The 125277-nt window shown below is 45.7% G+C and overlaps 1 protein-coding gene and 3 pseudogenes across 2 annotated transcripts; 3 read left to right on the top strand and 1 right to left on the bottom strand.

Moving 5' to 3' along the window:
- Positions 1–52801: 52801 nt before the first annotated feature.
- Positions 52802–121491, top strand: CCDC9B (coiled-coil domain containing 9B). Of its 2 annotated transcripts, none has more exons than XM_066634190.1 (13): positions 52802–52890; positions 57350–57463; positions 59244–59348; positions 60404–60559; positions 69078–69221; positions 84824–84889; positions 96967–97151; positions 98438–98493; positions 98983–99036; positions 101424–101526; positions 111766–111823; positions 113014–113726; positions 120735–121491. In XM_066634190.1, the coding sequence occupies exons 1-13, from the start codon at positions 52870–52872 to the stop codon at positions 120742–120744; spliced, it is 1785 nt and encodes a 594-aa protein (XP_066490287.1). In that variant the 5' UTR covers positions 52802–52869; the 3' UTR covers positions 120745–121491. The 2 variants fall into 2 exon arrangements, with proteins under 2 accessions (XP_066490287.1, XP_066490296.1); XM_066634199.1 differs by lacking the exon at positions 52802–52890 and adding an exon at positions 53864–53939.
- Positions 62101–62221, top strand: LOC136638139 (5S ribosomal RNA; annotated as a pseudogene).
- LOC136637898 (5S ribosomal RNA) lies at positions 96730–96843 on the bottom strand (annotated as a pseudogene).
- Positions 99885–100003, top strand: LOC136637923 (5S ribosomal RNA; annotated as a pseudogene).
- Positions 121492–125277: the final 3786 nt, after the last annotated feature.

The raw sequence follows: 125277 nt of genomic DNA, 5'->3' as shown, positions 1-125277 counted from the left end.
TGCCCTCAATAGACAGGGGAGAAGCCTGCCATTACTTTTTCTGAGATTAAGGGCTCAATCATAACTTGAAGTTAGGCCAGTACAAGTCTTGTGCCGGCCCAAGCGTGTCGCGAAAGTGCCGTAAAGCACTATCACGCCTCTCCAGAGGCAATTAGGCCAGTGCAAGGGACTTGTGCCAGCCTCCCTGCACTGTCGTGGACCCCAGGGATGGTGAGTTTGCATTGGCTGAGCTCGGCTGTCGCAAGGGTCTGAGGAAGGCGGGGAGGAGGCGGGAGGGAGGTGTTCCGGGGTGGAGGGAGGGTGGGCATTCCCAGGGGCAGGTGGGGGGGATCGGCAAGCAGGTCCAGGATCTGGTGGTTATGCCTGATTCTAATCCCATTCCCGGGGATCCTGGACAAGCCTCAGGCTGCTCGGATTTGTGCCACCGATTTTGGTGGCACGGATCCAAGTAGCCCCATTGGGGCTGCAGTGGCACTCCCTAAGATAAGGGGAAGCGATTCCTCTTGCCCCGGGCTGAGCCACTTAGCGCCCAAAACTTGCACTGGATACAGTGCAGGCCCACTGGCCTGCCTGTTCCAGCGCAAGTTAGGATTGCACTGTAAGACAAAAAACTATTCGGCAGGTATGATACCTGGCAGCTTTGTGGACCATAAACTCTGATGGTCTGAAGTGGGGGTGGAATTCTAGAAGAGGCTGGATTACCTTGTTTATCTCTGTTATTATGTGCTGAACTGAATAAACATCTAAAAAATAGAGTGTCTTTGCAAGCTAAATGTAAACGATACACCGTAATCTGCGTATTGGTCTGATGATATATATATATATATATATTTAGTAGGTTGCACAGGATTCTGGTAGCAACTTTGGGCTACCAATTTTATTTTTAAAGATAAGCTTCTGGTTCTCATGGTGGTATAGCTACGGTTGCCAATGTGCTGCTAGAAATGCAAAGCGATCATACGAAAGGCAGGCAAATCAAAAGTAGCCCCAACGGATTGCCCTTCAGTTCCAGTGCTGGCCGTTCCAGGTTATTGGAGGCTTTGGGGCAATGATCTGTACTGGCCCCCGTGGGCTGTTGGACCCTTTGAAAATTGCTACTGTAATGGGCAGCTGATGGTGGCAACTCCTCCCACCCTCCCCAATGACCAATAAGAATAGTTCCTAGAGAACTTGTGATGATGCAGGGGCTCTGGAGGACACCCCCAAATGCACTTTCTCAAGCAAGTCACATCATCTTTGCCATCAAAACTGGTTCAGTGCTTGACTTGACCAGGTGGATCCTATCTGGGGCACAGGCCCTCAGCCAGTGCTCAGCTTGGTGGACCTCTGATACCATGTCTGTTCAGTCCTATTGCTGTCTAATGTCAATAGTCAAGATTTCGCAAGCTCTAGTTTAAGGATTCAACATTTGAGTCTAAACAGTTCAGAATATTATCAAATAAGTGGAAAGATTCATACAGTGGCATAGCTAGAGGGGGTGCAAAGCACTAAGTTTTGCAGGAAACCTCACTGTGGTATGCAAGCAGCCCTTCCCCCTCCCCTTTGAAGCCATTCTGGGTGGGGGGAGCAAAACAAAGGTATTCGTCTGATTTGCTACCTCCACCCAGAATGGCTCTGCAGGAGAGGGGCAGGGGCCACTTGCACACTGTGGTGCGGCTCCCTGCAAAACTTAGTGCTTTGCACCCCCTCTGGCTGTGCCACTGGATTCATGCTTACCAACTTTACCTGTTTAAATGAAAATGACCAGCCAACTGTGCACATTACACGTTAAGTAAATATGGTCAGCTTCTCATAGCTCATGAAATATTTTTGCTCTGACTTTTCATTGCTGAGCAGCCCCATTCGTTAGCAGCAATCTCTGGATCTCTTCATTTGAGCCGCACGTTAAGATGCTTTTTCTAAGGAATAGCTCATTTGCCAGGGCTATTTAATCAAGAGAAATTGTCTGTGTGACACTGGGCTAGTGTCATATTTAGTTTCACCCATTAATGAACTGGCAGTGGTCCAACTGAAACGAGCAACAAAAGAAGAGAGTTGGGTGGACTGTGATTTGCAGTCCAACAGCAGTGGTGGGATGATGTCATGAGCAGAAACGTCCTCCCATCCACAGAACAGTCACAGCCTGCAGCCTCAAAATGGTCTGACAGATCCATTTTGTCTAGCCCAGCTGGATGCAACCAAGACAGAAACAGGAGAGATTCTGCTGAGCAGATTGCAAAGAGAAGACAGGACTCAGCTGTTCCATTTTGCATTACAGCTGCTCTCTTCTTCTTTGTCATCCCTGCCATTTTCAGATGCCAATGCAGAGATGATGCTTGTTTTGACCAGCAATCGGGAGCCATGATCTAATGAGGAAGAGGAAGGAAGCCAAGAATGAGGGTGTACTACAAACATCTAGTTGGAGTGCTGGGGCTCCTGTAGAAGCAGATGAGCCTCAGTACCAAAACTGGACTTGAAACCAGACTGATGAGGAACCAGAGAAGTTTCATTTAGAGCAGGGAGGTCAAACATAAGGCCCACAGGCTGTATGCGGCCCACAGAAGCTTTTTATTCCGCCCTCAGGCTCTCAGTTGCTGAGCAGTGCTGAAGTGTTACTGCTGAAAGGGCAGCCCACGTGAAAATTGGGCTCTCCCATATCTTGAAATATGATCAAGATTTGTGTATTTTCTCTTCTGTCATTTGCAGCTGATGAGTTCCTAAGTGAGAAAAAGGCCTTATTTTTAGTTATGACCTGTTTAATGACATCACTTTCTGCCTAATGATATCACTTCTGGCCCTCTGCAGGCATCATGAATGCTATTTGGTCCTCGGTATGAAATGAGTTTGACACCCCTGATTTAGAGGTTCTTGGAGCTAGACTGCTATCGCCCGCTAATGTATCATTTGCCAAGACATGATGCATTAGGGTAGTAATTATTCTGTTTCAGAGACTTGTTAGCATGAGTTCCACATCCATCTGGAAAGTGAGGTCTGGGGAGATGCATGAATCTAGTTCAGGAAGCTGGACTAGATGGGCCTTTGGCCTGATCCAGTGGGGCTCTTCTTATGTTCTTAATTGTGGCTACACATACTAGTTCCATCAGAAGCACAAAGCAAGGGAAGCACAAATTGACTCACACACCCACTTTCAGGATTGCCTGGCAGCCACGGCAGCTGCCCTTCTTGTTATAGGTGGAAAAAAAACAGAAATTGCAAACCAGCCCAAGGAATATTATATATATATACCATGAAAGAATCCCGTGGTTGCATTGGGCTCAGCCACACTCCAAGCAGCAGAGCAGCTTTGTGTCTGGCGGGTTTTTGTTTTTGAAACCCACTCCTTTCTGCAGTGAGCTGCTTCGTCAAATATTGACACGAGCCAGTCTTTCCTCCATTTGTAAGAAATCCCTGCTAATCTGAAGCTGTGTGTTGTCTGCCAAGTTTCTGTCTCAGCTCAGTGAAATGTTTGCCTAGGATTCATGGGAAAAGCTTTCCAAATGGGATTTTATAATGGAATTTAAATAACCTATAGAACAAAATGACAGAGACATTTCTGAAGACAAGAGAGTGTGATGCCTAAAACGGGGATACAGAACATTAACTCCCCAGTTAAACACTCACGTCACTTTGATGCAATCAGGGTTAAAAATGTTCTGGAGTTGGGGGAAAAAAAACAAACCTGGAACATGGCACTGTCTCTTTAAAATGCCTCCAAGCCCTCATTTCTAGCTAGCCCACAGGTGTGCACATTTGATCCTGTTGCATATATGCAACGTTGGGCAGAAATGGCTTTAAACTGATCATTCTCATCTTTTGTATAAGAAAATTCTTCCATGGTACAAGATCCTGACCTAGCTGAAGGCAGGGTAAATGCACAATACAGCACAATTCTACACCACCAGTTTTCACATATCTCTTCTGAGTTAAAGACTGATCAATTTTTTAGTCTGATGCATCCCTTTGCAAACAAGCTGCTCACAATGACACCTTCTTGGGACACTCTTGGTTTCACAAAGAAACAGCCAGTGTCCAAATGAGAAATATTAGTGGGCGAATTTTGACTAAACCACTGTGGAAAAGTAGATTGTCAAACAGCTGGGGACAATTGTTTTCTAGGGCTCCCCAAAAAGGTTGTAGCCAGTAGCATAACTAGAGGGGGTGCAAAGCACTAAGTTTTGCAGGGAGCCTCACCCAGCCATGCAAGGGTCCTTTCCTTCTGGGTGGTAAGAGCAAAACAGGTGGTCACCTCAGTTTTACTTCCAATGCCCATAATGGCTCTGAGAGGGAGGGGCAGCTTACACGCTGCAGTAAGGTTCCTTGCAAAACTTAGTGCTTTACACCCCCTCTAGCTATGCCACTGGGTATAAATTCCATTAGAAATTACATTGCCTTTTTTGTTAGTACTAATAGGCACCTACTCATAAATCACTAGCACTGCCAACCTTCTTCTTTTTTTAATCAAGTAGTCTGGCCTTTAATCAATGAGATCATTAATTAATTTTCAATATGTTTACATGTTGCAAAACCTCAATGCAGGCACTTTTGTGATGATGTTGAGAGAAAGAATGTTTCTCTTAACAGTGAGGTGGCTTGCAGTTCCGCAGATTATTATTATTATTATTATTATTATTATTATTATTATTATTATTATTAACAGTATTTATATACCGCTTTTCAACTAAAAGTTCACAAAGCGGTTTACAGAGAAAAATCAAATAACTAAATGGCTCTGCTCATAAAAGCTTCTGCTCATGGTTAAAAGAAAGACCAACTTGAATCATTTCTTTTTCATCAACTTCAGAAGTGTTAAAAAAATTAACAAGTTCATGTTTCGGGAGTTTCAGATTTTATGTATGTATGTATGTATGTACATTGCATGTATGTACATATGTGCATTGCCTGCACTGAGGTTTGCAACATGTAAGCATATTGAAAATTAATTAATGAATTTGTATCCAGTGGTGTAGCTAGAGGGGCTGTAAAATGCTAAGTCTTGCAGGGAGCCTCACCATAGCCCCTCTAGCAGCCCCTCCCCCTCCCCTTCAGAGCCATTCTGAGTGGGCGGGGGTGCAGGGAGCAAAACGCGGGCATAGCTAGAGGGGAGTCAAAGCACTAAGGTTTACAGGGAGCCTCACAGCAGTGTGCAAGCAGCTCCTCCCCTTCAGAGCCATTCTGGGCAGTGGGAGCAAAAAGGAGGCATATGTATGTATGTAGGTATTGAATATGGGAAGATCCCTGCTGGGTCAGATAAATAATAATATAATATACAGTATTTAGTGGTGTAGTTTAGCATTCTCCCCCCAGCAGTGAGCCATTTGGGAAGTTTGCAAGCAGGACTGGAAGGCTGGAAGGCTTTTTCCTTTTGTTTATTTCCTGTTTCTAGTATTCTGAGGTACACTGTCTCTGAACATGGGGGTTCTGCACTGGCGCTGTGGAGGGGAAGCAAAACGCTAAGTTCTGCAGGCTCCCAAATGCCAGTTTAAAGCAGCCCCTCCCCTTTGCATTCAGAGCCAGTCATGGCTTTTGCAGCCACAATTGGCTCTGAAGGTAAGGGGGAAAGGCTGCTTTACACAGTTGTTCAAGAGCCTGCAAAACTTAGTATTTCCCCTCCTTCTACAAACACTAGTGGGGTTCTCTTTAGTTATAACGGCTGCTCATAGACACATCTGTCATGAATTTTGAGATTAAAGAAAACCTGAGTTCAACACAACAGCTAAATTCCAATGATTGTAGTCAGCTTTGGTTGCATGCGGTTCATGTTGTTGGAAGGAAGATGGCAATTTCACTCTATCTGCCACCTTTGGGCTGCAAGCTGGAGAAGACATTTTCACATTGTCTTCTCATCAAATCCAACAGAAGATGAAAGGAGCATGAATATCTTTGCATATCTTTGACATGATGCTATGTGCCCGGAATCAGCAGAAGATTTAACTTGTAATTAAAGTGTTTAATTTACTGTTTGTTTGATTAAAGGTTCCAGACCGAACTCTCAGCCTATGCACATTTATTGTGTACATTTTTGTCTCGATATGCAATCGCCCATGAAGATAATTCAACTGGAAATTGCTCCTTAAGTGTTGCCTCCTGAACCCACACTTCTAAGCCCTATTGCTTCCTTCCCTAATGATTGTCATTAGGATATCTTCTCCTGAGAATGTCTGGTTTCACCCTGGGCACCCTGTGGGAAAAATCTTATCTTCAGGGCTGTAGTTATGTTATGAGCTGCAGCATTTATGTGTGCTATATAATGGGCACCTGCTGACTTTGGGGTTAGCCAGTATTCTAGACATCCACATGGCCTGGAAGAAAAGCTGCCCAGTTCAGGCTTTCCTCCACCATTTTTTAAAATGTATATGGAGCTCGAGTGAAATTTGCTGCTTCTTCCTTTTGTTTGTCGTGTCATGGTAGAAGGTTCTTTGTCTCATTTTATTCTGAGTTGCGGGAGGACATTCTCTCTGACACCAGGGCGACAGTTCTCCTCAAGGATCTAGGCAATGCACATCACTTTAATTGAGGATCAAAAGGCGTGTGCACCAGTGTGCTGACAGATGTGCAGATGGGCTTGTTTGATATCACAAGTAGAACAAGCTCAGGCATTAGCCTCATTCTGAGGGAAGGGTTGCATGCTGGGGATCATTGCTTCCTGAAGTGACATGGGCTGCAGTGGCATAGCTAGAGGGGTGCAAAGTTTTGCAGGTGCCTGAATGCGCCATGCAAGCACCCCCCTTTGGAGCCACTCCAGGTGGAGGAGAAAAACAGGCTCCCATCATCCCGAATGGCTCCAAAGGGGAAGGGTCACATGGCACATTCAGGTGCCTGTATTTGGCACCTGACTTAGTACTAGTACTTGCCACCCCCTCTGACTATGCCACTGATGGGCTGTCTTGAAAGGCTTTGACAGAGCCTCTTGTGAACCAAGCCTCCACATCCCCACCAGAAAAGAGCAACTGGACCTCTGGACCTTCTTGGAGAGGCCACTGCTGCCCTGGCACTGTTATGTGCCATACTGCATGATGCTTCCTGGCCCTTTCCTCTCTGCCAGGCCAGCTTTTCCATGGAGGGGGTCCACCGGCAGCAGCGCTCTGTAGCAGTGGCATAGCTAGAGGGGGTGCCAAGCACTAAGTTTTGCAGGGAGCCTCAGTGCGGCGTGAAGCGGCCCCTCCCCCTCGGCTTTGGAACCATTCCTGGTGGGGAAAGCGGGCATTCACCTCCGTTTTGTTCTAGTGACCCAGAATGGCTACGAAGGGGAGGGGGAGGGGCCACTTGCACAACGCGCAGAGACTCCCTGCCAAACTTAGTGCTTTGCACCCCCCTCTAGCTACGCCACTGCCCTGTAGTGGGGATGCAGCGGTCCCTCCCCCACCGCCCAGGGGAAATCGGCTCCATTGTCTGGGAGATGGCACTGGGCGCTGCCGAGGAGAAGGGCGGGTGGAGCGGCGCTGGGAGGGGGGGAGATGAAGGACCGGGGACCCCCCCAGCCTGGGGAGGGGGCGCAGCAGCTGCCCCCTGGCAACCGGGCACCCCAGCAGCCTTACCTGGAGGTGCAGCGCCCTTTCCCCGGGCGCGTCGCCTCTGCCCTCTCGCCCGCAGCCGCCTCGCCCGGGGACTGGCAGCTCCCCGTGCCCTCCATGCCCGCGGCGCCCACCCGGCTTGGGCGGGCAGGCGCTGTCCGCAGCTCCGCGGTGCCGAAAGCTCTTCCCAGCGCCGCAGCGGCTGCGCCCTCGGCCAGCAAGGCGCCTGCGCTCAGCCGGCCAGCAGCGGCTGGGGAGGGAGGGGAGCGCGCCGGGCTGGACGTGCACGTGGTCCAATCGCGGCGGAGGGAGCGGGGCCGGCTGGGTGGCGTCGGCGGGGGCTGCTGGCCGCTTGGGCGCGGACGGGCTTGCCCGTGGTCTGCGAGGCTGGGCTCTCCAGAGCGCGTCTAGCCACTAGGCAGCACAGCCATCCAAGAAGGGGGTGTGTGTGTGTGTGTGTGTGTGTGTGTGTGTGTGAGAGAGAGAGACTATCTATCTATCTGGCTCCTGGAAGTTTGTGCATTCAGAAGCCTTCAAAGCAGTGGCGTAGCTAGAGGGGGTGCAAAGGCCTCAGGTTTGCAGGCACCTGAATGTGCCGTGCAAGTGGCCCTCTCTGCTGTGGAGCTTTGGTTTTGCCCCCCCCCCATTGGCTACAAAGGAAAAGGGAAGGGACTGCTTGCACACCACAGTGAAGCTCCCTGTGAAACTTAGTGCTTTGTACCCCCTCTAGTTATGCCACTGCTTCAAGTAAATCAGACAGACTTGCAATCTAATAAGTCGAATCAAAAAACTTCCTGCCCTGTTCTTCTAATAAACGCATTACTGGTTCAGTTTAGGTTACAAGTCGTTGTTGCCTGGTGATCCACAAAAATGTCATTCAATTTCTCATTTCTGCTCCAGAGTCTAGACATTAAAGCCTAGTAGCTTTAGTTTAAAAAGGTGATGGTCAAAGCATTTCCTTATCAAAGACGACTCAGATCAATAAAATTCTACTCAGATCAAAGGCTTCTCAGGCTTCTCAAAGACTGTTCAGATCAATACAAAAGTGTGGTTTCACCTTAATGTTACATTTCATATGAACGCTAGGACAAAGAACGATCAAGGAGGGGAGGAACTTTATATAATTTTCAAACATTTAATGCAATTGTGAACTCAGATGATGGCTGCTACCACTATTGAGCAGATGCAAATTTGAGGAGACCTGTGTTGGGCCTCCTGGGCCAGGAGGAGAGTTAGAATATGGTGGCAGGGCCTGCTGCCATCTCCGCCCCCCTCCTGCTCTGCTCCCTCACCTGCCACACTTTCTCCCCGCTCTCCCCGACCTGGAACGCCTCCACCCACACCCCAACTTATCAATCTATCACCTGGTGCTTGCATGAAGCTCTGGGTGGTGGTCATCACACCTCCACCCAGCAGGCTGTTTGCAACACTGCACTCCATCGCGCGCTAGGCCATCGCAGGCCCAGTAGGATCGGGCCCTTAAAGAGCTCAGACCCCAGAAATAAATTATGAAAGAGGTAGCTTTTTAAGGAACTCATTTTGAAACCTTTCATTATGGTTCATATAGTATTTACTTGGCAGCCATCTAAAGAGCCATTCTAGGATCAACTGATGCATCTTAAGCCATAATTTGGGAATGTTTTAATAAAGATCTGCAATCTACAGTTTAGGAAATACCCTCTGTGACTATTTGGTAACCTCAAAATTTACCTTGGTAGTGGGATTAAAATAAAAGAGCCACTTCTTGCAGTCATCACTAAATTGGATGGATATAGGTAAAATGTCAAGAAAGGCCCAAGCTAGATTTCTGATTTCCCAAAGTGCATGGATAATAATAATGTTTGTTGCTTAGTTTTAAAAAATTGGATTACATCTATACAGTGTTGTGTCAAATGACCATAGATTCAGGTAAGCTTTATTTGTGCTGCTCTTCTCCAGAAGCTTGGCCATGGCAATGACTCTGGCCCTTGTGGCATTCACTTCCAGGAGCTTTGGCATGACAGTGACTCTGGCCCTTGTGACATTCACCTTGCCCATGACCTTCTCCCTTCTCATGGCAGTGAGTCTGACCATGGCTGTGACAGCCTCCATGTTTCTCATGCTGTGAAAAACCAGAGCAAACAAAAAAAGAGAAAAAAGTTATGAATAGCTGGAGTGGCAAAGGCACACTAATCCACTTGCTCTTTAGAATAAGCTCTTCTTCTTTTAATGCCTTAGAAGTCTTAAGGCAGCATAAAGTACATAAGCCCTTTCGTGATACCAGTTTGGAACCCCTCTCTTAGTGTGGGATAATGAGCTTTAGTAGCCTAGAGGTGGAGTCTTAAGCACAGGATTGGGGAGTAGAAATATCTCTGTAACAGTGACAGTTCAATCAACAATTTGGTAGATGTCAAGTGAGAAAGCAGTCCCTATTACTGAATTTGGGCAGCAGATGAATCAGATGTGTGATTCATCTCAGCAATGTTTGCTGGCAATTGACAAATACAAGATTGCTTATGTGTCCTAGCAGAAAAGAAAAGAAAAAATCTGCTAGATAAAAAAGATAGCACAGCATTTATTTGAAGTTAAAAAGGTTCTGCTTACCGATTCCTTTTCTTTCCCAGCCTCTGGGTGCTTTAAAAAAAAGTTACCAAAAAAAGAGAGAGAAAAATTAAGAAAGAAACGTGACATGTATCGCAGATTGACTTGACAAGCTTTTGTAAACATGTCACTACATTTCACACTGAGTGGTTTTATGGAGGCTGTAATCTATCACAATGGGATAAAGTTGAGAAATCTAAACTAGAAGGGGGCCACTGGTTCATTCCTGATTAGTGCAGTGCAGCAATAAACAATCTAAGAAGCCAAGGAAGAATTCTGGGGCTAGAACAACGGAGGCAGACTTTGGGGTTTCTGGTTGTGAATCTGATCTTGACACTGATGGGATTTTCACTTCCCAACCAGCATGGTCAGGATTGCGCTGCAAAAAAAATTTGTTGACAAGGAAGTAGGCTCTACACTGTTCATTTCCTTGGGCTTACTCCCCAGTAATGGTGCATTAGATTGCAGCCTTAGGAAACAGCTCTATTAATGTCTGTTAGACATGACGGCTAGATTTTCTTTCCAGGTCCAGAGACTGTGGAGTACCAAATATCAGTCATAGGGCATTCTCAGTGGCAGCAGCGTCTCCAATATCCTGTCCTCTTTCCTGGCCTTGATCTGCCTTCCCAGATCCACTAGGACTTGAGCCAGCAAAATCACTGGCACAGGTCCAAGCAGACCCACTTGGGTGGCAGAGGCTTACCCATGGACAAAGGAACAAATGTTCCCTTACCCAACAGAGACTCCAGGATTGCCCCCCCCCCCCATGCAGTATGCACTCTAGTGGTGTAGTTTCATCAGCGGGAGAGGGATTTACGTAGGATTGGGCTGAACATTTCGTAGGCTGTATAGAGACATAACATTTTCAGAGTGATAAGAAGGGCAAACCAGTGCTAATGCTGTTCATGACGGATGCATACATTCTCTTGCCTTGCTGCAGACCCTGCTCAAACCCCTTTTGCAAGTTTTTGATGCATTTCAGTCTGAATGTGACCAACCAAGTTTTGTTCTCCCAGAAAGGAGAGAAAGTTAATTCCTATGATGACACAGGTCTACAGATATAGCTGTTGCAGGTGCCTATTGATTAGTATAAGTAACATCACTAGAACCAGGGCTTTTTTTTCTAATGGAACGTGAGGGGACAGAGTTCCGGCACCTTTTTGCAGGGGCCCCTCCCCTTCGGAGGCATTCCGGGGGGGGCAGCAAAACAGAGGCATTCGCTGGGTGGGTGCTGGGGGGTGCAGGGTGGGCGGGCGCCTGGCCACCTGACTGCACAACGACCCCCTCCTGCCCCCATCCCCAAGCTCTTGCCTGAGCCCAGCCTGCCTCCCCTCCCCCCATGCTCTGCTTCCCCGCTTCCAAGCCGGTGGAGGGCGCAGGGGACACGCACCGATGCCGAGGAGGAGGACGGACAGCCAGCCAGCCAGGGAGACGGGCTGCGGCACCCACGGATTGCCCAGGTACTGGCTTGGTGGAGGAGGAGGGGAAGGAAGCTGGCTGGTGCAGTCCCCGTGCCAATCTGCAGCACGAGCCTAGGCGTGTCTACTCAGAAGTAAGTCTCATTGTGCTCAATGGGGCTTGCTCCTGGGAAAGTGTCATAGCCTTGCAGCCTGAGTAGACAGGCAGAGGAAGGGCTCTGAGGCTGCAGTCCTCTCCACACTTTCCTGAGAGGTAGCCCCACTGCCTCTATTGGGACTGACTTCTGAGGAGATAAGCAGAGGAGGGGCTCTGAGGCTGCAGTCCTCTCCACACTTTCCTGGGAGGAAGCCCCACTGCCTCTAATGGGACTGACTTCTGAGGAGACAGCCATAGGCTTTGGCTCTGAGGCTGCAGTCCTCTCTACACTTTCCTGGGAGGAAGCCCCATTGACTCTAATGTATTTTCCCCCATGCTTAGAAAAAGTAGCTATGGGGAAGGGGATGTGGAGATTGGCAGCCCAATCCTATGCATGTCTACTCAGAAGTAAGTTCATAGGGGGAAGCACATTAAAAATATTTTATTTTTCCAATAAAAAATGGTTCATAAATAAATAAACAAATAAATAAATAAACAAACAAACAAATAAATAAATAAATAAAAGATTAACAAGTTGTGAGTTCCTGCACCTTTTTTTCTACAAAAAAAGCACTGACTAGAACCAAGTAACATACTTCCCTTCTTAGCTCTGGAGTGATTTTGCAACATTAAGCATCTCTCTCTCGATATCTGGGCTTAGTATGATAACGAAGGATATGCATGCCGGTGACGTAACCAGAGGGGGTGCAAGACACTAAGTTTTGCAGGGAGCCTCACCATGCAAGAGGCCCCCCCCCTCTGAGCCCCTTTTAGATCTGGCGGAGCCCCAGATGGAACGTCTCCATTTTGCTCCAAAGAGGAGGGGGAGGGGCCTCTTGCTGTGGTAACACTCCATGCAAAACATCGTGCTTTGCACCCCCTAGCTACACCACTGATGCATGTACTTTAACACACATGCAGCTTTTTTCTTTTTTCTTTAAAAAGGACTTCCTATATAGCAAAATTTCAACATCATTTCTCAAAGTCCTTTTTTCACTGAACCAAATACATTTCCCCTATACCACAGAACACCCCTGGGGTACTCATCTTTTTAAAAATGGGCAAATAGGTTTCTCCCCCTCACCACCTGGCCATCCCTCCTGCAGTGTGGCTTCTCTTCTTCATTATATCTGTGCCACTTTCTATCTGCTGAGGCAGGGAGCCAGAGCCACTATCGCTGTAAGAGAGTAATTATTCTGAAACTGTTATGTCTTTTACACAGCCTTAAATCAAAGTAGCAAATACAGAGAGACAATTAGAGGATGGAACAAAAGAAATAAAACAGAGATGCAATTTGATGTTCGTGACAAAGAAGCAACGGGAAGGACTGTGGAAAGGGGTGGGACAAACAAAGACAGGCAATAAGATCAAGACAATGGGTTTGATTTATATTTGGTGCATGGATAAGTACTGCTTTGGTGACCTATATGGGGAAACAGTTTACTTTGTTGGGTATTTGCTGCTCTTTCCTCTTCACCTTCAGCAGTATCTTTGGGATCAGCGATGTTTGTCCTTAAAAGGGCTTCAGTTTCTTTAACACAGGAATGACCAACTGAAAGTCTAGGGGCTGGATCCAGTCCCTAGGCTACCTTTATCTGTGTGCCCCCACAGTGGTCTTATAAATTTTAATCAAGATATGGTTTAAAACATTCTATATGAAATTTTACTTTTGAGAAAATATTTTGATGTGGCACCTGTCTTTTAGATCGGGCATGGAACTTGTATGCAAGGGGGGAAAACAAACCTACTGGTATTTGCATGTAATATTGTGCCTGAGCACATATTGTGCATGTAATATTGTGCCTGAGCACAGTCGCATAGCCAGAGGGGGCAGTGTGGTAAGTACTGCAGGTGCCACAATGTGCACAAGGTACCACAATGTGCACAAGGTGGCACAATGTGCACAATGTGCAATGTGCAAGCGGCCCCTCCCACTCACTGTCAGAACCAGGCAGCAATAGCAATGCCCTGGAGATGTGAGCATGTACTTTTCTTACCTGTGGTTTTCTGGCTGTTAAGGGAAGAAAGGAAAAACAATATTAATTTAATTGATGTGCTTGTAAGTGTTGCACATACACATCCTGGCTTGTAACCTGAAATCTGTCTAGTCTTTTCTTCCAGAAAATCTGTCTAGTCCCCTTTTAGTGTTCTTTCAGCACATGTCTCATGCTGCACTTATATCGCAGGTTGCAAACTGTTAAACTGCTCCTTGTTCCTTTGCCTTTAGTTCAGCTTTCTAGGCAGGAATGAGCGGGTAATAACTCTACTTACACAGCACTCACAAGCTCCCTTTCCTGAAGCAAATATCACATCCATTTACAACTGTCTGTGGATGCAGAGCAGCCTCAGACCCAAAGTTCTTGCCAAGCTCTTCCCTCAGGGAAGTTTAACGAGTATTTATTATATTGCCATGAACACTGGGAACCCATTCAAACCTAAACGGATATCTCACAGTTGTGACCACAAACATGATATGGAATGGCTGGATTCACCAACATTAAAGGGTGAAGCTCAGAGAATTCAGGAGGTCCCTTAATATTAGTCATTCATTTAGATTAGATATTGATAGTCCTTCTCTCATTCAGCCTCATCATATATGAGGCCTGCCAAAATGTAAGTACATAGTACATTCGTGGCAGAGATAAGATTTGAGGGGTACTTCCTTCCTGATTTCTGTCTCTGTCAGTTTCTTAGCTAGTAAGCAACACCTGCCCTCTAATAATTAATTAATAATTAATTAATTATATAATAATTTATAATAATTTATAATAATTAATTATTAATTGTAATAATTAATTAATTAATAATATAATAATAAATTAAAATATAATTAATTATTAATTATTATTAATAATCCAATTTAATAATTTAAACAGCTAAAAGAATAAAAACACAAAATAAACTTTTAAAAGACAGCAGCAAAAACGGGCAACAGGTTTAAAACTGTAAATTGAAGACTGAATGGAAAAGTTTTAGCTGGTGCTGAAATTCAACCAAGGATGGTGTAGAGCTCACATCCTTGCAGGAGGGTGTTTCATAATCTGGGTGCCACCACAGAGAAGGACCTTCCACATGTCACTGCCACCCTCTCAGAAGAACTTCAGAGACAGGTTGATCCATGTGGAGGAAGCTGGGCCTTCCAATACTCTGCTCCCAAAACATTTAGGGCTCTGAAGGCTAAAACCAGTACCTTGAATTGCACTTGGAAACACTCCAGCAACCAATACAGATGGCAAAATTCTGCTACAATCTGAGCTTTACTTCTTTGATGGTTAGCTGTGCAGGAGCATTTTACACTAGCTGTTTTCAAATGCTATTCAAGAACAGCTCCACATAGAGTGCATTATAGTACTCTAGACCAACATGTGGGTAACTTTACGACTCGGGACAGGGTATTTGAGGGACTGCCCCCTTCCATATAATCCATACCCATCCTCTTAGGTCATCAGAGGGGTCTCTTCCGACTGTGCTAGCACACACGTGAGGGGGATGGCGGCCAGAAATAGGGCCTTCTTGATGGTGACTCCTCGTTTGTGGAATTCCCTCCCCCTGGAATTAAGAACAGCTTCCTCTCTGGAAAATTTTTGGCAGGCCTTAAGACCTTTTTATTCAGGAAGGTTTTTGACTGATGTGTTTTTAATGAGATGCAGTTTTAATAGTTTTGTATGACCCTGGAGTTTGTTCTGTTTTAATTGTTTTTAAGCTTAACGTATTTAGTGTTGTTTTAACTTAATTAGTATTCATTTTATTCTGTAAGCCACCTTGAGTGCCCTTGAGTGTGAGAGAAAGGCAGGATACAAATTCTATGAATGAATGAGGCAAGGTCTGATCTGCCCAGGAAATGGTGTGGCTGGTGTACCAGCCTAAACCAGGCAAAGGCCCCTGAGTCTCCAGGTGCAAAGTTGGCTCCAGGGGTACTCCCCAGCTGCAAACCCTCTCCTTTAAGAGGTATGCTCCCTCCCTCAACAGGATGACCATTCATCTCCTGGGTCACAGGTCTCGTCACCCATAGTGATTCCTTTAGTGATAGGAGAAGGAATTTCACTAGGGACCATTCTTCTCACATGCATGCATGGCAAGCAGTGCCACCCACAATTCCCTCTTCTGCACAGCTCTTAAAAATTTAGAAGCCCCATCTTCCTCCTTTGCATCTGGCTATCATATTAAGCCCCTCTTAAGTGGGTCAGTTCAGGTCGAGATTGACTCATCTCTGGCTTTTAGTAGTGAGTGATTAGTGAGGCTGTTGTTTGATGTTGCTTTTAATGTTTCCGTTGTGATCACTTATGGTTCAGTTTGAATGCAGCCCTGTATTCTGTTGCTTTGGTCTTTGTGCACCATCACTGGCCTTTGGTTTGGGTGGTATAAAAATAACTAATATGCAGTTATATTCAGAACAGCACAGCTTCTGCATTCATTGCAAATCCTTCCAGCCCTGTTGCCTTATTAGTTCATAATGCTCTGTCTCAGACTAGCACAGCTCAGCACGCTCCCTCTCCCTCCAATCCATTAGGACTGGCTCAGGGAAATACTTACATCCCATATAAGAGCTTGGCAGCCTATTCCAGTTTGGCACATCCAAGCCCAGAATGGTTCTGTTGCAATTTTTGAATTTCATCACATATCCTGTTGGCTCAAGCTCACATCTTGCCATCAGAAAGCTTAATAGGTCTCAGCAGCCCACCCTAATACATTTGGTGCAGCTTAACTTTGCTGAATAATTCAACAAAACGGAGTTATTAAGGGAGTTGGTGGGAGCCAGGCACAGCTAGTTCATGTTTTCCAGCACGGCTACAGATGGGGCTATTGCTAACTCCAGTTTGCAACCGAGTATGACTCCATAGGATTCAGGTGCAAAGAAAACAAAAAGGTAAATATTCCAACAGAGTGCAGGACAAGGAACTCCAGGCTCTGTGGATTTTTGTGGTTCTGTTGAGAAGGGAAAGTAGGTGTTGAATGATTCGGCAATATCCAAAAGCTCCCAGGTAGTCCCAGAAGTGAGCAGTTGAGAACATGCCCTCCCTTATGCTCTCTACTGATGTTCTTGTCCAGTGGCATAGCTAGAGGGAGTACAAAGCACTAAGTTTTGCAGACAGCTCGCCATGCCATGCAACGTGGCCCCTCCCCCTCCCCTTCAGAGCCATTCTGGGCCGCTAGAGCAAAACAGAGGCATTCACCTCTGAATTCACCTCTGAGGCATTCATAAACAGAGGCATTTCACCACTGAAGGGGAGGAGGAGGGGTCACTTGAGGGGCCACTTGCACAGTGTGCTGAGGTGCCTGCAAAACTTAGGACTTTGCACCCACTCTAGCTATGCTACTGTCCTTGTCGATCTTTCCATTTCTGCTCTAGTATTTTCAATGACTTATCCTCTGCAAGGGTCTCCAAACCCCAGCCCGGGGGCCAGAAGCGGCCCGCGGAGAGCCTCTAATCCCCTGAGAGCCTGTGGCCCAGTTGACCAAACACAACCAGAGTTGTGCTTTTGGGGTGGGCGAATGGGGGTCCACTTAAGTGTGTGCTTTATTTCTTGGGCTGTGTTGATGCTTGGAGAAATCCTGTACATTTGAGCTCATTCATTCATTCATTCATTCATTCATCTAAGTTCCATCTGTAATGTATTTATTTAAATTTTATATTTAATTTTTTCCCCAGCTCTCAACACTGTGCCAGGTATTTGATGTGGCCCTTTGGCCAAAAGGTTTAGAGACCCCTGCTCTAGCATCTCAAGTTCTTGCAGTGAAATTTGACATTTCATGACAGGGTCGTCAGATCTGTGTAACAGCAACAACACAGTACAAGTCTGTAACTGGAAGCATTTTGGGTTTGCTCGTTGAGGAATTTGGGAGGTTTGTTGCAGAATTCACTTAGCTGTTGATCATATGCTCATAAAACAAACAAAGGCATCGGCCTGGCAACATTAGAATAAATTTTAAAAAAAAAACTCTTCCATTGACTTACAAGAATCCATAATGGTGCGTTATCGTCTCAGCAGTCACACAAACCTGAAAAGTAGAAGGGATGTGAATGGAGAATGAAGCACAAATTCCAGCAGGAGTAATTAACATCTATTAATTGGAATCTCACATATCTAATGGAAGATCTTTATATATATATATATATATATTTAAATGGGTTGAAACGCCTCAGTAAGTCATTATACTCTATTCCTTAGTTAAGATGCTTTGAATTTTATCTAACGCTGTAACTAGAAACAGGTACTGATGATGGAACACATATGAACAGGGAACTAAATTTCTGAAATACCTTAATTCACAAAATGAATACAATGCTGCTCTGTTTATAGATGAGTCACCCCTATTCAGCCAGCCACATATTATGTCCACTATAGAAATTCACTACTACATTGTTAGAAATTAAGCTGGCAAAAGGCCCTCAGAAGAATTAATTTAGGTGTAGGTCTGGAAAAGCACACTTTTTTTCTCAAAGAATAGAATCCCCCCCTTCCAAATCCAGAGATATTTGGGATTTTATAGATGGATTGTAAAAGGCTGTCATTCATTATTTTGTTTACTATTTCTACTGCACCTTTCTCCTTGAAGGGACCCTAGACAGCTTACAACAATTTCTTGAAATACAAAAAATATAAAATCACAATTAAAAACACAAGCCATACATTGAAACCCTTCACAATTAAGAACTTCTTAAATTAACTAAAATTTAAAGAAACCTTTTCTTTACCGTAAAGCACACAGCAAAGAACATTTACTGTGGACTTCTGAGATAGAACTATAACTGCACACAACCTGGATATATGTATATTATATAGACATATTGTCTGTTATCCATTGAAGACAGCAATTAATTTAATACCTGAACCTACCTGAATGAGCTGCAAACGGGAGCACTCTGAGGAGCAACAGATTGCTGAAGCCTATATAGCTCAGCCACACCTACAGTGTGTATATAAGGAAAAGGTGAGCTCACCTGGAGAACGGAAGGGGTGGCATAGATGGACAGCACACTATTGTACTCTTGGAGAAAGGAAGTAGAGTAACAAAAGCAAATGGGTGGAGACAGCAGGGATATGGAATGAAAACATGTTAAGTACAATAGGCACCAAAGGGTGTGGCACTGATACCAGTCTACTGCATGACAACCAGAGTTGGGTTTACCAACAGGATGAACATACATGTGAAGCAGCAATTTTCAACATTTTTCTTTTTATGACATGCTGACCTCTATGGTCTTCGACTCTTACGATGTCACTTCTGGCTTCCAGGGGACTCTCCCAGTTTCTAGGGCAACTGTCTGTAGTAACAACTTGCCCGCCTTCCTTCTCCAGCTCTCACAGAACATGGAAGAGTTTTTCATCTGTTTTCAACCACTGTTCTCCAAACCCCCGTGGCACACCTGTGGACCTCTCGTGGCACGCCAATGTGCTGTGGCACACAGGTTAAAAATTGCTGGCCTAGAGTCTCAGATTTTCAGGACCCTCAATGTCTCTGAAAGAAAAGGAAATAGTCCTTGTGTGGCTGCCAAGGCATTATTAATCATAATTAAGCAGTTCAGGGAGGAGGGTCACCTCCCTGAATGAGTGGAATGAGTGGAAATCTGATCTGAGTTCAGTACATGGGGAAGATATATGATATATGTTACATATGAGATATATGATATATATATATATGACATATATGATATATGATACATGAGATACATGCGAGATATGACCATTCCAAAATTAATGAAGGTGGGTTACCCTTGAGATTGTAAGTGGGATCATTAGAACTATAACCTGGACACGCGGAAGTCGCAGTCACCATGTTACTGCGCTATGTGGCACAGAGCTGAAAGGAGAATCACATGGTGCTGCTCCTCCTAGATGTGCTGTTTTGGATGGCAGGTGGGGAATTGCATGTTTTTCCCATAAAAAAACTTCCTGTGCACAGGGAAGTTGCATGTCAGGGAGAAGGCAAGGTGAGAAGAACCCTTTCTCCCTGACATGTTATTTTTGTTCAGAAAAGCTGAACCATCCAGGCCATTCTGGATCACACCAATGTCTCCACTTCTTCCTTTACTCATCCTTACACCAAGCCTTGATCATTCACATTTGTAAATTTAGGTAAGTTGCAGGTCTGCTTCATATGTTGCACAGACCTGTGGCTGCCAGTGCAGATGGGTCCCATTTGAGATGCTCTGTGTGGCTGTCACAATCTAGGTAAGCAGCTCAGCATGAGGATTGGCTCAGTCATATAGGCCTTACATCTTCATACTTTCAGTGCACTTCACGGGAGGCCACAAGTGACAACATAAAGACTTTCCTTTCCAAATGACAGGGCCAATCCCTCCAGTGAGCTGCTTAAAGCAGTATATGGAGGTCCAGCTACACAGAAGCAGCTTTCAGCAGTGCTCATGCAATATACAAAGAAAACTAAAGTGTGACTTGCATGAGGTTCTCTAGTGAAACAATGGCTGAGCTGGGATGTCAACCAGAGTTTCCTGTCCAGGGATCTCCAAACCCTGGCCTGGGGGCCAGATGCAGCCTGTGGTAAGCCTCTATCTGGCCTGCAGACAGCCTCTGGTCCACTAAGAGCCTCTGGCTCACTCAACTGAACATGACCAGAGCTATGCTCCTTCCGCATCTGGAGGATGTTCTGAGGGCTGGGGAGACTGCACACAGCCTCCCCAGCCCTCAGAATGCCTTCCTGTGCCTTCTGAAGGCCTTAGAAGGCTCTCTGAGGGTTGGGGAGGTTCCCCAGCCCTGAGAAAATCCTCCAGGTGTTTTCTGTGATGTGCTGGTTCTGAGACATTTACTCCTGTATACTTAAGTAAGCTGCTTGTGGGGTAGGAGAATGGGAGACCACTTAAGTGTGGACTTTATTTCTTTGGTATGTGTTGGCGCTTGGAGAAATCCTGGAACTTTGAACCCATTCATTCATTTATTCATTCTTCTAAGTTCCATGTATGTATTTAAATTTTTTCCCAGCCCTCAACACTGTGCCAGATATTTGATGTGGCCCTCTGGTTGGAAAGTTTGGAGACCCTGCGGTAAACGGACTGTGTGCTGATTGCCCCCTTTGTATAGGCAAGTGGACTGAAGCGTGTGCCAGACTTATGGCATCCACTGAGTCGCTTCAAAGCAGGTGAAGATCCTGGCTGCTACCTTGTGAGATCAGAGCTTGTCTTCCAGCAGGGCCAATTTTGTGAAGCCTCTCCAGACTTTGAGGTCCACCCTCCTGAATACAATTGAATAATGGAAGCACTAGACATGGTCATATTTGATTGATTACTGCAAAACCCCAATGCTTCCAAGTCATGTGCCTCGTTTGTAACACAGGGTAGGTTCAGGAAAGCACAATTAAAAAAAGCAAACCCTTTATCAACATATAAGATTTTTTTTTTAAAGAAACCTTCACCCTTCTGAGTGCATGAGAATCAGGTTTCTTTAAAGTGCATCAGGTTTCTTTAAAGTGCATGACCAAACAGAAGGGTGAAGGAGATCAGGCAAATTACAGTCCCTGTCAAGCAATCTGAATGGCAGAGCTTTGTTTAAAGCCCCATTTGTATTGATTAAATGGAAGTGCATAATTGCTTATCCATAAAGATTAATGCAGGAGCTGCATGAGTCAAGATCTCTGCCAGCCCCAGAGATGGTCTGTGGTGTTTGCCATGCGTAATTGACAACAGGTAATGAAGCACTGGTTTAAATGCTTTTATTTATTAATGACTGTCAATGTGGAGTGAATTCCACAAGGCTTGCTTTGATCCTGCTGAGAAGAACCCAATTATAAAATCTTTATCTGTATTAGGGGTTGTCAGCTTGCAACTCAGAAAACTAACCTTTGTCTTTAACATTAATGATGCTGTGTGAGATTGTATAGTTGCTGCGGTGCCTTCTGCCCGTTCCTTGTCACTAGGTCTCTTTGATTATTGTTGTCCCTTATGTGCCTTGAGGCAGTATCAGGGATAGGAACTTGGTACTTTAGAGTCCATTCTGCAGGGGTTTAAGATCTTTTTGTTTAGGGAGGCCTTTTATGCTGATACCAGGGGGCATAGCAGCAGTTACCGGTTATAAGTCTTCGCTCGACTGGCGTAGAGCGTGACGCCAGGGGCTGCTTCCAACGGTGGGAGAGATAATTGCATCTCATTGGGCAGCTACCGCCTGCCTTAAGCTGGGTAGTCCCCAGCCAGTACAGACCAGGGACAGACTGCACTTGTTCCCAGTGTGGAAGGGATTGTCACTCCTGAATTGGCCTTTTCAGCCACACAAGACGCTGTTCCAGAACCACCTTTCAGAGCGCGATACCATAGTCTTTCGAGACTGAAGGTTGCCTACAGAAGGTGTCCATTGAGTCCTTTGTCCATTGAGTGTCCTTCATAGGATAGAAAGGCGGAATATAAATTTCTAAAATAAATAATAAATAAGTAAATACTGTGGTGAGACTCGAGTCGAGCCCTGAATCTACTCCCTTTGCAACTCGACTCGTGCATAGGTCTTAATGGACACACTTTGCTGACCCCCCCCCCCGCCAAAATTCCAAAGTCATTTTGACTTGAGTCAATGTCTTTTGGGTCAGGCACACTAGGGCATGGACCAAAAGGGATTGGGAGGCATCCAAGCTTGGCAAGGCGGGAAGGGGAAGGATGGACTGCCGGAGGGGACAGAAGCGGCAAGTTGGAGAAGGGTCGTGTGGCAGCGGCTGGGAGGCTTATGTTAAGAGTATGACCCAATCCTTTGCAGCTCGACTCAGAAGTAGTCCTGTTGCCTGTCTTTCAATGGCAGCTTCTTCTTTCCAGGTAACAATGGTTGGAGCCATGAAGAACTGGCCGAGTATGAGAAACCGCTTCCTGACTTCCCTGCCTCCTTTTTCCCCCTCCAGCCAATCCTAAGACAAGAACCCCCTTGGGCTCTTCCTTCTACCCTCCCTTGCAGTGCTTGCCCTGGGGCAAAGGTCTGAAATGGTGCCCCCCCTGCAGGATGCTGCCACCCCCTGGGCTCAGATCTGCCCCCCCTCCCACTCTCCTGAGGCTCTCAGAGCCTTGCAGGACCGCAGGCTATGTCAGGGAAGCTTCCTGAGGCTGCCTGAGGCTTTAAACCAGAAAGCCAGAAGCACAGTTTCTGATCCTGTCTGAAGCCTCAGAGAGTCTTCCATGGGATCTTAAAGGCTTGGGCCTGGGGCATTTGCTCTATTGTTCTTAAGGGGAGGTCTGCCACTGCTCCCTCAACCAGAGGGAATAAAAGACCATCCATCCTTTGTTCAATGATCATGTTCCTTCAGAGATGGACAAGAGAGCCCATTCCCACCTCCCTCCACCCCACCTCCTGTGTGAAGCAAAACATTAACCCTTCCCTACCTCCTGGCTGAACTTTCCTGCTGTTGCTCACCTGGTCTGAATAATGGCCCCACGAGGTGTTTCACGCACCGAAAGAGTAAGCAAGCACATCCAAACAGACTTGATTCTGCATACATGGGGACTCATTTCTGCCTCAGACTCGAGTCAGCGCTGGAGTTATTGACACAGGTGACTCGAGTGTACATGTGTCAGGAAAAAACATGTGTTTTTGTGACTCGAACTCTAGTTACCTGACTCAAGTTCCCATCACTGGGCAATACTAAAATCCCACCTGGAAAACAGGCTAAGGAAGAGAGTGACGTGGAGTACTGGAGAAGGAGCGGCTGCAAAACACTCAGCTGCATCCTTAGGATAAGGTCTGGTTCTGCAGTTTGCACCCACCCTGGCAGCCCCATTCATCTTCATAAGCATTTATTGTCACAAACAGGCCTGCTGAAGACAGTTCAACCCAATGTGTCGCTCAGCGAGCTACTCGGTGATATCTAGGCTGATCAGTAACATGTGAAATCAGCTCTCTGATAATGAGGAAACTGCCTTGGGCAATTTGGAGAGGAAATAAATGTAAATAAGATAAATGATGAAACCAGAAGGGATGAGGGGTAATCATTGCATGCATGGGATTCAGGAGGCATCTTTTCAGAAAAAGCATGGCCTCCCCTATGTAATGTGCAAAGGGAATCTTCCTCTTCTAAGATGGCCTCTGTCACTGATTATTTTTACTAAAAATAATCTAGATTTTTTTATAAAAAAAATCAATGCTATGATTCATTGTGGGCATTTTTAAAAAAGATATTTAATTGATTGATCTACTATATTGTTTTCCAAACAGTGGGTCAGGACCCACCAAAGGGTTGCAAGCCGATTTTTAGTGGGTCACAAAAAGTTTTTGAAATATATATGTACAGGCACGCCCTGGTACCTGCAGGGATTCTATTCCAGAACCCCCTGTGGTTGAGTGAAAACTGCAGATACCAAGGAATCCCCCCACCCTCCAGAGGTGAGGGGAGCTCTGAAAAGGGGCCTAATCCAATAGAACCCAATCCATAGATAAGTGAATCTGCCTGGTTTGCAGAATGCTAATCTTTGGTATCTTCATACCCCCAAATTAAAATGTCACATTTTCTGATTTTCTCTAGTAATTGGAGTGCTGTAGATCGTGTGGGAAACCAGTTTCTGCCTTTGGACTGGCCTGGAAATCCCTAACTGCACATCATGCTCTTCAGTTCAGCCTTCTGGGTGTCCTGGAATGGAGGTAAAGGTTTGGGGAAACAGTCCTTCGGTAGCTTCTATGGCTCCATTTCTAGGGACAGTCTAGCAAATATCTGCATACAGAGAGATACTATACATAAGGTCTGTAGCAGCCTCAGAAGCACAGGACCCCAATTCTTGATTGATAGATAGACTGATTGATAGATAGATTGATCAATTGATTAATAAAACATTGATAAAACATTTCGTTCTAGATCACCTTTTTTTTTGTCTAGTGGGTCATGATAGATTGTCGTTTTTAAAATGTGGGTCCTGGTGCTATAGAATTTGGGAAGCACTGATCTACTACATCAGTCACTTAAGGATGTACTCCTGTATACACACTTTCCTGGAAGGAAACAACAGTGAACACAGTGAGACTTACTTTCAAGTAAACGTGCACAAGATTGCACTGAAAATGTTTCAGCCTGAACCATATCCCATTTAAAGCTGATCAAAATGAGGGCTGCAGCCTTTAATTGGTTTAAGCTCAGACTGCAATCCTATACACACTTACCTGAGAGTAAGATTGGATACAGTGGGACCTCCTTCTGATCCTGTATAGGATTGCTTTCTAAAACTTTAGTTGATAAGCAATACGAAACATTTCAAATTGGGGGGGGGGGATATTTTAATTGGTGGGGCAGGCAGTGTATAGTGATGTTTAAATCTCAGAAACTTGTGAAAGACAAAAGGGCTAGGTTTCTCCACAAGGGCTGGCCTTAGGCCGACTGGACCAAATTGGGCCCCGCGCCTGAGGGGGGGCCCCTGCGATGTGATGACATATGAATCGCCCACAGCTGGCACCTCACTCTTTAGCTAATACTCCAACACAGAAACCTCCATGTGGAGGTGTGGTGAGGCCGGTGTGGAGCTTTGCTGCTGGAAGGCCCTCCCGCTGACTTCTGGCTCTGATTGTCCCCAAATCAGCTTCCCTGGAAGCAGTTTGTGGTGACATTGTCACATCACCGTCACCTACTTCTGGGTGCCAAGTGTCGCATCAGGAGCCATTGGCCCTGGGCCTGCTACTGCCACTCATTCTCCATACTGCCATACTCACTCATACTGATACTCATACATACTCATACTGCCATACTCATGCGAGTAGGGAAGGGGGCCCTGCAAAAATGTCTTGCATTGGGCCCCACAGCTCCTAAGGCTAGCCTGTCTCCACAGTCATATAAAGGACCATCTTTTAAAAAAATCATTAAGCACATTTTGCCATTACCTTGATATGAATTAATTTATATATATATATATATATATATATATATATATATATATATATATATATATATATATATAATGCTTTATTTATTTATTACAGATACAGGTAAGGAAAATTGGATAGACTTAGGGCTAGGACTACATAGGTTACACACGAGGGTGGTGGCCATCGATTACAACAAACATTAATCCAAACGAAATTAATAATCAATACAAAAATTATCATATTCTTTAACCCAACTGGTTAATACTTTAACATTCCATATTTTTCCTCTAACCTTATCTATCCCATCATTAAAAAAAACACTTCAAACTTTTACTTATACACTCTTCTTACCACTAGTCTCTAAAATAAAATCTTTCTTATCTGATTCTTCATTTCTAATATCACATCTAAAAACAAATATCTCCAATTACAATAATATTATACTTCGCTTAGATATGAATTAATTATTATTATTAATAATTATATATTGCTTTTCAACAAAAAAAAAAAGTAGTTGACAAAGTAGTTTGCAGAGCAAAACAAATCAATAAATGCCTCCCGGGCCCCTAAGGGCTCACAGTCTAAAAAGAAATGAAGTCTTTGTCATGCACATGCACACACTGTCATGCACATTGACATGCACATTGTCGTGCACAAAGTCATGCACATTGGGGCAAAAAATCAAAACTTCACATATAGGCTGATGGGTTCTGAGCTGTCTGTGACAGATCAGGAGAGAGATCTTGGGGTGGTGGTGGACAGGTCGACGAAAGTGTCAACCCAATGTGCAGCGGCAGTAAAGAAGGCCAATTCTATGCTTAGGATCATTACAAAAGGTATTGATAACAAAATGGCTAATATTATAATGCCGTTGTACAAATCGATGTACACACTTGGAGTATTGTGTTCAGTTCTGGTCACCGCATCTCAAAAAAGACATAGTGGAAATGGAAAAGGTGCAAAAGAGAGCGACTAAGATGATTACTGGGCTGGGGCATCTTCTTTATGAGGAAAGGCTACGGCATTTGGGCCTCTTCAGCCTAGAAAAGAGGCGCCTGAGGAGGGACATGATTGAGACATACAAAATTATGCAGGGGATGGACAGAGTGGATAAAGAGATGCTCCTTACATTCTCACATAACACCAGACCCAGGGGACATCCACTAAAATTGAGTGTTGGGAGAGTTAGAACAAAAGAAAATATTTCTTTACTCAGCGTGTGGTTGGTCTGTGGAACTCCTTGCCACAGGATGTGGTGACGGCGTCTGGCCTGGATGCCTTTAAAAGGGGATTGGACAAGTTTCTGGAGGAAAAATCCATTATGGGTTGCAAGCCATAATGTGCATGTACAACCTCCTGATTTTAGAAATGGGCTATGTCAGAATGCCAGATGCAAGGGAGGGCACCAGGATGAGGTCTCTTGTTATCTGGTGTGCTCCTTGGGGCATTTGGTGGGCCGCTGTGAGATACAGGAAGCTGGACTAGATGGACCTATGGCCTGATCCAGTGGGGCTGTTCTTATGTTCTTATTTAATGAAGAAGAGCCATCATCAACAGCCCCTGGGAAAGATGCCATGCTGGGGTGAAGAGGGAGAGTTCCTCTCCCCCTGCTAAACATAAGAGGACACAACTTTGAAAGGTGCCTCTTTGCCCAGTGTATGTTCTGTATTATACTTCCTATTTTATCATTGCTTAATCGGTTTTTAAAACTAGTATTCAGTTTCCCTTTAGGAAGATCATTTATGTCTGAAATACTTTGGGGAATCTGGAAACCAGTTTGTTCACAAGCCTGCTTTGCACTCCTTGGTTTTTCTCTGGTTTCATTCCGTTGCACAGTGCGGTCGCTTTCCAAGTCCTCTCCAGCAACAATGCTGGTAATTGAATGTGAAGCCGGACTGAAGCTCTTGCTTACAACCTCTTTGCTGCTTGGAGCAAAGAGTGACCTCTTCCCCTGCCCAGCTCAGCTGAGTCTGCCCTGCAAGGGTTGGAGCGTCTTGCTCTGTCACCTCTGCCAGCAGGGTGCCCTGCCTTCTGCAGAGGGAAAGGGGCGGCCTGCCTGCCTGCCTGCTCTGCATCTGTCACTGTCAGCAGGCCTTGACTCAGCCAGTGCTCCAGGCAGCCATCCAAAAAAGCAGCCACTGCCCAAGGTGCGAGAAGCAGGCTTGTTATATAGTGGGTCTCACGCATCAGTAGACTTGAATCAAAGTTCCATCATAGTTTATTCCTACTCCAAATGAGTTAAAATCACACTGCCACATACACAAATACCCCAGATATATATACAACTCCAACAAGCCTACATCCCTCTTGATTGGACAGCCAATCACATATAACCTGTTGCTTTTCCCACAGGTGATAATACTCACATACATAACAAGGCTGATGCATATGGACAGCTTCACCCCCCCATCTCTGCCCATAATGATGTCACTCTCTGACTTTGATGGATGGCCGGGCTGTGCAATCTAATAAATGTCACATTACTCAGTGTCTCCTGGCAAGCACTGCACTTGTGGCCTGTTACTCATTCCTCTCTCATGTTTCAGCTGCCAAACCACTGGCTCTTGGCCACTTTCCGGTTCTCTGTCACGTAGAAGACAATGGACCATCAGCTGGTCCCCTCAGATTGTCCCCACCTGTGTTCATTTCATGCTCCAGGGCAGTCTCGGAACTCGCAGTCATTGTTCCTTGCCAAGCAGAGATCCTGCACATCAGCCCACATGTCCCCTCCCCAGCAAGGTTATTGCTGGTTCCTAATCTGCACTTGAGTGTTCCAGTGGGAGAATTTAAAAATGGGATGCAGGAAAGAAACGTGGGAAGGCTCTGAAGAAGAGGCAAGCTAGGACGGAAGTCTCTCCAAGGGGCTACACAGAGATGCTGGGGGGAAAATGACATGGTTTCCTGTTTCCTGGAAAGAACTGATTTTGCTGGCCAAGAACTAGTGGATGGTTTGGAATCACCATGTCTTGACATCTTGTGATTTCTGTAGAATGGTAAGACAAACTGGTAGGGTCACCCTTGACAGGGCCCCCTAAGGGGTGTCCACCCAATCACATCTGATGCCTCAGTCTCTCTGTACATCTTTTACCCTCCTACCAGCACTCAGAGGTGTAACACACTGCCCTGACGCCCAAGGCAGTGGTCACATTAATTGTGATCTCCCTTCCAAGGGGTGCTGGTGGCTTCATGCTCCCTGTTCCTTCTCCTGTGGAGGTTCCCCTTTGAAGGGGTGCCTCTTTCAAGGGGGAGTGTTCACAGGAGAAGGAACAGGAGCACAAAGCGGCCAGTGCCTCCTGCGGGGAGAACCCGGAAGTGAGTGCAAGGCTATCACTTCTGGGTTCTCCCCGGAGGAGGGGAGCTCACTACAGTGGGTTCAAACCCCCCCATTCCTTCTCCTCCCCTTTGAAGGAGAAGGAATGGGGGGGGCGCATGAAGCCGCCAGCACATCCTCCATAACTAGGGCAGTGCCTGAGGGGCAGTCATGTGTCCCCCTTGGTGTTGCGCCCGGGGCAGGTACCCCACAAGCTCTGTCCTAGTTACACCTCTGTCAGCACCCTTGCTTGCCCTCTTTCCTTCTCAGTCTTGGCTCTGCTACCCCTTTCACCTCAAAACAGTTTTCAACCAGGTCTTGAAAAAAATGATTGGCTGGAGCAAGGCTGAAGTACTGCTCAAGTATGGTGACTGCAATTGCCTCTGTGATGGTATAGAATCCATTGTGCTATTTTAGGGTGCTGAGAGACTGTGATCTTTCAGGCCAATCACACAACTGATTTTCTCTGCGTTGGAGTGACATCTGGTATCCACAAAACCTTCCTTAGAGAGGTGCCCTGAAGTTGTAAAAGCCCTTGGGTCTGAAGTCTTATGCAATAATAATAATAATAATAATAATAATAATAATAATAATAATAATAATAATAATAATAATAATGCCACCAGTATTTATATACCGCCTTTCTTGTCATTGTAACGCACGCACTGTTAAAAATGTGCTGTAAGGCACATCTGCAACTGTTTCCACCAGCCCTGCTGGACCAGTGCCAGTCAGAGGCCAGCAGTCCGCCATCTAGTACTTGCCTGGAGTGCCAGGTGGCGGAGAGGTGTGGGGGCATGGGGGGAAGTGTTACAAGGGGGGGGAGGTCAGGGAGAAGGCATGGCGGAGGAGGGAGTGGGGCGGTACTGACAGAAGCTCGACTCCGCCAGATCCAGAGCCCTGTGTCAGGCCTTGCAGCCAAACATGAGGCGTTTTGACTCTGCGTGACTAAAAAGCCGACATAGAGGTGAGAAACCCCATTGCGGGGCCACTTTCCTTACCTGGGGGAGGGGGATGAATGTCCCCTTCGACTGAGGAGCCGCTACTGGCTGCCCAGCACGCTCAGGATGCCATGGCAGCCATTTTGGCACCATGGCCGCCCCATGCACCTGGTAGCTCAGGATTGGGTTACCCATCCCCACAGGAATTTTTACAATTACAAGTTCTATCTTCCAAGAATGCCCCATTCCTGGTGGAGTCCTTCACAGTCTGGTCTCTTTCTGGCTGCATTCATCTCCCCCACATAGCTGATGGTACTTATTCACTCTCTCCGAAGGTGGGTCGACTTTTGCTTCTCTCACCACCTGGAATGACTCATCTCACCAGCATTTTCTGCAGCTCTAGAATATTTCTGGTTTTCTTCAACTGCATTCACAGCTGTTTTTTGGGCTTCTTAGGCAGCAGCTCTACCACTTAGCCAGACCTCCTGTCCCATCATTTCAGCTCTAGAATCAGAAATATTTGGGCTTATGCATATGACTTTTTAGTCCCTTAATAAGACATTTTGCATCCATATTTAAAAGCAAGCCAATTTATTGAAATTTTACTATCCACTGTTTACATACCACCAATTCAGCTGGACCTTATGTTCTTAACTATTTTAGTATTAGAGTAATTGAAATGATACTGTTGATTCTCTTCTGAAAGCACACAACTGGTCTTGTGGAATCTCCCCAAACACGCTGGTTCTGGAAAATGAGCTAGGAACCAAGGAATGAAAGACCCAGAGGGCACTGGAAGAGAAATGGTTTCTAGCTATGTGCTGTGTGGTGAATGTAATTTCTGCACCAAGAAAACCGACATTTCATATCAAAGGGCAGATGCCTCAGTGCAGCAGTTTGTGGTGGGTGTGGAAGCTCCAATGCATGCAGGCATCAAATTCAGCTTCTGCCAAGTTCTGTCTTGTGTGCAACACATAGGGCTGGCCCATCCATGAGGCCAACGGATCGTCTAAGGTAGCAGATTGGCGAGGGGTGCCCATCCCAGTTCCCCTATTTGCCTCCATTGCTTCTCCTTCTCCTACTCCTTGGATTGGAAAAGGAAGAGGAGGGTAGAGAGGAAGAGAAAATCTCGACGGAAGGAGAGTGCTATTCTAGAACAATGGAGAGTAGGAAGGGGAGAGGCTGGCCAATCATCAAGTAAGGGCGGGAAGCATTTGGCATGCTGTCTTAGGTGTCAGGACGTCTTGATCTGGCCCTGGTAACATAGTTACCACAGAATACTCAATTTTTCTAGGTGGGTTTTCCTTGGCTTTTAGCATATATTGTTGTTGGCAACCTTCAGTCTTGAAAAACTATGGTATCACACTCTGAACGGTGGTTCTGGAACAGCATCTAGTGTAGCTGAAAAGGCCAATTCGGGAGTAACAATCCCTTCCACACTGGGAGCAAGTGCAGTCTGTCCCTGGTCTGTCTCCCTGGCAATGGGCCTTCCTTCTTTGCCTCTTTGCCTCAGACTGTTGGCCAAGTGTCTCTTCAAACTGGGAAAGGCCATGCTGCACAGCCTGTCTCCAAGCGGGCCGCTCAGAGGCCAGGGTTTCCCACCTGTTGAGGTCCACTCCTAAGGCCTTCAGATCCCTCTTGCAGATGTCCTTGTATCGCACCTGTGGTCTACCTGTAGGACACTTTCCTTGCATGAGTTCTCCATAGAGGAGATCCTTTGGGATCTGGCCATCATCCATTCTCACGACATGACCAAGCCAACGCAGACGTCTCTGTTTCAGCAGTGCATACATGCTAGGGATTCCAGCACGTTCCAGGACTGTGTTGTTTGGAATGCATTACCACAGAATACTCAATTTTTCTAGGTGGGTTTTCCTTGGCTTTTAGCATATGGGATTATGTTTAGCCTGGAAACATTTTTGTGTGACCAAAATGCTCTGAGGCTGAAGTGGTGAAAACAGGCAGGTTTTATGGCTGCAATATGTCAGCAGTGCCCCTTATAAGCCAGCTGGGAAACAGGTAATAGGCATAAGCATAGGCAATAGGCTGTACTTACCACACTGCCCTCCCTTTGGCTACACCAATAGATCAAGGGCCTCCATCCTAGTTCTGGAGACTCAACTGAAAGGCAACCTTGAGCACTGGAAATTATGTCTGTGGGGCAAATGACAAAATCAATCTCTGTCTTAACTCCCGCTCTGCCCAAGGATACGCCCAGGCAACACATTGTCCTCATGTTTGTACATTATTTTGAGCTATTCCTGAGTCAATGACAAATCCAGCTTGGTATCTCCAGGACAAAGAAGGCTGATTCCTGACTCACCCTTTCTTTGAGAAGGAAAATGCATTCCCATAGCTAGGCCTCTGGGTTGAATGTCCACAGAGGCGATAAGCTGTTCTAGATACAGCTTGGTTTCAGCGATTGCTCCATAGCAGTTTAGTCTCAGTACATTCTGATAAGGAAAAGGCGTGGAAGCTGCTTAGCAAACGGAAGCAAGATACCAGTCACCTGCACACAGGCAGCTGAAAAGCGTTCAACTGTAGGACAGAAGTTGGTTCATTCATTTGCAACCAAAAACCAATAGAAGTTTGTTTTCCATCTGTGCACAACGGAGGGCAAGATTGGGATGGAAACTGCAGCAGGGGCAAACTGTTAGAGTCCCCCTAACTACCTGTCACTAATATAACTCCATTTTAACATAAGAACATAAGTAGAGCCCTGCTGGATCAGGTCAAAGGCCCATCTAGTCCAGCTTCCTGTATCTCACAGTGGCCCATCAAATGCCCCAGGGAGCACACAAGACAACAGACACAATGTACATCCTGGTGCCCTCCCCTGCATCTGGCAATCAGAGGCAGCCTGCCTCTAAAACCAACAGCTTGCACATACCTACTATGACTTGTAACCCGTAATGAACTTTTCCTCCAGAAATTTGTTCAATCTCCTCTTAAAGGCATCCAGGCAAGATGCCATCACTACTCCTGTGGCAAAGAGTTCCACAAACTAATTACACGCTGGGTAAAGAAATATTTTCTTCTGTCTGTCCTAACTCTCCCAACACTCAACGTTCATGTATGCCCCCTGGTTCTGGTGTTATGCAAGAGGGAAAAGAATGTCTCCCTATCCACTCTGTCCATCCCCTGCATGATTCTGTATGTCTCAATCATGTCCCCCTCAGGCGCCTCTTTTCCAGACTGAAGAGGCCCAAACGCTGTAGCCTTTTCTCATATGGAAGGTGCCCCAACCCAGTAAATTTGGTTGCTCTCTTTTGCACCTTTTCCATCTCCACTATATCCTTTTTGAGATGTGGCAACCAGAACTGGACGCAATACTCCAGGTGTGGCCCTACCATCGATTTGTACAACAGCATTACAATATTAGCTGTCTTATTCTCAATGCCTTTTCTAATGATCCCAAGCATAGAATTGGCCCTCTTCACTGCTGCCACACATTGGGTCAACACTTTCATCGAGCTGTCCACAAGCACCCCAAGATCTCTCTCCTGATCTGTCTCAGACAGCTCAGAACCCATTAGCCTATATGTAAAGTTTTGATTCTTTGCCACAATGTGCATGACTTTACACTTACTTACATTGAAACGCATCTGCCATTTTGCTGCCCATTCTGCCAGTTTGGAAAGATCCTTCTGGAGCTTTTCACAGTCTCTTCTGGGCTTCACCACTCGGAAAAGTTTGGTGTCATCTGCAAACTTGGCCACCTCACTGCTTAGCCCTGCCTCCAGGTCATTTATGAACAGGTTGAAAAGTACAGGTCCCAGGACAGATCCTTGGGGCATTCCACTATCCACCTCTCTCCATTGTGAAAATTGTCCATTGACATCCACTTTCTGTTTCCTGGACCTTAACCAGTTCCTCATCCAGGAGAGAACCTGCCCTCTAATTTTCTGACTGTGGAGTTTTCTCAGCAGCCTTTGGTCAGGGACCGTGTTGAATGCCTTCTGAAAGTCCAGATATATAATGTCCACAGGTTCTCCTGCACCGACATGCCTGTTGACCTTTTCAAAGAATTCTAAAAGGTTTGTGAGCCAAGATTTACCCTTACAGAAGCCATGTTGATTCTCCTTCAGCAAGGCTTGTTTATCTATATGTTTTAAGATTTTATCTTTGATGAGGCATTCCACCATCTTACCTGGAACAGACGTTAGGCTGACTGGCCTATAATTAGCCAGGTCCCCTCACCTTCCCTTTTTAAAGATTGGTGTGACATTTGCTATCCTCCAGTCTTCTGACACCATGGCCATTTCAAGGGACAAGTTGCAATTTTGCACCCCCATTCCTTTTTATAATTCAAAGCCCTAATCAGGGCAAGTTGCACAACCAACTAGACCAGTGGTTCCCAAACTTTGTAGCACCAGGACCCACTTTTTAAAATGACACTCTATCAGGACCCACCTAGGTTTATCATACCTTAAAACAAGGAGATCTTGAAAGAAATAATACAAATATATAAATAAATGAAACAAGTAAAAATAACAATAAAAAGACCCTGAAACATTTATCTCCCTATATTTACACATGCTTGCAAACTGCAGAAGTTGAGCTCTTTGCAGGGTAATTAGCAGCTATAGTATCTGATTTTTGACTAGCTTCAGGGCTTGAAGCAATTAGGCTGCAATCCTAACCTCACTTTCCTGGGAGTAAGTCCCATTGAACACAATAGGACTTACTTCTGAGTGGACATGGTTAGGATTGTGCCCTTAAGTTATCTGATCTTTGCATTACCCTTTGGCAACTCACCAGAAATCAGGTTGTGACACACCAGTGGGTCCTGACCACAGTTTGGGAAACACTGAACTAGGCACTATACTCTCTGGAAAGATTCTATGCAAGGCCCACAGCATCCATGATGGAGATCATAGAATAAGAGTTGGAAAGAATCAGCAGGCCATTTAATCCAGTCCTCTGCCCCCATGCAGGGTTGCTGCAAACTTTTTACTCTCTTTGGTTCTTAACATACAGCACTTAATTCCTGGGCTAGTTCCAGTTCGGCAGTGGAATCTAGAGAACAGTCACTGAAGGCATTTAAAAGTGGGGGTTTTTAAGTGATAGCAGAGCACCTAACAGCCTGTTGCTCTAATACTGATACTCAGCCTTGTCGATCTGAATAGGACTGACATTAATCTAAGTAGGGCTAAGACTACAGTTGTGCAGCCCAATTCTGTTCAAGTGTCACTGTGTTTAGTGGGGCTTAATCTCGGAGAAATATGCACAATTCTACTGGGGTATGCACAACTTTAATTCCACCAATTACTTCTGGACTTAAATATATGTGACTTTGTCTGTGTTGTGCCCCTTGTGGTTACATCCTATGGAAAATGGCAGTATGAGCAGAGTGCAGTGCTCTACCAATTTGTCATAGCTCCTGGCCAAGCAGCTGTTCTGATCTGCCTCTCACAACATCTGTCCTTGTAGCTGTCATGGCCTTTGCATTCAGGTCTGGATTAATGATTATGATAATCATATTGTTATATTGTAGGATCCCAAATTGTACCTAGCTATGGTCTGGTTGTTGTATGACACCCCTGCCTATGTGTCAGGTTCTTACAATACTTTAGGACAGGGGTGCCCAAACCCTGCCTGGGGGCCACTTGCAGCCCTTGGGGGCTCCCAATCAGGCCCTCGGGGAGCCCCCAGTCTCCAATGAGCCTCTGGCCCTCCATATAGACTGGGTCATATAGACTGGGTCAATTTGTGTTCTGGTCATGAAAAGGAGACCGGATTTTTTGACACGTTAAATGACTGCCTTAGAGCAGCTAGTCATGGAGCCCACCAGAGGGCAGGTGATTCTGGATTTAATATTGTGTGGTACTCAGGACCTAGTTAGAGATGTAAATGTTACTGAGCCGTTGGGGAACAGTGATCATGCTGCGATCCGTTTCGACATGCATGTCGGGGGAAGAATACCGGGCAAATCTCTCACAAAAACCCTTGACTTTCGATGGGCAGACTTCCCTCAAATGAGGAGGCTGGTTAGAAGGAGGTTGAAAGGGAAGGTAAAAAGAGTCCAATCTCTCCAGAGTGCATGGAGGCTGCTTAAAACAACAGTAATAGAGGCCCAGCAGAGGTGTATACTGCAAAGGAAGGGCTCCACTAAATCCAGGAGGGTGCCCCATGGCTAACCAGCCAAGTTAGAGAGGCTGTAAAGGGCAAGGAAGCTTCCTTCCCTAAATGGAAGTCTTGCCCTAATGAGGAGAACAAAAAGGAACATAAACTGTGGCAAAAGAAATGTAAGAAGGTGATACGGGAGGCCAAGAGAGACTATGAGGAACACATGGCCAGCAACATTAAGGGGAATAATAAAAGCTTCTTCAAATATGTTAGAAGCAGGAAACCCGCCAGAGAAGTGGTTGGCCCTCTGGATGGTGAGGGAGGGAAAGGGGAGATAAAAGGAGACTTAGAGATGGCAGAGAAATTAAATGAGTCCTTTGCATCTGTCTTCATGGCAGAAGACCTCGGGCAGATACCACTGCCCGAACAGTCCCTCCTGACCAAGGAATTAAGTCAGACAGAGGTTAGAAGAGAAGATGTTTCAGACCTCATTGATAAATTAAAGATCAGTAAGTCACTAAGTAATGATGGCATCCATCCAAGAGTTATTAAGGAATTGAAGAATGAAGTTGCTGATCTCTTGACTAAAATATGCAACTTGTCCCTCAAAACGGCCATGGTGCAAGAAGATTGGAGGATAGCAAATGTCACGCCAAGCTTTAAAAAGGGAAAGAGGGGGGACCCGGGAAACTATAGGCCAATCAGCCTAACATCTATACCGGGTAAGATGGAGGAATGTCTCATCAAAGATAGAATCTCAAAACACATAGATGAACAGGCCTTGCTGAGGGAGAATCAGCATGGCTTCTGTAAGGGTAAATCTTGGCTCACAAACCTTTTAGAATTCTTTGAAAAGGTCAACAGGCATGTGGATGCGGAAGAACCCGTAGACATTATATATCTGGACTTTCAGAAGGCGTTCGACACGGTCCCTCACCAAAGGCTATTGAAAAAACTCCACAGTCAGGGAAATAGAGGGCAGGTCCTCTCCTGGATTGAGACCTGGTTGAAGACCAGGAAGCAGAGAGTGGGTGTCAATGGGCAATTTTCACAATGGAGAGAAGTGAAAAGCGGTGTGCCCCAAGGATCTGTCCTGGGACCGGTGTTTTTCAACCTCTTCATAAATGACCTGGAGACAGGGGTGAGCAGTGAGCAGTGAGCAGTTTGCAGACGACACCAAACTTTTCCGAGTGGTGAAGACCAGACGTGATTGTGAGGAACTCCAGAAGGATCTCTCCAAACTGGCAGAATGGGCAGCAAAATGGCAGATGCGTTTCAATGTAAGTAAGTGTAAAGTCATGCACATTGGGGCAAAAAATCAAAACTTTAGATATAGGCTGATGGGTTCTGAGCTGTCTGTGACAGATCAGGAGAGAGATCTTGGGGTGGTGGTGGACAGGTCGATGAAAGTGTCGATCCAATGTGCGGCGGCAGTGAAGAGGGCCAATTCTATGCTTGGGATCATTAGAAAAGGTATTGAGAACAAAACGGCTAATATTATAATGCCATTGGACAAATCGATGGTAAGGCCACATCTGCAGTATTGTGTCCAGTTCTGGTCACCACATCTTGAAAAGGATATAGTGGAAATGGAAAAGGTGCAAAAGAGATCAACTAAGATGATTACGGGGCTGGGGCACCTTCCTTATGAGGAAAGGCTACGACATTTGGGCCTCTTCAGTCTAGAAAGGAGACATGTGAGGGGGGACATGATTGAGACATACAAAATTATGCATGGGAAGGATAAAGTGGATAGAGAGATGCTCTTTACACTCTCACATAACACCAGAACCAGGGGACATCCACTAAAATTGAGTGTTGGGAGAGTTAGGACAGACAAAAGAAAACCTTTCTTTACTCAGCGTGTGGTTGGTCTGTGGAACTCCTTGCCACAGGATGTGGTGAAGGCATCTGGCCTGGATGCTTTTAAAAGGGGATTGGACAAGTTTCTGGAGGAAAAATCCATTATGGGTTGCAAGCCATGATGTGTATGTGCAACCTCCTGATTTTAGAAATGGGCTATGTCAGATGCAAGGGAGGGCACCAGGATGAGGTCTTTTGTTATCTGGTGTGCTCCCTGGGGCATTTGGTGGGCTGCTGTGAGATACAGGAAGCTGAAGTAGATGGGCCTATGGCCTGATCCAGTTGGGCTGTTCTTATGTTCTTATAAGCCCATGCTGGCCCGATGCGTCTGCTTTCAGCTTGAGGACGACTGTTCAACCTCTCACCTGAGCTGTGCAACGAGGGCTCCCTCCACTACTTGCTGTTTCACATCTGTGATGCAGCAGTGGCAGCAAAGGAAAGGCTTTTATAAGCCTTGAGCTACTGCAAGACCTTCATTCATTCATATAAGTTCCACCTCTAATAAATTCATTTATGTAAATTTATTCAAATTGTAAATATAAATTAATTCTTTTTTTCCCTGGCCCCCAACACAGTGTCAGAGATATGATGTGGGCCTCCTGCCAAAAAGTTTGGACACCCCTGCTTTAGGATATGACGGCTGTTTTAATATCATGTGACAAGGGAGCACTGATCATGTTCCTAGCTAGAAGGAAATTCATAACGTACACAGCATGGCTATGCTTTTTTGTATAGGAAGCTGTCTTAGATCGAATCAGACCATTGGTCCATGTAGGTCCATTGTCAACACAGACTGGCAGTGGCTCTCCAAGGATTCAGCACCCCTTGCTCCCTGATGGTGCACTGGTCACTACCACTGGTACTGAGAGTTCAAGGGTCAAACTTGACCAAGTGGGCTTTGTGATGGGTATGAGCCCTCCACCAGTGCCTGGCCTGGCCTGGCCTGAGCAGCCTGTGATACCACCTGCTGATCTAGGTCCCTGTCTGTGTAGTGTCAGAGCTTCCAGGCACAACCTCAGCAGAACAATAATCTTTGGCACTGAATGCCCTTTCCAGTGTTCTGCGGCAATCAAACCTTTGAAAACCATTTTCACCATCATCCATTCAGCTACATATAAATTCTAGAGTTCAGACCATGTCATGCCAGAATCCGATCTGGAAAACACAATAAACACAAGCAGCTTAGACTGTGAAGAGAATTCAGTTTTTGATCATTCAAAGGACAATTCCTCACTGCTTTGGTACCCTCTGGTGGCTGTGGGGTGTCATTTCATGGCCCAGAAATGTCCCGTAAGGGGTGGGCTGCTTTCTGTTGTAGTAAATTTCCTACTTGGAAGGAAGGAAGGAACACAGCAAGGAGGAGGAGGCCAGCCACCCAGACTGTACAGCTGACAACAGTCCCACTCAACCGTACAGCCTAGTGGAGGACAACGCAGGCTGATGTATTCTGTGGGAGTCAGGTTTGCCAAGACCATTCATTTATCGCCTAAACCAAAGACATCAAAAGGTGTGTCTTCATAAGCATTTTTTAAAAATTCAACATTAACACTACCAGTGGGACTGGCCTACCTTACCATTAAAGTTAATACTGCTTGTTAACATCCCACATTTTGATTTGAACCCAAGCTACACCTGTAACCTTCTGGAGCTCTTTGCGGCTGGAACGGGCGTTTGCAGACTATAACTTGGTCATATCACTGTTCTCAGAATATGCCATTGCCACTTGCTGAAAAGGGTGTGAACTCTCTCTAACATTGCTTTCCTAGCTTTCATTAGTCCAGGTTTGAATCTATTTTTACTTGGGCTTCTAGGAGCCTCCAACACTCCTTTCCTGGGCCAGCTGAGAACTTCTCTTTACTTTTGAACAGTAGTATAGCTGTGGGAGGGGGCGGCGGCGGAGGGGCTGCAGTTAATTAATACTGCATGCAGCATAATGTGGCATCTAAGCAGACCCTCCCACTCATCTTCAGAGCCATCCTGGGCACATGGCCTCCGCTGCAGTTTAGGAGCAGGCTGGAGGTCATCTCAGGGAAAGGGGATATTTTCCTTCTGACCCTGAGAAGGAAACACCCCAGCCTGAGTAACACCCCAGCCTGCCCTATGGGGCTACTTGGATCTGCACCTGCTAAGCATATAAATACTGTAAAAAAAAAAAAATAGCAGGTGCAAGTCTGAGCAGCCCGTTGTAATGCTGGCAGGCCCTGGATGGGGGATAGGATACAGCAGAGGCCAGCTCCGCTGATCCCACCCCCCTCTGGGACCTGATCCGCCCCCATTTTGCCCTCCACATGCCCAGAAATACCCCCTTCCTGACTCTGTTTCATCCTCCTGCCACCTCTTGGCGCGTTTCCCTGATGCAGTGGCATAGCTAGAGGGGGTGCAAAGGACTAGTTTTGCAGGCAGCCCCACCACTGCATGCAAGTGGCCCCTCCACCTCCCCTTTGGAGCCATTCCAGGTGGTAGGAGCAAAATGGAGGCAGAACACCTCTTCTCTAGCTTACGCTCTGTTTTGCTCCCCTGGCCCAGAATGGCTCCGATGGGGAGGGGGAAGGGCTGCTTGCACACCTCAGTGAGGTTTCTTGCAAAACTTAGCACCGCTTCTAGCTACGCCACTGGTGTGTGTTCTCTGGCAGGCCTCTCACCCTCCCCCACTGGATGCTGTGTGTGCTCTGTCAGTGCATCCTTGCCATCCTTGCTAATGGTGGGGGGTCTGTAAGGTACCATGGTGCTTTTATGTCTTCCCAATAAAAGTGGTATCAGATTTGCACTTGCAATCTTTCCAGTAGAAGGTTTTCTACGCACTGTGCGTCCCTCTGCCTCATGCACACGGCTTTACATTTAAAGCACACATTAAAACCCTGTGGTTGTTTTGCAGTGGGTGTGGTTTCCTTATGTGTACTGCAGTCGATGGCTGAACACTTTGGATACGTTGGCACATTCTCCTGTGTTTGCATGCATGGGGTACCCCTATAGCAAAAAAATAAAAAAGAGTGGTAAGCATGTTGAATAGACATTTAAAGCCTCTCTAGATAGGGTGTGAGATTCCTTGCCAGGAGGAGGCAGAGGGAAAAGCTCCTTGTCCCAAAACATTCTTCTGTTGCCCTGTGTGAGTGGGCAATGCTGTGTGCCCTCCCAAGAGCAACAGAAGAATTACCTGGTGCACTTCAGTCGATCACTTCTTACAGTAGGCTGGGGTTACTTATTCATTTGATAAGTCCATACAAGTTAGGGATTGCTCCAGTCTGCTGCCTGAATGGCAACCTGGAGCCCTCCTCAGCCAGCAGATCCGGTGCAGCTCTTCACTGAAAACAGCCCTGTTGGCTGGAAATGGGATCTCATGTAATGTACATCTCATTCTCGGCCAGTGGATGTACTTCCAAGAAAGTTGGCAATCTTCTGTGTGTAACCATTGCATGGAAACAAATACCTCTTTAACAGGGAACACACTTTGCTGCTGCTGCTACCAGGAAAGTGGTGCACTGATCAGGGACTGTTCTCAGAATGTGGTGTGATCAGTTCCAGTTGTTCCTGGGTGGATCCCAGGCACAAATCTGTCAACTGGAGCAGCACACCCTTAGGCTTCTGGAACCTTCTGCTGAAATTGCCTTTTAATCTATTGCAGTTGCATTTGTTATGGCCTCTGGCCCAGGCGCATAAAACAATAACACACATATCCATGCAAAATAAAAGGTTTTATAACAATATGATAAATAGCATACAGGGTTTCAGGAATATGAGTTCTGGGCTATCTCTCACATCCAGCGGCGTAGCTATTGAAAGTGTAGCCTGGTGCCGAGTACAAAACGATGCCCCAGAAGTGACGTCTCACTCAGGTTTTTAAAAAAGTGAAAAATGGGGCAATGACATAGCTAAAGCATCTGCTACCCGGTGTCAAAGATTTTGTAGCCCACCCCCTTCATGGTGAAATCAAATTTAATTTATTAAGTAAGTAAGTAAGGACCCAGTCCTAACCACTGGCTTGCCACTCGTGGGCACTGTTGCAAACTTGACATAAGGCACATTTGTGAGGCCCTACCACCAGCGGAGCACTGGTGCTAGCTCAGCACTGGCTGGCGCTGGGTTGGCGCCAGTGGATCACTGATGGTCTGCTGTTTGGCAGTCTTGCGAACTGCCAGGCAGCAGAGAGGTAGGTGGGGGTGTGGGAGGAGGTGGGGAAGAGGTGTTCTGGGGCGGAGGGTGGAGGGTGGGGAGAGGCCAAGGAGAAGGTGTGCTAGGGAGGGAGCTGGGCGGGAGGGAGGTGGGACCAGTGGAACTCCACTCCTCTGGATCCTGAGCCTCTGATTCGGGCCACTGGCCCGACACAGAGGCTCTTGATTCTATGGCGACCTAAGGTTTGCCATAGAATTGAGTGGCCCCATTGTGGAGCTATGTGCCTTACCTGGGGGAAGGGGACGAAAACCCCTTTCCCCAAGGACCCATTAGCACTTCCCGGATAGTGCTTAGGATGCTGCAGCAGCCATTTTTGGTGCTGTGGCAGCCCCATATGCCAGGCAGCTCAGGATTGGGCTGTAAGTAAGTAAGTAAGTAAGTAAGTAAGTAAGTAAGTAAGTAAGTAAATAAATAAATAAATAAATAAATAAATAAATATGTTTTCTGGTTAATTGACCATAACTTTTGATAGAATACAGACATTCCAGCATGGTTTGTTTTATTGCATTCAGCATGAAATTATTTCTCCAATGATATATAATACGATGGTATTATTCGTACATAACCAAGGTTTTCACAATGAAAACATTTTCTGGTTAATTGGCTATAACTTTTGATAGAATACATATATTCCAAAGTGATTTGTTTCACTGCACCCAGCATTAAATTACATTTCCAATGTTATGTAACATAATGGTATTATTTGTACATAACAAGGTTATCACCATTTTGGCCACTAGTGTCAAGCTCAGCTTGTCGCCCCCTAAAGCTTGTTGCCCAGTGCAGTTGCTACGCCCTGCACCTCCTTAGCTGCACCACTGCTCGCATCTACACCAGAGCATGTGCTACATAGTCAATTATCTAAGTGACAATCAGTGAAATGGATGTTACAACAATTGTGTTGGCATTTTGTTAAGGCCAAAACAAGAGTGGCCGCTTGTTCCATCAAATCCTTATCGTCATGCGCTAATAGATACTTAATTTTCTGTTGATTGGATCAATGTTCTCCTTCCTTGAATACCACAGCTTTATAATTGCTGAAGACAGAACATCAGCTACTGAGAAAAGCAAAACACTCACAATAATTATCCTAATGATAATGCTCACATGTTATCAGGAGTAAGACCATATTAGTGCTCTTAACAGCAGCTGTGAAAATAAACTCTGCATCTACTTCTCCTGCACTTGGAAATTTCCATGCTAGGTATGTTGGTTGTGGGTGGCATTATGGAGCACAGTGTGTTAATCCCAAAACTTCTCAGAGAGAAAGTATTTATAAGAGGCATGGCAGGATTTCCATTTTGTTGAGAGAATTAGTAGGGGTCCCAGCTTTGGAAGAACTTACTGTGCACCCCAAGCAAGCAAACAAATAGACAAATCTCATAGAGAAGGATCAATCTGGAATAAATTCCAAACTTCCATTTCAAATATTCCCCTGTATCCCGCCAGTAGTAAGTGGAGGGATATTTTCCTGTTCTGATCTCTTAGGGCTCAATCCTAACCAACTTTCCAGCACCAAGGTAAGGGCAATGCAGCCCTAATATAAGGGAACAAACATTCTGTTGCCTTGAGGAGGCTTCTGTGACTGCCACCTAACTGCAGGATGCAGCACATGCCCCATTGGCACAGTCATGTCAGTATGGGAAAGTTGGTTAGAATTTGGGCCTTAACTTCAAATGCAAGCCTTTTCATGCAGGCTTCCTTGTGGAACTGGGTGGGGAGGGAGAATAGCCCCACATGCCCATCCGCAGAGCTGGCTTTAAACCAGTTGGACCAATTGCTCCCAACTGGGTCCCATACCAGGGTAATCTACTCTAGACTTGTCCGATACACACATTGCAACAGACACCTAACACTGCCTTGCAGGTTTTATAGAGAACACTAAAAATGTTAATTTTTTTTCTGAATTCTTAAAAAGCTAATAGTGTTTGTTTTATGCAATTTATATTCTGATTTTTTCTTACTGCACTTGAATTACACAATATGTTAATTAATTATGGAACAGCATGAAAATGTATTTCCCTAAAAAAGCTAAAAAGACAAAAAAGTAAGATTTACTTTTCAAAGGTTATCAATACATTTTCTTTGTTTACTTGTAGGTACAGGTATCCAATTTTGTATTAAAATGTGCTTCGATCCATTTGGCCCATTAACTCACATGCACTTTTTAAGTGCACATGCTGAGGGCTTTCCCTTCTGCCATAGAGATATAAAGTCCATAATAAATTTTATTTATATCTCTAAGATCATACAGACCTTGGCTGTGAACCTCGGACCCCGCAAAAAATGTTTCCAATTGGCAGTGGTGTAGCTAGAGGGGGTGCAAAGCCCTAAGTGTTGCAGGTGCCTCACTGCGCTGTGCGAGTAGCCCCTCCCCTTCGGAGCCATTCCAGGCCGTGGGAGCAAAACAGAGGTGTTGGCCTCCGTTTTGCTCTAGTAGCCCACAATATTTCCGAAGGGGGAGGGAAGGGTCTGTTTGCATGCTGCAGTGAGGAGCTTGAGAAACTTAGTGCTTTGCACCCCCTCTAGCTACACCACTGCCAATTGGACACTACAGCTCGTAAGTCTGGCCCATTTTGCTTCTAAGGCTAGCTCGTTCGCCTCCATTTTGCTCTTGCAGCCTGGAATGACTCCAAAGGGGAGGGGCCACTTGCGCGGTGCAGTCAGGTGCCTGCAAAACTTAGTGCTTTGCACCCCGCTAGCTAGGCCACTGCCAGTTGAACCCTGCAGCTCCTAAGCCTGGCCCGCTTGCCTCTGTCTTGCTCCAGCGGCCCAGAATGACTCCGAAGGGGAGGGGCCACTAGCATGGTGCGATCAGGCGCCTGCAAAACTTAGTGCTTTGCACCCCACTAGCTAGGCCACTGCTAGTTGAACCCTGCAGCTCCTAAGGCCGGCCCATTTTGCTCCTAAGGCTGTCCTGTCCGCCTCTGTTTTGCTCTATCGGCCCGGAATGTCTCTGAAGGGAAGGGGGAAGGGTCACTTGCACAGCGCGTTTAGGTACCTGCAAAACTTAGTGCTTTGCACCCCCTCTAGCCACTTGGACCCTGCAGGTTCGAAGGCCGATCCTGCCTAGAAGGCAGTCTCCAGTTCAAAAACTTTAGCCAGTGCTGATGATGAAGCTGGAGTGACAGAGATGCAAGGGTGAGGGCTTCTGCAGCCATAGAGAGGCAGTGACCCAGGGGGGCTGTCCTTGCAGAAGGGGAGGAGGAGAAGGAAAGGAGTGGTGCAAGCCTGCCTCCCTTCTCATATCAGCGCTGAGGGAGGTGAGGTCAGTGGATGCCCTGTGGACCGAGTAAAGCTACTCAGACACCCAGCAGGAACTGGAAGCAAAACCTGCTGGAACCGAAATTAATTTGGAAGGTACATTGGAACTGGGAGATGCAAATGTTCTTTATGTTCTGTAGATGAGAAAAGAACACATTTCAGAGGCCTTCTGTATAGCTCAACCAAAATGCATTCCTATTTGTGATAACTGCCCTGCTTCTCACCCATTTTTGGGGGGTAGGTGGGTGGGCTATATTCCCTTATTTTTGCACTCTTCTCATCTCTTAGAGGCTTATCTGCTGGATCAGCTCCTGGCCTAAAAGGCAACTGCAGGAGGATGTCCCAGCAACTTTGTCCTGTGTTTGAAATTCCCAAACAGCCGTTTGGCTGGATGCGTGTTGCTCCTTCTCTGTGTCTGGGCTTCCCCAGTTGCTTCTAGCTTAGCCTCTTTCTGGTTGGAAGACCGACAGCAGGTGAGCAGAGCCACCCTGGTTGTCATCAGAAAGATTATGCCCAACATTTACACTCTATCTTGTTACCCAGTTAAAAGCTTCTGGGTTGCTCTTTCCTACTTTTACTTGGCCTCTCTTGAGCTTTTCTTTTCCTGCCTTGTTTTTCACTTGTGTAGCAATGCTGCAGTTTATTTCTTTGTCCCAGTAAGCTTTCAACTACAGCAGGGGTCTCCAAACTTTTCAGTCTGGACTTTTCAGCATAAACTTTTCACTTCATCTATTTTTCATATTTTCGTGGGCCAAAAAAATAAATCAGTTTTATACATGAATGAATGAAATTTACATGAATGAGTAAATTTTACTTGGATCCTTTTTGTCATCAGCACGATATGATTCAGAACAAAAAAGAAATGTGACAGTTATATAGAAACAATGCCATGTGTAAACTGAGAAATGATATATAATGAGTAAAAATGCCAAATATTAGCAAATGCTCTGACAAAACAAAACAAAACCCCAATACTGCAAGCCGGATAAAATCTTGTGGCAGGCCAGATTTGGCACCCGAGCTGTAGTTTGGAGACTGCTGAGCTACAGTCACTTTTATTCTATGTGGGACTGCTTAATTCCTTCATGTCTGCCAACACTACTGAGATTGGCACATGTCCACTGATTGGGCAGCCAAATGTGTCTGCCTGCATAAAGGGAGAGGAAAACTGGAATGGCAGAGTGGTTACCTCATCAGTCTGGAAACCTGGTGTTGCCATCAAGCCTTTCTTGGGTTTTGCAGTGGTGAGTAAGAGCCTGATTGGGGCCTGCCCTGATCTTCTTAATTCATACCCACAGCTTCAGAATCATTCATCCATCATTTCTTGAAATAACTTCATAGCAGTAGTGTTTTTTTTATACTACCATCTGTAAGCCCAAATTTACTTTGCAGGTAGTTCTATATCCTTATGGTTATAAGGACTACCAGAGGTATAAAATTGTCATTGGGGTGGGGAAAGTGGAACAGGATGTTGAAAAGCGGTATATAAATACTGTTAATAATAATAATAATCTTGGTGTGTGCTGTTGCCTCCAGCGGCCCATGATCCTTACCTGAACCACCCTTACCTCTGATCTACCTGTTGTATCAGGGCATATGGGAGCCCCTGGTTCCAGGCTAATGGTGGTGGATCATAAGGTCTGCTGCCATAAACCCTGAATGGGATGAGGCTGTTTGACTATTGCTGAATCTTACTGGCAGCAGCGCTCCCAGTTTCAGATGGGGGTCTAGAGATGCCATGGACTGGACTGGACATGGGACCATCTGCTGACAAAGCAATTACTGAGCCACAGAGCTTTGCGGATACAGGAAAATACAAGAAGCTGAAAGGGGCAAACCCAGGGAGGAGACCTGGGTCAGACCATGTCAGGTCCGAGTTGAGATGAAGATATTGTTCTCAGTCAGCGGTTTGTGTCTACATGATGTCAAAAGAGTGACTGCCAGGACTAAGGTCTTTCTGGCTCATTCAGTCAAAGCGTGCACCAACAGCATCAGTCACAGACGCTCACTTTCTGCATGTTATAGTTGTAAGTTAGAGGAATTAGGGGCGTGCAAAAGACAGCCTTTGCTGTTTGCTGCTTCTTTTTTTAGTCCCATGAGATTCACACTCTCCAGCAGAGAAGCTCCACAACAGACCATTCAATTGATATGTTAACTGTTGTGGTATTCATGGTCAGTAGCATAGCTAGAGGGGGTACAAAGCACTAAATTTTGCAGGTGCCTGAATGCACCGTGCAAGGGGCTCTTCTCCTCCCCTTTGGATCCATTTCCTGCTGTGGGAGCATAAGAGAGGGTGGAGGCTCAATCAAATTCATGATAAAATTGTATGAGTTGTGAAGGGAAATCTAAAATCCAAACAACACTTAAAATCATCTTCGTGAATCTTTGATGTAATTATCAAAAAATATGAAATATGACTGATTATGTCATGCGAATGCTTCAGTTTTGCTCCTGCAGTCCTGAATGGCTTTGAAGGGGAGGGGCCGCTTGCAGGCCGTGGTGAGGCTCCCTGCAAAACTTGATGCTTTGCACCCCCTCGAGCTACATCTCTGTTACTCCTCCCAGAGAGTGTGGTCGAATGCAAACCAGAGTGAGGCAGTGGAGGAGGAGGATGACATTTAATCATTATGTCCTTCCAGTGCCTCACAGGGTCAATTTAATCTCTTTTGACATTCTGGTTACATAAAAATTATTTTTTGAACTGAAATCTTTTAGTCTGCTTTTCTGAGTGTGGACGTGAGAGAGTGTGAGACAACTGCATGGGTAAGTGTTCCTATGTATGCGGCGGCCCGTGTGGTCACCGGAGCCAGGCAGTTTGACTCTGTCAGCCCGCTTCTCCGGGGGCTACATTGGCTGCCCATTCGTTTCCGGGCCCAATTCAAGGTGCTGGTTTTGACCTTTAAAGCCCTATACTGCTCTGGGCCAGGATATCTTAGAGACCGCCTACTCCCGTACAATCCGGCTCATCCTCTCAGGTCATCAGAGAAGGCCTTTTTGCAAGTGCCGCCACCCAAGGAGGTCCGGGGGGCGGCTGCAAGAAATAGGGCCTTCTCGGTAGTGGCACCAACATTATGGAACTCCCTTCCCCTTGACTTGAGAATGGCTCCCTCTCTTGAGAGTTTTCGGCGAGGCCTGAAAACACTGTTGTTTAAACAAGCCTTCTGATTTCTGGCCTTCTTAACTTTTTTATACATCTTTTAGTTTTATAGGCTTGATTCCTCGGTGATCTGCTCTTTTACTCTTTTAATCTGACTACTGTTTTTATGGCCTCTGTAGTGTGTTTTTAAATGTTTTTATCCGCTTGTATTAATGTTTTTAAAATCTGTTTTTTTAAATATGTTGTTAGCCGCCCTGGGTCCCGTTAGGGAGAAGGGCGGGATAAAAATAAAGTTTTATTATTTTATTTTATTATTTATTATGTACCTGCTTTGGGGCATGATCCTATGCTCACTTGCTCTTTCGGCCTGCAAATGGGATGCGTCCTCATGGGATACATTGGATGATTGACAGCACTGGAGGAGAGAGTACTGCAGCTTTTTCAATGCATAAATCCCCAGATTGGAGTGAACATGTGGTTGCAAATCCCACATGGGTTGAAATTCACAGATGCAATTTCTCATGGAACAACTGCAAGTTTGGTGCAAGTCTTACTAGCAAGCAAGCTGCATGGAGCTCAGTAGCACTGACTTCTGAGATACTGACTTCTGAGATACATCAGCATGGCTAGATCGGGGGGGGGGGGTTGATGGAGGGAGCTGTATTGCTTTCTATCAAAAATTGCACCTGACCTGACCCTCATACAAACATACTACAGTGCATGTGGTATGCACAGGATGTGTTGCATTTTTTTAGGTAGAAAACATTGACTACTCTGTGAACATAATATCTCTGGATTGAAAGCTCAGTATTGTCAAAACAAAGGTGGCAAATAGGAAATAAAAGTGAAATGTGCAATGCAATCCTAACCGCCGGGTTAGGCTGGTACAAGTTACTTGTGCTGATCTGGGAGTGTCGCAAACTTGCCATAAGGCATGTTTGTGTCAGCTCAGGAGTTGTGCTGGCTTACCTGCACTGGGTCCAGGCCCAGTGGGGTAAGTTTGTGTTGGCTGAGCTCGGTCAACACAGGGGTGGGGTGGGGGGCTTGGGGAGGTCAGGGAAGAGTCAGGTGTTTTGGGGTGAGGGAGGCCAGGTGACAGGCGTTCCCAGGGGCAGGTGGGTGGGGAGCGGGAGGCAGGGCCAGGATCCGGCCATTACGCTGAATCCTGACCACATTCCTGAGCAGTGTGAAGCTGCTCTGGTCTACTTGGATTTGTGCCACCTCCTGAGGTGGTGCAGATTTGAGTAGACCCATTGGGGCCAGTGCAGTGCGACATGGGGTAAGGGAAGAGTTTTCTCCTTGCCTTGGGTTGCACTGATTCTGACCCCAAACTTGCGCTGGATGCAGCGCAGGCCCCCTGGCCTGCCTGCTCCAGTGCAAGTTAGGATTTGCATAAATGTAAAAATGCATCTGCAGGCAAGTCATTGGAAAAGAGAGAGGATGTGTTTGTACCAAATGAGGCTGTTTGGGGATAGAACTGAAGTTGAAGCACTTTTTTGACTCTAGCCACAAATGAAGACCGGGAGTGGTTCTTCCCCATGCTCTCACCGAGCAGTTGTAACATGAGCCTGATGTTCAGTGTCACTGGATTGGAAAATCAAAACAGGCTGAATCCACACACCTGTTTCTGCCAATATACGAGCTGGGAAGTGGTAAGAATTTTCCATCATTATCACAATGTCTCTGACCCCGATTGCCAACCTGTGTTCACTCCGGATCACTTGACTGTTGAGAACTGAAATCTGCAACTGGCACCCTCTGTTTGTCCAGGCATGTGGCTTCATGGCAAAACGAAAACCAGCCAATGTAGCTGCAGGAAATGTCTTAATTACCTGAAAACTAAAAAGGAAACAGAGGAGAAACTTAAGGGAAAGCCAGTCCCTCAAGGCCAAAACTAGATTTGATGTTCCACAGCAGTCTCATATAGTTATTTCCTGAGGACAGAGTGTTTTGTTTTTAAATATTAAAAGCTATTGCGGTCTGCAGGAAGCTATGAGTTTGGGCAAAGCAGTGGGGGGGGGGGGGAGAGAGAATGCTTAATCCTTTTCCCTTTGGGTCATTTTACTGCTCAAAATCACCCCCTTCCAAGCCAATTTTATTCATACTTTCCCCATCTCATGTTGAGAAATAGATTAGTGGGGTGAAAAAAAATGGCTAAAGGGGAAAGGATAAAGCACCCTTTTTCCCTGATGTTCTTCCATTCAAACTTGCCACCTCTTGAGACTGCTCTTCATTTTTTTTAAAGCACCCTGCTGGAAGTCTGTCACTCACATCTGTTCGGTACTGTGTCATATGGCAGTGAACACGGGAGTATTGATATAGAAGGAATATGAAGTGAGGAAATTAAGCATAAGTTGTGACTAATTTACTGAGAGGAAAACAAGTGCAGAGTTTCTGAGATTGCCAGGAGAAGGGAAAGATAAAATTAAATGACGTACAGTGCTTGGTTCAGAAAAGAGACCATGATAGTAGTTTTTTTTTGTTATTTTTTTAAAAAGCTGAACTACTCAGTATCTTCTTTGCTTCCATCCTGATGAAGAGGGAAAGCAGTGATGAGGCATTTAGGAAGAGTGACAGTATCAATAGTGACAGCTAGGATAACAAAAGGGCATGTCAAAGAATGCCTGGTCACTCTGACCAATTTGAAGTCAGCGGTGCCCGACGTAGTCACCCAAGTTTCATGAAGGAATCTGCTGGGCGATCCGCTTGCTATTGTACATGAGACCACTAAAAGAACTGTCTCGGGGCTAGAAGACTGGGGGAAAACAAGTACAAAAGCAAGTGGAAGAGCAAATTACAGATTTGTTAGCTGGAATTCAGTACCTCAAATCTTGGAGCAAATAGATTGTCTGCAACATCTAGGAATATGAATTAACTAGATGCCAGCGTAATGTTTTGGAGATCAAGTCATATCACTATCTTTCCTGGATGAATCTACGGGTTTAGTGTCCTATCCAATTTTCCAGCACTGATGCAACTGCAATGCAGCCCCAAGGTAAGGGAACAAATGTCCCCTTACCTTGAGGAGGCCTCAGTGACGGCCTCCCCACTGCAGGATGCAGTGCACACCCCATTGGCATGGCTGCATCAGCACTGGAAAGTTGGATAGGACTGGGCCCTTAGTTGGCAGGGGGATACAGCTGACGGTTTATGGACATTTCTTGTGTACCTCTTGGGATGGTTCTCCTTTCCAAATAGGAGTAAAAGGTTCTGTTAAGATCTCATTTGTAGCAGTGTGTCCAGGCTGGAGAATGCTGTTCAAGAAAGAAATTGTTCAAGAAAGCAATTCCCCCTTCCTTGGGGAAGGATCAATAACTAAATAATAACTAAAAATTCATCCTATCCTCTGAAGATAGGACAAAAACAATGTGTAATATACAAGAAGGCAGATTTAATTAAATGCTAGCAAAAGCTTCACAGATTGCCATATTTTCTTACCCTTCATCTACTGCATGGAAGAGTGTTTGAAAGGCTTCTGAAATAATATATAGTACAGTAAATCAATGAAACTTGCTGCCACAAGACTTGTAGTGGTGGACTTACGTTTAAATGACTTTAAAAAGAAATCAGACAAATCATGCATGATAGCCTTTCAATAGCTATGACATTTGGATCCATCTGTCTACAGAGGCAGTCTGCCACTGAACTCCACTTGTTGAGGGGCAAGCAGTTGAAGGAGCTATTACCTTCACATCCTGATTGTGGTTTTCCTGAATGCAAGTGAATATTTACTGTAGGAAACAGAATGTTGCACTAGATGAACTTTTGGTCTGATCCAGCTTACATGCCTAATGCACAAATGTTGCAAGACCAAGACCCAATGAGTCTCTATATACAGTATACACGCATAGGGGACAGCCATAACTACAGTCAGGGTTTTGCTGAAACTTCCACAGAAGCTGCTTGCTTTGCTGAAGAGACCAGTTGCTTTTCAGAATAAATTTTTCAAATTTAAATAGAGAAGCTGGTTACCTCTTCAGCATGTGGTAGAAACGTCAAAACTTTTGTCTCTTCAGAGTCTTCCTCTAAAACTTTGCTTACCATCTCATCTGAAAATGTAACAGGGACCAGTAGTGGTTCCTTGATCTCACAAGAACCATTACTTATAAAGATCAAGTCTCCAAAAATTATGGAAGAGACAGTATTGGTTCACCATCTCCAACAGTATGACTCCATGATTTTAAACTTGGGGATAAGGAAGAGCAAGTATTGCCTAGAACAAATTTTCAAATGAAGAAGTAGTTGATATCGAATTTAAAAAATACTCTCTGGATTGCCTAATATACCAAATCAGAGGCCGGCAGTCAGAGTACTTTTGTGCCCTCCCCTCCATTCTTAATTCCTATTCCCATGGAAATGTATCTTCCCCACCAGCCAAATCGCTGTATGTTTCTGCTACAAACTCCGGGCTCAGCTGCACGCGAACTCCATGTGTGAATGTGTCGTAGGATGCTTCCCAAGGTTTCCCTTTTCAGATGTGCAAGTGACGACATCAGAGTTAAAGGAAATCACAGAGAGTGGCCAAGAGGTGCATTTCTATGGGAAGGCGAACTGAGAGTGGAGAGGAGGACACACACACACTCTGATTGCCTGCCTCTGCTCTGGAATATTAGGCAGCCAGTGCTCTTGGCTGGGAGCCCAGACAGGGCTTTTGTAATCAAAACATGATCTCGTATGCTGTGCAGCCAGTACTGAGAAAGGCTGACTGATGGCTCGCCTCTTTTAGCTCTGCTGTGGAATCCACCAAGCTGCACCTCTGATGTCCAAAATGCACCGATCTGTGAGTGCTCCTGCCTTTGTTGTAACTGGGAGGGGTGTGGGGGAGCCTGTCTGGCATTCAGAAAGCCAAGAAGCCACTTTAAAAAAACAAACAAACAAACAAAAAAACATGCGGCGTCATTTGGGGGGGGGTATGTTGCATTTGGCCAGCAGACATAGAGCCAAAAGACATGGGAGGGCAAAAGGGTGGCTTTCATACAACATATTTTTTTTTGGGGGGGGGGGGGAGTGTGACTATCAGCAAGGACCACCTGGAGAAGGAGAATGAAGTGGACCAGTGAGCTCCCCCTCGAGGGAAAAGGGGGGAGTAAACACCAGTAAGCCAGGTAATGATGGTTATTTCCCATCCCAGGACTGGGAGCCTGTGCATCTATCAGTGCAAAGACTGAAATCTGTTTATTAGAGTGCATTGGCCGCTGTGGAGACATGCTGGGATGCGGACGTATTCTTTTCCCTGTGTTCCCATCCCCCAGGTTTTCTTTCTCTCACCACCTCTGAGGGCTTTCATATCATAAACAGCTGGCTCTGAAAGCGTGCAGGGAAAAAAGACAGTCGCTAGAGCCCATCTGAGAAAAGCCCATCTAACCAGGACTGACACTGGGAGTGTGAACTTTAGGTGGGGGAAGCAATGCAAGAACTCCATTAAGCTTCATCCGAAGACCCCCCTCGCCTGGCTTCCTCCACCCTTTGTGTTGCATTTTAATAGAGAAAGATAGCGGTGCGTGTCTGATTTTTCCCTCCCCTCCTCCTCTCCTATTGGCCTCCCTCTTTTCCTTGCAACCTGGCACTGCTGCCTGATTCACAACCACCGCACGTTTGTTCAGCAAAAGCCATTTATAACTCCCTGCTTGAGTCCCTGTGGCATACGGGTGCCTGGCTCCCCGGAAGAGCTTTCTGCCAGGGAGGGTGACGGAGCGTTGCTTTCCAGCCAAAGTGGCAGCAGAATCAACATTCTTTCCCGTAGCTTGGCAGCCGGAATATATTTTTGTGACTGCATCGAAGCAGCAGCTGCCAGGTCAAAAAACGCTGACCATGCTCCAGTCTGTGCTGGTCAGTGTGCACTCAGTAGAGCCGTGTGGCAGGCTTCAGGGTGTTGCTTTGTAGTTCTGGGGCCGTTCAGCCTGGTCTCGGTGGTGGTGGTGGTGAGGCATGTGCATGCACTTGTAGGAGGGAGGGAGAAAGGAAAGACGTTGCCATGGCTTTTTGGGACCCAAATATTGCAGCTATTTCAAATGACAACATACAAGTGTTAGTGTGTGGAATTTGCTGCTACCAGGGGTGATAATGGCCACTGACCTTAAAAAGGGAAGTGGACACATTCATGAATGAGGCTACTAGTAAGTACGGCTAAGTATTATTCAGCATGTCTCTGAATAACAGTGGCAGCAGAGGGATGGCGGGAGAGGTGCCTGCCTTTCTCTTTTGCTTATGGGCCTCCCAGGTGCAGCTGGTGAGCCAGTGAGGGAGATGGGATACTAAGAAATAAGCAGCCCCGTTGCATCGTAATGTAACCCACTTCCAGGTAAGTGTGTATAGGATTGCATCTTTATAGCACAATCCTGTAACTTGCACTAGCACCAGTGCAGTCATCACTGAGCAGGTACTAGGTATTGCAAATGTGCTGCAAAGTACGTTTGCGATGATTCCTGAGCAAGTAGTGCTGGCAGGAAGGCCTGCATTGTTCTGCCAATGCAGGGGGTGGAGAGGGTGGAACGGAGATGGGGGGAGTACTGGGGCAGGTGAGGGCAGAGCGGGGCAGGACAGGTCCAGGAGGGGGCAAGATTGGTAGAAGAGACCTCTACTGTATCCTAACCCTCTTCCCAGGCCTGGCAGCATTACATGGGCCTTCTTCGACTTGTGGCAGTGATACCGCTGGTACAGATCCGAGAAGCCCCATTGGGCAGACTAGGGTTTTACAAAGGATGACGCTGGACAAATGTTCCCTTGCCCCAAGTAGATCTCCAGCCTCCTCTTAACCTGCGCTGGATGCCATGTGGCCCTGCTGCTCCAGCACTGGTTAGGATTGGGCTGTTAATCAATGAGCAAGAATACTTAACATTTATATAGCACTTTCTGAGTGTGTAAAAATCTCCATGTGTATTCTTTTGATAGTGTTCTTACAATAGATATGGGGCAGTCCAATCCTATCCGGAGATTATGCTGATGGCTCTTGTGGCACATCCGCATAAGCCTGAAATGATGGCACAAAAGTCTCTCCATCATTCTGTGGTCTGTAGGCACCAGGCAGATGGCCAGATGTGCAACCATGGCTCACTGAACCTCCTCTGTCCTGCAATGCCTCCTACTAGTGCTATTATACAGCTTTTAAAAGTACAGAAGTTCTCTCAGGCAACCCTGTATGCTTTTCCTGGACTGCAGAGCTTTATAAGAGCCCTGCTGGATTAGCCAAGGACCCATCTAGTCCAACTTCTTGTGTCTTACAGTGGCTCACAAGATGCCTCTGGGAGAACCCAAGACAAGATACCTGCATCCTGTTGTCACTCCTTTGCATTTGTCATTCAGAGACAAGCTACTTCCAAAACTGGAGTCTTCCATTTGAAAATAACAATATTTAGCATTTGTATAGTACTTTTTGAGTGGACAAAGTATTTCAATGGTGCAGTCTTGATGTAATCCTCAGAACAACCCTGTAAGGTATGTAGGAGCTATTATCCTCATATTGTTGATGGGAGATTGAGAGTTTGCCTAAGGTCAGCTAGCAAGGTTATGGCAGAGATGATATTCAGCCTGGGGTAGTCCTGACCTGCAGCCCAGTCACTGTGCTAAATAGCTCTCCAAATCATCATTGACTACCTGTTCACTTCTTGCCAAGAGCTCACAGCCTCTCCTGTCTATAGACAAGCGAGTTCAGGTTTTCCCCAGATGTGCTTTCTTTTTTGCTCCTCATTTCTTTTATTGCCTTCTCTGTCTTACTTTCTTCAACCAGCCTCTTTGCCCATTCAGCAAAGTCTCTCTCTTACCATCACCTTCCTACCAAAAACATACATCTTCTGATCTTCACCTGTCTTTAGGTCCTGCATTCCCCCACCTCTACCATTTATCAATCTCTCATTTCTCCCAATTCAGTGTTTCTCAGTATTTGTCCCCCACTGTACCACTTCACATGATCCATCTATTTGAAGTACCACCAGAAGTCACTGGCGACGATATCATTGCCAGTTACTTTTGGATTGGGAGGCCAGATGTGGTGTAGCAAACACCAGTAAGAGGCTCAGGGTGGACGGAGGGCTTTTTCGAGTGTGACAGAGCATGCTTGGAGCTCTGCCAACTGAGTCGAGCCTCCTACTGCTGTTTGTTGTGTTTTGTTCCTGGTCTTGCTGCCGGGTGGTAGGCGTCCAGCAAACACCACCTTAAGTACCACTGGTGGTACCTGTACCAATGACTAAGAAACACTGTCCTAATTGATTCACCTTGTTAACATTCCATAACATACAACTGAAGTTTCACCTTCAATGAACTGTTAGGATCTTTAGTAGAGTTCGGGAGTATAATTTTTAGTTGTAGGATCTCCTAGCTGGACACCAGCATTTGAGTGTCTCCTGAAATATTAGGATATATAGTGTCACCTGTTTATGCAAAATTCCACTTTCTTTGGGGTGACATTCCTTACTAGTGTACCGTTTCTAAAAGGGATAGTTCTTAAACTGTCAACATGTTTCTCTCAAACAGTAAAGTGGTAAATGTACACAAGGCTCCTCTGCTGGAGAAAGATGTTATGGAACAGAGCAGAAGAAATTTGTACTCCATGTCTCTGGTTCAGAATCTGTCAGGCCAGATTGCAGAATGTAATAATCACAGGAGAATAACCAGATGTCCCTGTCACAATGCGGATGGCAGATTTCAGTTTGGATATTCAACACTTAAAATGAGTCTCCAGCTAAGTAAATGGTGAATTATCTTGAAATGTTTACTTAAAGTTTGGCGAGAAAATCCTCAGGATGATATTACTTTGGTCTGGATGCCGAACTATAAGAAAGTTTACAGATGTTACTACAACGTTCCTACTTCGGCTTACAGCCCACTCCTATGCATGTCTACTGAGAAGTAAGTCCCATTATAGTCAATAGAATGTACTCCCAGGTAAGTGTGGATAGAATTGCAGCCTTCAAGATTTTAGCAGTACTTAACTACTATTGTAATGTGAAATTTGGGTTACATCTTACACACCTGCCTTTTAAAAAAAGAAAGGTGCAGTTTTGTTTCTTAATTTCGATTTGTAATTGCTGTTTTTAAGTGTTCAAAATAGCACACTTGGCACCTCTCTTTTATGTCTTAAAAGCACCATGCACACTTGTCATTGGTGTGGCTAAGATAGAACCTCTAATTTCCTTCTCTGCCCAGGTATTAACCCTGCCATGGTTGAAACAAAGAGGACAATCAGTTCTTGTGTTCTTGACCATATGTGGAAATCCACTCTCACTCTTTTGTGATATTATTAGGACGCCGCAGCAGAGGATGCCGTGTTACGGAAAAAAGAACAGAAGGATGTGGAACTGGATAAGAAAATCATTGCTTTGAGGAAAAAGAACGAAGCGCTCATGAGACGGTATCAGGTATGCTTGACTGTCGCTCCTTAGATGTGGTGGCATATGCCTCTGTTTTGCTCCCCCTGCCTGGAACAGCTCCAAAGGGGAGGGGGAGGGGCTGCTTGCACACTGCAGTGAGGCTCCCTACAAAACTTAGTGTTTTGTACTGCCTCTAGCTACGCCACTGCTTCAGGTAAAGCCCCAGCCATCCCTGTGGGACTTTGTGGATCATCTGCACCAGGTATATAGGTGCCCAAATTCGAGAAGCCCTGTGTAGGACTGCCCACCTGGGGAAAGGGTTTAGGCTGTGGCGTTCACTGCTTTTTGAGTGAGCACAGCCTCATTCTCAAAGATGCCTGTTTGGCAGTGTGGACATGAGGCATTCTGTAAGAGTTACAATGCTCTCCTGTGCTGTTTAACATCTATATGAAGCTGCTGGACTTTCCTGAACATTGGAATATGATGTCATCAATTTGTGAATTGACAAACAAGGACAGGGACAAACAGGGAGAAACAGGGACAGACTGGACAGACTGCAGGGACAAACAGGGACAGACTGGGACAGACTGCACTTGCTCCCGGTGTGGAAGGGATTGTCACTCCCGAATCGGCCTTTTCAGCCACACTAGACGCTGTTCCAGAACCACCATTCAGAGCGCGATACCGTAGTCTTTCGAGACTGAAGGTTGCCAACAAGAGAATTTGTGAATGACTCCATGGTCAGTTCCCTAAGCTTCCAGTCATCTGTGCCTTCGACTGATGTCTTAAAGCTGTGTCTAGGTGGAAGAGATTTATTTATTTACTGAATTTATTTTCCGTTATCTCCGAAGGGCATCCAAGCTGGCTGGATTTACAACCCTATCCTATTCTTTCTCCTGCCATTGCATACCTCTGTGCCAAAACAGGCTGTGTTGCATGCTATTGTTGGGGGTGGGGGGGAAGAGATCAGGAGGCTTGGGACCTCCCCATAAGCCTCCCACTTGCTTAAGCTGGTGCCAGTCCAAGGAGAGAAAGGGGGTATGTTGGGAGGTGAGGAAGGGGATAGCATTTGGTGCAAGTTATCTATTCCTTCCCATTCCTGAAATGCCTCCTGCTCTCCCTCATTCTGCTCCATTCTGCACCCTCTGCTGACTCACCATTGTCAGCGAGTCTTCCTCTATGCGCTGGCACATGCTAGGCCTCTGTGGGCTCTTGCAGCTTGCAGCTTGTGCACCACTTGAGAGCATGTTTTATGACTGCCTTAAGGCAGAATCCACTGCCAGAATGCTAGCTCTAGCAGTGGAGAAGCTCAGTAGGACTGGATTGTGAGTAGGTTCAAGATCCAAAATATTGGAAGGGAGTTAGAGGGAGTTAGATCTTGTTTCTAAGGGAGTTAGAGGGTTAGAGGTGTTTCTAATAGTTTCTGAGGGAGTTGGAGGTGATGATTTCAGAAAAGTGTCACTTCCCATGGTGTACACATCTTTCTTTTGATTCCTCTGGTTAAACCAGGTTTTGCAGGTTTCTACAATAATACTAAAACCTGCAAAGTCTGTTTACCAGAGACTAAAATGGAGTGAACATTCATACCAAAAGAAATGATGCCACTCTCAAACCACCTTCAACTCTCTGAAAAATCTCCTTGGAACCTTGATGAATATAGAAACCACCTGAACTTTGCTATTGTGGAATCTCATGACCGTGGCAACCCTCTTTGGATGAATGTACAGTTTCTCCTAGCTTCCTCTCTTTGTTGGAGGCATTTTGTTTTGTTTCTGGCTTTTAGCTCATATTATTGCAAGCTTACAGGATTTGGATGTCAATTTTTCAGGAAATAGAAGAGGACAGAAAGCGAGCAGAGCAGGAAGGAATGGCTGTCACCTCAAGGAGAGCCAGACCAGATGGCCTTACCATCACCATCACAAAAGCTCATAATGTAAGCATTGTTTCCCTTTTCTGCTGAGAAAGGGATTTAAAGCTGCCTTCTGCTGTCGGAGCTCTCATTGCACTGGTGGACCATGTTTTGTGCCAGCATTTCCCATGGATAGCATTAGACCATAAGTCTGAGAGGTTCTGGTGTAGAAGATGTTGTTATATATATATAACAACATCTTATATAAGTGTACAATCTTGTTATATATCTTGTGTACACTTATATATATATAAGTATATATAAGTGTACAATCTTGTTTATATATATATATATAATCATAATAATATATATATACAATCTTGTGTGTGTGTGTGTGTGTGTGTGTGTGTGTATATATATATATATATATATATATATATATATATATATATATATATATATATATATATATATATATATATATACACCACATTAAAAATATGTTTGGGATTTTTTTCAGGGGGACAGAAAGTAGATCTGGTAGATCACTAGTTACTTTCCAGTAGACCACTGCTTACTGGTTCACGACTGAAAGAGATGGACCTTGGTTTGATGCAGAAAGATGTCTCTGTATTTTGCTATAAGACTCCATACTGAGGATCATTTAACATGGATTAGTTATTCCTTAACTATTGAAAGATCCTCAGCATGTATTCATGCTTTTCAAATTTAAAACACGCTTATAAAACATTGTTTAAAAAAAGAAACAAACACCAGCCAACACAGGGCTGCTCAGCTTAATTTACCCATGCCAGAACACAATCTGTCTCAGACTAAGAAAAGCTCCAGACAATTATGATTTCATGGGTGTCCTGAATCTTTGACATTTCAGTCAAATGTCAACTTCCTAAGTGTGTGATTTTTTTTTTTTTCATATTTCTGGATTGCTCTGCACATTAGTCAAAGAGGCTGGTTGTTTCTTTGGAAAGAACATTGTGCTATTTGTATCAGTGGAAAAGTATGTTGTTGTTGATCTCTCCTGACATTTTCATCGTTTTTCCTCTCAAGTTATTAATGCAAAAGTGCTTAACTGTGGACATGTGCTGGCAATCCTCTAACTGAGTGTGTTGTGTTTTCAGGAGAAAAGAATTGTCAGTGAGAAATGGGGAAGCATCTGCTCTCCTGCTGGAATTGGGAGTGAGGAAGAGGAAGATGACGAGGAATCGGATCATTTATTTACATTCAGGATGGGGAAGAGGGTTCAGCTAGCAGTTACCATGGACAATAAAGCCAAGGTGAGTCTTTACAAAGATGTGGCATCTCCAGAGATCTGAGATGTTGCTGCAAAGACAGAAGGCTTGAAAACCTTCAGCAGGTTTTTGCTGGACCAAAGGCTGGTGCTGCAGTGTAATTACATTTTACGTTTTTTTTTTAAACAGTCACAAAAACAATTCCGAAAAAAAGTCAGAACAACCCAGAAACCAATGAAATGTAATGAGTTGTTGAAGCCATTCTCCAGATTCTCTGTGAAAAGTGAGTGAAGGGAGAATGGCAATTCCAGGCTAAATGGCTGGTAGGGTCTAGATGCTACTGGATTCCAGTGGTGTAGCTGGAGGGGGTGGAAAGCAGTACGTTTTGCAGGAAGCCTCATCACGGCGTGCGAGTGGCCCCTCTCCCTCCCCTTTGGAGCCATTTTGGCAGAGGAAGCAAGGCGGAGATGTTTGCCTTCGTTTTGCTCCCACCTCCCAGAATAGCTTTGAAGGGGAGGGGAAGGGGCTGCTTGCATGCATGGTGAGGCCCCCTGCAAAACTTAGTGCTTTGCACCCCTTACAGCTACGCCACTGTTGGATCCAGGATCTGGATGCTCCTTGCAGCAATTGGGGACCAAAATGTCTTCACTGTGTATTGCTCTTCTTTGTCCCTCTGGTGGTCCTTAATCTGTGACTTTGCCCCCCGTCTGCATTTCCACACAAAGCATGTCTTTCTAAAGTGTCACATGCACATCACAAGTTCTTGGGCATAGAAAAGGTGGTATGTAATTTCTAGAAAACTCTGAATTCTCCTTGGAAGTTTACTTACAGTCCAGTCCTATCCAATGCTGGTGCAGTGGGGCTACTAGACATATGCTGTATCCAGCATTGGATTTGAGTAGGCAGGAGCTCTTCTCAGGGTAAGGGAACATTAGTTGTAACAAAACGTTAACACTGGCAGGCCGGGAAGGGGTTAGAATGTGGCAGAGGCCTGCTCTGCCATCCCTGCCCTCTCACAGACCCGATCTGTCCCCATTCCACCCTCCCCTGCCCAGAAACATCGCTCTCTACTTCTAAAATGCCCTCCTGCCACCCGCCCCACGCCCCTCGGCCACCTGGCACACACCTTACCTGCCCTGGTGGCCATCCTGCTTCCCGACCTTCCCACTGGTGCTGCTTACTCACTGGATGCTGAAAAGTGCTTTACTGTGCTTTTACAACACCCAGCGCCAGCGCTGAGGAAACGGTGCTGGCAGAGCCCAAGAACAGAATTTGGCTCTTAGCTTCATCCTTAACATTGCTGTCTACAACTTTGAGCAAGGGGGTGCTCCTCTCTGAAATCCCCATAAATGGGTCATTCAAGAGACTGCTGGAAACAACACCCCCCCATTTCATGTTGACTTGGAATTTTATAACTTGGCACATTACCTGATTGGAGTGGAAACTACCTGGTCACTCTGTTCTACCCCTTGGATCAAGGCAGTCAGGCGTGCTACAAAATTGCTAATCCCAATTAAGCAATTAAGATTATGAAACCTTAATCCCAGCAGGGTGTGGTCCTTCAGATGGGAAGAAGAACCAAATAAACATATATTCAACTGTTACCCTGCACATGCCTGATCTCATCTGATCTCGGAAGCTAAGCAGGGTCAGGCCTGGTTAGTACTTGGATGGGAGACCGCCTGGGAATACCGGGTGCTGTAGGCTTATACCATAGTCTTTCGAGATGGAAGGTTGCCAACCTAGCATGTTGCCAATTGCGTTTTAGCATGTTGCCAACCTAGCATGTTGCCAGAACCAGGGGACATCCACTAAAATTGAGTGTTGGGCGGGTTAGGACAGACAAAAGAAAATATTTCTTTACTCAGCGTGTGGTCGGTCTGTGGAACTCCTTGCCACAGGATGTGGTGCTGGCGTCTAGCCTAGACGCCTTTAAAAGGGGATTGGACGAGTTTCTGGAGGAAAAATCCATTGTGGGGTACAAGCCATGATGTGTATGCGCAACCTCCTGATTTTAGGAATGGGTTAAGTCAGAATGCCAGATGTAGGGGAGAGCACCAGGATGAGGTCTCTTGTTATCTGGTGTGCTCCCTGGGGCATTTGGTGGGCCGCTGTGAGATACAGGAAGCTGGACTAGATGGGCCTATGGCCTGATCCAGTGGGGCTGTTCTTATGTTCTTATGTTCTTATGTTTGTCAAACAAAGGACAAAGTCTGCCTGTAAAGTATACTCCAGCTGAATGACACAAAAGCTGCTGGGAGCTGAAAGTGGCCCAAAATACAGAAAAATAGGGGAAAATGCAGGGGGAACTCCAGGGGATTCATAATATTCTTCAGATGATGGGCATACCTCAAATGTCATCAAAATGTTATGCCAATGTGATGTCAGTGCTGGTGTAGGAATGAAAGAAAACTCATAGGAAATAGTGGGAAAGCAAAAAAACACAAAAATTTCAACTCTAACTACCCCCTTACCCCACCCACTTTGCACAATGGAACATAGAATGCTGACTACATTTGTAGCCAATTATGGCAGATCAACCCCAAAACTAAAGCCCCTTCCAGGGAGACCAGATCTCAGGTGACAGGGTGCACGGTATGGGGTTATACCCCCATATACCTCTGGTTTCCTCTCATCCACAATTAGAGCCGAGGCACATGCACATGGGGGCATGGTGGTAGTAGTTGCTTTGTTGCTTATTCCTGGGTGCAACTTCCTAGTGGATGATACTTGTTGGAGCTATCTACAATGGCCCTCTGCTTGGATCCTCCAGTGACACTTCTCTGGCCGCTGGCCTTGGGGATGGGTAGGTAGTGGTGACTGGATTCTTACGCATCGAGCCAATGTCGGACTCACACAAGGCTGTCAACATCAGCCTAACATCATTCATGTTTGGTGGGTGGTGCTGAGGTTTCCATGGATGCTGGCCAAGTTTTTTAATGGACTGCACCACGATAAAATTGTTTGGACTCTCATTCCCCTTTCCCTTTGACTGTCCTGTCCTAGGGTGTGGCATATTGTCCAGTACTGCTTGAACAGAGAAGGGCACTGTTGATCATGTTTTGTATCAAACTGTTTTATTCAGCTAAGCTTGATCTTGTCTGATCTTGGAAGCTAAGCAGGGTCAGGCCTGGTTAGTACTTGGATGGGAGACCGCTTGGGAATAGTGGGTGCTGTAGGCTTATACCAGAGTCTTTCGAGACTGAAGGTTGCCAACCATTTTTATTCAGCCTAGTTAGTGTGTTGCCAACCAATAACACCCAAAAAGCTCATGTTTGCAGAGTCTGGTTCTTCAGCATCCCAGCCCAGCACTATCCACAAGACCACCAAATGAGCTTCCTGTGCAGACAAGTTTATCTTCAATTGATGCACAGAGGACTCAAGATTAGTTTCACTTACGCTTTATTGATGTCCTTGTTATTACTGCAGATGGTAATCTTTCTGAGAAATGTTCCTCCTGTGATGCAGCATGTAGGCTTTAATCAATTGGAGATCGTTGTCATGAATATTAAACTCCAGCCGTCACATACACACAAAAAGCAACTTGCACTCAGACTAGAAATGACCCTTCAGTTTTGTACTGCTGGAGCTGATTGCAAATTCATTTCAACTACTCCACAAAGCTCTTTAGACATTTGGAAGTGGGGGGGGGGGGGTCCAGTGGAGTGAAAACATCTGCTTTGTTCACAGTGGCAGTCAAAACAACACACAGCATTAGGCTGTTTTGACACATGAGCAGAGAATTATATTAACCTTCAAAACAAGATTAAGCAAGTGGTAGCATACCCTTGACACGAGCAACATATTTAGATTCAGCAATCTAATGTCAGAATCAACACATCAAAGGCAGGAAGGAGTCTAAGAAGGGAGATTAATGCTCGGAAGCCACAGCAGTGTGAAAAGCCTTTTTGGGATGTAAACGTTCTTTTTAATCTACCCACTGGTGCTAACACATGTTCAAGATGTCAGAAGCAATCAGAATTTTTATGTTTCGTTATAATTCCTGTTCCCATCGGGCCAATCCAGATTGAATGCATTTATTGATTTTGTCTATGGTATGTTTGAAGTGTGCATTTCATTTTGCATTCATTCGTGTTCTCATTCATTTGCCTGAGCATCTGTGTATCATTGGGTTACAAGCCATAATGGGTATGTGCAACCTACTGATTTTACAAATGGGTTATGTCAGAATGCCAGATGCAAGGGAGGGCACCAGGATGCAGGTCTCTTGCTGTCTTGTGTGCTCCCTGGGGTATTTCGTGGGCCACTGTGAGATACAGGAAGCTGGGCTAGATGGGCCTATGGCCTGATCCAGTGTTCTTATGTTCTTATGTGGTGGGTCATTATGACTACTGTACCAGTGGACAAGGCTTTTTCTTGGATCTGCTTTCCTTGCTGATTTAATACTGCAATCCTGTTTATCCTGACTTTAAATACAGTCCCACTGAACAAACGATAACAAGAACTTAAGAAAAACCCCACTGGATCAAGCTGAAGGACTATCTAGTCCAACTTTCTCCATCTCATAGTGGCCCACCAGATGCCTCAGGGAGTGCACAAGACAACAAAGGACCCACATCCTGTTAACTACTTCCTTGCACCTGCTATTCTGAGGTAGCCTACTTCTAAAACCAGGAGGTTGCACGCACCCATCACGGCTTGTAACCTTTGATGGACTTCTCCAGAAATCTGTCCAATTCCCTTTTAAAGGCACCTAGGCCAGATGCCATCACCACATCCTGTGAAACGAGTTCCACAGACTAATAACAGAAGCCTCTGCAGGGCTCCTGAAATCTCTAAAAAAAGTGATAAAAAAATTGGAACCCACTTTTTGTTTTCTGATCACAAACAGGAAGTGGGTTCCGATTGAGGGTTTTTTGTTTTGACTTTTTTAGAAGCCTCTGCAGGGCTCCTCACACACCCAGGAGGCAGGAGCTGGCTCAGGTAAATGAAAATCACCCCCATCAGCCCTGGCAGCGGCTGCCTTTGTCCCGCCCCTGCACACACTTATCTTGGTTCTGGAACTCCCAGGGAGTTTGAGAACCAAAGCCTTATACTATTTATTTTATTACATTTATTTCCCACCCTTCTTGCAAGGAGCTCAGAGTGGCATGCACTGGGTCCCGTCCTTTTATTCTTCTTTTATCCTTACAGCAAGGTAAGTTAGAGACAGTAAGACAAAGACATTAGAATAGGGGTGGCAAACATCTGTGAGATGATAAAGCTGCACCTGCCAAAATTCCCTCTGCTACACAATTTTTAAAGGTCCAGGATACGTAAAGTTGAAAGTTTGCACACCCCTGCATTAGAGACACGGGCAGCCCAGTCCTAATCTCCCCTGCACTGCTGGGAGCAACGGTGTCAGAACAGCTACCACTGCCTCCAGCAAGGCCAGGGAGGCTGCCAGAGGTCTCCTCAGGGGAAGGGGACTTTCATCTCTTTCCCTTGAGGAAAGCCGCAGGCCGTGAAATGGGGCTATTCATGTCTGTGCCAGCTATTTTGGCAGCGCAGACGAGTGAAGCTCTGTGTTGGGCTTTGCATCCAGATGCGGAGGATAGGATCCAGCAGAGGAGGCCTTCTCCAGTCTCAACACCTCCTGGGCTGGTCCCTGAAAAACCACACTGCCACCTGGAAGTGCTACATACCGCCAGCAGCTCATCTTCCTCCTCCTTGCTCTGAGACCCAGTGCTAACTGGCATTGGCCCAGTACCAGCTCTCCCTCCTCCCCTCTCTGGGTGCCATAAATGTGCTTAGAAGCATACCACTGGCGCTAGAGCCCATAGGATTGGGCTCTAAGTGGCTGACCCTCTTCTTGGCCATTAACTCATGCCTCCAGGAGTCAGAGCCCAATCCTATGCATGTCTACTCAGAAGTAAGTTCCACTATAGTCAATGGGGCTTACTCCCAGGTAAGTGTAAATAAAATTGTAGCCTCAGTCAGTCTGTCTGTCTCTCTCTCTCAGCATTTCATCTGTGCATCATTTTTTCCGAAGGGCAGAATTAAACGTTACTAGAAATACTGGTCTTTTTCCTAAAATGACAGCTTCACTTTAATTCCTGGTAACATCTAGTGCTACTTACTCTGGGTGTCAATGCCTTTATAGACTCCAAGTTTTTCAAATGACAAGAAAGCCCCATCCCAGCCAATCATGAAAGGGTGGGGGTGGGGGGCGGAATTTAGCATTGCTCCTATGTATGTTCAAGGTTGGGCTATAGTCTGCATGTGGTAGAAACGTGGCATATTCCCTTGTTTAGTTCAGCTTGCTTAGCTTGGTCTTAACTAATCTGTTTCATTCACTCCAAGAGAAGCCAAGCAGATCCAAGTAGAGGAACCAAGAAGTTGAGAGGTGCTTTGAGAACCTTGGAAGAATGGTCATCCTGTGAGGATGACCTCCTTTTTCACTTCCAAGCTCAGGAAGAGAGATGGGACTTGACTATGTTGTATCCCACTTCCAGGGCATTTGGAGCATCTCCAAAACACAGTACTGTACAACTTCAAGGATGCTGCTCTGAACCCATTCCAAGCTTGGGAGAAGGGCTGGAACTAGTCCATTTTGTACTGCACTTTGGAGGCAGCCTTAGTGCCTTGGGTGTGCAGAGCAGTAAGGAAGAAAGAGGTCCAACCCTCTTCCTTGGAGACACAGAACAGGGTTTATTTGTGCTGTGCTTTGGGACCACTCTGAATGCTTCTGAAGCTCAGAATGACCTCAGAGACAAAGCCCTGCCACTTCTCACTGGTGATGCCAGATTTTGGCTAGTTGTCAAAGCTAGGCCAAATTTGTGCTCCTCTGTGCTTGTAATGTCTATGGAATTTTGAACTGCAGTGCTTAATTGTGATGAAGATCAGGCTCAAATAAAAATCTGTCATTACAGAGTTAATGAGTTCTGAGTATTATGTTTGCAGCCATCCAAACCCAGAGAGATTTACAATTACACAAATACAGCTGATATAATCTCTGCTGTGTTTTGCTTAGTTATGTTGGTTTCATCCAGGAAAACAGTCTCTGTGATGAGAAACGGCTTGAAAGTAAAGAAAATTCATCAACAATTCCTCTGGTGGAAATTATTGGATCTTTACATAGCTCTGCCGAATGCCTTGAGCAAGCAAAATTAGATGCGAACAATATTGTAAGGCAGTGGTTCTCAGACTTTCTTACACTGGGACCCACTTTTCAGAATAAGAATCTGTCAAGATCCACTACAAGTGATGTCATTAACCTGGGAGTGATGTCATGGCCGGAAGTGACATCATCAAGCAAGGACATTTTTACACCCCCAATGTGTAATCAAATCAATTAACTACATTAAAGTTTACAATAAGTATAGTTTTAAAAATCTATTTAAAATAAGGAAGAACCTTCCTAACCTTCCCAAGCCATTGCTGATCTATTTTTTAAAAAATTCTCCAAACATCCCATAGGCTGCAATCCTATCCACACTTACCTGAGAGTAAGCCTCATTGACTATAGTTGTTAAAAGCATATATGTAGTAGCCTGTTAAAAGTACGGATCTGTAACATTTCCCCAAATGCAGTTACATACCATGGTAGCATCAAGTCCAATACAATAAAATAAAATACAGTTTGAAATGAATGGCGACTCACCTGAAATTGGCTTGTGACCCACCTAAGTAGTCCCAACCCACAGTTTGAGAAACACCATTTTAAGAGTATGCACACAAATATGTCCTTTCAACCTATTTTTTTTTGGGGGGGGGTGTCTTATTTTACAAATAGTAAAATCTAATTTTACTATTAGATAATAGTAAATTATTACTATTAAATTAAATTACTAGTAAATTATTACTATTTAATAATAGGGGGGGGGGAGGCAAGCAAAATGGCCTGAAACTGCAACAGAAGGATGGGAGCACTTAGCCTCTTCTACAGTTTCTCGCCGGATTCTGCACCCCTCCCTCATGCCATGTATCGATTTTAAAAAGCAGCTTTCTAAATACAGCTGCCTATACCCTGTGCTTATTAGTGCCGCAAAATTAAGGCTGCAATACTAAACGCACTTACTAGGGAGTATCACTGAACCCAGTGTGACTTGCTTCCAAGTAAATGTGCATATAATTGCACCACGAGTGTCATAACAAAATCTATGCCACTGAAATATTTTTCCAGGGAATTAAATTCCTTGCAACAGGTAAAATTATCAATGAAAACCTTCCAGATAGAATCTTCAGTCTCTTTTTAGTTTCTAACACAGCAAATTTTCAACCTTTTTTCATCTCACGGCAGACTGAGAAGTGCTAAAATTGTCATGGCCCATCGTCAGTTTCTTGACAATTGACAAGGCACACCGCAACTCTGGCTGGGGCTCCTCCAATGGCTCTACATATGACCCTCCCCCAAACTCCTGCAGCACACCTGCGGACCATTCATGGCACAAAAAATGCACTGAGTGCACAGTGGCTGAAAATCGCTCGTCTACTAACACTTATTTAGCATTGAACCATCAAGCTTACCTTAAACATTCACCTTTTAATGCAAATTGTTTGGTGCAGGAACTTGAGCATACGTTCATGACATGACTGTGATCTATCACTCTGCTTTTTCTAGGGAAAGCGGGTTGTCAGTGAAAAACGGGGATCGGAATGTCTTGGAAACCCAGGAGAGGCCCCAGATGTTAGTGAAGAAGAGATGGACCAGCTGGTTGCTTTCCGCAGGGGAAGAAGAATGCAGATTGCAATTACCATGGACAAGGTGAGAAGATTCAAAATTTGTGGTTCCCTCGGGTTCTAGTGTCAGCTCGGACTCTTTCTTAGAAAGCAGTTTTCCAATATTGAGCAGGGCCTGTGAGTATTTATTCTCAGGCTTGCATTTGGAGGCAGGCTGTGCAGCATGGCCTTTCCCAGTTTGAAGAGACACTTGGCCAACAGTCTGAGGCTAAGAGGCAAAGAAGGAAGGCCCACAGCCAGGGAGACAGACCAGGGACAGACTGCACTTGCTCCCGGTGTGGAAGGGATTGTCACTCCCGGATTGGCCTTTTCAGCCACACTAGACACTGTTCCAGAACCACCTTTCAGAGCGCGTTACCAGAGTCTTTCGAGACTGAAGGTTGCCAACTACCGTATTCCTACTTCCGGACTTGTATTTTCTTGTGATGGGCTTGTGTAGAGAGATATAGTGATGCTTTCATAGGGTCCAGGGGGAACTGCAGGGCTGGTGAAGGCAAGTGGGAGGGGCCACTTACACCGCACATTGCGGTGCCTGCAGTACTTACCATACCGCCTCCCCTCTGACTAGGCTACTGCCTTTGTTGCTGCTTCTCCTTTCACTCTCCTCTCCTTTGCACTTCTACTTCATCCCCCTCTTCCTTTTCCAGTCCAGGGAGTGGGAGAAGCAGAGACTGTCACATCACGAGATAACAGGGCGATGGCATCCTACCTCTGATGCCAAGAGGTCTTGGGCTGGCCCATGACCATGAGAAAAAAGAACGGAGGCTAAATTGTAGATGTTTGTGCAAACTTATTTCCCTGTTCCTATCTATAGGAGGTGTCGAGATTTTGTGAGATCTGCTGGAGCCCATCAGAACCTGTTTCCAAACAGGATGTGCACCAGTCATGCCATGACCTGGTGCTTGCTGCCCACCCACGGGGAGAGGGGCCTGTTCTGTCTCTGAGTCAGGAACTGGCAAGCAAGAAAAACCCTGTTTTTTTCCAGTGGTTTCCCTCAGTCCTTCCCATCTGACTGGCTTCACACAATTACTGGTGTGGAAGCTCCCAACTTCACATATCCTGGCCCCTCCCCTTGTAAGCTTTGTTAACAAGTTAGCTTTGTCAACTGTATGTGTGTCCAAACCTTCCCCCCATACAAGCTTCTAAACATAGGTAGGTTTAGCAGTGTGTGGAGACGGGTCGTTTAGATGACACCCACCATGTGTAACCTGAAAGCAAGTACCTAGAAAGGACATGTGTGCACTGGGAATCTGTCCATCAATAACTATCTGGGGCTGATGGAATGATGACAGCATCTATCACCATTCATGTACATGGTGCCTTCAAAGAATGATTTTCTTTTCTTTGGTACTTGCCCCACTGCCCAAATAGAAATTCCCTCTGGGAATTAATAGCATGCGGGGTGGGGGGGGAGGTAGGCTGAAACAATGGTGGAATGATGGAGAGGGCCTCCCCCATCATGTTGTGGTCCCAATCAGAATTGCGCCCCCACCATGTCCATTTAATAAGAAACCTGAATGGCTTGAAGCATGTGTGTAGTGTAAAAAATATAGTATGAAACAGATAACATTGAAAAAGACATTTAAAAGTTATAGAGAATGAAGAAGGCAAATGCAGTACCAGTTTTTGCTGAATGCTGCCAAATCCTGATTCTAGTCAGGAGGTACAATTGCCTCTTTTGGAACAACACTCTTCACTTGTGAGGCAGTGTGGTGGCATTTTTTCTTTTCTGCAAAGAAAACTGCCACTTATATTATTTATATTATCATCTTACACTATGGGCCCTCCTCACCCGCAGATTTGATTTATCGTGGGTTCTGGACCCATGGATGGAAGGCCACACCAAAGCTCTTGGATGCAATCAGAAATGGCTTCTGGTCACATCCAAGAGATGTTCTGAGATGTATGGAGGTTTACAAAAAACCGGAAGTGTGTCTCAGAAGTCTCTGGGATGCGTTCTGAGGTGCATTGAGGTCTCAGCATGCCTTGGAACACCCCCGGATGTGACCGGAAGGTATTTTCTGTCACATTCAGGGACGTGTGGTGGGTGGGGAGGCAGGTGAGGCAGAGCCTCCCCACTGGAGTCCTTTGAAAAGTGTCGCCGCTGTGTGAGGCGTCCAAGCACCCACAACCCATGCACAAAGTGCAGAGTTCCTGGGTTGTGGGTGCTTGGCCCCTCACATGGTGGCAGCGCTTTTCGAAGGACTCCAGTGGGGTGGCTGTGCCTCACCCGCCTCCCCACCCACCGCACGTCCCCGGTCACGTTCAGAGGTCCTCTAAAGGAGCTTGTTATCCATGGATTTGATATCCATGGGGGGTGGGGGGCGGTAGTGGCTTGGTGGGAATGGAACTCCCATGGATACCAAGGTCCCACTTATATTATATCTTCTGGACCCAGATTTGTGGAAATGGATTTTGGAGTGAGCTTCAACTGCCTCACATGGATGGTGCCTGAGTGATATTCTGCTGATGGAGAAAAAGATCAGCACAAGAACAGCACAATCTGTGCTTCCTATTCAGTCAGCAGGCTGTAACTCAGCGGCTGGGCCTACTCCCTCAGCCCTGTTCTCCGCGAGGAGAGAAAAGAAAGCCTGTTGACATGGTGAGGGGGGCAGGCGAAGAGCTTTACAATCCCAGATGGTCCATGCTGTTTTCCCAGGCAAGATGGATGACAGACCTGCAGGGAACACATGGACGCATTGAAACAAGAGAGTGTAAATCATGCTGGGAGAGGCAGTTACTGCCGTTCGCTCAGGGCTCCCTCTCACGGCCAGCACTTTCCCAACAATACTGTGCCATTGTCCTCGAGCCCAGGGCCTGCCATGCCACCCAGTGTGAAGTCTGGTCTGGAGTTTGAAAAGGGTTTATACAGTACATCTGGCAGTAAATGCCTTTTTGTGTCAGGCTGTGGGTGACATTGCACTCTACAGACTTTGGCACAAGGTTGAGGCATGTTAGAGAAAGAGCGCGGGAGCAAAGACGGGCATGGACGGTGCAAAAGTGGCAGGAGAGGGGGGCCTTCTTTATTTTTATCCCAAGTGGTCTCCCACTGTATATCTTTACTGGGGTGAAATCCGGGCTGATAGAACAGGCTGCTGTTTTTCTTTCTGGTAAAGATGCCGTGAAGTGGCCCTTTGCCTTTTTGTTTCGCCTGCTCTGCAGTTTTCCACCAAAATAATTTGTGCTTCGAAGAACACCTCTGCGCTTGATAATTACTGTGGGACAGCATCAATTATGTACAACAATTTGCAATGTGCATCTGTTGCGCTGCAATACACAATCTGCCCAAGCGGACTTGTCGGTATTTGCGTATGCATGGTGTATATAGCATGATGCTCTTGGTTAAATTGCATTTGGTTAAATGCATCTAAGGGCACAATCCTAAACCAACTTTCCGGCACTGAGGTAAGGGCAATGCAACTCCAAAGTAAGGGATCAAACATTGCCTTATCTTAAGGAGGCCTCCATGACTGCCCCCCAACTGCAGGATGCAGCAGATGCCCCACTGGCACAGCTATACCAGCGCTGGAAAGTTGGTTAGGATTGTACCCTAAATTTCACATTTATGCTGCTCTCTGGCCTAAGTATTGAAAGCATTTTTGGAATCATCTCGGACTGAACTTGCACATCATTCCTTGTGAGGGGGACAAATTCAAAACTCTCCCAGTTTGAAAAGGCTCACTATGCCTTGAATTTGAATTTGAACTCCAGTCCTGCTTAAAGAGTCCCACCATTGGTAGTCAGTCTTCTTTACCACTTCCCCAAAGTGTCCAAGAATGACACAATATTCAGGGCATTCTGGGGAAGAAATAGTGGCTGACAAGAGGAAACTCCACTGTTGGGGGGGTCGTTTGAGATTTGGGGAAGGCCTCATACTGCTGCCCCTACAAACCGGTAAGCTCTCTCTCAAACATTTGGGAGAACTTTCCCTGAAAAAAAAAAGTTGAAATCCCCCACCTCCAATTTGCCACCTGTGAATGAAATAGCAAAGGGGGGCAAGGGGACTATTCACAGGCTGGTATTCCTACTTCCAGACTTGTATTTTCTTATGAATTGCAATGCTACATAGTGACCTGAAGAGGGCGGTACAGTAGCAGAGCTGAATCTAGTTTGCACATTCTTTTCCTACAGCACCAGCAGGATACTTTAGGTGTCCCTGCCCCAAGGACTGTATATACCTAGTGAGGTTCATGGCTGAGGAAGATTTTGAACCCTGGACGTCTCCACCTAAGCCCGATACTCTAGGCCAGCGATTTTCAACCAGTGTGCCGTGGCACACTGGTGTGCCGCGAATGGTCTGCAGGTGCGCCGCAGGAATTTGGGGGAGGGTCATTGGGGGATTTAGTCCCCCACCAACAGCATGGTGTGCCTTGTCAATTATCAAAAAGCCAATGGTGTGCCTTGACAATTTGAGCACCTTGTCAGTGTGCCCTAAGATTAAAAAGATTGAAAATTGCTGCTCTAGGCATTCTTTCCGCCTCATAAGTTCACTGAAAGTGGGGCTTGCTTGTTTATACATGCCAATTATTCATGCCTCACTTTTTGCAAAACAGCTTCAAGGCAGCTGATAGTGAAACATCGTGTGTGAACACACACACACACACACACACACACACACAGAGGGTAACCTATCCATGAGGTCAAACTGGCAGGAGTACCCCACTTTGGTCCACCTGCTTGCCTCCACTGATTCTCCTCTTCCTGCTACCTGCCTTGGAAAAGGAAGAGGGATGGTGGAGGAGAAGAGAGGTTGGCTAGAGTGTCAGACAAGCAGAAGCTGATACATCAGTGGATAAGGGTGGGTATCATTTGGTACTCTTCCTCCTGTAGCAGGAGGTCTTGGGTCAGCCCTATGGCTCTCTCTGTTTGTGTGTTTAATACAGCAAATAAAATAATGCTGAATGAAAGGAACAATGAAGCCAAGAACCAAGAGAAAAAGCCAAGTAAAAGTAGGTCAACAACATCATCAGTACAAGCAAACATCATTACAAGCATGATGGGAGTTCTAGGCGGACTCCATAAACATGGCTTTCCTCACTTCTCAACTTCTTCCATGCTGCAAAAGCCTTTACCTGTTTGAATTCCTACCTGGCATTCAGCAGTTAAAGAAGCAACAGGCCTCTCCCCCTCCTCCACCAAATGGTCACAATTATAAGAGTACAATCCTAAATTTACTTTATTAAAAGCCCCAATGAACATAGTAGGACATACTTCTGAGTTAACTCATGTTGAATCAGATGGGATGTCTGTGCCTGGTGACATCCTATGGCCCGGATGGTTCATTCTTTAAATCCAGGATATGTGTTGGCTGTTTGGGGCTACTTAAGCTCTGTCCACAGCAGCTTCCCCTTCCCCATAGAAGATAATATGACACAATGACCCTACAGTGACGTTACCATTTGGAGAAAGGATTGGGACCACTTGTTTTGTGTTTTTATATTAGTTCTGACAGTCTTTAGATGATGTGTCCTGTGTTGATTCTACCCATGCCAACTGATCAGAAACATTAGTCTGACCTACCCATGTGCATTTAACAGTAGCTTGTGGAGCTTTATGAAGCATGGAGAAAAGCGACATTACCTGCTAATTCCTGCACATCAAACTGCTCATTGTCAGCCCTACCCTGGTTTTCTGCTAGTGATCAACCCAGGGATTGGCATGACCCTGGAGTGACACAAAAAATCCTCTCTCTGGAAATAATTTAGTGATGCGGGAAAGGATTTTACATACGCTTCAGTTCATTCCTTTTCCTGTTGCTGTTTTGCATATCCTGGGGCTGACCTTTGCATCAAGAGGCTCATGAGCTAATCCATAATGAGCCCTGAGCCACACTAATCCCAGCATGCATTTGTTTCCCTCTGGACTCAGCAGTTTCTATTGTCTTTTTCTTCAGCTCTGTTCCTTAGAGGGGAGGGTCTGTTCCTTTAACAGCAGCTTGTTCCACTGACATTAACAGGCAGCACTTATTTCCATGCTGAGAAAAGCTTCACCTGCTGATTTCTGCAGATCAAGCTGTTGTCAAAGACAGAAGCCCACTTTTCTGGTCAACTGGCCTCTATATGTGCCTCTCTATATATTAGCCTCTATATGTGGCTAATACAAGGGAGGGGATCTGATATCATAGTACCCTAAGTACTACAGTCTACAGTCGGCAGACTGGTTTGAAGCCCACTCTGAGGAGTTGACACCAGTCATTGAGGAAAAGAGGAGAGCTCAAGCAGCATACAAGGCCTGTCCCAGTGAGCGCAACCTGCAGGTCCTCCGAACTGCTCGCAGCAAAGTCCAACAGACTGCCAGGAGATGTGCTAACGACTACTGGCTCCAGCTCTGTTCCGAGATACAGATAGCAGCTGACACGGGCAACATCAAGGGGATGTATGATGGTATCAAGCAGGCCCTAGGTCCAACACAGAAGAAAATTGCCCCTCTGAAGTCTGCCACAGGCGAGGTCATCCAGGATCAGGCGCAGCAGATGGAACGCTGGGTGCAGCACTACTCTGAGCTATATTCCAGAGAAAATGTAGTCACCGAAGAAGCACCGAACAACATTGAGTGCCTGCCTGTGCTGGAAGAGCTTGACAGTGAACCAACCCTAGAAGAACTTCACGTGGCCCTGGACTCCCTTGCCTTTGGCAAGGCACCTGGAAAAGACAGCATCCCTGCTGAAGTCCTAAAATGCTGCAAAGAGATCATCGTCACTGAGCTGCATGAAATCCTCTGTCTCTGCTGGAGAGAAGGTGGAGTACCTCAAGACATGAGGGATGCAAACATCATCACGCTGTACAAGAACAAAGGTGACAGGGGTGACTGCAACAACTACCGCGGCATCTCTCTCCTTAGCGTTGTAGGAAAGCTGTTTGCCCGAGTTGTACTAAAGAGGCTCCAGGTACTTGCAGAGAGCGTCTATCCAGAATCGCAGTGTGGATTCCGAGCCAACAGGTCCACCACTGATATGGTATTCTCCCTTAGACAACTGCAGGAGAAATGCAGGGAACAACGACAGCCACTCTTTATAGCCTTCATAGATGTCACAAAGGCTTTCAACCTGGTCAGCAGAGACGGCCTCTTCAAGATTCTCCCCAAGATTGGATGTCCACCCAGGCTCCTCAGCATCATCAGATCTTTCCACAAGGACATGAAGGGCACTGTTGTCTTCGATGGCTCCACATCAGACCCTTTTGACATCCGAAGCGGAGTGAAGCAGGGCTGTGTTCTTGCACCAACCTTGTTTGGGATTTTCTTCGCTGTCCTGCTGAAGCAGGCCTTTGGAACTGCAACAGAAGGCATCTATCTCCGGACCAGATCAGACGGAAAGCTCTTCAACCTCTCCAGACTGAGAGCAAAATCCAAAGTCCAGCTGAAATGTGTGCGTAACTTCCTCTTTGCCGACGATGCAGCTGTCACTACCCACTCTGCCAAAGATCTCCAGCAGCTCATGGATCGTTTTAGCAAGGCCTGCCAAGATTTTGGACTGACAATCAGCCTGAAGAAAACACAGGTCATGGTTCAGGATGTGGACTCACCTCCCTGCATTACAATCTCTGAGCATGAACTGGAGGTTGTCCATGACTTTGTGTACCTTGGCTCAACGATCTCTGACACTCATTCTCTCGATACCGAGCTAAACAAGCGCATCGGTAAAGCAGCTACCACGTTTTCCAGACTCACAAAGAGAGTCTGGTCCAACAAGAAGCTGACGGAACATACCAAGATCCAGGTCTACAGAGCTTGCGTCCTGAGTACACTTCTGTACTGCAGCGAGTCATGGACTCTTCGCTCACAACAGGAGAGGAAACTGAGCGCTTTCCACATGTGCTGCCTCCGACGCATCCTCGGCATCACCTGGCAGGACAAAGTTCCAAACAACACAGTCCTGGAACGTGCTGGAATCCCTAGCATGTATTCACTGCTGAAACAGAGACGCCTGCGTTGGCTTGGTCATGTCGTGAGAATGGATGATGGCCGGATCCCAAAGGATCTCCTCTATGGAGAACTCGTGCAAGGAAAGCGCCCTACAGGTAGACCACAGCTGCGATACAAGGACATCTGCAAGAGGGATCTGAAGGCCTTAGGGATGGACCTCAACAAGTGGGAAACCCTGGCCTCTGAGCGGCCCGCTTGGAGGCAGGCTATGCAGCATGGCCTTTCCCAGTTTGAAGAGACACTTTGCCAACAGTCTGAGGCTAAGAGGCAAAGAAGGAAGGCCCATAGCCAGGGAGACAGACCAGGGACAGACTGCACTTGCTCCCGGTGTGGAAGGGATTGTCACTCCCGGATTGGCCTTTTCAGCCACACTAGACGCTGTGCCAGAACCACCTTTCAGAGCGCGATACCATAGTCTTTCGAGACTGAAGGTTGCCAATACAAGTACTACAGTATATTAGAATCTCAGGACCTTCCTAGTCATGATCTGTCCCAGGGAAGGGGGTGTTATAAACTGACTGGAAAAAATTAGATCAACCTCCTCCTGTGCTTATAGCAGAAGCCAGATCTGTAGAAATTAGCAAGTGAAGCTTTTCACTGCAAGGAGATAAACATCACTTGATAAAATATGTAGATCAACTGCTGTTCAAAATACAGGAGAAGTGGTAGATAAAACTAGCAACTTTAGAGATAGATGAGAAACTCTCCTCCTAAATTAGGCTCACTTTTAAAGCTTACACAAATATCTATTTTTTATCATCATAAATTATATTGATTCCCCACCACCACCACCCCACCATTTAAAAAGCACAATGTTCAACGTACAGAATGAAGAAAGTTCTCTGCAGGGGTTTTACCCATGAACCTCTTGCTAAGTTCTCCTTTGCTGAAAAACCAAATATTCTGCAGAAAAATAAGCATGTAACCCATATGGGGTAGACTATGTGGGCACAGTGGCATAGCTAAGGAGTGCAGGGTGTAGCAATTGCAGTGGGCAACAAGCTTTAGAGGGACAACAAGCTGAGCTTGATGCTAGTGGCCAAAATTGTGAATGTATTTTCACATTTTGTATGTGAAATTTTTTTCAACATTTCAAATTTTGTATGTATGAGTAATACTATCATATATCATTGGAAAGGTAATTTAATGCAGAATGCACTGAAACACTGGAATATCTGTATTCTATCAAAAGATATGACCCAATTAACCAGAAAAATGAAAACAAAACTGCCTTACAGAACAAAAAGTTGATTTCTTAACTCAAAACTGACCTATGAGACTGATTGTTCTGAGATTCAATGAGATGTTATTATGACACAACATGGAACCAATAAGGTGTTAATATGAGTTGGCTCTCATTTCCATGTATCTGAATACAGTTACTCCTGATAACTGGGTAAAGAGGCACTTTTTCAAGTGGTGCTCCTCTTGTATTTAACAGGGGGAGAGTAATCATCCCTCTTCACCCCAGCACTGTGTCTCTGACCAACAAGGGACACACTGCTTATTTATTTATTTAATTAATTAATTATATTTGATTTTGTTGTGAAGGGGGGGCTACGAAATCTTCTTTGACCCCTTAGCTGCCTTAGCTATGCCACTGACTGCAGGTGAGGCGGCAGAGTAAGTGGGTGGTGAGCTGCTGGGGGGGGGAGGCAGTTCCCCCCCCATTTTCACTTTTTTTAAAACCTAGGCATGGCATCACTTCTAGGGCATAGGGCATTTTTGAGCTCCGCACCGGGCTACATGATCATTAGCTATTCCATCGAAGGCAGAGGCAGTGAAAAGGCACATTAGATGTGACCCTGAAATGGAGCTTCTAGGTGTTAGTACTGTATAGCAGACTTTTGATGTTCATCTAAAAGAAGCTCTAAGTAATTAACAGAAAAATCAAGATTCTTCATTCAAGCTCAGACTTGTCCTCTGAGAGGCTTTGGGGCTTTGGCTTTTCTGTATTTTAGCTTTCTCTTTCTGGGTAAAGCTCAGGAGAGATACTGACGTCATCCCCACACCGCCACTTTCCAATGCCATAGGATCAGTTCAAGAATACTTTTATGCCAGTAGCCTTGAATCAGAGGCCAGTATGGATCCATGTATTCACTAAGCATGCGGCAGGAAGACTGGTGCCTGTTTCTGAGGTGGCTCAGCCGTGCAAGTGCTTCCATTCGTTCACCATTCTTCTCTTTAGTGTACACATCCATAATGGCTTTTGCTGTGCCTGGAGGAAAATTACATGAGAACTAAAATAACATGACCACATTTTAAACTAGCTCTGCTATGTTTCTTTAACAGCCGGAGTTGTGATGCAGTCTCCCTGCACTTGGGGCAATGTGACGCCACAACATCAATTTCAGTTATCCCTGCTGGAGGAAGTAGTTGCTAAGGCAGCTTTGCACACTCCATTCCTTCTCCTGTGGAGTCTGGGAGCCTCCACAGGAGGAGGAACAGGGTATGTGAAGCCGCCAGCACCCCCTCCTCCAGGGAGAACCTGGAAGTGACTGCCTTGCGTTGTGTGCTGTTGAAATCAAAGCAGTGTCTGTCCTAAAGTGCAAAGAATCTAGAAACAGTGTATTGCCATGCACATGCTCAAGATAGTTGAGAAGCAGACCCAGATTAAGATCAGATTGCCCCCCATCCCTCTCTTTCACGCACATGGGATTAGGGCCGCCTATGCAGATGCGTCCGCCAATGTCAGATGCATCCTGACATTTCTGAAGCGGGGTCCGATGATGTCACAGGACCTGTAAAAACTGGCACCAGGGTAAGAACATAAGAACAGCCCCACTGGATCAGGCCATAGGCCCATCCAGTCCAGCTTCCTGTATCTCACAGCGGCCCACCAAATGCCCCAGGGAGCACACCAGGTAAAGGCCAGGGGAGGAATGGGTAGAAGCAGCAGCCTTGAAGATGGCCTGAGGTGGACCTTTTCTGCTTGAGGGAAAAAAAAAAAGAGCTGAGGAAACTGTATCATTTTGGGCAAATGGCCTCCTCAGACCTGACTACCGCTATGTGTCCTGGCTGTTCGTCTCTACTGCTGGCTGGCTGATTACACAGGCCTACAAAACTGAGGGTCAGAAAAGTTTTTCCCAAACTTTATGGTGGTTTGATATGAATTTGGGGTGCCGATTCCAAAAATGGCATCCATTTTGCCCTATCGCGTCTAGTCTTGGAGATATAGTATAGCCTCATTAGTGAATGGTTCAAGCAACTTCCTCATGAGGAAGCCATGGTGTAGGTTTCCTCATGAGGAAGCTGTGAACTTTTAGTTGAAAAGCGGTATAATAATAATAATAATAATAATAATAATAATAATAATAATAATAATAATAATAATAATAATAATAAGCTGCTTGAACCATTAACTAAAGAGGCTATGCCGTGTTTCCAAAACTGGACGTGCTAGGGCAAAATGGATGCCCTTTTTGGAATCGGCACCCCAAATATACCCAGGAATTGGTGTAACGTTTAAGGAAGGAAAATGTTTGTTGGCCTGTGTTATGAGCTCAAATCAGCAGCAGTCCATTACAGTGAGCCTTCCTTATCCACAGGCTCAGCATCCATGGATCTGAGCATCTGCTGTTGCCAAGCCTGCTCCTCAGAGGGCCTCCTAGACGCACCCGGAAGCCAAATCCGGTCCATGCCACTGCCTTCCCGTTGCATCTGAGAGGTGTTCTGAGGCATGGGGAGGAGTGAATCGGAAGAGGCTTCTTATTGTGTCCAGGAGGCCTTCTGAGGAGGCTGAGGGACCAAGTTGACCTTGCAAGACAGAGACCAGGGGTATTAGTAAACTTGGAGATGGGGAGCCCAGTCCTCAGCTGCCTGGTGTCCAGAGGAGCAGCGGCATCAGAATGGGTGATTGCTGCATCCTGAGCATGCCGGGCAGCCGCCAGTGGCTCCTTGTGGCTCCATCGGCAGTTGCTCGGGATATTTGTCCCCTTCCCCCAGGTAAGGGAGCAGGCCCTGCAATGGGACTACTCAAGATTGCGCCAGCTATTTAGCTGGCGCAGAGTTAAGAGGCTGGGAGGCCCGACAAGGGCGTATGGATTCGACAGAGCAGAGTTCTGCCAATCCCACCTCCCTCCTTCCTGGGCTCCTCCCCCCTTCCCACCCAGGAACACCTCCCCCCTTCCCACCATACCTTTCCTCCACCTGGAACTTGTCCTTTCCTCCGGGCAGCATGCAGCGGGCCTCCAGCTTCTCAGTGTTCATCTCTACTTTGACGTTGCTTGGGGCTGGCTGCAAAAGTGAGAGTAAAGCGTTTCCAATTCCATCTCTCCCGCTTTGCTCTTTGTGTACAATTCTCAGAGATTAAGCAAGATGTTACAAATCCAGCTGCTGCCATTCTTTTACCTCTGAAAAACAACATCCAAATGCCCATCTCTTCGTTTTTGCTTTGCTTTGTTGTTTTTGACATTTCTGGGGGTATTAGAAAATACCATCAGCCTCAGAAGAAATAGTAGGACATCTGGTGATTTTAACTGAAACAATATTTTACGGAACAAAAATTAATATATTGGGCATCACAGACATTAAAATAGCCTGTCTATAAAAATATAATTACATGATATGGCAGCTGCTGGATCAGACTGTTGCCTTCCTACTGGCAAAACCTCAACTGGACATTACAGAGATATAAACAGCCTCCAGAGATGTGGGGATTGGCCAATAGGCAGGTAGTAGGAGCAGACCAAAACACATGGTGATTGACAGGGAAAGAGGTGGGAGCAGAATGACACAATCCACAAAGGGTGTAGATCAGAGAGAAGACATAAATGCATGACCATGTCCAAAGGAGTCATATGAAATAATGTGATGCTTACCATGATGCAGCTGAATATGTGTTATGTATTACGTCGTTAACTTCTGATAGTGCGTGTGGGGAAATGCAGGCATGATTGAACACAGTGGACGTGCAGGAGGCCAGTGTGTCACCCCCATGATGGGCCTCCTGTCCCAGGAGGGGGTGGTGGGCAGTGCTGCCCGGATGGGCAGTGGTGAGGTAGTGCTCCAGGTGGTGTGCATGGGTGTTTCACCATTACCCCAGCCCCATTGGTTTTTTGGCTATAACTTTTGATAGAATAGATATATTTTAACCTGGTTTGTTTCATTGCATTCTGCATGGAATTACGCATCAAATGATAGATAACATGATGGTATTATTCAAAAATATCAAGATTTTTAAAAAATTTTGGCCAATAGTGATGTCATCTCCCCCCTCCCCCGTGCACATCACCTGGTGTGTCCTGCAGCCCCCTAGCAGTACCACTGGATATACCACTGGATGTAAATTTGAAATTTCTCAAGGATTATTTTGCCTTTCACTTATTATTCCATCTCTCTTAGCCTGTTAGGATTGTTGATTCCCACACTGCACACCTGTTAAACGTTGATTCCACAACAAAGCTATGCAATTACTACTGTTGAAGGCACATGTGCAGGGCCTCTGAGAGGAATTTTTTTTAAGGGGTACAAAGTTTCTTTTGGGCTTCTTCCCAAAGGAGGAGGGGATGAGATGAAACAGGGCAGAGAAGGATGGCAACGGGAAGGGAGGAATAGAGGTGGGGACAGGGCAAAACAGGGTGGGGGGAGGGTGGCAACAGCCAGTTTCTGGAGCTCAGGTCTGTCAGGCTTCCTGATGTACAGCCTAGGTCTACCTGCCTGGTAAACCTGGCTTCCTGGTTGGCCTGGCCTCTATCTTTTGATTTCCACAAGCCCAGTTCAGACCCCAGGACATTTCTGACTCCCCTCCTTTGCCACTCGGGCCCCCTTTTTGACCCCAGGCCCAAGTGTGATGCACCCCCTTCACCCCCCCTTTCGGAGGCCCTGCAGGTATGGTTATAGAACTGAGATCAACCAAAATAATAAGCTATGAAATAGTGAGAGCTTTGGGGCAACCAATGTCCTAGAACAGTGGTTCTCACACATTTAGCACCGGGACACATCTTTTAGAATGAGAATCTGTCAGGACACACCAGAAGTGATGTCATGACTGGAAGTGACATCATCAGGCAGGAAAAATTTTCACAATCCTATGCTGCAATCCTACCCACACTTACCCAGGAGTAAGTCCCATTTACTATCATTGTTAAAAAAACTATACATAGTAGCTTGTTAAACTTATAGGCCTGTAACATTTTCCCAAATGCAGTTACATACCAGGTAGCATCAAGTCTAATAGCTTAAGAATAAAATATTGAAGTGAATGGGGACCCACCTGAAATGTGCTCGCGACCCACCCTGTGGGTCCCAAGCCACAGTTTCAGAAACACTGTCCTAGAAGTTGATGTCCTAGACTGCTGTGTAAATCAGTAACCAGCAAAGGGCTACTAGTAACCCTGTGTGGTGTACACAAGGTATCCCAGGCTATAAGAAATCTGTTTTTCAGGAAGGATAGCAAGATTCATGTGCGCATCAGTCTCTCTCATTTAGTGGTGGAAATAAGGAGAGCAGATCTTTTGTTTAGACTGGTCATCTCAGATACCAGATATTATTCATTTTTGCATAATCTGACCTTAGTACCTGGGGCTCAGTAACAACTTAAAGCACATTAAAAAATATAAATGTGAAAAATGTAGAAACATGAACTTCCTGGAGCTGATCAAGTAGTCTAGTGTGATTTACATAGTTTATCACTATTTAGAATTCTGAATACGAATGCTGCAAACCTCTGCATACTCACCTAGGAGTGAGTCCCTCTGAACTCAGTAGGCCTTATTCCAGGGTTATTTTTTTTTTAACATGCATATGAAATTGTCCAGGGTACAGCTCAGTTCTCTCACATAACATATGAAACAGCCCTTCTGCGAGCAGGAGATTCTTTCGCATATGGAAGGGCACCTATCAATCACCCCCTAATCAATCATATTCCCCATCTACAAAATGAGTACAACAATGACCTACCTCATAGGATCATGAGAGTGAACACTATCAGTGGTATGATCTGGCCAAACTACCCCATGCTAACCAACTTTTTAGTCCCAATGCAGTTGTTCATCAGTACTGGAATGTTTGTTAGGACTGGGCTGAAAGTAAGTTGTTTTAAAACCCTTTCTGTTTCCAAGAGAGTAAAGAATGTGTTTCCATCACTTCAAGTAAAATCAGAGTGCTTAGCTTTGGCTGGATCATGCCCAGCATTTGCAAAGCATCTTTTAAAGTGCTATAAAAAATATGTAAGTAGTCAAACCGTAGAGGCCCTCTGTGTGTGCTATTTTGTCTGAAAGTGCTCTTGTGGACGGTAAAGACATAAACAACAGCCACAAACATTGGGTCTTAGTGGGCATGCATTTGTCCTCCCTGAAGCTAAGCAGATCTAGTCCTGGTCAGTGCCTGGATGGGTGGGAACCTCTTATAAGCTGTTGTGAGTATCATGATAAAACAAAAGTGAGATACAAATGTAGTAATAGAAAAATCAGATCATTTAACTACAGATCTGCTTTTCCTTTCTGGCAGCAAGGTGGAATAGAAGGGATTTGGTAAGAATTTTACTCTTCTTCTTACACTCCTTTCCCCTCATCTTTTCCCTCCTACTGTGGTGAAGTTCATCTGACAACCTGCTTAGTCGTCTCCTTTTGCTCTGTGTGTTCCAAACAAACAAACCCCCAACCCATCCTTGATTTTTTCATAGCCAGGTAATCCGGTCCTATGAACTCATCATTCTGAAGTATATTGGTTCCTGAATGTATTTCCTCTTCCACACTCTTTCAGGCAGATGAAAAGAGAACAGTGGAGAAGAGACGGTCAGAGGGTGACAAGCACTCCGAGGTCAAAAAGGTGAGAGCAGACATAAAGGACAGGCTCCTTTAAGGGAAATGGGGGCAGGATTGGCTGTCCACTAGGGGCTGAATTCATGAAATGTCAGTCAGATCTTCAAATGCTCATGATTTACAAAAAACAATGACTTAAAGTCAGAGTAGAGACCAAAATGGAGGCAACATTGAGTCGCCTTGAGTCCTTTCGGGGAGAAAGGTGGGGTAAAAATAAAGTATAATAATAATAACAACAACAACAACAACAACATTTTGCTCTAGCGACCCAGAATGGCTCTGAAGGGGAGGGGCCACTTGTACAATGCAGTGAGGCTCCCTGCAAAACGTAATGCTTTGCACCCCCTCTAGCTATGCCACTGCATCTGTTATTTTCCTTTTTCAAAATTTAAGTTGTTGTTTAGGAAAACCTAACCTGGAAATACTTAACTTGTGGGAAAGTTCACTGCATTCATCTCTTCACTTCACTGCTGTTTCTGCACCATATTTTTCTTCTAATTGCTTCAACCTCTTCCTCAGTTAGTCACGGGGCAACCCTAGTTTGGTGAAAGGGGGCACGTGTGGAGAGTCCCACCACTTGTTCTCCCTTTCCCTCTCCCACAGGTCTCCAGTGGGTGTCCAGTACCATCACCAAGGTGGGGAAAGCCAAACCTCCTTCCCTCATCTATAAAAGATTCCCAACATCTGGATTTTCCTCACTTACGCAAAAGCAAAAAGCAAAGCAATAGCAAGAACTGGTTTGTCTAGGGCAACCATTTTCAACCACTGTGCCAAGGCACACCAGTGTGCCGCGAGTGGTCCACAGGTGTGCCACAAGACTTTGGGGGAAGATAATTTATTAGTAGGGTCAATGGGGATGTGAGCCCCCCACTGGCAGCATGGTGTGCCTTGTCAATTGTCTAAAACCTAATGGTGTGTCTTGACAATTTTGATGCCTTGTCAGTGTGCCACGAGATGAAAAAGGTTGAAAATCGCTTGTCTAGGGGAAGTGTGGCTAACCCACTTTCTCCCCTAGTAAACTGAAACAGATTATCATTTAAAATGAAAATGAGATTAATAAAGGTCTGGGTAAACAAGTCAAAAAAAGAAACAAGGATTAAAAAAACGCAATTACGACAGGACTGACCAAGATGGGGGGGCAGTTGGCAAGAAATGGGCACAGAGTTTTACAGGTAAGTGACCAGGCCTAGACTTGCATAGCCAATTAACTTGCATAGCCAATTGCACCTGCATAGCCAATTAACTTTGGCTATGTAATCACATCACTCAGGACAAACATTATCAACTGTAAGTTGATATAGTAAGTCAATATCGGTATCAACTTACTATAGTGAGTAATGTCAGTGCTTTGATCAGTCACCTAGGTGATCCCAGCCAAGCAGGGTTCACATAATGATATATCATTCCACCCAGTAGCCAATCAAATATAGTTAAGGGATAACCATGCAGGGGAGGGGGAATTGAAGTCAATTCAGTATGAAGGCAGGTCTTCCTGAACAGGCAATTTTTTCCAAAGCTATCAATGAAAAACCCTGGAAGGTGGTATAATTTGTGATACTGCTTAAAATGTTCATGAAAATAATCCATACTTTTGGCTCGGTATGGTATGTGCATGCATTTCTATGTGCATGTGCATATAGGAAGAGAGTACTGGTACGCAGTAGCTAGCAGAGCTTCAGCTATCTCTGTAGGAAGGAGAAAGCCATGTGCTCTGATTCACCAGATGGCACTGGTACTCATGTGTCAGTCATAGCTTTTCTAGTAGTACAGAAGTCCTCTCCAATGTCAGAGAAGCCTGGATGAATAGGGATATTAACATTAAGTCCAGTTTAAAAGCTGATGTAAATAGTTTATCTGCTCTTCACCCTGCACAGAAGCATCCATTTTGCTTGCCACCACTCAAACCACAATTTTGGATCTTGCGGACACAGAAGGAGCTGGCAGAGGCCAAAGGCGGGAGGCCAAAAAGATTACTGATTGCTCTCAGTCTGGTGCAATGCTAATCTTATTTTAGTCAGTGGAAGGAATGCCGTCACAGTGCTGTTCAGGACACAGGCCACCAGAGGGTGCACTAACCTCAGTGTGACCTTAGGCATCCTTGCCAGGTTGTCACATAACCCAAGGAGAGACAGGGAAGTTGCTTGCCAAGTCCAGTTCTTTCAGTTGCCCATGCCAAGATGCCTGGAGGGACCTGCTTTGTTTGGAGTAAAGGCGGAACCATTGCATTTGAGGTTTAAAAGGCTTAGGATGCATTCACCAGTCACTGACAGGAGAACAAACAGGCTGTACTGAGTCTGTTCTGTGCAATTTTTCTGGTGCCTTCCACTGCTCCATCAAACCGTGTGACTAGTCAGATCTGCCACATGTGATTCATTCTCACAGCTATAGTAAGATCTTGAAGTGAGGAAGGGTGTGGGGGTTTGGAGGCTGCTAAGTGCTGGTACAGTTGAGGAAAAATACGTCTTGCTCCAAATGTAAGGTGGTAGTTTTGCAGTGGTTGTGGCTCAGTAGTGTAACCGGGGAGGGGTGATATGGTAAGTATGACAGGCGCCACAACGCGCTGTGTAAGCGGCCCCTCACCGCCTGAGCCATTCGGGGCAGCGACGGCAATACGAAGGCATTGCTCTAGCTGCTCTGAATGGCTCCATTGACAAGGGGAAGGGCCACTTACACGGCGCATTGCAGCACCTGCCATTCTTACCATGCCACCCCCTCTGGCTACGTTTCTGCCGTGGCTCGCTAGCTGTTCAGAATAGACCTGGAAGGAACGCCCAGCTCCCCACTGGGGAGCCAGCAAGCACTCTTAATTAACAGCACAAATTAAATAGCCTCCCTTCCCTGGTGATGTGATTCATTAGGAGGACACAGATGAGTTCCATAGCCTCAGTCCCAGCTGCAGCTTAGGGCGCACCACAAGGCTGCTAGAGTTTACCCCCTTGTGGGCCTGAAAGCACAGCTGCAGCCAAGCTGAGCTGAGCCCCAGGCCGGATGGTAAACAGCTTCTTATCTTTGCTGTGAGCTGGCTACTGATTGAGAATGCCTGCTGTTCACTTTCTGGGCAGGAAGCAAAAGCCTGCCTATGCTGCCCCAAAGATATGTGACTCGATGGGCTAGTGCAGTGGTTCTCCAACTTTTTAGCACTGGGACCCACTTAAAAAATGACTCTCTATCAGGCTCACCTAGATTTTACAAAAACTTTTTAAAAAATAGTCTAGAAAGAATATATTTATGTTATAAAATATATTATTATATTTATATTATAATTGTATTTATTACTTGTAAATTAATACATTTACAAATTTACAGAATGCAAATAAATATTTATTTGCTTACAGAAAAACTCAATCCACACATGAGTTTGTGTAATACACACACACAATTTTTAATGTATTATTTTGACCATCTCTTATTTAAAAGGAAACCAGCACATTCAAATAACTTTATAAAGACATTCCTTCTTTATCTCTCTTGCTTGCATTTTATTCAATTAGTCAGCTTCACCCTCAATAACTTGGTCCTTCACTTGTTTGCTTTATCTGCTCTTCAGAATTCAGAATTCCCATTTTCCACTTGAAGGCAATTCAATTATTTCTGTAGTTAACATATTAAGCACTAGTTCTGAATTTTCCTGTCTAACAGTGTTTTTTTAAAAAAAATATTACCTGATAGGATAATGAAAGTGTTCTGTGAGAGGCCTTGTCTATGTATTTCCTTAATTACCATTATTATGCATTTCCAATAGAATCAATACTGAATGGCCATCAAATATGACAATCATTAGCCTTGCTATTAGCCCTGCTATTGCTTAATCTAGCTGTTATCATTTTGTATTGAATATAACTAATAAGCTATGCTGTTTGCATATCACTTTAAGGTGATTTTGCCTTGGTTTCTTGTGTGAATATGTACTCCCACTCATGTCCCATAATATTACAGTTTAATATTTTCTCCTAGGGTCAAATTAGATGAGATGCGGGAGATTTATGATTGCATCTCCTGAAGTTTCCTTTTTGCAAAACAAGCAGCCACAAGAAATTGGGGGTGGGGGGCACTGGCGTCGCTAGGGGAGTGCGGGGGGTGCGGGCCGCACCGGGTGATGCGCCGGGGGGGTGTGACGTGCCCTGGGGGAGGACGTGCTAACATTGCGGTTTTAGGAGCTACCATGTCATGCCATACACTGTTGGATGCGGAATGTCCAGCGGAACGCAATGAAAAAACAGAATGGAAATTGCTCGTTTCGTTCAAAAGTTATGGCCAAAAAACCGGAAGGAAAAAATGCATGGATCCCTATGGAAAGTGAAAGTGAGCCGTATTGTGCGTTTACTCATGAGTAGGTGTACTTGCCATAGTCCATCAGAAAAGGCAGGCTGAGAGGAATCCAACAACACCAGACTGGTCCCAATCCAATGAGTACAGCCCCTAAAAACACAAAAGGGAGGAGGTCCCTGCCTCCCTCCCAGCTGCGTCTATTGAGCCGGAAACGAAGTCACATGGCTACGTTTACTTGTGAGTAGGCGAACTTGCCTTAGTCTGTCAGAAAGGGCAGGTTGAGAGGACTCCAAGGACATCAGAATGGTCCTGATCCAATGAATGCAGCCCCCAAAACACCTGAGAAGGAAGTCCCTCCCTCCCTCCTGCAGTCTGTTGAGCTCTATGGAAAGCAAACTCAGCCACGTGGTCGCGTTTACTCATGAGTAGGCAGATGTGCTTTGCCTTTTGGTCAGGTCAGGCAAAGGGGAATGTGAGGCCACCAGAAGGGTCCCAATCCGATGGAACTGGAGCACAATGAATGCTCCAGAAGGCAGCCTCCCCCCCCCCCACTAGAAAGGACAAAAAAGAGGCTTGAACTGGTAAGGGGAAAGTTTTCTATTTTGCACTTATGAAGCCAGGAGGGTCTATATCTTGATATGCCTGAAACAGAAGAACTTTAAACTGGGCACTGGGAGGGTTGGAAATCTCACTGATTCTTTTTGGGGGGGTTGTTATTGCAGGAAGACTACAGAATAAGCTCCATTGACCACTATGGGACTTACTTCTGAGTAGACAAGCATAGGATTGGGTTCACAGGCTGCAATCCCACCCACACTTTCCTGAGAGTAAGCCCCATTGACCACAATAGGACTTACTTCAGAGTAGATTCACTTGGTGGAACAGAACTGGCTCCTCATTATTTAATTATTTCTTTTATTTTAATTTAATTATTTATAATTATTTATTTTAATTTGCTTGATGATGTCACTTCTGGCCATGACATCACTTCCAATGGGTCCTGGACAGATTGTCATTCTAAAAAGTGGGTCCCAGTGCTAAAAGTTTGAGAACTGCTGCAATAAGGTGTTAGTAAGTTGACACGGGGGTGTGTGTGTGAGACTCTACAAGTTTTCAAAATCACTGAAATCAGAGTTTGGAGGAATAATCCCATCATGTTACGTATATATCAATCAATGCGTAATTTCATGCCGAATGCAATGAAACAAACCGTATTGAAATATCTGTGTTCTACCAAAAGGTACAGCCAAAAAACAAGTGGGGGCTGGGCGATGGTACAGCACCACACCCACCACCTGGGGCGTTGCCCTGCCCACTGCATGGGGTGACGCACAGGCCTTCCACACCGGGTGACAGGAACACACACACACACACACACACACACACACACAGATGGAGGGAGGGAAGGAGGGAGGGAGGGAGGGAGTGCTGCTATTGATTTGGGTAGGGGAAATCGTACAGATATGTCCATAATGCCTCAACGTGATTGGGCCTAATCTGCCTCTTCAATGCCCCATGAATTAATAAAGATAGCATAGATTCGGTATCAACATTTGAGAGTTGATCTCTGTCTTTTAAGTCATCAAAGTGAAGGTAATTAATGCTTATCCCAGCCAAATCACATGAACTTGTAAACCAATATTTAAGAGTCCCCAACTGGGCTGCTGCTACCCTTCATAGCTACCCCGGACGGTTTCTCTTGCTAGTCATACATTTCATCCAACTCATATTCCAGTGTCCTCATCATTTATTGGACACAGAGAGAGAGAGAGAGAGAGAGAAAGAGAGAGAGAGAGAGAGTCTTATTCTCGTTTTTAAGCATTGAACTGCCAAGGCTGGGTGGGGGGGACATGTACAGTCATGGGCAACAATGAGGAGGAGGGCTATTTGGTGGGTGTCTTCAACCAGCCCGCCTTTGCAGCGAGAAGCACGGAGGCCTGGCAAGCACTGCGGGGTTTTTCCGGCCTCTCGCCATGCAAGTCCTAGCCTCGCATTCCTCTTCCCACATGTTGATGGGTTTGCCAGGCCCTTGACTCCCTTTGGTTCAGAAGTAAAGAGTTGTTGTTCCTTCCATCCCGTGCCCACCCACACAGGTGTGTCTCCTTGGCAACAGGTTTCTTGGTCTCTAATTTTCCTCCAGTCTATTTTGAAATGCAGTGAAATGCCAAGGAGATTAACTCCTGTTTGGACGAAGGGTGGGGGTGGCCATCTTTGCGGGAGAGACAGATGGAATACTGTACAGTGAATTACCCACAATGAATGTCGTAGGGCAGGAGTGTCAAACTCATTTCATACAGCAGGCCAAATAACATTCATGACGCCTGCTGAGGACCGGGAGTGATGTCATTAACCCATTTTTGCCCAGCCCACAGGTGTACACATTTGGTCCCTGTTGCGTATATGCAACGTTGAGCAGAAATGGCTTAAGCACAAAGTGAGGTCATTAACAGCCCAATCCTCAGCTGCCCAAGGTGCGGCTGCAGCGGCACTGAGAATGGCTGCCGCCGCATCTTGCACACCTCAACCTGCTGCGGGTGGTGCCTCGGGAGAAGGGGCTTTCGTCCCCTTCCCTTGGGTAACGGAAGCAGCCCCGCAATGGGGCTACTCACTTTAGGTAAAAGCATTCCTGTAGGGCGCTGAGCCCCACATGAATGCCTTGGATCCGGTGGAGTGGAGCTCCATGGGACCCGCCTCCCTCCCTCACCCTGGCACGCCTCCCGCCTGCCCTTTTCTCACCTCCCCACCCTCTCTCCGCCCTCCGCCTGCCTCCCCCCTCCCTGGAACGCCTCCTCCCCACCCCCATCCTCACCCCCAATTATGGTGCCGTGGCTCAGTGGACCGTGAGACCACTGAGCAGCAGAGGATGGGCGCGCCCACCCAGCTCTATCCCAGCGCCGGTGGGCTAGCATGGAGGCTGGCCAGGTGATAAGCCTCACAGACATACCTTACAGCACGTTTGCAACAGTGTGCTCTGGTGGAAAGCAGGAGCGCCGAGTTCAGGATTGGGTTCTAAGTAGGCCATGACCAGCACTTTTTTCTCACTTGGGAACTCAGCTGTAAATGACAGAAGAGAAAATATGCAGATCTTGATCATATTTTCAAGATATAGGAGAGCCCAATTATCATGTGGGCTGCCTTTTCTGCAGTGACACCTCAGCCCAGTGACACCTTAGCCTAGCTCTCCCCTTGGTGCTGGGAGAGCCCGAGGGCCAGATAAAGAGCTTCCGGAGGCTACATCAGGCCCCCGGGTCTTATGTTTGACACCCTTGTCATAGGGCTTGTGTATAGTCTGCTCTCCGCTATGGGACCTGAGTGACATTAGGAAGTTGCTGCTTGGTGACCACCTCCAGAGGATCACATGGAACTCTTGCTGTGCTGTTGGCTTGTCTCTTGAGCACATTCATCTTTATTCTGAACTACTTGTTGCCCAGCTACTTGTTCCCCTGGGGGCTGGGGATAAGAATAGGCCCTCCGTTTGGCTGTACTTGTCATAAGAGGCGACTAAACAGCCACCAGTTAGATGGGACTCGTTAGCCTGGGAAGGCAGCTCATCTGAGAGAAGGTAAACTCTGATCCCAAACCTCCACTGCCTTGTGGCTACATCCACTTAAGGAAAAGGCTTTAGGAGTCAACCTCGAGGCAAAATCTGGAGCCAGAGTCCCTAAGGCAGTTCATGGCCGAACACAGTCATGTTCTGGCAACTCCTGCAACACTGCTGGAACCAACTGTATTGGCCTCTGCCTTTCCATTGGACCATTTCAGTGACGTGGAGAGGGGGGATTTGCTGCATGGGAAACAGTCTATCCTCCATACCTACTTTACCCAGGCTTCGCGCACTGGAGAGGACACTCTGTTCCAGAACCACCATTCAGAGTGCGATACCATAGTCTTCCGAGACTGAAGGATGCCAACAACTTGTTGCCCATGTGAACCTACCCAGCGATTTCATTGGTGCAGGTCTGAATTGACCTCTTCACATCACAGAGCCTTACCCAGAGCAAACCACCGGGACTGCCTCCCCCCCCTGCAAGATGCAGCATGAGCTGTTTTGATGCACCTGCATCAGCGGGGGTGGGGGGCGGGGGAGATAGATTTGAGCTGTAAAAATGGTTTGCTGGAAATCCTGAGCAAATTAAATAAAGAATTTCATTGATCTGGCACCAAAAATCTGACGCTGCATCACAGGATGGATTACCAGGAGATGGCAGCCATGGCTGTGCCATGAAGCTCCTGCCTTTGCCAATATAGGTAGTGGTAAAGACGTGGTTAAAAGTAAGATTTTTCTTATTTTATTTTTATTTTTTATTATTATTTTTATTATTTTTATTTTTATTTTATTATTATTATTTTATTTATATATATATAATTATATATAAATATATATAAATTATATTATATATAATAATATATATAAAATATAATTATATTTTATATTTTATAATATTTTATAATTATTTTATAATAATAATAATTATTATTTTTAAAATCTTAAAATGTAAGATTTTTTTTTTTAATGTTTGAATGAAAAGTAATGGCATTTATAAAAAAAAACTGGAACTGGCATATGCATCCTAGAATGGCCAGAGATGAGACCAAGAAATGAAAAACAGACAGGAGTCCTGACAATGAACAGCGCTCTGAAAATGAAAGGGGGGAAATCAGTGCACATACACTTACAAGAATGGTGGGTGGTGCGTAAGTATCGTAAGTGGACAATGAGTCATTTACATTCACCATCTCTGAAATGTGTGCTTTCAAAAAGGTTTATTAATCCAACAGTAAATACCCACACAGAGACCCTGATTCTGCCATTACATTTTTCAGGATTTATCTGAATCCCAGATAAATTTCTTTGGTTGCGTAAACATGAACATAGGCTGTATGAATGGGACATGTGGGTAACGCAGGCCAAAAACAAGACCATCTTTTTTTTTAGCACCTGAGTTCTTGGCTTCCCAAAACAGTTAGGCCCTTGGTATATCCATCCCAGGGAATTCCCTTAGCTTCTGGCATTTGAGATGCTGCCCACGCCCAATCCATTTCCCCCTTCCTGCTGATGCAGTGGCACCAAAATGGTTACCACTGCATTCTGCAAGGGGCAATTATGGAGGTCTCCTAACAATTGCCCCCTTACTTGGGGGTAAGTGCCTGCAGCATGGGGAATCCACTCAGATGTGTGTTGGCTAAATAGCTGGTGCAGGTCAATGTGAACCTGCACCACAGTATCTGGTTTGGGAAGAGGGTTAGGATTCTGTGGGTGCGCAAAACCCACCTCCTTCCTGGTCTCAATCCACCCATTCTCTGTCTGCCCCCATCACTGTGTTGTTTCGCCCTCCCTCATTCCACCCTCTCCCACCTCCCCCGCCACCTTACCTTCTGTGGCAGGTGACTCTGGATCTGCTGGTGCCAGTGGGATAGCTCCGGCCTTCATGTCAGCATCCCCAGCAGTGTGCTGAGTGCTGCACTGCCAGAGCACCTTAAACTGCTTTATGGCAGTCATCACCAGTGGAAGAGACACTGTGATGCCAGCCCAGGTAGAACTGGGCCGTCACTCAGTTAATTTACCATAATATAAGAAATAAAAAAAATGTAGATACCCAAGGCCCTCGGCTTATTAAAGAAAGATATTTTTGTGGTGGATAAGAATATCTAAACAGGAAATTAGGGGATGAAACTATGCAGTTGATTAAAACGGTTGGTTTCAGTTCTGTATTCCATCTCTCAACTGTATACTCTTCAAGGCGGTTTCCAATAAAAAAAAATCCACTGGCAACAAATCTCCATTAAAACAACATCAGGAAAAACAGTGTGAGATGTAAGCAATCTAACAAGTCCAAAATATCAGCAGACCAAAATAGCATCCAAAATAGCAGCAATAAATAGCAGCAGCTGTACAGCAACAGAACAGCAGGGTAACAACTGCTTAGCCATTAAGTGCTGGGTTGGTAAAGCATTTCTAAGTTGGCACTTTGAAAAAAACAGTGATGTGGATGCTGTACAAATATGTCTGGGGAGAGCATTCCATGAGTGGGGCACCACCACAGAGAAGGCCTTCTTCCCACTTGCCCAAAGTCTGAAGGTGGGGCAGTAGCATAGCCCGGGGGGGGGGGGTTGGCACAGTAAGTGCAGCAGGTGCTGCAATGTAAGCGCCCCCTCCCACTTGCCATCAGAGCCTGTTGGAGCAGTGATGGCAACATAGATGCAAGTGCCTGTGTTTGCAAATGCTGCAATATCTTGCATATCTTAAAGGCTGGACCTGGGAACAGGTATTCCTTCAGGCATCACAACTCATTTTTCACCCATCTTTCTAAACCATGAAAAGAACAGTCAATGAACTGTAGCTCCTGGCTCCGCCTGTCTTCAGCAAAGAGAGATGTAGCGGGACTAGTGGTCACTGTTCATTAAAACCTTGGCTTCCCAAAGGTGCTCACACTGGCCACACGCGGCCACTGAGGACTTCTGAGGAATCCGTTTTGCTTTATTGACATTGTATCGGATATGAAAGTGCTGTGGTCACACTTATGGCCACCATGCACGTCACTCGGTCCCAGCTAAAGAGCAGCTTCAGAAGCATCGGCCAAGAGACAACTAATTAGGGCTGATTGAACTAGTCCTCAGTAGCAACTTCCTGACTGACAGATGTTTTGGTGACACGGAGTATGCACAAGCCTAGCAGGTCCTACTTGCTGCTTCCATTTCTTCCCCTTTCATTTTATCTTGAGTAGTCAGTATCTTTACATTTGAGTGCTGAAGGAGTTTTAATTCAAAAGCTGTTGAAGCAGGGCTTAGGGTGCTAGAACATAAGAAAACGTGATTTTCTGCACAGAACTGGTTGGCTGTAATGGAAGATCAGAAGATCATCAGGTGGATGATGTGGTGTTGACAGTGATCGCATGTTTTGACAGCTGTTTGACAGCTCTGGGATGGGCAGGGCTGACTCCACAGCTGTAATAAATCAAGGCCAATGGAGACTCTGATGGACACCTGAGCTTCATTTGACCTTGATGAGACTTTGAATGGACTGAAGAGATGGCTCAGCTGAGCCTAACTTGGACTTCTCACAGCTGAGTTGAATTTGGATTTAACAAGGGGCTGCAGGATAAAAGGCAGCTTCAGAAGGAACCAAGGGCTGGCCAAGCAGGATGCTGACCCAGCCGGAAGCTGGACACTGACCAAGAGGGCTACCTGACCCAGACCTATAGGAAGAGTGGACTGCCAGGACCCTGCTGGAGGAGACACACTGCTGGAGAGGAGAAACTCTACTGCAGAAGACTGGACTGTGTTTTGGAGACCAGATTGGACTTGGACTGGAGGCTTCAGACGTTACCCCTGTAGTTAAGTGGAGTTTTGGGGAGGGAAAGCCTCTGGACAAGAGGACTTGCAGGGAGTGTCTGTGTTTGTAGCAATAAATTCTTGTTATTTGCTATAGATAAGGAGTTCTGTGTTCATTCCATTGCACACTGCAGCTGTTGTTCCTGGAAAAGGAGGGTGTTAATTAGCCAAAAAGCGGGCATTAGAAGGGAATTGGGATATTTGGCAGAACATTGGCAACCTTCAGTCTCAAAAGACTATGGTATAAGCCTATAGCACCCAGTATTCCCAGGCGGTCTCCCATCCAAGTACTAACCAAGCCTGACCCTGCTTAGCTTCTGAGATCAGACGAGATCAGGCATGTGCAGGGTAACAGTTAGCAAACCAGAATGGTTTGCAGTACAACAAAGATTAAGAATGCCACAGTCATCCAATCCTTTATTTGAGTTCTTGGCATCCAGATGTCGCTCCTGCATTAATTAGACTCCCTTTTGTTTCAATTAGGAGAGAGGGAAATCTCCCCAGAAGAGCGCCGGGGACAAGAGCTGCACTCTGACTGGGAGAGAACGGTCAGAATACATGCGATGGAAGAAAGAACGGGATCAGATTGACCTCGAGCGGCTGGCACGCCACAAGAATGCAAGGGGAGAATGGCGGCGGGCTTGGGATGTAGAAAAATCAGAACGCATGTAGGTCTTCTCCAAGTAACCCCCTCCTCCAGCACACAGCATACTGTAGCCTCCCAAAGGCCAGTGGTAGAAGCAATGTCCAGTGGGAGTGAGAAAGCTGATGGGAAGCAATATATCTAATTATGCTCTTGGGAGTGTGTGCTTATGGATTTTATGTGGTTTATGATTGCCAGAGAAGGAGAATAGTACATCAATATGTCTGCCTCAATAGTTATTTCAGATCCAATGACCCACAGAGGATCCATTATAATGTCAAAATCTATGCAGCTGATGGAGCATCTCAAGGCATTTAGAAAATAAAGTCTCAGAAACCCAGACACCACAAATTCTATTCATAGCAAAAAGCCAGCCTAGTTTATAAATCCTACTTTTATTAGTGAGTGCTCCCCAGGCATTCAAAAATGATGAGTAGGGGTTATCCTGCATCAGTGTATCTATTTAGTAACATAAGAACATAAGAAGTGGTGATGGCCACTAAGAAGACCCCTGTTGGATCAGACCAGAGGCCGATCTAGTCCAGCTTCCTGTATCTCACAGTGGCCCACCCGATGCCTCATGGAGCACACAAGACAACAAGAGACCTGCATCCTGTACTCCATTGCATATGGCATTCAGATATAGCTTACTTCTAGAACTAGGAGATTGCATTTACCCAACATGGCTTGTAAGCTGGGATGGACTTTTCCTCCATAAATCTGTCCAATTGCCTTTTACAGGCATCTAGGCCAGGTGCCATCACCACATCTTGTGTCCAGGAGTACACGAGGAGTACACGAGGAGTAGTCATGAGGCACCCCTACTTCATTCATAGTCGTAGAACTCAGGATAACCTAAGTATCAAGAGTGACCAGCAAGATGTACTACTGCGTACAATGCATAATGAACTTATGCAATTCACAGCCAACTTGTGTTGATGGCCTCTATCTTACATGCTTTAAAAAGGGATTAGACAAATTTGAGGAAGACAGCTAAGGCTGCAATCCTAACTACACTTTCCTGAGAGTAAGCCCCATTGAACAAAATAGGACTTGCTTCTGAGTAGACCTGGTTAGGATTGTGCCCTAAGTTGCAGGACACAGGACATTCATGCAGAGATCACTATTGTGTACAATAAACTGAAGATTTTATAGGCTGATCTATTACTTATCAGATATACAACATGCCTGACAAGGGGCTGATTCAGACTGTCATTTTTCACTTGCTAAAGTTAAGATGAGAACACTATGTCAGCCTATTATTTTTTCCCCAGCGGCTTCGCAAATGAATTGGTCTTTTTTCATCTGCAGGTTTGAGGATTCTAAGGATGGGGAACCCACATTGGATTGCCCCCCCAGTAAGAAAGGTCAGCCAGGGATTTGATATTTATTAATGCTAAATCAATAAGCACACCAGGGGAGACACAATTTTTGTGCTTAAATCAGCTGTGAAGAAATCAACTCTTGGATGTTTTCTATCTTGGGCTTGAACCTTCAGGCTTCTTTCTGCCAATGGTTTGAAAATTTTTTGACATGTAACTTACAAGAAAATCACATGATGCCTGAAGGAAATAAAATTAATTTCAGTGCCCCACTCACCCCAGGATGTGATTTACAAAAAAGCTGAAAAACACAAAGCCATTTGTTGTAATGTCTCGTTTAGCCATTAGCCCAAATGTACATATTTTCATCTGTTGTATGCTGGTAAAATCCAAACCTCTTTTTCCTGGAATCACACGTATTTGTGTGCGTGTTAGCTGATAAGGCAACCTGTATGCTGGATTTTTGGGGAGGGGCTAGGAAGGCAAATTTGCTTTTATAATGTCTTATGGTTTTTCATCTTTTGTTCTTTCAAGGGGGAAGAAATGCCAGAAAGTCCCAGCACCGATCGCTGCCTTTGGAAGAGAAAGGTGAGTGAACCCCAGGAATAGCCTTCAATTCACTTGTAGCGTTAATGCTAACTTTTTTTTGTCAGACCAGCTAACCACCAGCAAACACATTACTGTGAGAGGGCAGAGTCTTGTTACCTTTATAGAGGTATTTATTTAGTTTAAAATTTTTTTTTACCCTGCTATTCATTTAAGACTAAAGTGAATATCAAAAATAAATCAATAATAATAATTTACCAAAAAAAGCCACCTAAAAACATCAAATTATAAACCAGTAGAGTAAAACAGCTAATATATAAAGCATACACATATAGCAGCAGGATACAAATAAAAACCTGTGGCACAAATCAAAGTTTCCTTCCCGGGACAAATAGCAATAACAAGCAGGGCTGGCTGAAGCAGCACAATCGGGCCACAATTCCTCCCCCCCCCCAAGTGTACTCCTTATTTCAGTCCTTCCTCCCAAGGGCCCTTAATACAAAGCAGGAAGAACAGAATATACTGGCAGTGTCATGCTCTGGACTTCCTGCCTTGTTTCAAGAGCCTGTAGGAGGAAGGACCAAATTAAGGGGATGGGATGCAGTTGTGTAGCTACAGAGGGTGGCATGGTTGGTAAGTACTACAGGCACTGCAACATTGCCGTTGCTGCCTGGAATGGCTCTGACGGCGAGTGGAAGGGGCTGCTTACACATGCTGCAGCAAGTTGCAGCACCTGCAGTACTCAACACACCACCCCCTGTAGCTACGCCTCTGGCGGGATCACCATGTTCCAATCCTCAGAACAGCTCCATTGGTCGCAGATGGCAGGGGGAAGCATTGTGCAAGGCATCCCTCATCTGGTTGCCACTCCCCTCAACTCATTTCTCAATGTGAGTGTCACTGTTACCCTGCACATGCCCAATCTCGTCTGATCTCAGAAGCTAAGCAGGGTCAGGCCTGGTTAGTACTTGGATGGGAGACCGCCTGGGAATACCGGGTGCTGTAGGCTTATACCATAGTCTTTCGAGACTGAAGGTTGCCAACCAACCATTTGTTAGCTTGATAGCTGTGACTGGCTGTGGCCATGGAGGAGCTGAATGATTCAGATCTGGTTGATGATGGGGCAAAGGGCCAAAGCCCTGTTGCCTACACCATAGTCACAGTCTGGATCCCCCCATCAGCTGATTTTTAGAGAAGAGAATCAAGAACACCAGAGTTAATCATATTGTTAATGCATTACGTAGTTTGGCCCTTAGCAGAAGAAAAAGGTACTGGATGCCATTCAGTTTTTCCAACTGATCTGCTGGTAATTGCACATATATCTGCAAATTTGTGGTTGCTTTTCTCCTTTACAGCTGTGTTGGTGCTGTGGGCCTGTGTTTCCTTTGCCTTTCTGTGAAATCATGGTTTGATTTGACACTGAGTAAAAGAGAAATTCTGGTTTTTCCAGCTGGATTTATCAGTCTTTGACAGCTTCTTTCACTGTAGGGAGTTCTAGCTGGGCTAGCAGCCAAGCAGAAAACTTGGGAGCAGCAAGGCAGAAAGTGTTGATCAAGATGCATGCTGGGAATGGTACCATACGAGTGATAGTGTTGATGGCATGCTTTGGTCTCTGGACAGATATAAAAGTAGGCTATGCAACAAGGGGGTATGCTGGGAATCAGAGGTGTTGTCAACGGCCCTGGTGCATGGCCAGTGACGTCACAATGCCATGTGAAGTTGTGACATCATTTCCGGTTTCGCCTGGAGAAGGAGGAGGTGCTGGCGGTGACTGCTTTGTGCTATGGCTGCTGCCCCCCCATTCCTTTTCTTGTGGGGGCTTTCCCTTTAAGGTGCACCCCTTCAAGTGGGAGCCTCCACAGATTGTGAAGTGGCTGCAACCAGCACCGTGTCCTTCTCTGGAGAACCCAGAAGTTATGGAGTCCTTTGAAATTGCAGTCCTTTGGCATAGCGACTGGGACAAGTGCTCCTCAGGCTTTGCCCTTGTTACGACTCTACTGGGAATGGCTGGAGAAGGTGAGAGGACAAGAAAGCTGTGTGCATTTTGTGGTTAAGGAGCATACTGAGAGGTAGCACAAGGAAAGGTGGCAAAAAAGAGGTGTGAGGATGATCAAAGAGTGACCCTCAAGGGAGAACTGTGCATCAAGATAATTAGCAGCTTGAAACAACCGTTCTTTCTCTGCAATTTGACCTTGAAGGTGGACATTTTTTGTCTTCTTCAGCATAATTCTCCTATTTTCTCCTGCTAACTGCGAATTCTAATCCTTCACCTGATTTCCTGAAAGACCAGGAACCTTCAGTCCAGCCTTAATTGCCACTAAAGCTTGCTTCAGTCCCGGAGGTCGGAGACTGTAATATGAGAGTGCTGGAGCTGGCCTGGAGCTGGTTTGCCTGCCAGCTTCCAGCTCTGTCTATGGCATGTTTTTCAGGAGGACCACACAGAACAAGCAGCACCGAATCTGCTTCCAGAACATTGCCAGTAGTGAGCAGTAAAGCCAGAGGGAAGGACAGACTGACAGGCAGAGCCAGAAGGTAAGGGGGGGGGGAGAGATAGAAAAGGGGCTTCCCTACATCTTGAAAGTTTTCTTTGCCTCCATCTGAGTACAAAATGTGGGTTCCTTTGTGGAACAGAGACACAGGTCAAGGCAACTACATTAATGACCCAATCAAATCCCACACTGGCACATAGGGTTCACGGCTGCCAACACACTGTCCGCTGCATCTTGTGCGCCAGCTGGGATGAGGCAGGTCGAAAAGGTATGTTTACAGTTACCTTGTGTACAGTTACCTACAGTCTCTGGACCACCCTATGGGTCTCCTTGGATCCATGCCACCTCTTTTGCTGGCATAGATCTGAACCCCCATTGGGCACGGGACTGGGGCTCAGAATATGGTGGCCACAGCCACCAAGATCCATCCACATCCTGCCCCTGATCCGCCCACATACCGTCCCAACCCACCCCAACTGCCAGCTGAAACCTGCTGATGACCACGGTGCCATGCCTGCATACTGCACAGATAGGATTGGCCATATGTGCTGTTGTGGGTTTTGTTTGTTTGTTTTAAATTAACTGCTTTAGTGAATTATTATAATATCCACACTGCAGTTATTAGCAAAGACTGTATAGGTCTCAGGGACATAAAGTCTTCCTCTTCAAGATTTCAGTGGTCAGTGAAGATTTTGCAAGATTGGCTGGTGGGTTAGCTTAGAGCCCTCATATTCAGACTATCTTCAGGATATTCTGGCAATAGAACCCAGCCGGGGGGGAAATAGTCTTGGGGGACAGATTGCAGAGAAGTAATCTGTAAGCCAAATGGAGGGTTTCATACCTATCTTGCTCTTACAACGGGACCCGAAGCCTCTATGCTGCACTCTCTATGCCAGTGTTTTTCAAACTGTGTGTCAGGACCCACTAGGTGGGTTGCGAACCAATTTCAGATGGGTCCCCATTCATTTCAATATTTTATTTTTAACATATTAGACTTGATGCTTCCATGGTATGTGATTGCATTTGGGGAAATGTTACAGACCTGTACTTTTAACAAGCAACTTTGTATATTCTTTTAATAATGATAACACAGGCCTACAAAATTGAGGGTTAGAAAAGTTTTTCCCAAACTTTATGGTGGTTTGTTATGAATTTGGGGTGCCAATTCCAAAAATGGCATCCATTTTGCCCTATCACGTCTATTTTTGGAGAGATAGTATAGCCTCATTAGTGAATGGTTCAAGCAGCTTCCTCATGAGGAAGCTGCTTGAACCATTCACTAAAGAGGCTATGCCATGTCTCCAAAACTAGACATGATAGGGCAAAACTGATGCCATTTTTGAATCAGCACCCCAAATATACTCAGGAATTGGTGTAACGTTTAAGGAAGCAAAATGTTTGTTGGCCTCTGTAATCAATGGGACTTAATCCTGGGTAAGGATTGCAGCCTAGGATTGTGAAAAATTTTCCTGCTTGATGATGTCACTTCCAGTCATGACATCACTTCTGGTGGGTCCCAACAGATTCTCTTTCTAAAAAGTGGGTCCTGGTGCTAAATGTGTGAGAACCACTGTTCTATGCAGTTGGAACTGGCCTGCAGTTCAGGAAACAGGTCTGCTACTGTCGCATCTAATTAAGCTCTAAGAACCAATAACAAAATACATGGTTTTGCTCCTTCTAAGGAGCTGTCCCTCTCTCTGGCTTGCTTGCGTCACAACAAGGGAATGTGGAAATATGTGCATGAGATCTACTGGTAGTAGCAACTAGCCCTGATCAGCTGTGTTAATATATATGATCATTTGTGACAGGGAAGAAATTTTAGTAAGAGAAAATCACAAGTGCATATTTTCAAATAGAACATATTCCTCTTTGTTCTTCTGTAAAGTGAAGTCTAGCCATCATGCTGCATGGTCCTATGTATGTTTCCTCAAAAGAAAGCTGCACTGTGTTCAGTGGGATTTAGAGCACAATGCTAACCAACTTTCCAACACCGGCATAGCTGTGCCAGGGGGGCATTTGCGGCATCCTGTAGTTGGGGGACAGTCATGGAGACCTCCTCAAGGTTAGGCAATGTTTGTTCCTTTACCTTGGAGTTGTATTGCCCTTATGTCGGTGCTGGAAAGTGGGTTAGGACTGCACCCTTATTCTCATACAACTTCATCCTTAGTTTTGAAATTCAATTGATAAAAAGTATTTGCAAAACAGTGTCTCACAGAGTCACATTTGGGTACCAGTTCTCTAAAATTCATGCCCTTTAGACTACCACCACCTCCAGCATACAAACTATAATTAGTTGCTTCAGCTCTTGCAACTTCTTAACCTCTTCCACAAACCTGTCATCTAATGGACACCCCCCCTTTTTTCTTCAACAATTACCAGTTTCAGTCTCCATCTCCACAGAGAAAGATGAGTAAGTGTTTTAAGAACAGACTGTATCACTGAGGGAAGTACATCTAAATTCCCAAAAGAAAAGCTTCTTGGAAGCTGAATGAAAAAAACAAATTATATTTGCCCTCTCTGGACTACACTGAGAAGCACTGAGAATACCAGTTCAACTATATCAATGATTCTTTCCGCAAATCTGTCCCATGGTTGTTGGGTTGCAATCCTGAAGGGGGGCAATGGTGCTTTATTAATATTTCTTATAATCAAGAAAACACTGATGTATATGAACAATACATATATACCTTTATTTTCCAAATGTTTACATTTTAATGGAGCTTACAAAAAGTTGTTAATAGTTGCATTTTTATTAAATGGATGCAAATGGAAGTTCGGCATTCTGAGTCACAGGGTTTTCCTGGCCAATCTATTCACTGAGCCTCTGATAAAATTGTTGCACAGTGAAAAAATGCTGTCTCTTTGCATAGGATCAAAAACAAAGCCCTTTGAATAATGTACAGTTCAGTCTCTCCACTGTCAAACAGTTAGTCAGACAGTTAAAACAAGAAACTTAACTACTCTTTTGAGCATATTCCATCTCTGAGACCAGGCTGCCATACAAAAGTAAATTGCATTTTTTTGCAAAATTCCATTAGAGTCTCATTTAAAACATCAGATCTATTCTTTAAAGTGCCCTTGATGCATAACCATCTGTCTGCTGTGATTTTTAATCTCAGAATTGTCCACACATGGACAATAACAGAGCTCCAAAGCAACAACTTGTTAGAGTAGTCCTGTGGTCTTAGTGGAGACTTTGCGTTAGTGATATGACAAGCAGTTGTTATACATGGGAAGTGGATGTAGTTTTTGGACTTTTATGGCCTTTAAATGTTGTCCGGTTATTATATCTGTACATGTGCTCTGTGGCGTAGCTAGAGGGGGTGCAAAGCACTAAGTTTTGCAGGGAGCCTTGATGCAGTGTGCAAGGAGCCCCTCCCCCTTCCCTTCGGAACCATTCCAGGCTGTGGGAGTAAAACGGAGGCATATACAAACTTATATTGCAAACTTAAATCTTTTTAACTACTATTGTTTCTTCTAGTAATTGGTCCTTATACCATTCTCATGGCATAAAAGTGCTTTAGGAAGGGGTGAAAATATGGCAATACTTGCCTTTTAAAACTCCATTGGTGTTGCAAACAACAACAAAAGCAGATTTATTTCTTTTCCCATTCATTTTAGTCACTTCTGTTGCAAGACAGTGTAGTCCAGCAACCAGTGCACCAGCAGAAGGCAAAGGCAAGGGAATAACGCTGCAATCCTATCCACACTTACCTGGGAGTAAGTTCCATTTAATATAATGGGACTTACTTCTGAGTAGACATGCATAGAATTGGGCTCTGAGTCCACACTACTACTATCTCTCCCATTGTATTTTGCTAGTTCCTTTCCCTTGCCACCACATGTCAACAAACTACCCCATCCTCTTCCATCTACCTCTGCTGCTCCACACCAGTTTTCTTTCCCAAGTTGGAAAGAATGTTATATGGCTAGTGCAGCTTCATCTGATGGTCAGACTAGGCATATTTTGTCTCATTCCTTTTTTAACCACACAAGTCTTCTTTTAATTTGTTCAGTCAAACAGCAGTCATGCAGAAAGAGACAGATCATGCATGAGAATGCAGAATGTAACAAGAGAATCAGACAGTTATTCACCCAAGCAGGACCTCATAAGTGGATACACAGCTAATGTCACATCTGATTTGACCCTAAGTTTTGCAGCTGTGTCATGCTGTTAAAGGCCAGTCAGGATAGCCCTGAGGTGCTCTTTCTCTGGAATTGATGGGTATACGCACTTGCTCATGTTATTCCAGCAGTGGCATTAATAAAGCTGCAGTTATTTCAAAAGGATGTTTCCTAGTCATTTTCTGGGCAGGTAAGAATACCAATTGCCCCGGGGGAGATCAAGCTCTTAACAGAAGTACTCCCCATATCTTCTAGCACCACTGTCTTTAGCCAATGAGGTATATTTGTTAGCAATTTATAGTATTCTTATCTTCAGTGACACATTCAGATGGCAGTGAGGGGGATGTGACACTAATCAGAGGAATCAGTAGCCATGACTTGATACCAACAGTGTTAAAAAAGCCATTATAAAAACATAGTCATGCGTATGTTATATGACGGGGAAAAATCTCCAACAGCCCAGTCCTATCCATCTTCCCCTGCTGCATTAGCCGCTTTATCCAGTGGAGGACTGTATTGGAATCATGGAAGATCTGGCAAGGAGGTAGATGTGGTTGCGAACATCACTTATTGTCTCGACAGGCTGGTAGACAGTGCTGGGGGAGAGGTAGCGGTTGTGGTGCATGTCGGCACCAACGACTTGGGCAAGTGTAGCTGGGAGGTCCTGGAGGCCAAATTTAGGCTTTTAGGCAGGAAGCTGAAAGCCAGGACCTCAAAGGTAGCGTTCTCTGAAGTGCTACCTGTTCCACGCGCAGGGCCAGCTAGGCAGGCGGAGATCAGGGGTCTCAATGCGTGGATGAGACGGTGGTGTAGGGAGGAGGGGTTTAGATTCGTTAGGCACTGGGGAATGTTTTGGGACAAGCGGGGCCTGTACAAGAGGGACAGGCTCCACTTGAACCAGAATGGAACCAGACTGCTGGCGCATAACATTAAAAAGGTGGCAGAGCAGCTTTTAAACTGATCCCTGGGGGAAGGCTGACAGGAGCCGAGGGGCATCCGGTTCGGGACTCCTCATCCCTATGGGATGAGGATGGGGAGGTTAGACAACAACAAGACAAAGGCAGAGTAGGAGAAGAAATTGGGAAAGGTAGCATGATGGGATGTGATAGATGGTTTGGCACAATGAGAGGATGCGTGGACAAAGGAGCGAATAAGCAGCCCATTCTGGGCCATTCCGTGTACAAATGCTTTTATGCGAATGCCCGAAGACTACGAGCAAAGGTGGGAGAACTGGAATGTCTGGTGACAAAGGAAAACATTGACATAGTGGGCATAACAGAAAGCTGGTGGAATGCGGAGAATCAGTGGGATACCGCAATCCCGGGCTATAAACTCTACAGGAGGGACAGGCAGGGGCGTGTTGGAGGTGGGGTGGCCGTTTATGTTAAGGAAGGGATAGAATCCAGCAAAGTAGAGATTGAAGGTGGGTCCGACTCCACCGTAGAATCTCTGTGGGTTAAATTACCAGGCTTGTGCAGTGATGTAATACTGGGGGCGTGCTATCGTCCTCCAGACCAGAAATCGGATGGGGACCTTGAAATGAGGAAACAGATCAGGGAGGTGACAAGGAGGGACAGGGTTGTAATCATGGGGGACTTCAATTATCCTCATATTGACTGGGTCAATTTGTGTTCTGGTCATGATAAGGAAACCGGATTTCTTGACGTGCTAAATGACTGTGGCTTAGAGCAGCTAGTCACGGAGCCCACCAGAGGGCAGGTGACTCTGGATTTAATATTGTGCCGTACACAGGACCTGGTTAGAGATGTAAATGTTACTGAGCCATTGGGGAACAGTGATCATGCTGCGATCCATTTTGACGTGCACGTTGGGGGAAGAATACCAGGCAAATCTCTAACAAAAACGCTTGACTTCCGACGGGCGGACTTCCCTCAAATGAGGAGGCTGGTTAGAAAGAGGTTGAAAGGGAGGGTAAAAAGAGTCCAATCTCTCCAGTGTGCATGGAGGCTGCTTAAGACAACAGTAATAGAGGCCCAGCAGAGGTGTATACCGCAAAGAAAGAAGGGTTCCACTAAATCCAGGAGGGTGCCAGCCAAGTTAGAGAGGCTGTGAAGGGCAAGGAAGCTTCCTTCCGTAAATGGAAGTCTTGCCCTAATGAGGAGAATAAAAAGGAACATAAACTTTGGCAAAAGAAATGTAAGAAGGTGATACGGGAGGCCAAGCGAGACTATGAGGAACGCATGGCCAGCAACATTAAGGGGAATAATAAAAGCTTCTTCAAATATGTTAGAAGCAGGAAACCCGCCAGAGAAGCGGTTGGCCCTCTGGATGGTGAGGGAGGGAAAGGGGAGATAAAAGGAGACTTAGAGATGGCAGAGAAATTAAATGAGTTCTTTGCATCTGTCTTCACAGCAGAAGACCTCGGGCAGATACCGCTGCCCGAACGGCCCCTCCTGACCGAGGAGTTAAGTCAGATAGAGGTTAAAAGAGAAGATGTTTCAGACCTCATTGATAAATTAAAGATCAATAAGTCACCGGGCCTTATGGCATCCACCCAAGAGTTATTAAGGAATTGAAGAATGAAGTTGCAGATCTCTTGACTAAGGTGTGCAACTTGTCCCTCAAAATGGCCACTGTGCCAGAAGATTGGAGGATAGTAAATGTCACGCCTATTTTTAAAAAGGGAAAGAGGGGGAACCTGGGAAACTATAGGCCGGTCAGCCTAACATCCATACCGGGTAAGATGGTGGAATGCCTCATCAAAGATAGGATCTCAAAACACATAGATGAACAGGCCTTGCTGAGGGAGAGTCAGCATGGCTTCTGTAAGGGTAAGTCTTGCCTCACGAACCTTATAGAATTCTTTGAAAAGGTCAATAGGCATGTGGATTTGGGAGAACCTGTGTACATTATATATCTGGACTTTCAGAAGGTGTTTGACACGGTCCCTCACCAAAGGCTACTGAAAAAACTCCACAGTCAGGGAATTAGAGGACAGGTCCTCTCCTGGATTGAGAACTGGTTGGAGGCCAGGAAGCAGAGAGTGGGTGTCAATGGACAATTTTCACAATGGAGAGAGGTGAAAAGTGGTGTGCCCCAAGGATCTGTCCTGGGACCGGTGCTTTTCAACCTGTTCATAAATGACCTGGAGACAGGGTTGAGCAGTGAAGTGGCTAAGTTTGCGGACAACACCAAACTTTTCCAAGTGGTGAAGACCAGAAGTGATTGTGAGGAGCTCCAGAAAGATCTCTCCAGACTGGCAGAATGGGCAGCAAAATGGCAGATGCGCTTCAATGTCAGTAAGTGTAAAGTCATGCACATTGGGGCAAAAAATCAAAACTTTAGATATAGGCTGATGGGTTCTGAGCTGTCTGTGACAGATCAGGAGAGAGATCTTGGGGTGGTGGTGGACAGGTCGATGAAAGTGTCGACCCAATGTGCGGCGGCAGTGAAGAAGGCCAATTCTATGCTTGGGATCATTAGGAAGGGTATTGAGAACAAAACTGCTAATATTATATTGCCGTTGTACAAATCTATGGTAAGGCCACACCTGGAGTATTGTGTCCAGTTCTGGTCGCCACATCTCAAAAAAGACATAGTGGAAATGGAAAAGGTGCAAAAGAGAGCAACTAAGATGATTACCGGGCTGGGGCACTTTCCTTATGAGGAAAGGCTACGGCGTTTGGGCCTCTTCAGCCTAGAAAAGAGATGCCTGAGGGGGGACATGATTGAGACATACAAAATTATGCAGGGGATGGACAGAGTGGATAGGGAGATGCTCTTTACACTCTCACATAATACCAGAACCAGGGGACATCCACTAAAATTGAGTGTTGGGCGGGTTAGGACAGACAAAAGAAAATATTTCTTTACTCAGCGTGTGGTCAGTCTGTGGAACTCCTTGCCACAGGATGTGGTGCTGGCGTCTAACCTAGACGCCTTTAAAAGGGGATTGGACAAGTTTCTGGAGGAAAAATCCATTACAGGGTACAAGCAATGATGTGTATGCGCAACCTCCTGATTTTAGAAATGTGCTTTGTCAGAATGCCAGATGCAAGGGAGGGCACCAGGATGAGGTCTCTTGTTATCTGGTGTGCTCCCTGAGGCATTTGGTGGGCCGCTGTGAGATACAGGAAGCTGGACTAGATGGGCCTATGGCCTGATCCAGTGGGGCTGTTCTTATGTTCTTATGGTGTCAGCAGTGGCCCCTTTAAGGGTAAGGCCTGGGCATCCAGCAAAGTGTGCTGCACAGCTACAGCCACTTGAAGGCATTAGGGCCCTCAGGCATAAAAGCATCTGATGAAGGGAAAGTTTGGTGTGGGTAGCAGAAGGAGGCAAGCTTGAGGAAGGACAGATTGGATTAATGGACTGATGTGTGAATGGATTTTGGAAGCTGCTGGAGCAGAAACTACTGGAGACACTAAGACTGGTGTTGGTCTGCTGTGCCCAAGACCTGCTGAGAACCAAGGGGCTGCTGTAGTGGTGGGAGGCTGCTGGCAGGAAGGAGGACCTCTGTAGGTTAAACAGGTGAGCTACCCTGGTGGTGGGGTCCAGCAGTACTGCAGGGCAGAACCAGGGTCATTTTTGAGGAAAGAAGGGGAGCTAATTAGCTAAATGTGGGCATAATTCTCCAGGAGGTGCTTGGACTGGGAATCTGGCAGAACAAGGAGAGGAGCAGATCAGGGGGCTTTGAAGGGGAAAGGGAATTTAAATCCCTGTACACTTCTGTAAGCCTCTCAGTCTACAGTGGGTCTCCTTGAACCTGTTTCAGTGATTTTGCTGGCGCAAGTTTGAAGAGGGAAGAGGGGTGGGGAGGCTGCCCAGGACAGGATTTGGTGCATGCCATCACCACCAGACCTAGTCCTCCTGCAGCCTCCCTGCCCCCTATTGTGCCCCCTCCCTGCCCCTGTTCTGCCCACCTCCTTGCCCCTGTTCTGCCTCCTCCCTACCTCTACATTATCTTGTAATTCTTATAATGATCCCTGGAAAGGAAGACAGTATGATCCTTTGCATGTCAATTCAGAAGTAAGTCCCACTGAGTTCAATGGGACTCAGGTAAGCATGTATAAGGTAAGCATGTATAGCAGCAGTTCCCAAAGTCCTACTCAGATGTTGGGACTGCTGTGAGTTGTTGTAGTGGCAGGGCAGGGCAGGAGCAGGGGGATGGCACTGTTGGAACCTAAGGACATTCCCACCTACCTGAGAATGTACTGAAGCTTCCCATGGGAGCCTGGAAGCTTGCAAACCACACGTGAGCTCCAAGAGCAGAACATAGCTTGTTGCAGCCATGCAGAGGGTTGTGGAGGTGGCTGTAAGCCTCTGGGACCTCCCTGGGAGGCTGCTGGACATCCCCAGGTAAGTGGAGATGCAATCGCTGCAGTGCTGCTGGGGGCCCATTCCTGAGCCACTTCCCTTAAGGGGGAATGGCCCAGTTTTGGGTTCCAATTGTGGGTTGTGACCCACACTTTGAGAACCACTGGTGTATAGGATTGCAGCCCTAGTGAGTTTACAGTAGAGGCAAGATTTGAGGGGAAGAGGTCCTGATTCATAGCTCAGTCTCACAACCAGGGAGATATGCAAGCTCTCAGATTTCTCCTTGCCAGGAAAGCTGCTCTTGTTGTGCCTGCAATCAGTGCCACAGTGATGAATATGAACTATTCATGTGTACACAAATTTGTAAAATTTTGTGCTATTTCAACAGAAATGCAATACACTATTAATAGCAAATAGCTGTTAAAAGCAGGAAAAGAGGTGGCAAGCTGACTATCACTTTTCTCTTTCTGAGTCTCTTTGCATGTGACTTAGAAAATGCTCTGGGATAAATTTTTCATACTGGTGTCAGTTCTCAAGCTGTGGCAGACAGCTGCACAAATCATGGGCATATGTGATTATTCAAATGACAAATGTCTGGAAAAGAAATTGGATTTTATGATTTTATCATATTAAAGTTTTTAACAACCAGATTAAAGAAGATTAATGAACTCTGATGAGCCTCTGGAATGAAGATAAATCTGCTTTCTGTGAGCTCAACTGTTGCAGTGAATCTGAGCATTCTGAGAAGGAGATGTCTGCCAGGACTCCGAAGGTGGCTTTGGGCCAGAGTTCTCAAAGTGTGTGGCAGACATGAGAAGCTCTTCTCCAACAGAGTGGAGGACCTCTTTTGCCATCCAAAAATGTTTTGCATGCTGTTTTACAGATGGGATTCCAAGGAAGGTGAAGAAGTTCCCTTTGTAAAGGATGAAACTGATAGGCAGGTGAGTCTACAGAATTATCTGCTCAGATACTTACAAAGCAGCTAACAATCGATCATTAAGGGCTCCATCCTATCTGGGCCTTGCAGAACTTACTATGAAAAGAAAAGAAAGAGGTGCTTTATCTTTTTGGCTGTTTTTCCTATCAACCTTAGGGCACCCAGCAGCTTTCACACTGTGGAAAGGTGTAAAAGAAATGGGAAACCTCTGTGTCTCTCCCCCCCCCCCCCCGTTGTCCCGTCTGGAGGATATGGAATGGTCCAGAGCTGATGGAGAAAGCAGGAATCAACTAAACTTACACAGTCTAATCTGGAGTCAGAATCCCTGAGGGGAGTAGACAGCACAACAACATAGTCAGGCAGGAGAATACAAGTTCAGAATCCTAGGACTATGAGCAGTGAGCTACAGGTCTTTCAGTGACCTGGTTGGCAACCTTCAGTCTCGAAAGATTATGGTATAAGCCTACAGCATCCGGTATTCCCAGGTGGTCTCCCATCCAAGTACTAACTAGGCCTGACCCTGCTTAGCTTCCAAGATCGGGCAGGTGCAGGGTAACAGTTGCTGCTAGAGTGACCTGGACAGGCCACTAAAGGTCCAGTTCTGTTTAGACACCGTCCCACTGGCTGATTCCCTGAGGCTGGATGGGAGTGGAAGCTGGCACCTCAAGGCTGCTAAGGTGGCACCTTGGGGCCGGTGGCTGGCACACTCTTTCCTTACTTTTATGAAGTAAAATCTGTGCAAAACCAGTAATCATGTGGGTCATGTGGAAGGGAAGCCTGTATTCACCTATTCTCATGCTTCCTGAATACAGATATTACCCAAGAAATATGGTGTCCAGCCACAGGGAAAGGGCAACCAAAATGCTTTGTGAAGGCATATTTAATCCATGTTAAGTGCTATTGAATATACAGTTTAAAAGAGATTGAAGAGGAGGAACTGTGCATTGCGTTGGTGAAGACAGTGCTGGAGAATATGAATATATTTGATATGTTCTTAATCACAATCTATTATTTGATTGATTAGTAACATTCTAGTGCGGTGTATCTCACTTCTCCCCAAGAAAAGTGATTAGTTAGTCACCAAACGAACTAATATTGATAGCTCAGATATCGATAGCTCTGGGCAGGTAATCTGATTTGACTTTAAATGAATAACTTGAACACAAAGTATAATTTTGTCTTATGTCATTCTAGACATCTACTAGCACCGAACAACTAAAAGGTCGAATTCTGGTCAGCGAAGTCTTAAAGGAACAGAGCAGCCCAAAAGGGTTGGAGAAGACTGCAGAGCCACAAGATTCCCAGGAGTGCAGTGTTTTCGTACCACCAGCCGGAAAGGGCCCATCTGCAGGTGAAGATCAGAGCACAAAGGAAAAGACCAGGAGGTGCCTTATCCAGGAAGTGCCTACATTAAGCACAGATGAACCTGGGGCAGATCTCAAGCTCAATAAGACAATATTTGGGGCTGATCTGTCTCCTAAGGGCAACTGTATTCCCAGCTCTTACCAGGGAGTGGTTGGGAGCACAGTGCAGGCCGCTGGGTGCGACCTTAAGGAAACCAATTCCACATTGCTAAGTGATGGCTTGGACAAAAGTGCACATTCTGAAAGGGTCCCTAATGAGGACTGTGCAGAGAACCCTAGTGAGCTGCTGATAAAGACTAAAACAGGTGATGGAAGTCAAGGACTGTCAACAGCAGGACAAGGAGAAGTAGAAATCCTAAAGAGGCCAAAAATTCATGTGAAAGAAAGTGATGCCACTGCTCAGCTTGTGCACAGGGACAAATCCAGATCCCTAAGTAAAGAAACCCCAGACAGAGTGAATGTATCTGCCCAAGAAGAGGAAGCAGCAATGAGGAACAAGAAACAAGAACAACCTGAAACATACAGCAGAGCACAGGAAGTAAGGTAAGGAAGAATACATTGGGCTACAGAAGCCTGAAGGTGAGTGAATCCTATGCTGCTTGTTCATGTATGTGGTCTTGTGTCTCAAGAACTCAGCTGGTAATTCACAGCCCAGTCCTGAGCTGCCCAGAGCGTGGGGCTGCCGTGGTGCCTAAAACAGCTGCCACAGTATCCTGCGAACTCTGGGCAGCTGCCGCTGTCTCCTTGGGAGAAAGGAACTTTCATCCCCTTCCCTCTAGTAAAGGAAGTAGCCCTGCAATAGGCCTACTCAGTTCTGCAGCAGCTGTTGAGCTGGTGCAGAATCAGAGTCATGTGTTGAGCCACGCGGCCCAACACAGGGCTCAGGATCCAGTGGAGCTGAGCTTGCCCCCCACCCTGCTCCCTCCCCCCACCATGCCGCCTCGCCTCCTCCCGCCTCCCCTCACCCTGGAATGCCCCCACTCACCTCTTCACCACCCAGTGGTCAGGACAACTGCTAAGTAGTAGAATATGGCCCAGCACAGGCTCACGTTGGGCTAGTTCCAGGGCTGGGCGCATGATGTTGGCAACCTTCAGTCTCGAAAGACTATGGTATCGCGCTCTGAAAGGTGGTTCTGGCACAGCGTCTAGTGTGGCTGAAAAGGCCAATCCGGGAGTGACAATCCCTTCCACACCGGGAGCAAGTGCAGTCTGTCCCTGGTCTGTCTCCCTGGCTGTGGGCCTTCCTTCTTTGCCTCTTAGCCTCAGACTGTAGGGCAAGTGTCTGGGAAAGGCCATGCTGCACAGCCTGCCTCCAAGCGGGCCGCTCAGAGGCCAGGGCATAAGGACTTGCAAACATGCCTTATGGCACGTTTGTGACAGTGTGCACCGGTGGTAAGCTCAGGATCAGGCCCTCAGTTACCTATTTTATTTAAATAGGTAGTTCTGTTCTAAACACAAAGCAATGTACATGGATAAAATTCCACAGCAATCGTAAAGTGATCATAGAGGAACACATAGAAACACTTTATTGTAACAAAAAAAGGACCCAACAAATCCAACCAAAATTCAGGGGGCTAAGCTAGATGTTAATGGTGATTTTTCTTCAAAGGAACTATCGCCTTTAACTTCTTGCTACCAGTGTCTTAGCTGTCAATACAGTTCAGTTGGAGAATAATGAATTGAATTGAGTGGCCTGATGTGGATTTTCTCCAGAGGCTGCCTAAGCATTTTCCCCAGGCTTAAAGATCATCACTGGCTTTCCCTTCACTTGAAACATAAGTGTATACATTACAGTGCATGGACTAGTGATGACTGAGTGTTTGTATTGGATAGAGCAAGGAGAGGAATCTCCTTCCCTTCTGTTGACTTCATCTGACAGTCACCCATCCTGCAGGTGCTTTCAGGAAGGTGTCTTTGGGAACTGTCTTTATGGAGACATCTCCAGTGCACATCACACCCACAGATGGGACTGTAGCTTGATACAAGCATCCCTGCTTCTCATGCATAAGGACTTGAACCTGGGACCTATCTTCTCTAGGTAGGGTTATCTGGGAAAGATCTGTTTGGAACCCTGGAGGATTGCTGCCAGTCATGCTGGCATGCGTAGACTTGTGCTGTAACAGTGCAAGCCAGTACATGTCTATTCAGAGGGAAGTCCTGCTGTGCTCAATGGTTCAATGCTCTGTTACTTTCAGGAAAGTGCATATAAGCACTGCAGCCTGAGTTATGGATCTTCTCCTTGATAAGACATTGGCAGGGCTTGTCTCCATAACCTCTGTGTGCCCTTCTGAAGAGCTGCCGCGACACTTTGCACTTAGTTTTGCACTTGTGTTTAGCGCCAAAAATTGCAGGTGCTGGCATCAGGGGATTTAGCCAGCAGCTTTGTTTGATGGTGCACATCAAGCTTTAGCAAGTTAGATGTTGTGCTGTGAGGGGGAAGCAACGTAGGACAGCAGGAATCGCATGGAAAGGTTGAAAAGAGAAACAGAGAGTCTTCCAATGAATGTAGGAAGAAGGGAAGTACTGCTGTTGAAAAGAGGCATAGAAGAATTATCAGTAGCAATAATAGTCTTGGCTAGAACCCAAATTGCAGAACCTAACCAGTCCAGCAATTGGCATGCCGCAGAAGAGCCGGCCAGCGGCTGTAGGAGTGCAAGGCCTACTGGCTTGCTCCCTTACAGGATCATTGAGAGAGGCTCTTCCAGCTTTGTTCTGCTCTTCCAAACCTGATTCTTCTGGGTTCATCCAGCCACTGTTCTGAACTGTGCAGCTCCGCTTGGGGTTTGCACATGGCTGTCCAGGGAGGGGGTGAGGGGGCATCCTCCCTTGGCGGCCAATAGCAGACCCTGAGAGAGAAGAGCCAGCTGGCAGCTGAAGGAGTATTTGCCTCTCACCTCTCTCAGTAAGCTAGCAAGGGAGCACACCAGCAGGCCTGCGCCTGCTGCCCGACACTTCTGCAGCTGCCAACTGAGGCCCCATTCACCTCCCTTCATTCATTCATTCATTCATATCCTGCCTTTCCTATGCCAAAGCAAATGCCCAAGATGGCTGCCATGGGGGTGGGGAGATCTCACACCCCCTCAGGATGCCTCTGCATCCTACTGTCTTTTTTAGCAAAAATCCAAGCTGCATATGACCTCTTCTGATGGTTCTCAGCTTCCTTTCTCAGTAGGAGTCATGTGCCTGGTTTTTACCTTCCACCAGTTTCATAGGAGGCAGGGGGTGACCTACCTCAGGTACTGCGCCAGAAGGGGGTGCCGTGCAAGAAAGGAAATACAGTGGTGCCTTGCAAGACTAAATTAATTCATTCCGTGAGTCGTTTCGTTTTGCGAAATTTTCGTCTTGCAAAGTGCAATTTAAAACAAACCAAAAAAAGGAAAAAATTCATCTTGCGAAGCATGACCATGGAAAAATTCGCCTTGCGAGTCACCAAAAAAAATCACAAAACGCTTTCGTCTTGCAAGTTTTTCGTTGCATGAGGCATTCGTCTTGCGAGGCACCACTGTACTGGTACTCCTCCTAATAATCTTACAAGTCATTCCATCATTGTCTAAAAACTACAGCCCTAAGCTAAACTCATCCAGCACCTTCAGCCTTCATGTGATTTGTCTTCTAGAGACACTGAATCATTTTTGCGGCTTTCATCCACTGCTTCAAATGACAAGAAATAACTATTTAATCAAAATGCAGACCTACAGGCTTTCCAGTGGAGTGCCAGGGAACTCAGCAAAGGAAGGAAACCACAGAGACTTCTTATTCAGTTTTGTCCTGACTACTAATTTCATCATCTCCAGAGAAAATACAGTTGTAGGTAAATTACCAAAGCACAGTGGGGTGCTGACGTCAACCTTCTCCCTGACGTGAACAAGAGCAGTGTGGCCAAAGTCTTGTATGCTGCAGGTCAGCAGAGTATGGAGGAGCTCGATTTTATAATGCAAATGAGCATTTGCAGATTAGCATTTGCATTATAAGGCCTTAGCATTACAGATCAACACACCAAAATCCTCACACTGAGTACACAGTGGGCTTAAACACTTGCCTCAAAGGAAGAGGAACAAGCAATACTATAGCTCCGTGGCTAGAAGTTTGGAATGCTCCTCTTTTTTCATTTGACCTCCCATTCCATGAGTGATCAAAACAGGGCTGTCCCTGATATTTGTTTTTAGGGGGGCATCAGATATTGGCTAGGTGGGACATTGACCAATTGACCACACCCATTGGATGATCCAATCCTGAGCTATCCTACACCCAGAAGAGCATTGGCACCAAAATGGCTGCTACTGCATCCTGTGCATGCCAAGCAGGGGACATTCGTCCCCTTCCCCCAGGGAAAAGCCTAAGCCCCACAATGGGGCTACTCAAGTCTATGCTGGCTATTTTGCCAACACAGAGGTGAGAGGCCTTGTGTTGTGCGGTCTTGCTTCCCTCCTGCTCCACTTTCCCCTGCCTTCCCCCTGCCTTGGAACACCTCCCCCCCCCGCCCCGACTAACCTCTCCAAAGCCCCTCCCTTACTCCAGGCGGTGTGCAGTGGGTCTCCAGCGGGTGCTGGCTCAGCACGGACTGGTGCTGAATTGGCTCCAGCACTGTGTGTCACAGGTGTGCCTTAAGGAACATTTGTGACACTCGGCACCAATGTTGAGCTGGCAGGAAGAGCTCAGGATTGGGCTCCCACCTGCTAATCATTGAAGCCCCAGTATCCAAAGGCAATGATAGCTAGAGAGGCAGATGAGTCCAAGGTTAGTCCAAGGTCAGCACTCACAGCAACCATGTGCCAGCACTGTTCCTTCCCCCCCACTTTGGCATAAGAAAGAAGCTTTCTGTCATCATGTAGGATTTCATTTCAAAAATGCAGCTATGAAAAATCCCTTTGGTTTAGGAATGAATGGGGCGAATCCCATTCATTGCATGACAATGGTTCTGTTGTTCACATAGTGCCCTCAGTGTATCTGGCACTTTACAGAGTAAAATAATTGGGGGGAAAAATAAGTCCCGTCCCTGGAAAGTTTACAATTCAAATGTTGACAGTGGGAGCATATAGAATATGCACCTCTGAAGCTACACAGACATGAGATGTTCTTTCTCTTGGGATTCAGGCATTAAAAGGACAGGCAATAGCATCACGCGGTGGATGCAGGCCGCAATGGTTGATGCACGCGGGGCTTGACACCACTAATAATAATAATAATAATACAGGTATTTATATACCGCCTTTCTTGGTCTTTATTCAAGACTTTATTCAAGGTGGCTGACATAGGCAGGCTAATTTAAATCCCCTTAGGGATTTTTACAGTTGAAAGAAGGCTCTATCTTTCAAGAACCACAACATTCAGATGTTTCATTCTGATCTGGTTTCACATTCTGGCCTCCATCCTCCCACGCTCAGAGCAGATGGAAATAGTTCGGCTCAGCTTGTCAGCTGCTTCAAGGTCACACGGTGCCGGTGGCCTCAAATTGGTGACTTTGTGGATGTTATCTTCAGGCAAATGGAGGCTCTACCCTCTAGACCAGACCTCCTGCCACTACTAGCCAAAAATTTTTAAATCTTGGTATTTTCAAATGATACCATCATCTTATATATCATTCAATGTGTATTTTCATGCTGAATGCAGTGGAACAACCCATGTTTAAATGTCTCTATTTATCAAAAGTTACAGCCAAAAAATCAGCAGGGGGAGAGTGATGGAGCGTCACCACGCCCACCGCTCAGGGCATTGGCTCACTTGCTGCATGGGAGGATATCCATCGTGGAGGTGACATGCTGGTCTCCTGCACCAGGTGATGCAAACCCTGGTGAAGCCACTGAGGACTGGGATGGTCACTTCTCAGAGGAACTGCTGGGAAGTCTTTTAGCTGTTTTCCTAGGAAGCATTTATTTGAGGCAGAAGTGTAGCCAGAGGGGGGGCAGTGCGGTAAGTGTGTCTGGTGCCACAAAGTGTGTGCATTGTCGCTGCTACCTTGAATGGCTTCAGTGGCGAGGGGGAGGGCCTCTTACATGGTGTGTTGTAGCACCTGACGCACTTACTGCACCGCCCCCCAGCTATGCTCCTGATTTTAAGTCCAAAGGCATTATTAGTGTCCTGTTATTGATTATTTACCTGTATTGATCAATGCTCCTCTAACCCTTCACAGGGATATTGTGTTCCTCCTACTCTCATGGCATTGTTACTTTTAGGGTGCAATCCTAATATGTGCATGGGCCAGTGCAAGTCCCTTGTGCCGGCCCACTGGTGTCGCGAAAGTGCTATAAAGCACTTTCCTGCCACTGGGAGAGGATCGGCCTCTGCAGACCAGCCCAAGCTCCATTTGGCCGTGGCAACAGATAAGCCTGCACCAGCCGAGCTCAGCCAGCATGGGGTTTTGGGGGTGGGCAAGGGGAAGGCAGGAGGGAGGTGTTTCGGGGCAGGCGGGGGTAAACGGGGGCGACACCAGGATCAGGCACTTATGCCAGATCTGATCTCCTTTCCCAGGCAGCCCAGAGCAGCTCTGGGCTGTTCGGGTCTGCACCGCTTCCTGAGGTGGTGCAGATCTGAGTAGCCCCATTGGGGCTGCTGTGGCTTTATCCAGGGTAAGGGAAAGCGATTCCCATTGCCCCAGACTGAGCTGCTTTCAGCCCCAACCCTGCATTGGATGTAAGGCAGGCTCACCAGTGGTTAGCATTGGGTTGCCCCTGCGTTTCCCCGCAGTTCAGGTTATCTTTGTGCTTTCTAGGCAGAGAAAATCTTGTCAGCAAGATGAAAAGCCACGAATGTATAAATATGGACATTCTGAAATGCACGTTCAGCAGTTCCAATGAGGCACACGGCAGCAGCCAGAAAAGAAAAACGAAGAAAGAGAAACTCTCCCTCTCTCCAGTTTCAAATCAATAAGCATAAGATTAGACGGTTCCAAAATAGCTTTCCTTGCCATCTGCACTGTGTAACTAACAGCCCAGTCGCCAGCCTCTACCAATGCAGCTGAACCAACAGAGCATGTGCTTATGCTCTGGGGGGGGGGCAGTCATGGAGGTCTCCTTGAGGGAAGATCCTGAGGGAAGACCTTGAGGGACCTTCCTTGAGGAAAGACCTCTTTTCCTGGGGGAAATCTCCAGTGAGTCTCCCTGGGTCTACACCAGGCATTTTCCTGGCATAGGTCTAAGGAGAAAACAGGGTACAGAGTGTACTGTGTGGGGGTACAGAGCCCCATGTGTTGGACTGCAAAGAGAACAGAAAGAAGGAAAAGTGACTTGCTCAAAGTCACTCGGCAGGTGGAGTGATATATACCCCACTCCAGGGACAACAGCCTATACCACAGTAGCTCAGTTGCTAAAGCCAGGATCACAGACTCCTATCAGCAAGAACATAAAGCAGCTCCTTCATGACTGGCTCATTCTGTCAGCATTTGTCAAGTAATTGCCTTTTTTTGGCTCAGGACAGGATTCAGCCTCTGTCTTCTATTAGGGAGCAATTACAACCTGCCTGGGCCTAGGATGCACATCATGATTTTAATTTACTGCTTAGTGTTGCCTCCTAGGATTAGTCTTTTGAAGTTATTTTTGGTTGTTTGTTTTCCAGGACGCACTAAAGAAGTTCTGGTACACAAGATGAGCACAGTCTCCCCCTTGGACATTTCCTTCTGCACTTGGCTTCAGTACCCAGCCTCTGCTCCCTGTAACGCCCTACACTGTAGGCAAAGCTCATTTCTTCAGAAGCTGGTTATGCCCTCCAGTTGTCCAGTTTTGGATCCGCTCCCTCGATGCCCAAGGACAGTAACACCTACAAACAAGCAGTCCAGTGGAGAAAAAAGAAATCGCTGCCACTTTTATTTTGCACCTAACCCAGATCTTTCTTCCTCTCCCCTCCCCTCCATATTGTGGACATGTGGCAAGCCATGAGTTCTGTACCGTACACACTTTATATTTTATTTAATAACTAATTTTATTTAAAATGTGGGTTTGCTTTGTAGATACTTCCCCCCCCCTCTTTTTCTCCTGTATCATGGTCAATGGATCTATTGTCACTTTCCAAATGGATTAATGGACTTTGCAGAGCTTGTGTGTGCTTGACCTTGCAGATGTTTGGCCATCTAGAGGTAATTAAGAAGAGGCATCTGCCCTCTGTAGCAAAAGATGACTGAAGAGAACATTGTTCTAATCTAATAAGCAGGGAGATTGTATTATAGCTTGAGGTGTGCAAGTGTGGTGTAGAGGTTGGAGTGCTGGATTAGGACTGATCCCCCACCCAGCCACAAAGCTCACTGACTACAGACCAGGAATGTTCTTTCCATTGAACCTAACTCACAGGATTGTTATGAGGGTAAAACAGGACTGGGAAGAAATTGAGCTCCTTAGAGAAAGGGCATAAATGGAATTACTGATAGCTTTGCTCAAAGGTAACAGAATGATGAAGGGACCAGTGGTAGATAAAATTGTGTGCAATATAGAGCTGCAAATAGGTCTTTTTAGCTCTCCTGGTTTTGAATTGTGTCTGTCACTAACAAGCTAGTACTGAATGCAGAAAACGTTTTTAAAAATGGAGGAAATTTCCTACCTCCTTAGGACTAACATGGTGGTTACACGTGTTTGCTAATGGGCAAGTTAGCATTGTTCCAAATAGCAAGACCTTCAGACCTTGCAAGACATTCTCTCTTTGAGGAATGGGTAGCCTTTCTCAAATCAAAACACAGTGGAAGGAGAAATCAAACATGCACGCTCCTTTCTTTGCAAATGGTTATGTTGTGGGTGGCTTAGATGTCAGAGGGAAGGCATCCAAAATCCAAAAAAAGTGATTCTGGCATCTTCTGTGAAAGCACCCTGGGGTGTTGTTGTGGATTTGCAACCTAAGAAACTAGGAGGACCAGATAGTGTTTTTAAGTAGCTAAATGATATGACAAGTGTGTGTTGTGCTGTTGTTTACTTCCACAAAACAGAGTGAAGTTTTGGCAAGGCATTAACCCCTTGCTTCAACAATATTGCAAGGGTCACTTACACTTGAGCATGAAAGCGTTCAGCCAGGGATATCCCAGGCTGCACCCTGTGCAGCCCTTACCTGCAGGAGGTAGGTGTTCTGGAGGGTGACATAATGACATAAAGTTTGGGGGTGACACAATCACATCTCCCCCAACCTTCCAGGCTTTCTCATTGCTGCGAAAAGCCTGCTTCTGGACCGCTTCCATTTGGCAATCTTCAGCTCACAGCTGCTTTGTTTTCTCACTGGCAAGCAACAAAAACATGAGTGTAGCAAGGTGGCTGGGTCCGTAGAGAGCGACTAAGATGATTACTGGGCTGGGGCACCTTCCTTATGAGGAAAGGCTACGGCGTTTGGGCCTCTTCAGCCTAGAAAAGAGACGCCTGAGGGGGGGCATGATTGAGACATACAAAATTATGCAGGGGATGGACAGAGTGGATAGGGAGATGCTCTTTACACTCTCACATAATACCAGAACCAGGGGACATCCACTAAAATTGAGTGTTGGGAGAGTTAGAACAGACAAAAGAAAATATATTTTTACTCAGCGTGTGGTTGGTCTGTGGAACTCCTTGCCACAGGCTGTGGTGACGGCATCTGGCCTGGACGCCTTTAAAAGAGGATTGGACAAGTTTCTGGAGGAAAAATCCATTACGGGTTACAAGCCATGATCTGCATGTACAACCTCTTGATTTTAGAAATGGGCTATGTCAGAATGCCAGATGCAAGTGAGGGCACCAGGATGCAGGTTATCTGGTGTGCTCCCTGGGGCATTTGGTGGGCCACTGTGAGATACAGGAAGCTGGACTAGATGGACCTATGGGCTGATCCAGTGGGGCTTTTCTTATGTTCTTATGTAGCGAGTCAAAGATCACCAAATGGTAGCTCGGGTGGTATGGTGTTTAAGTAGTTTAAGTGGTCATTAATATTCCCCAGAAGAATTGCATTTGTGGTGATTCAACATTACAGAGAGATGCAACATTATTGACTTTCAGAATGCTGATCAGTTGAGTGAATGTTATGTAGACAAGTGCTTCAGAGTTCATGAGAAAATGCTGTTTGCCTCTGGTAGATCAGTAGCGGAAGACACATTGTGGCACAATATTTATTCTCTTTCACTAAGTGGATCACAAAACTAATGTGCAAACTTCCAGGCTACTCAAACCTTGAAAAAAAATCCTGCATCTGTAGCAGAGCATTCACTTTCTTTTTTTAATTTTTTATTATTTTCCAAAATAAAAACAAACAACAAATATAAACAAACACATAACACAGACTCAATACACAACACACACACACACACAAATATACAGAAACACACCGTTGGAGGGTGCAAGCAATCATATATCAATATATCAAATCAAGCAATATACATCTTCTAATCTTGTTCCTCTTCTAGTTTAGCCTCTTAATATCATTTATCATATCATATCCTGTATAATATATCATGTATACAATATGTTCATCTAAATGCCCTGTCTTATACATCTACAACTTCATTTTCAACTAAGCATAAAATGGTCTTCATTGCTCTATCTGTGTCGGTTTGCACTGTTGATCCAAAATCTCTGTAAGCCTATCCATTTCTGCCACATTCATTTTCTCTTAATTCATCCTTCATTGGAATTTTAATCCTTCCAGTATCTAGCATATAAAATCCTTGCAGCAGTTAATATCATAACTAAATACACATTAGTATAATATCTAAGGTAATATTAAGCAGAATTAACTCTGGTTTCAGCAAATTGTAAATCCAACAATCTCTTGTATTGGATTCCTTACCATTTCCCAATATACTTGCATTTTTTTACATGTCCACCACATATGATAAAACATCCCTTCTAAACATTTACACTTCCAACAATTTTTTGATATGTTCTGATTCATTTTTACCAGTTTTACTGGTGTCATGTACCATCTATAAAACATTTTATATGCATTTTCTTTAAAATTTGTTGCTCTGATAAATTTTATATTATATTTCCAAATCTATTCCCATTGTTCTAATGTAATATTATGACCTATCCATATTTAACTTTTACAATTGAAGGAAGACTTTCTTTCATTTTTGAGGTGAATTTAAGCCATTTATGTTGACAGAGTAAATACTCCATCCTCCCTTAACCATCATGTTTCTTTTTACTATTCACCTTCTCTTTTGGCTTCTTCTTGTTGCTATCAGTGAATGCCTCCTTGCCCCTCTAGTTTCTTCCTTTTCTGATTCCTCAGTTATCTCTGAATCATCTTATTTCTTTTCTTCCAGCTCCATTTCTACACTTTCTAGTTCTTCTCAGTTTCTCTTCCTCAGTTTCTTCATTTCTTGTCTCATCTTTCATCACTGTACTCCAAACATTTTCTGCTTTCATTGTTGAATTTATATTGTATCTCTGTGACTGGAATTGAAAAAACATACCTTCTGGGAGAAGCCATCTATATAGTATTTGCTTTCCTGTTAAGAATTTTGCTAGCTCTTCATATTCTTTTCTCTTCTTTCTCACTCTCCATGGGACAGCCTTCGCTCCTTTTCCTGTCATCCTTTTTCTTCCTTGTTATGTCTTCTTTCTTGTAAAACTCAAATATCTGTTATCACATATATCACTATCAGTTACCCTTATATCACATCACATCATCAAGAAATCAACTGTTCACCCATAAAAACCAACACAAGGAAATTTTTAAGTCAAATAAACCTTTGCCTTGCAATATTTTAGTGCCACTAGATGTCCTCAGCATATCGTCCTCCTTACTTCACTTGTCAAATCCTGTTCTTGTCCTTGCAATGTCTTTTTAACTCCACTAGAGCTCCCCGATGTTCTATTCTTCTGTTATTTTGATTCTATTGCTTACATTTGTCCTATATCAACTACATTCCAGGAGATAGTGAGATGAATTCAAAACAATAAACCACATTTGCAAGACAAAGAAATGCAGATCTCCAGCCCTCTCCACAGGCACTCCAAGATCTCCACAGGAAAACGAAACTGAGCGTTCCAAAGCAGAGTTCATATTCCAAAACAATTAATTTGTAATCCAACAAGTTTTAGATTTGTAAAATTAGTTATGCTCTCATATTTCCATAACAAGCTTGGCAAATCTCCTCCGAAGCTTCTTCTCACACAAGCAAACAAGTGAACAGAGAAAGCCTCCCCCC

This window comes from Tiliqua scincoides, chromosome 1, assembly GCF_035046505.1.
Source record: "Tiliqua scincoides isolate rTilSci1 chromosome 1, rTilSci1.hap2, whole genome shotgun sequence".
NCBI lineage: Eukaryota > Metazoa > Chordata > Lepidosauria > Squamata > Scincidae > Tiliqua > Tiliqua scincoides.
This window is presented reverse-complemented; position numbering and strand designations above follow the sequence as displayed.

Bases quoted from the DNA above. Each gene is read 5' to 3' on its own strand.
- CCDC9B (XM_066634190.1), top strand. From the start codon at position 52,870: ATGTCCAAAATGCACCGATCT. The intron at 52,891-57,349 runs GTGAGTGCTCCT...TGATATTATTAG, and splicing joins TGTCCAAAATGCACCGATCT to GACGCCGCAGCAGAGGATGC. The intron at 98,494-98,982 runs GTCAGCCAGGGA...TGTTCTTTCAAG, and splicing joins TTGCCCCCCCAGTAAGAAAG to GGGGAAGAAATGCCAGAAAG.